At 43.3% G+C, this 123,244-nt stretch overlaps 10 protein-coding genes and 1 long non-coding RNA gene across 21 annotated transcripts; 5 read left to right on the top strand and 6 right to left on the bottom strand.

Annotated features, from left to right (window-relative positions):
- Nucleotides 1–1,715: 1,715 nt before the first annotated feature.
- LOC138635801 (mitogen-activated protein kinase kinase kinase 7-like) lies at nucleotides 1,716–16,644 on the bottom strand. Of its 4 annotated transcripts, none has more exons than XR_011312176.1 (15): nucleotides 16,339–16,644; nucleotides 13,462–13,572; nucleotides 12,647–12,712; nucleotides 10,798–10,843; nucleotides 10,418–10,556; nucleotides 10,056–10,180; nucleotides 9,578–9,706; nucleotides 8,793–8,923; nucleotides 8,270–8,354; nucleotides 7,514–7,644; nucleotides 7,297–7,435; nucleotides 6,478–6,539; nucleotides 5,846–5,961; nucleotides 2,048–4,514; nucleotides 1,716–1,933 (listed from the first exon to the last, which is right to left on the bottom strand). XR_011312176.1 is itself a non-coding variant. In XM_069723468.1 (14 exons), the coding sequence occupies exons 1-14, from the start codon at nucleotides 16,402–16,404 to the stop codon at nucleotides 4,343–4,345; spliced, it is 1,518 nt and encodes a 505-aa protein (XP_069579569.1). In that variant the 5' UTR covers nucleotides 16,405–16,644; the 3' UTR covers nucleotides 1,716–4,342. The 4 variants fall into 4 exon arrangements, 1 of the variants encoding a protein (XP_069579569.1); XR_011312177.1 differs by having other exon boundaries at nucleotides 1,716–2,645; nucleotides 4,230–4,514; XR_011312178.1 differs by having other exon boundaries at nucleotides 4,230–4,514.
- A 4,483-nt stretch (nucleotides 16,645–21,127) lies between these two features.
- On the bottom strand, nucleotides 21,128–25,248 carry LOC138635802 (uncharacterized). Its single transcript, XR_011312179.1, has 3 exons — nucleotides 24,814–25,248; nucleotides 21,517–21,736; nucleotides 21,128–21,212 (listed from the first exon to the last, which is right to left on the bottom strand). It is a non-coding gene; the product is annotated as an uncharacterized lncRNA (long non-coding RNA).
- A 2,930-nt stretch (nucleotides 25,249–28,178) lies between these two features.
- On the bottom strand, nucleotides 28,179–32,988 carry LOC138635794 (G-protein coupled receptor 135). 4 transcript variants are annotated; one of them, XM_069723459.1, is made up of 3 exons: nucleotides 32,489–32,988; nucleotides 31,733–32,422; nucleotides 28,179–31,062 (listed from the first exon to the last, which is right to left on the bottom strand). In XM_069723459.1, exons 2-3 carry the CDS (start codon nucleotides 31,861–31,863, stop codon nucleotides 29,739–29,741), a joined length of 1,455 nt encoding a protein of 484 aa, XP_069579560.1. In that variant the 5' UTR covers nucleotides 31,864–32,422; nucleotides 32,489–32,988; the 3' UTR covers nucleotides 28,179–29,738. The 4 variants fall into 4 exon arrangements, with proteins under 4 accessions (XP_069579560.1, XP_069579558.1, XP_069579559.1 ...); XM_069723457.1 differs by having other exon boundaries at nucleotides 31,733–32,702; nucleotides 32,852–32,988; XM_069723458.1 differs by having other exon boundaries at nucleotides 31,733–32,702; nucleotides 32,954–32,987.
- Nucleotides 32,989–33,028: 40 nt separating this feature from the next.
- On the top strand, nucleotides 33,029–38,879 carry jkamp (jnk1/mapk8 associated membrane protein). Of its 5 annotated transcripts, XM_069723461.1 has the most exons (8): nucleotides 34,527–35,799; nucleotides 36,537–36,616; nucleotides 36,789–36,943; nucleotides 37,024–37,230; nucleotides 37,343–37,524; nucleotides 37,603–37,823; nucleotides 37,936–38,012; nucleotides 38,130–38,217. In XM_069723461.1, exons 1-7 carry the CDS (start codon nucleotides 35,796–35,798, stop codon nucleotides 37,975–37,977), a joined length of 891 nt encoding a protein of 296 aa, XP_069579562.1. In that variant the 5' UTR covers nucleotides 34,527–35,795; the 3' UTR covers nucleotides 37,978–38,012; nucleotides 38,130–38,217. The 5 variants fall into 5 exon arrangements, with proteins under 5 accessions (XP_069579565.1, XP_069579564.1, XP_069579562.1 ...); XM_069723464.1 differs by lacking the exons at nucleotides 34,527–35,799; nucleotides 37,603–37,823 and adding an exon at nucleotides 33,029–33,506 and having other exon boundaries at nucleotides 38,130–38,879; XM_069723463.1 differs by lacking the exons at nucleotides 34,527–35,799; nucleotides 37,603–37,823 and adding an exon at nucleotides 33,521–33,609 and having other exon boundaries at nucleotides 38,130–38,879.
- A 3,173-nt stretch (nucleotides 38,880–42,052) lies between these two features.
- Nucleotides 42,053–44,667, bottom strand: fam241a (family with sequence similarity 241 member A). Its single transcript, XM_069723470.1, has 2 exons — nucleotides 44,414–44,667; nucleotides 42,053–43,573 (listed from the first exon to the last, which is right to left on the bottom strand). Exons 1-2 carry the CDS (start codon nucleotides 44,552–44,554, stop codon nucleotides 43,277–43,279), a joined length of 438 nt encoding a protein of 145 aa, XP_069579571.1. The 5' UTR covers nucleotides 44,555–44,667; the 3' UTR covers nucleotides 42,053–43,276.
- A 451-nt stretch (nucleotides 44,668–45,118) lies between these two features.
- On the top strand, nucleotides 45,119–48,844 carry lrit3b (leucine-rich repeat, immunoglobulin-like and transmembrane domains 3b). Its single transcript, XM_069723469.1, has 6 exons — nucleotides 45,119–46,386; nucleotides 46,582–46,959; nucleotides 47,030–47,115; nucleotides 47,379–47,672; nucleotides 47,750–47,809; nucleotides 48,299–48,844. The coding sequence occupies exons 1-6, from the start codon at nucleotides 46,346–46,348 to the stop codon at nucleotides 48,730–48,732; spliced, it is 1,293 nt and encodes a 430-aa protein (XP_069579570.1). The 5' UTR covers nucleotides 45,119–46,345; the 3' UTR covers nucleotides 48,733–48,844.
- Nucleotides 48,845–58,272: 9,428 nt separating this feature from the next.
- enpep (glutamyl aminopeptidase) lies at nucleotides 58,273–70,296 on the top strand. The gene is made up of 20 exons (XM_069723467.1): nucleotides 58,273–58,967; nucleotides 60,279–60,420; nucleotides 60,718–60,852; nucleotides 60,934–61,054; nucleotides 61,973–62,127; nucleotides 62,819–62,932; nucleotides 63,007–63,141; nucleotides 63,237–63,302; nucleotides 64,237–64,302; nucleotides 64,572–64,732; nucleotides 65,162–65,244; nucleotides 65,459–65,595; nucleotides 66,922–66,977; nucleotides 67,050–67,197; nucleotides 67,795–67,868; nucleotides 68,164–68,268; nucleotides 68,428–68,601; nucleotides 68,766–68,906; nucleotides 69,503–69,584; nucleotides 69,865–70,296. The coding sequence occupies exons 1-20, from the start codon at nucleotides 58,339–58,341 to the stop codon at nucleotides 70,009–70,011; spliced, it is 2,871 nt and encodes a 956-aa protein (XP_069579568.1). The 5' UTR covers nucleotides 58,273–58,338; the 3' UTR covers nucleotides 70,012–70,296.
- A 239-nt stretch (nucleotides 70,297–70,535) lies between these two features.
- rrh (retinal pigment epithelium-derived rhodopsin homolog) lies at nucleotides 70,536–84,462 on the bottom strand. The gene is made up of 7 exons (XM_069723475.1): nucleotides 84,351–84,462; nucleotides 80,940–81,130; nucleotides 78,594–78,693; nucleotides 71,640–71,793; nucleotides 71,227–71,395; nucleotides 70,893–71,071; nucleotides 70,536–70,732 (listed from the first exon to the last, which is right to left on the bottom strand). The coding sequence occupies exons 1-7, from the start codon at nucleotides 84,460–84,462 to the stop codon at nucleotides 70,627–70,629; spliced, it is 1,011 nt and encodes a 336-aa protein (XP_069579576.1). The 3' UTR covers nucleotides 70,536–70,626.
- Nucleotides 84,463–85,861: 1,399 nt separating this feature from the next.
- cox8a (cytochrome c oxidase subunit 8A) lies at nucleotides 85,862–86,700 on the top strand. The gene is made up of 2 exons (XM_069723455.1): nucleotides 85,862–86,060; nucleotides 86,463–86,700. Exons 1-2 carry the CDS (start codon nucleotides 85,938–85,940, stop codon nucleotides 86,556–86,558), a joined length of 219 nt encoding a protein of 72 aa, XP_069579556.1. The 5' UTR covers nucleotides 85,862–85,937; the 3' UTR covers nucleotides 86,559–86,700.
- A 1,278-nt stretch (nucleotides 86,701–87,978) lies between these two features.
- Nucleotides 87,979–90,153, top strand: LOC138635812 (glucosamine-6-phosphate isomerase 2). Its single transcript, XM_069723483.1, has 6 exons — nucleotides 87,979–88,175; nucleotides 88,274–88,375; nucleotides 88,555–88,737; nucleotides 88,811–88,995; nucleotides 89,094–89,268; nucleotides 89,652–90,153. The coding sequence occupies exons 1-6, from the start codon at nucleotides 88,052–88,054 to the stop codon at nucleotides 89,705–89,707; spliced, it is 825 nt and encodes a 274-aa protein (XP_069579584.1). The 5' UTR covers nucleotides 87,979–88,051; the 3' UTR covers nucleotides 89,708–90,153.
- A 13,095-nt stretch (nucleotides 90,154–103,248) lies between these two features.
- Nucleotides 103,249–119,906, bottom strand: gabrg1 (gamma-aminobutyric acid type A receptor subunit gamma1). Its single transcript, XM_069723465.1, has 9 exons — nucleotides 119,663–119,906; nucleotides 114,989–115,153; nucleotides 114,659–114,722; nucleotides 113,756–113,976; nucleotides 113,433–113,515; nucleotides 112,225–112,362; nucleotides 111,967–112,119; nucleotides 111,078–111,280; nucleotides 103,249–111,002 (listed from the first exon to the last, which is right to left on the bottom strand). Exons 1-9 carry the CDS (start codon nucleotides 119,737–119,739, stop codon nucleotides 110,721–110,723), a joined length of 1,386 nt encoding a protein of 461 aa, XP_069579566.1. The 5' UTR covers nucleotides 119,740–119,906; the 3' UTR covers nucleotides 103,249–110,720.
- Nucleotides 119,907–123,244: the final 3,338 nt, after the last annotated feature.

Raw genomic sequence — 123,244 nt, 5'->3', positions numbered from 1 at the left:
ATATCACACAGATCTTTAAAGTAATATCACACCGATCTTTAAAGTAATATCACACAGATCTTTAAAGTAATATCACACAGATCTTTAAAGTAATATCACACAGATCTTTAAAGTAATATCACAGATCTTTAAAGTAATATCACACCGATCTTTAAAGTAATATCACACAGATCTTTAAAGTAATATCACACCGATCTTTAAAGTAATATCACACCGATCTTTAAAGTAATATCACACCGATCTTTAAAGTAATATCACAGATCTTTAAAGTAATATCAGATCTTTCAAGTAATATCACACAGATCTTTAAAGTAATATCACACCGATCTTTAAAGTAATATCACACAGATCTTTAAAGTAATATCACACCGATCTTTCAAGTAATATCACAGATCTTTCAAGTAATATCACAGATCTTTAAAGTAATATCACAGATATTTAAAGTAATATCACAGATCTTTCAAGTAATATCACAGATCTTTAAAGTAATATCACACAGATCTTTCAAGTAATATCACACAGATCTTTAAAGTAATATCACAGATCTTTCAAGTAATATCACACAGATCTTTCAAGTAATATCACACCGATTTTTTATCTGTAATTACAGCAGACTTCTTTTCCGTGATGTTGGCACAGAAACACTAACGATGCATGCACATTGTAGTCTGTGAGGTTTTGTTAAAAGAAACTCGGTTGGCTGTGAAGTTTGTCTAAGCATGTGTGTTTTTGATCAGAAAATGAACAGTGATGTCCACTGGACTACTTCAGTAAGAAGATGTGAATCTTCATGCACCCCATGAACAATCACATCAGTGACCTTTGAGGGCAAAGCTTTTTGAAAAAGGTTTTGCTGTTGGTAATGAGGTCAGGCATTTAAGATGATGCACTCTTTAAAACCCTGACAAAATGATGACAGCCAAATCATTTTGTTAATCAGATATCTGAAGAGCTTCATGGATCATTAGCAAAGATTTTGTGGACTTTTTGCTAAAGTCCCATTTTAACTTCCAGCAGCTGGTCAGCAGTAGATGGGACTACAGTCTGTGTAAGAATGGATGTTTGTGGTCTTTAGTTTTCCTGAAGCAGCTCAGAGGTGTGTCCTCTCTTCTTCACTTTCTTGTTGAGGCTGCCAGATGAGACGAGGCCGTCGTGTTGCATCTACCTTTACTTTAACTATCCAAAGCAGGTGAGGGACACTTCTGAAGAGTTATGCTCCACTCTCGGTTTAAGGTTAGGGTTAGCAGCACTGTGCTGCCGAGGTCAGCATGGAGATGCACCTCTGAGATTTTGCCCTGAGACATGATACTTAGGAGCTCTGGACAGACATACGAGCCGTCACCGGTTAACAAAATAAAAATTAAAAAAAAACACTCCTGGGCCGTTTGTAAATGTGAAGTGAGCGTTGTCTGGCTGTCTGTAAAATAACACTGGTGATTGACAACTAATGAAGCTTCATGTAGAGATGAGGAGACGTCACCCGTTTCTACATCCATACTTTTAAATGTTATTTTAATCTTTAGCTCCAGCTGACAATAATTGACATGAGCTGAGGACGTTCATCATAGCGCTCCCTGTGGACCACGACCATGTAGTGCTTCAAACATCTTTGACCGCATGTGCAGTGGGATTCTCCAACACCTGCAGCTCCACAAAGACGTATTCGAATATTACAAGATGCTAATAAGAGCAGGTGCAGCAGACATGGAGGTACATTTGGTGGAAAAACATGTTTATTTCAGGGAGAAGTTGTGAAGGTCAGCAGTGTTCGTTTCTATGGAAACAGCTCTGGGATTTGAGATCATCTGTGTTCAAATAAATCCTCTTCTATTTGTTCTTTAGAGCTGAATCAACTCAGCAGGAGGAGATAAATCATTCAGATGAAGATCAGCTGCTGTCTGTGTTGGAGGAAACAGACTCTGTCGTCATGTGACTGAAGAAAAAAAAACACAGAACACGTCACACAAGTAGAACGTGAACAGATAATATTAAAATAAAACAATAATAGTAATAATAATAATATTTTTAATTATAATAAAAGCGCTACTCTTGATCATCGTCTCCTCCACCGACACCGAGGTGTGTTCTGAAGGGTTCTCCTTCAGTCTTCTCTCTCTGTGGTTCTGCAGGGTTCTCCTTTAGTGTTCTCTCTGTGGTTCTGAAGGGTTCTCTTTCAGTGTTTTCTCTGTGGTTCTGCAGGTTTCTCCTTCAGTATTATCTCTGTGGTTCTGAAGGCTTCTCCTTCAGTGTTCTCTCTCTGTGGTTCTGCAGGTTTCTCCTTCAGTGTTCTCTCTGTGGTTCTGCAGGGTTGTCCTTCAGTGTTCTCTCTGTGGTTCTGAAGGGTTCTCCTTCAGTGTTCTCTGTGGTTCTGAAGGGTTCTCCTTCAGTGTTCTCTCTGTGGTTCTGCAGAGTTCTCCTTCAGTGTTCTCTCTCTGTGGTTCTGAAGGGTTCTCTTTCAGTGTTCTCTCTGTGGTTCTGAAAGGTTGTCCTTCAGTGTTCTCTCTGTGGTTCTGAAGGGTTCTCCTTCAGTGTTCTCTCTCTGTGGTTCTGCAGGGTTCTCCTTCAGTGTTCTCTCTGTGGTTCTGAAGGGTCCTCCTTCAGTGTTCTCCCTGTGGTTCTGCTGGGTTCTCCCTCTCTATCATGTGCTGGTCAATAGTCAATAAACGACACACAGCAGTGTAGCGTGACGTCAGATTCAACCAGACTCAAAGCAGTAAATATTCATGAATGTCGCTCACCTGCTGCAGCAGCACTGAGTGGGCGGGGCTTTGGAAGAGCTGACTGACAGAGACCAAACTTGTGACACAGTGTTTCTGATTGGCTGACCTGATTGTTGTGTCATGATGCAGCTGGTTGAGACCACATTTATGAATATTGGTGAATGTTACTGAAATAATGGACATCAGACTTTATAGAATCACAGTTTATCTCGGTGAACTGAAGCTCTGATGAATCTGTGCTGCATCATCACTCTGCAGGACAACAAACAGCATCACAGCTGTGACTGATGATGAAACTTCATTCACACCAATCAGGAAACTAAATCAAACACTGACTACAAACCTTAAAACTTTAAAAGATGTAATTAAAGTATGTACACTGAAAAACAGCAGAAATAGTTCATGAATTCTTTGTTTTATCTCCTTTTATTCCTCAGAATAAAAGGACAAGTTAGCCGCCGTAATAGAAACAAACTGAGCAGAATAATGTTAACAGAGTTCAGTAAAACATCAGAAAGTGAAGAGTTGTCACTCTGCACTCCTTCCCATGTCAAAGAGTTCCTTTGGTAACAACAGGATTCACAGTAAAAGCGGTTTAAAATGATTCAGCTTGTCCTCCTTTCAATAACATACGATAAAATGGATATGATGAACTGTTTAGAAAATACATAAGAATTTACTAATCTGAAAATTAAACTGATTGGAAGCAAAGTCAGAGAGGAAGTGACATGAAGTCTGTTTGGTCCTGACATTCAACCACCGTACAAAAGTCCTCCTACAGCTCCATCATGTGGCTGCACACGGTGCTACTCTTTAAAGTCAAACTGAAATTCATTCATGCTGTTTATTTGGCACACGGCTGCAGTTAAAGCTCCTCCTCACTGCAGTTAAAACTCCTCCTCACTGCAGTTAAAACTCCTCCTCACTGACCTCATTCAGAACTTCCGGTCTCGTTCAGACTGCAGAACCGATCTGTTGTCTGTCAGAGACAGTTTGATCTGGATGATTTCTGAAAGTCTGGACAGTAAAAAACACCTGAAATGTGATTTTTGCAGATCAGATCTAAACCACATGTGGAGGATGTTTGAAAGATGATTCCAGTCAGATTTCTACAGATGAGTCTCAGTCCGACGCTCCGTTTCATGATGACACGTCTCATTTTCAGAGACGGACAGAATCTCTGGTGCAACTAGCAGAGCTGTCAGAGAGTGGAGCTCTATGGAGGACAACGAGGACATTAAGGATAAGAGTCCTTGGACAGACGTCCAGATAAACTGTCTGCTGTCATTTAACTTCCACAAACTCGTCCGTCAGCTCAAACTGAGAAGGACACTTTGAGGATGAACCACAGAAACAAGACAAGTTCGCCGACAGCATCAAGTGGGACCCCATGTCCAAAAGATCTCTCCTCTTTGGACATCAGTCCCATCATTATAAGTTAATGTGTCCATATTAAAAGCTGAAGTGAAATTTCAGTTTGACTTTAAAGGCCACGGTCCACGATGTTACCTTCACGTATTCTGTAGCGGAGGGTCTGACATTCTCAGGATACTGCCGGGTCAGCTGATGGAGGGGTTCTGCTGGTCCATCAGAGACGGTCTGCTGCAGCCTGTCCCTCTGTCCTAGCTGTGCTGCTGGTTCTGACTCTTGACCAGGCCCAGTTTGCTCCTCAGGCCCTGGCAGTAGGCCGACAGGCTGCTGTTGTCCTCCAGGAGCTTGTTGTGTTCCTGGATGAGTCGAGATGACGTCTGCTGTTCCCTCTGGTCCTGCTCCAGCTCGCACACCAGCTCCTGTCTGAACGGAGGCAGCAGCACAAACAAGGTCACTCCATGAAGGTCCCTATATTCACCGGACATCATGTCTCCAATAGAAATATATTTCTGTTCCTGTCTGAATAAGAGGAGCAGAAAACCAACAAGACGTGTTGATGAGTGAATAATAATCCAGGTGGAGGATATCTGAACAAACATCCGAATATCTGAATATTTAAATATCTGAACATCAAAGTATCAGAACATCTACACATCTGAACATCTAAATATCTGAACATCTAAACATCTAAATATCTAAATATCTGAACATCTAAACATCTAAATATCAGAACATCTACACATCTGAACATATAAACATCTGAACATCTAAACATCTAAATATCTGAACATCTAAATATCAGAACATCTACACATCTGAACATCTAAATATCTGAACATCTAAATATCTGAATATCTGAACATCTAAATATCAGAACATCAATATAGCTGAACATCTAAATATCTAAAAATCTGAACATCCAAATATCTAAATAGCTAAATATCTAAACATTTAAATATCTGAACATCTAAACATCTAAATATCTAAATAGGTGAACATCTAAATATCTGAACATCTAAACATCTGAACATCTAAATATCTAAACATCTAAATATCTGAACATCTAAACATCTAAATATCTGAACATCCAAATATCTAAATATCTGAACATCTAAATACCTGAACATCTAAATATCTAATATCTAAACATCTAAATATCTGAACATCTAAACATCCAAATATCTAAATATCTGAAAATCCAAATATCTACATATCTAAACATCTAAATATCTGAACATCTAAACATCCAAATATCTAAATATCTGAAAATCCAAATATCTAAATATCTGAACATATAAATATCTACATATCTGAACATCTAAATTCCTGAACATCTAATACCTAAACATCTAAATACCTGAACATCTAAATATCTGAATATCTAAATATCTGAACATCTGAACATATAAATATCTGAACATCTGAACATATAAATATCTAAATACCTGAACATCTAAATCTGAACATCTAAATATCTGAATGCTTAATCAGGTTAAAGATTATATGTCACGTCCTGCTGACTGACAGGTGGAGGTAGTTTGTGAGATGGCAGGACGACTCCACCCTGAACATGACCAAACGAGAGAAGTGTGTCTAATTAACCGCTTCTGGTTCGGTAAGCAGAGAGATGCTGAGTCAGAACCTGGTCCACCTCGAGAATCGACCCAACACAGACAGAGCAGCTCAGTGGACACTTTAAATCCATCTCAGTGTTACATCAGAACCTATGAGGGTGATAACATCTCTGCTCTTACTTCCTCTGGACCAGCTGAGCAATCTCCGACTGGACCCGCAAGTACTCCTGGGCCATTCGGATGTGCTGCTCGAACACCGCCATGGACTCTCTGGAGTTGGGACATGGAGCCAGAGGCTGACAGAAGAGACACAGACACACATGATGTCCCAGAACACATCAAAACCTTTAGTACAACAGGAAGTGGACGAAGACACAGGCATCAACAAGAACCTGTTTTCTCATCAGCTGTTCACAGGGTCAATCAATCAATGCAACAATCATTTTTTCAATAAAACCCATCGTCAGTGTGGCAGTTTTAAAGGTAGAACATCAGTAGAACCTCCTAACCTTCATCGATCAATAGATCATCAATAGAACATCAAAAGATCATAACTAGATCATAAATAGGACATCAATAGAACATCAATAGAACATCAATAGATCATCAATAGAACATCAATAGATCAATAGAACATCAATAGATCATCAATAGAACATCAATAGATCAATAGAACATCAATAGATCAATAGAACATCAATAGATCATCAATAGATCAATAGAACATCAATAGATCAATAGAACATCAATAGTAATAATGAGAACTGATTTGTTTCCTGAATAAAATAAATTGAAGATTATTTTGAACTCACCTGTAACTGATGATCCAGTTTAAGGAAGTTCAGAGGAACCGAGCCGTCTAGTCCATTGGTAGCTAAACACACACAGTAACACAATAACGCACAACAGTACAGAGACACACAGAAACATAACACACAACATCATAGACACACACAGTAACACAATAACACATATCACAGACACACACAGTAACACAATAACATGAAATCACAGACACAATAACACACAGCAGCACAGACACACACAGTAACACAATAACACACAGCAGCACAGACACAGTAACACAATAACACATAACAGCACAGACACACACAGTAACACAATAACACCCAACAGTACAGACACACAGAAACATAATAACATACAACAGCACAGACACACACAGTAACACAATAACGCACAACAGTACAGAGACACACAGAAACATAACACACAACATCACAGACACACACAGTAACACAATAACACATATCACAGACACACACAGTAACACAATAACATCACATCACAGACACAGTAACACAAAACAGCACAGACACACACAGTAACACAACACAACAGCACAGACACAGAGTAATACAACACAACAGCACAGACACACACAGAAACACAATAACACATAACAGCACAGACACACACAGTAACACAATAACACAACAGCACAGACACACAGTAACACACACAGACAGTTAGCAGTGTGCTGCCCCCTGGTGGATTATAGTGACAATTCATCAGAGCTCAGAGCTCTCTGTGTATCATCCAGGTGTGTTCACACTCACACAGGAAGAAAAAAACCCAACCCCACCCACCTGTCAATCATAACGGCCTACCTGTAGGACTCAGGGTCATCCGCAACTCTGACTGTCCGCAGGTGGACACAGGACTGGTAGACAGGGTGGGACTCTGGGAGCGTCCTGGCTGACTGTCCACGGTGGAAACTCTGGACAAACCGGGACGCAGAGCAGCAGTCTGGGGACAGATAAAGTACTGAAGGACAGAACCCGGTCCTGTTGGACAGAACCCGGTCCTGTGGAACAGGGTTAGTACCTTGGAGGGTTTGAACTGAAGAGGGAACTTGGACTCAAAGTTCTTCAAGGTTTCTTCTCGGCCTCCGGAGGTTCTGTGTTCTGTGTGCTCGTCACTCTGGTTACTGCTGATGGTGCAGTCAGCATACGATCCTGCAGACAGCAAGAACCCACATGTTCTGTCCCCGGAACACACAACGAACACTGAGCAGAGCTGATAGTTACCCGAGTTACCTGTTCTGAAGTGTTACCTGTGCTGAAGTGTTACCTGTTCTGAAGTGTTACCTGTTCTGAAGTGTTACCTGTGTTAAAGTGTTACCTGTGCTGAAGTGTTACCTGTTCTGAAGTGTTACCTGTGCCGAAGTGTTACCTGTGCCGAAGTGTTACCTGTTCTGAAGTGTTACCTGTGCCGAAGTGTTACCTGTTCTGAAGTGTTACCTGTTCTGAAGTGTTACCTGTTCTGAAGTGTTACCTGTGCCGAAGTGTTACCTGTGCCGAAGTGTTACCTGTTCTGAAGTGTTACCTGTTCTGAAGTGTTACCTGTTCTGAAGTGTTACCTGTGTTGAAGTGTTACCTGTTCTGAAGTGTTACCTGTGTTGAAGTGTTACCTGTTCTGAAGTGTTACCTGTTCTGAAGTGTTACCTGTGTTGAAGTGTTACCTGTGTTGAAGTGTTACCTGTTCTGAAGTGTTACCTGTTCTGAAGTGTTACCTGTTCTGAAGTGTTACCTGTGTTGAAGTGTTACCTGTTCTGAAGTGTTACCTGTGCTGAAGTGTTACCTGTGCTGGTGGTTGATGAAGAGCCACTTCTGCAGGCTGAGGACTGCTGAAGAAGGTTCAGTGGTTCCTCAGATCCTGGGAAGTACTGTAAGACACACACACACACACACACACACACACACACACACACACACACACACACACACACACACACACACACACAGTACATGATACAAACAAGATTGGCGGTTGCCATGACGCTCCATGATACCGTGAGTCGAATTAACTGTTGAGTTTGTGCCTGAAGTCACCGCTGCTGTAATGCTTATGATCTGTTCTCCTGCGTTCATCCTTCAGTTCACCATGTGTCATATCACACGGGTAAAATGAGACGCTGTCGTCAACACATCTACTTTAATATCTCATTTGACGTCATGAAACTCTGTCCTCCTTCACTAACCAGACATGAAGACGTCTTTCACTAACCAGAGACGTGAAGAAGTCCTCCTTCACTAACCAGAGACATGAAGAAGTCCTTCACGAACAGACTGAGACCATGTGACCAGTGTTGGTTGGACTCTACCTTCATGAGGTCCCTCATGGTTTTCTGGACCTCGTTCATGGAAGGTCTCTGGCTCGGTTCTTTGTCCCAGCAGCGTGTCATCAGAGTCTCAATGGGCTCAGGAAGGTCTCTGATGAGAGGAGGTCGAGTACCTGCATTACAGGAAACATCCAGTCAGATGAAGCTTCATGGTTTCTATCATCACTGCAGGGAGACGACATCTCAACATCACTAATTTAGTATTTACAGTCTTCTACACAGAACAGTTTACATCCAGTTTAAACCCAGTTTACTTTCAAGTTTGCATCCAGTTTATACCCAGTTTACTCGTAGTTTACTCATAGTTTACTCCCAGTTTAAACCCAGCAACTCGTGAATAACTCGATGTTTGTCTGACAGCCTCTCAACATCTGTCGTCCGGTCAGTGACCCTCTGAGGTTCATCTTCATCACAGATAGTCCGTAAAAGTGTTTGAAGAAGACAAAGTCCTCTGGAGGAACACAGATGGATCCTATCATTAGGTGTTCATAAGTGTTTACCAGCGTTGTTCAGTGAAACATAAAATATAATAATCGTTGGCTCATTAACTTCAATACTTCGTGTTCTAGTCCAAACACAGTTTAAGACTGATGGAAGTAGAAAATCAGATCAAAGGACTCTAATCACGGTCGGGTCACCCGTTTCTGACTCCACCTTTTTATTGATCCGTGTTCACGCACAGGTGGAGACAGGTGGAGACACACCTTCCTGTGAATCTGTAATTGTCAGTAAGACCGGAGGCTTGGATGGTGCTGGACGTCACTCACCTCTGTGGACGGCCCACATGATGCAGAACGCAGAACCTCCAATCTCATCGAAGGGTTTCTTACGCGTGATGACCTCCCACAGGATGATGCCCCAGCTGAACACATCACACTTCTCGCTGTAGTTACTGCCTGAGGGACAAACACAGGCGGAGTTAAAGACACTCAACTGCCCACTTCCTGAAGCTACAAGATTTAAATGAAGCTGTAACGGCTGCAGAGGGTTAGTCTGATATTCATGGTGCACCAGAAACATTAGATATTAATCCACTCATCTGTATGAACTGTTACTGACTCTTCAGACAAAAGAAAATGTGTTTCTTTCTGCAGCAGGGACATGAAACACTGCAGAGCCTCTGAGTCCAGTAAAGCACCATCAGAACCAGAACCATACTGCCCGTTTCATATTAATGACCGGTCAGTGAAGCTGAAGCTGTGTGAACACATCTCTATCTGAGCAGTGAGTCCTGTTTGGGCTGACCTTCAAACACCTCCGGGGCCATCCAGGCCGCACTGCCTTTGTTGTTGGTCATGTAGGTCTGAATATCGCAGGCCGTTCCAAAGTCACAGATCTTCAGCACGGTGCCGCGCGACACGAGGAGCAGACTGGAACAGAGCACCAGGGTTAGAGCTGCTGATGGACACAGTTCATCTGAGAAAGAACTTTACTCATCGATCGAAATGAAGCACAAGACATGTTGACCTGATGATGGTTTAAGAGGAAACGTCAGTGAAGATCAGTCATGAACGTGAGGACAATCTAACAGGTTTCATCTCAGTAGAACCACACGTTGAAGAACATCAATCTGTTCTCTACAGCTTCTCTCATGTTCCCAGACTCACTTCGGGGGTTTGAGGTCCCGGTGAATTAAGGCTTTGGGCTTCATAGCGTGAAGATAGGCGACTCCCTGAGCACACTGCAGACACCAGCTGACGGCGTGGGAGGCAGTGTAGTGTGGCTGCGGAGCGGCGCTGTGTAGCACTGAGACGGACGGAGAAGCAACGGATCAGAGAACGCTGCAGCACTCAACAATAACAAACATCATTTTACAGCAAAAAAATCACTGATTAATGAGTGAATGGAGGCATCGTTTACTGTCAAGAGCTTCAGTTTCTATCAAATTATTTTACTTGAAAATAATTTGTGTTATCAACCTTATAGAACAAACTAGATATTATTGTTGGTCGTTCATGATGTGAAGAGAAGACATCACGGGACTCACGGTTGTATAAAGATCCACATTCTGCGTACTCCATCACCAGACACACCTGAAACAGGATAAACACACATGTTCAGGAAAAACTGTTTTCCGTGTGTTCTAAGTGATTCATATGTTCCATGTTTACACCCAGTTTACTTCCGTGTGTTCCAAGTGCAGATATTTTCAAAAAAATATCTTATTTTGAATTTGATGGCAGCAACACATCTCTGAAAAGTTGAGACAGGAGCAACAAAAGATGGAAAAGTTGTGTAAAGATAAAAGAATAAACACCTGGTGGAACATCTGACAACTAATCAGGTTACTATGGGAACAGATCAGTGACATGATTGGGTACAAAAAGATGATTTCAGAGAGGCAGAGTCTCTCCAGTGAAGATGGGGAGAGGTTCATCACTCTGTGAAACACTGTGTGGGAAAATAGTGCAACAATCTAAGAATAATGTTCCTCAACGTAAAACTACAAAGAATTAGTGGATTTCATCGTCTACGGTTCATAATATCATTAAAAGATTCAGAGAATCTGGAGAAATCTCTGAACACAAGGGACAAGGCTGGAAACCAATATTGGATGGTGGTGATCTTCGGGCCCTCAGGCAGCACTGCATTAAAAACACACTATTCTGGAGTGGAAATCACTGCATGGGCTCAGGAACACTTGTGAAAACCATCGTCTGTGAACACAGTTCATCGCTGCGTCCACAAATGCAGATTAAAACTCTCCAAAGAAGAAACCAGATAGAAACATGATCCAGAAACACCGCCGCCTTCTCTGAACCGAGATCATTGAAGATGGACTGAGGTGAAGTGGAAAACTGTCCTGAGGTCTGATGGATCACAATCTGAGATTCTGTTTGGAAATCATGGACGCTGCATCCTCCAGGTTAAAGAGGAGAGGGACCATCCAGCTTGTTATCAGCTCAGTTCTAAAGCCAGCATCTGTGATGGTACAGGGATGCATTAGTGCACATGGCATGGGTAGCCTGAACATCTGGAAGGAAGCATTAATGCTTAATGATATATTCAGGTTTTGGAGCAACATATGCTGTCATCCAGACAACGTCTCTTTCAGGGAAGGTCTTGTTTATTTCAGCAGAACAACGTCCAAACACATTCTGCACGTATTCCAACAGCATGGTTCTGTAGTAGAAGAGGTCCGCTGATAAACTGGCCTCCTGCAGTCCAGACCTGTCAATCATTGAAAACATCTGGAGCATCAGGACATGAAAAATACAACAAAGGAGACCCTGAACTGCTGAGCAGCTGGAATCCTCTATCAGGCAAGAATGGGACCACATTTCACTTTCAAAACTCCAGAAACTGGTCTCCTCAGTTCCCGCAACGTTTCCAGAGTGTTGTTAAAAGAAGTGATGCAGCTCAGTGGTGAACATGATCCTGGAACAACTTTAAAGAGACGTGTTGCTGCATCAGATTCAAAATAAGCAGATAATTTTATAAAACAATATAATTTACATGATTTACAGATCATCACATTCTGTTTTTATTTATATTTCACACAGCGTCACTACTTTTTCGGAAACAGGGTTGTACATGTGATTCTGATGGAACACACACTTGTTGCCATGACAACACACGATTCTTCACACACACGTTCAACCGACACAAAGAAGACCTCTACAATCAGTGAGGCTGACCTTTGACCTCTGGGATATAATAGTTCATCCTGTTAGACTTGGATGTGAAATTTCATCATAATTACAGAATTAAGGACGGTCTCTGACAAAGAGTCCTCCGGAGGACGGTCTCTGACAGAGTGTCCTCAGATATGTTTGTCCTCAGACATGATGCTGTATGTTTAAAGGAACACGGCTGTTAGCGTGTAGTGGACTCACCGGGTCGTCACAAGAGCCATACAGCTTGACGATGTTGGGATGATTGACCCGGGACAGCTGTCGGAGCTGTGAGGGACACAGAGAGACAGAAAGACATCACACTTTGAAAATCAACACAACCAGCCAGAGAGGATCTGAAGACAGGAAGTGATGGAGACTCCGCTCCCTAAAACATGAAGAAGGACGGCGTGTGGACAATAGCTCATTCATGAGTCTGTAACTAACTCAGTTCTAGCTGGACCGGGTCGGTCCGGTTCAAGTCCAGCAGGGAGTGTCTCTGACTGTCCTTCATGAAGACAGTTCCTGTCCAGCGAAGGAGCAACTACATGCACCCTCAAAGAGAAGTGTCCAGCAGTGCTCCCACCAGCAGTGCTTCTTCAGCAGTCCTTCCAGCAGGGCTCTCCCCAGCAGTCCTCGTCTCTCCAGCAGGGCTTTCCTTAGGGCAGCTTTTATACAGTTGACAAACAGTTGACAGTCACCCCCATTCCCTTTGTATCTGCTGTTGTATGGTAATACAGAGTTGGTTGTAGGTCACAAGATAAGGACACCGGGTAGTCGTCAATTAGATGCGGAAAGAATCACTTGCAAATAAGACAGACAACAAAGGAAACTTTTCGGACAAGAGACTTTCCGGAGCCACAATGCAAACAAGAGGAAGAGACAAATCCTTTTTCCCCATCAACTAATTAATACTCTGAAGAGGATCATAGATGTATTATTGATCTAGATGTAAACAATGTCATTCAAGAAGGTGGGGCTGCTCTGTCCAATCAGAGAGCCAGAAAGAACCACAGAAAAGGAAGTGGTCACTGTACCTCAACGAGGAAGGCGTTCCTCTCGTTGTCACTCTCGATGGTCTTGATTGCAACGTCTTTTCCTTTCCAGACGGCTTTGAAGACGACGCCAAAAGTTCCTCTGCCTACAGCCTGAAGAGAGAACACACAGAAAACTTAAAGCATATAGAATACACGGAATACTTAGAACACACATGGAACACTTGGAACAAACGGAACACTTAGAACACAAAACACATGGAACACACAGAACACTTAAAACACATGGAACATATGGATCTCTTAGAACACACAAAACATATGGAACACACGGAACACTTAGAACACACGGAACATATGGAACATTTAAAACACATGTAACACACGGAACATATGAATCACTGAGAACACACGGAACATATGGAACATTTAGAACACACCGAACATATGGAATACTTAGAACACGCGAAACACTTGGAACACGCGGAACTCTTACAACACAGAACATATGGAACACGTGGCATATATGGATCTCTTAGAACACACGGAACATGTGGAACACTCAGAACACAGAACATATGAATCACTTGGAAGACTTAAAATACACAACATATGGAACACACAGAACCCTTAGAACACACGGAACATATGCAACACACGGAACATATGAAACACTTATAAGATGCAGAACACTTGTAACACACAAAACACTTGTAACACTCAGAACATATGGAACATACGGAACACAGAACATATGGAACACGCGGAACATATGAATCTTTTAGAACACACGGAACATATGGAACACACGGAACACTTAGAACACAAGGAACATATGGAACACACGGAACACTTAGAACACATTAAACATACGGAATACACGCGGAACACTTAGAACACAAAACACATGGAACACACAGAACACTTAAAACACATGGAACATATGGATCTCTTAGAACACACAAAACATATGGAACACATGGAACACAAGGAACATATGGAACACTGAGAACACACGGAACATATGGAACACGCGAAACACTTGGAACACGCAGATCACTTAGAACACACGGAACATATGAATCACTTAGAACACACGGAACACTTAGAACACACGAAACATATGGAACACACAGAACACTTAGAACACATTAAACAGATGGCACACACGCGGAACACTTAGAACACACGGAACACAAAACACATGGAACACAGAACATTTGGAACACGCGAAACACTTGGAACACTCAGAACATATGGAACACTCGGAATATATGGAACACGGAACATATGGAACACACGGAACATGTGGAACACTTGGAACACATGAATCACTTGGAACACTTAAAACACACGGAACCCTGAGAACACACGGAACATATGCAACACACGGAACATATGAAACACTTAGAAGACGCAGAACACTTGGAACATGCGAAACACTTGGAACACTCAGAACATATGGAACACACGGAACATATGAAACACACAGAACATATGAATAACTTAGTACACATGGAACATAAGGAACACACGGAACACTTAGAATACACGGAACACAAAACACATGGAACACACAGAACACTTAAAACACGTGGATCTCTTGGAACACAAAACATATGGAACACATGGATCTCTTAGAACACAAGGAACATATGGAACACTTAAAACACATGTAACACACGGAACATATGAATCACTGAGAACACACTGAACATATGGAACACGCAGAACATATGGGACACTTACAATACACGGAACACATGGGACACAGGGAACATGTGGAACACTTGGAACACTCAGAACACAGAACATATGAATCACCTGGAACACTTAGAACACACTGAACATATGGAACACACGGAACCCTTAGAACACACGGAACATATGAAACACTTAGAAGACGCAGAGCACTTGGAACACACGAAACATATGGAACACACGGAAAATATGAATCACTTAGAACACACAGAACATATGGATCTCTTAGAACACACGGAACATATGGAACACTTAGAACACACGGAACATATGAATCACTTAGAACACACGGAATATATGGAACACAGCATATGGAACACACGGAACACTTAGAACACATGGAACATATGAATCACTTAGAACACACGAAACATATGGAACACACGGAAAATATGAATCACTTAGAACACACAGAACATATGGAACACTGAGACCACAGGGAACACTTATAATACGGAATAGTTAGAACACACGGAACACTAGTATTTCATATAGAACTATAGACTCTAGAACCTATCTGGATCTCTGTAGAATTTGATATAGAACTATAGACTCTAGAACCTATCTGGATCTCTGTAGAATTTGATATAGAACTATAGACTCTAGAACCTATCTGGATCTCTGTAGTATTTGATATAGAACTATAGACTCTAGAACCTATCTGGATCTCCCTGTAGTATTTGATATAGAACTATAGACTCTAGAACCTATCTGGATCTCTGTAGTATTTGATATAGAACTATAGACTCTAGAACCTATCTGGATCTCCCTAGTATTTGATATAGAACTATAGACTCTAGAACCTATCTGGATCTCTGTAGTATTTGATATAGAACTATAGACTCTAGAACCTATCCTGATCTCCATCAGCGGACACTGAGGAGCAGCTCTGCCTCAGGGTTAGTCGGTTAGTCAGCCGCGCCTGGTTCGGTTCTGTTCCGTCTCACGGTGTGTTCGGGCCTCCGTCTCTTGACCTCCCTTCTTGTCCCTTTAAAGGACAGTAAACCTCCAAGAGGACGAGCCGAGTCCCTGTCTGTCTTTGTCCCGTCTGTCTATGTGCCTGTCTGTCTTTGTCTCCGTTCCTGCTGAGGGACAGGATCCACCGGAGTTGAACTTGCTGCCGTGCTGAGTGAGCAGGCTGTTGGGGAGTGAACGTACCGCTTCAACTTGGATGTCTTCATACTGGATGTCTTCGAACCCGCAGGCCGCCGGCGGCTCCACCATCGCAGCGCAGCGGCGTCTCTGCTCGACGTGGCCGACGCTGCTGCAGTTAAAGGCCGAAGCTTCCCGGCGGTTGTCGGGACTAAATGTTTGTTGGCTCCAGCCGAGCTGCCGTTTTCATCTGTTGCTGTGAATTCAGGAAGTAGGCAGCAGCAGCTCGCTCCGTACTGTTGCTTACACATCTGCCTATGGCAAGCCAAACGTGCCAAAAATCGCGAATATTTTTTACAAACACCGCTTATTTACGCCGTTTTTCCTGCGTTTGTCAGGAAGGTGGGGATCCTGCCTGCTGAGAAAAAGAAGGAGGGTTTTTCACCACATACTTTAGGTGTTCTGTGGGAATCTTATAATGACCTCAGATGAAGTAATATGAATGTATGAACCCCACAACACTGAATAATGCCACTTCAGATGAAAGTTTGACAGGAACCAATATGATTTTAACAGCACAAACTTTATTTGAACCAACATTTTATATTTACAGGTTCTAAAAAATAAAGTTTAAAGTTTACATTATTGGATGAAAAGACCATTTTTTTTTCTTTAGGAACATTAATTGACAATTCAAATGGGCAGAATAAGAACATTTGAAAATTACTTGAAAACATGTACATATTTTTATTTCTCTTTTCTTTCCCTTTGCACAAACATCCCATTAGCAGGTCATAAAAAAAACAAATCAATCAAAGCAGAATGACTGAATCTCAGAAAAGCTTTTTCCAGTTCTCATCACAAAACAAAAAGGACCAATGTTCTGCTTCAGGTCAGCGCATTGTCAAAGGAAACTGTGTTCTTTATGTAATCACAACTGGGTTTGATAATCAATAAAACGTGTTACTTCCAGTTGGACTTGTTGATTCAATCACATTTAACCAAGTGATTGAGAAGATGGTCCTGATGGTCCTGATGGTTCTGATGGTCTTGATGTTCTAATGGTCCTGATGGTTCTGATATTCTGATGGTGCTGATGGTGCTGATGGTTCTGATGGTCCTGATGGTCTTGATGGTCCTGATAATTCCACAGGACAGTACCACAAAGGGAAAAAAAAATTCCGCTACAGCAGCATTATAGGTACAGGAAAAGCAATAAAACAGTAAAAATATATATGTATAAAAATTCACTATATATATACAATAAAATAGAATAATAGATTAAATTAAAACGAACTAAACAATAGTGCAAGGATTTAAACAAACAACCAACGGTGTTATTGTTGTGAGATTGATTTGGCCAGAGGTGAGTTATTGTACAGTCTTATAGCAGTGGGCAGGAATGATCTCCTGTATCTGGAATGATCTCCTGTATCAGGAATGATATCCTGTATCTGGAATTATCTCCTGTATCAGGAATGATCTCCTGTATCTGTCCTTGTAACAGCAGCTGGAGGAGTCTTTTGGAGAACGTCTTCCTCTGTCCCTGCAGCAGGTGGAGAGGGTGGTCAGGATTATCCAATATGGATAATAGTTTCCTCAGCGTCCTCCTCTCCACCACCTTTTCCATGCACTGGCCACAACAGATGGTAGAACATCTCCAACATCTCGCTGCACACATTGAAGGATCGAAGTTTCCTCAAGAAAAAGAGTCGACTCATCCCTTTCTTGTAGACAACGTTGATGTTGGTCTTCCAGTTCAGTCTGTTGTCATGGAGACACCAGGTACTTGTACTCCTCAACCATGTCCACCTCCTCTCCCAGAACTCTCAGCGGTTGTGGAGCCGTCGTCTTCCTCCTGAAGTCGACCCCCATCTCTCTGGTCTTGGCCACGTTCAGGAGCAGGTGATTTCTTCCCGCCCACTCCACAAAGTCCTCCACTACTGCCCTGTACTCATCCTCCCGTCCATCCCTTATACACTGACCACTGACTCCTCCTCCCGTCCATCCCTTATACACCGTCCACTGACTCCTCCTCCCGTCCATCCCTTATACACCGACCACTGACTCCTCCTCCCGTCCATCCCTTATACATCCTACCACTGCAGAGTCATCAGAGAACTTCTGCAGATGTCTTGACTCTGAGTTGTTCTGGAAGTCAGTGGTGTAGAAGGTGAACAGGAAGGAGACAGAACAGTTCCCTGAGGAGCTCCAGTACCACTGACCACCGTATCAGACAGCACACTGCCCAGACGGACAAACTGTTGTCTGCCTGTCAGGTAGTCAGTGATCCAGGAGACGGTGGACATGTCCACCCCCCTCCCCCACCACCACCACCACCACCACCACTACCACCTCCCACCACCTGCAGCTTCTCACTCAGTAGCAGTGGTTGGATGGTGTTGAATGTACTGGAGAAATCAAAGAAAGTGATTCTCACAGAGTCACCAGTTCCATCCAGGTGAGACTGAGCTCGTTGAAGCAGGTAGATGATGGCGTCGTCCACTCCCACACGAGGCTGGTACGCAAATTGTAGAGAGTCCAGTGAAGATTTCACCAGCGGCCTGAGGTGGGCCAAGACCAGCCTCTCCAGCACCTTCATCACATGAGATGTGAGGGCAACCAGTCGGTAGTCGTTGAGGCTGGATGGAGTCGTCTTCTTGGGGACTGGAATGATCCACTTGTGTGGGACTAAGATCAACGTAGATGTCTTCCACTGCTTTAACACACGGCATCGAAGAGGATAAGCATGTAAGTGCTTCCTTAAACTTGGCCACGGCATCATCTGACAGACATCTACTGTAGTGGGATTTATTCCCACATGCTGTGTCGTCCATTATTGTAACTTCAGATGTTAATAAGAAGTGGTCCGACAAAACAGGGTTTAAGTCTCCCACTATCATCACTTTATCTGAACTCAGCACTAAATCTGATAAAAAGTCAGAATTCAGTTAGAAACTCTGAATAAGGATCAGGTGGGAGATAAACAACAACAATACAATCCGTTTCTCTGCTTTCCAGTTTGGGTGAGAGACTAAGAGTCAGACTCTCAAATGATTTATAACTAAGTTTAGGCTTTGGATTAATTGATAAACTTGAGTGGAAGATTGCTGCCACTCCTCCTCCTCCTCCTCCTCCTCCTCCTCCTCCTCCTCCTCCTCCTCCTCCTCCTCCTCCTCCTCCTCCTCCTCCTCCTGAATCTCTAGGAATATGATAATTAATATGACTGGGAGGAGTTGCTTCATTAATCCTACCATATTCTTCCTGTTGCAGCCAGGTCTCTGTGAGACAGAGTAAATCAATCTGATGATCAGTTATCAAGTCATTTACTAACAGAGATTTAGACCAGAGAGATCTCATATTTAATAGTCCGCTTTTAATTGTCAGATTTTTTTTTTTATCCATTAATTTGGTAGGATCCATTTTTATTACATTTTTATTGATAGATCTTTCCTTGAGTTTTTTAAATATAGGTGGTCTGGGTACAGACACAACCTCTATAGGATGTTAAAGGTTTTGGGTGAGTGACAGCTCTAAAGAAGCTGCAGAGGAGCTGTAAGACTGCAGCTCTGCGTCCTGGCCTCAACCCTGGATGTCAGGTTTTAGGGCTGTTAAGAGACACGGCCATGTTTCTAGAAAGAAGAGCTGCACCATCTAAAGTAGGATGGATGCCGTCTCTCCGGATCAGACCAGGTTTCCCCAGAAAGTATTCCAGTTGTCAATGAAGCCCACGTTGTTAGCGGGACATCACCTCGACAACCAGCGGTGAAGTGAAGACGTACGGCTAAACATATCATCACTGGTCCGGTTAGGAAGGAGTCCAGAGAAAACTACGGAGTCCCACGTTGTTTTTGAAAAGTTACACACCGATTCCACGTTAACTTTAGTGACCTCCGATTGGTGTAACCGGGTGTCGTTACTGCCGACGTTAATAACAATCTGACTGGATTCATGATTTGCCTTAGTCAGCAGTTTCAGGTTTGATTCAATGTCGCCTGCTATGGTCCCAGGAAGACATCTGACTCTGGCCCCTGGAAGACATCTGACTCTGGCCCCAGGAAGACATCTGACTCTGGCCACTGGAAGACATCTGACTCTGGCCACTGGAAGACATCTGACTCTGGCCCCTGGAAGACATCTGTCTCTGTCCCCCAGCCACCCGGCTGTTCGGGTGCTGCGGGGGACCGGCTAACTAAACCTGTAGCCCTGGACAGCTGTACACCCCCCCTCCCCCCTCCTCCTCCCTGAGGAGCTCCTACAGCTACCTGGTTGTGTAGCATGGTGCACAGCAGTGATTCTAATTCTATGACCCTGTCCTCCAGAGCCCTAACTACACTACTCCCCCCTCCTCCTCCTCCTCCTCCTCGGTGACCCTGGCCTCCAGAGCTCTTACTACACTACATTTATTACAGGTAACATTATCATTAAGGGAGGCAGGGTTGTAACTAAACATGTCACAGCAGGAAAAACCAGAAGAAGTGGAGGGAGAGAGGGAAGACATTGCTAACTGCTAAGCTAGCAGTACCAAAACACCAAGTTAGTGAACGTTGGTCAAAGATTTAACAGGAGAATTGCTCCAAAAAAGCAAGTGTGAGTTTTAACTTGAGATTAGAAGAAGTGTGGAGAGAGTTAAGATACGTATAATTCAGGAAAAGAAGCTGAAATAGCAGAGAGAAGTAACACTAGTCACAATGTTTGTAGACAGGAAGTGACGCAATACGCTCACCGTGACGTCAGACGAGATGAACCAATCAGGTAAATCAACTGGTAAACCAACAGGTAAACCAACTGGTAAACCAACAGGTAAACCTTTGTATGATGAGACTCTATTATTAAAATGATCTTCTCACCATCTTCTTACTGCAGTAGATCTGCCACTTCTTCTCTGCTGGTAAATCAAACATGGCCGCTCTGTGCTCCTCGGTCAGGTCCAGTTCATCCTGGGACAGAGGACAGGAGGGACAGGGGACAGGAGATATAGGAGACAGGGCGGACAGGAGGGACAGGGGGACAGGAGGGACACGGGGACAGTAAACCACAGCAGTTGAAAAGTTCTGGATCCCTGAGTCCAGGATCTGCATCAGGATCAGGATCTGGATCTGATCTGGATCTGGGTCTGGGTCTCATCTGAATCTGATCTGATCTGATCTGATCTGATCTGATCTGATCTGATCTGATCTGATCTGAATCTGATCTGATCTGGATCTGGTTCTGGGACTGGATGTGGTTCTGGTCCATACTCACCACCAGCTCTGAGAACATGGAGTTGAGCTCCTGAGCGGGGGGGGGCGGGGCCAGCTGGGCTCCAGTGCTGCCACAGAGTTGATGTTTTCAGGACAGTACGTGATCTCTGGTTGGTCACTTCCTCTGAAGCAGCAGGTGAATAGAGATGACAGGCCACGCCCCTGAGGCTGCTTCACACTGGAAGCCATGGTAACAGCAGGGACTGCCTTTTCAGTATTGACTAGAGAGACGGGAGGACAGACAGACTGTCATCAACAAGTTGTCAGGTCCTCAGATACCTGCACAGGTGTGACAGACTAGTTTCTTAATGATGAGGACACATACACTGACACACACTGACACACAACAACACAATAACAACACAACACAATCAAACACACAATCGGACCACTCAGTGTCTGTCCTCTTTCTGCTAAAACTGACTAACAAAACTAAACTGATGATTCTGAATGAAGCTCCTGAACTTTCTTCTGTTTTCTGTGGTGACCGAACAACCTTCACTTTTCATTGTGAAATGGAGACGTGGTGATATTAAATTGAGGTGTGTGCAGGACGACGATGATAATGGTGATGAGGATGATGATGAATGGTAAATGGTCTGTACTTGTATAGTTTTATCACCTTTCGGTCTCAAAGCTCTTTAACATGGTTTTCCATTCACCCATTCACACACTAATGAGACAGATCACCATGCAAGGTGCTGCCATCAGGAGAACATTCACACACCGATGGTTCACCATCAGGAGCAACTTAGGGTTCAGTGTCTTGCTCAAGGACACTTAGGCATGTGGACAGGAGGAGCTGGGGATCGAACCGCCAACCTTCTGATTAGTGTGAAACACACTCTACAGACTGAGCTACAGCCTCCCTGATGATGAGGACAAAGATGATGATGTGATAATGGTGATGAGGATGGTGATGATGATGATGTGTTAATGATTATGATGATGATAATGGTGATGATGATGATGATGATGTGTTAATGATGATAATGATGATGATAATGGTGATGATGATGATGATGATGGTGATAATGGTGATGATGATAATGGTGATGAGTATGGTGATGATGATGATGTGTTAATGATTATGATGATGATGATGATGGTGATGATGATGATGATGATGATGATGGTGATAATGGTGATGATGATGATGGTGATGATGATGATGATGATGGTGATAATGGTGATGATGATGATGATGATGATGATGGTGATGATGATGGTGATGAGGATGATGATGATGATGATGATGATGATGATGATGATGATGATGATGATGATGATGATGATGATGATGATGATGATCATACATGATGAGGTTTACTAAAGATCACTGATCTGATCCTGAAGGCTGCTGATCATCTGCTTCTGTCTCACTGATCTGATCCTGCTGATCTGATTTTATTAATAACTCCATGTTCAGAAAAGTTGACTCTGCAGGTGGCAACAGGTTAAAGAGAAGGACCGGACCGACAGGTCCATCAGGACCAGCCGGACTGTGAGGCACGCTGACTCACTCTCAGACAGGTGGAGACACGCCCTCAGCAGGAAGTCCTGACAGAGACACGCCCTCAGCAGGAAGTCCTGACAGATACACGCCCTCAGCAGGAAGTCCTGACAGAGACACGCCCTCAGCAGGAAGTCCTGACAGATACACGCCCTCAGCAGGAAGTCCTGACAGAGACACGCCCTCAGCAGGAAGTTCTGACGGAGAGGTGATGACTCAGATCATTCAGACATTGGGGGTTCTATTGATTTATAATCACTCTACTATCTACAGAACACAACACAACTTAGAGACCAACAACAAATCTTCAGTGAGAAGCAATCAGTGGACGTTGAGTTATTATTTCTAGTATTTCCTAACGTTCCCACATGCATGACATCACTCCTCCGAGTCAGTGTCTGTCAGGATGTGTAACGTGAACAAAGAGACTGGAGTCCATAAAAACTACATTGTGTTTTACATCTTTTTACTTTCACCACGTAAAGATCAGGATTTCCCACAATCCTCTGCAGGCCTCAGCGTCCGTGTTCCTGCAGTAAATACCGTGTTGTTGACGTGCTGGCGGACGCTCCGTGTCCTCGTCTCCGTCACATGTCTTTACATAACAGGACGGATGATGATCTGCTGTTCATGTTGAGTAGAGACGCTTCAATCAAAACTTCATCGATCCTGCAGGACAGCTGTGTTCTCACTTCCACAAAGAGGTCAAAGGTCAGAGTCAGCCATGGAAAAGATGCTCTGCCTCACTGAAGGACGGTTCAGTCAGAGAGTGTTTATCTGTCTGTCTGCCTGTCAGTTTATCTTTCTGTCTGTCTGTCTCAATATTGGATGGTGGAGATCTTCAGGCCCTCAGGCAGCACTGCATTAAAAACACACTATTCTGGAGTGGAAATCACTGCATGGGCTCAGGAACACTTGTGAAAACCATCGTCTGTGAACACAGTTCATCGCTGCGTCCACAAATGCAGGTTAAAACTCTCCAAAGAAGAAACCAGATAGAAACATGATCCAGAAACACCGCCGCCTTCTCTGGACCGAGATCATTGAAGATGGACTGAGGTGAAGTGGAAAACTGTCCTGAGGTCTGATGGATCACAATCTGAGATTCTGTTTGGAAATCATGGACGCTGCATCCTCCAGGTTAAAGAGGAGAGGGACCATCCAGCATGTAATCAATGCTCAGTTCAAAGCCAGCTGTGATAGTACAGGGATGCAGATCATGTCGCAGAATGACGTGTTTCACTTCAACAGGATTCCAAACACGACATCATGCATGTCAGAACTGTGACGTGTTTTAATGTCCTGAAAATAAACATGACATTAAAATAACTGCAGCAACGTTATCAACAAGATCACGTGTTGTAAACATGTCACATGTTTGTGTGTATGTGGACTTGATGTCCTCTCCACAGAGCAGGTTGACATCATGATGATGTGGTTTAACAGACTGAGGACAAGCAGAGAAGTAACCCACTGACTGTAAATACAGGAAGGAGGAGCTCTGTACCAATCACCGCTGAATAACCAGAACAGAACCTGGACCAGAACCTGGACCAGAACCTGGATGAGAACCATCTTCTATCTGAATACCTGACTGCCAGTAACATCCGGGCCCAACACCTCCATCCACCAGTTTCACTGTAACAACATTTGAACAGATAAAGTCCAGAAGGAGGACACTCTCCTCAACTCTGTGATCTGATTCTATGATCTGATGGACATGAAATACACATATGTTACACAGCTGTCATTCAGCGTTATTGATCAGTGATCAGGGTTTCTTACCTGGTCAGAACATCAGAACTCCAGTCCAGCATCGTAGCACCTGATCACCTCTCAGGACTTCTTAGAAAAGTTTTAATATGTTTTTATATAATCCAGAAAAAAATCAGGGAAACAGAATAAAAGTCACAAAATGAATCTTCAACAGATTTTTAAAATGAAACAGAAAAATGTGAAAGTCTGCGAAACAAGTTTTCGTAATGCAAAGAAGTCTGATCAGATTCCAGCAGAGAGACGAGACAGAGAGCTGATCTTCATCCAAACCAGGAACTGTGTCTCTGTGTGTCTGCGTGTGTCTGTGTGTCTGTGTGTTTGTGTGTGTGTGTGTGTGTGTGTGTGTGTGTGTGTGTGTGTGTGTGTGTGTGTGTGTGTGTGTGTGTGTGTGTGTGTGTGTGTGTGTGTGTGTGTGTGTGTGTGTGTGTGTCTCTGTACATGTCTATGTGTGTCTCTGTGTGTGTCAAAATCAGAATGTAGAGAGAAACTGACAGATCATCCTGAGTGAGAGTGAGCTCAAAACACACAACTACATTCCTGCTGGGGGCAGTCACACCCTGAACCTGCTGTGTGTGTGTGTGTGTGTGTGTGTGTGTGTGTGTGTGTGTGTGTGTGTGTGTGTGTGTGTGTGTGTGTGTGTGTGTGTGTGTGTGTGTGTGTGTGTGTGTGTGTGTGTGTGTGTGTGTGTGTGTGTGTGTGTGTGTGTGTGTGTGCGTGCGTGTGTGTGTAGTATGTGTTCAGCTCCTAAATGTTTCTGCCCCCATTAACAGTCGTTCCTCAGCAGGCGGCTGTAAACAGACAACTTTTCAAACTGAGTTTAGAAGCAGAGTCAATAAAATAATAGAATAAGTTAAAATAACTGTTTTATTTCATCATGCATGTAAAACATCAAATGTATGAAAATATCATGTATGTAAAATATCATGTATGTAAAACATCATGTATGTAAATTATCATGCATGTAAAATATCATCTGTGAAATACCATGTATGTAAAACATCATGTATGTGAAATATGTATGTAAAACATAATGTATGTAAATGATCATGAATGTAAAATGTCAACTATGTGAAATACCATGTATGTAAAACATCATGTATGTGAAATATTATGTATGTAAAACAATGTATGTAAAATATCATGTATGTAAAATACAAATTTACACACATGATATTTTACATACTGTACATGGTATTTAACATACATTACCATGTAATCCATGTGTGTAAAACATCATAGATGTAAAATGTCATGGATGTAAAATATCATGTATGTAAAACAATGTATGTAAAACATCATGTATGTAAAATATCATGCTTGTAAAATATCGTGTATGTAAAATATCATGGATGTAAAATGGCATGGATGTAAAACAATGTATATAAAATATCATGGATGTAAAATGGCATGGATGTAAAATGGCATGGATGTAAAACAATGTATATAAAATATCATGGATGTAAAATATCATGGCATGGATGTAAAACAATGTATATAAAATATCATGGATGTAAAATATCATGCTTGTAAAACATCATGGATGTAAAATGTCATTGATGTAAAACATAATGTATATAAAATATCATGGATGTAAAACATCATGTATGTAAAACAATGTTTGTAAAACATCATGCATGTAAAATATCATGTATGTAAAACAATGTATGTAAAACATCATGTATGTAAAATATCATGCTTGTAAAATATGTATGTAAAACAATGTATGTAAAACATCATGTATGTGAAATAGCATGTATGTAAAACAATGTATGTAAAATATCATGTTTGTAAAACCATGTTTGTAAAATATCATGTATGTAAAACAATGTATGTAAAATATCATGTTTGTAAAACCATGTTTGTAAAATATCATGCATCACCTACCATCACCTGTTATCAGTAGAACAGGTGTCGTGTCCAGGTGACCAGGCTGGAAGGTGTTAACTCTGGTGACCTTTCCTCTCTGGAGGCGAACCGATTGAACAGCTTTCATGATGTTTGTTCAGATTTGAATCCAGCGATCTGAGTTCACATCACACATTTTCATTCTTCTGATCCCATTTTTACAAAACAAAAATAAAATGAAAACAGGAGCACGAACGAAACCTTGAACCTTTTTAATGGATTTACATTTAAGTTCCATCCAAACAACCTTGTTCAATAATTTAATAGTAAATATCAGGAAAATAAAGACGATGTTCAAAGACAGTTAACTTGTTGTTTTACAGACAAGAAACAGGAAATCCTTCATTCATCATCATTAATGTGTTTCACATCACGTGTTGCTGCAGCGACCTACAGACTGCCAACGGGAAGACAGCAGTGAACTGATGTCACTTCCATGTCAGTTTGTTTTCCCTGAACACCACTGGATGGTTTTATTAAATAATATAACGTTTAACTTTTCAAAGACACATTAAAAGTTTGTTAATAACGCGACTGCATGAAAACGAATTAAAAGAGAGAAAAGAGAAAATATTAAAGTAGAAAACGTAACAACGTCTTTATTGTTGACGCAGAGATGATGAAAATGTGTTTACACATAAAGGTCATGACCTCCTACTCAGCACATGTTTGTACATGGATGCATGACTCATTCGTCATGGGAACCTTCCAGTCACCTGCTCGCTCACTTCCTACCTGACATGCGTGCACTATTTACACCTGGGCCTGCTGTGACAAGTTCACGTGAAAGAAAGACTCTTTTCTCTGGGGACCAGATTCTGCCTGTAAAATATTTCTGTTCTCGAACCAGATACAGTCTCATAGAAATACGTTTTATAATCAGATTTTATCAGATTTTATAAAGGGGTGTGGCCTGTGAAGGTATTTTTGTGTCTTTATTATGCAAGCAAAAAAAAGTTGTAAAAGCAAATTTCTTGCACTGCAATCAAAAATCAAGTTTGTCAGTACAAATACTGAGAATAAAATTATTTGCATGACAAACAAATTTGCTATTTACAGTATTTTTAGTTTTGGTAACGGAATTAAAGAATTTTGTTTATGAAACAGTCAAAAACCTACAAGTTGGGTTGGAACTAGTGGGCGGGGCATACGGTGGAGACGGGTTTCTATTGGTGGATTGACTCAGGCTCACACAGCACGGACACGCCCCGCTGCTTCTGTAAACACCCAACAGGAGAGGACCGAGTTTAACTACATGGAGTTATGTTTGTTTATATTGATATTTTTCTATTGAAACGCTTTTAACTTTGGCAGCACAGCTTTCACTCTGGTTCTATTTTCTGCTGCCATCAGCATGTCGATTCTTCAGCAGACACACAGCGGGATGCTGCTGGTGTTTCCACCGGTTCATACCGGTTCCTGTCCCGCTGGATGAAGAGTGGGCGGGGCATACCCACCGTCTGCCCCGCCCACTACATCCAGCTCAACTCATAGGTTTTTGAGTTGAGCAAAGTTTTTTCAATTTACAGCCAAAAAGTCTCATTTCATAAGCAAAATTCTTAATTCTGTTACCAAAACTAACAAAACTGTCAGAGCATATATTTTATTCTCAGTTTATATATTTTTACTTACAAACTTGATTTTTTTTATTGGAGTGCAAGAAATTTGCTTTTAAAGCTGTTTTTTTTGCTTGCATAATAAAGACACAAAATTACCTTTATAGTGCCCACTTCACCAACCAGTACAAAACATTTCAGCTACAAATAAAATCTTATCAAAGTGTGGTAACATTCATCTTTCTTACAATCTTACTTTTATATCATGAACTGAATGAAGATAGAAAAAAAACAACCATTAATAATGTTTCAAAGATCTGGAAGCACATTTATATCTTTCTATAACCTTTGTCATCAGTTTGAACATGACTCATGTTTGGTTTCTGAGTTCATGAGAAAGTGCAAATGCATTAACCTTTTCAATGTGTGTTTCCTGCAGAAGTTCACTGAGCTCACAGTGAACTGGTCTGACTGGATGGAGTCAGTATGAATCAGTCTAAACCTCCGTCACAACAGGAAATAACCATCTGAGCAGCGGCCGGCACGTTGACGACACACCGTCCCCAGAGATTTGGATCATGCAGTAAAACGGGCTGCTTGGTTTTTGGTTCAAAACAATCAGGAGGTTTTATCTCTTCCAGCAGAATAATATCTGATGTGCAGTGGGACATTTCTGCAGCGCAGTGAAGTTAAACCTGAATAGGTATAAGTGACATTTATTTAATTTAATTTAATGAAGTCAAACAGTTCAATGAAAAGTGCTGTGACTGGTAGTTCTAGGAGCACCGGGTGAAGGTGGGACGTCAAACCACCAAGTGGTTACAAACTTGGATCGACCAGTTCAGAACACAAATGGATCATCCATGGATCGGCTGTGAAAGGTTCCTGCACATCATTATTAATCCTGACAACCAACACCATGTGACCCCACCTCTTATAATGTTCAATTATTTTTGATAACATTTTCAACAGATATTGAGATAATATCATTTTTGTGACTTCTCTTGAGTTTGATGATCATCTGATACCATCACAGCCTGATTTCAGGTGACACAAACAAAAACATAATAAGGAGTATTATATTCCATTTCTGCCCACAGATCCCTCTAAACCCGAAACAACGACCCTCTAGGATGAAGGACATGCTGCATTTAAACAGAAAATGACCTCAGAGGTGAAGAACAAATGGGTCACAGTTTCTACAGAACTGTTTTGTCTCCCGGCCAGAGATTCTTCAAACGGGTCCATCGGTCTCATCAAGTTTTCACAATCAAAACTTTTGGATTCTCTCATCAATTAAATTGATCTGCAATTCAATGTCAGTAAATCAACGATTGAACAGTTCCCTTTGAGTCCTGCGGCAAAATGTAATACAAACATTCTGAGACCAAAATACTATGAGGTGGTTCAGAAATGTGGATCCACACCAACCAACCGATGAAACCAGTCACTGGTCATTGAGTCTACAGGCTCTCACAGGCTGGTGTCAGCAGTCTTCATCTTGGGCGCGCTCACAGAGTTGGGGAGCGTTGCCGTGGCGAGCTGAGCATCCCTGCAGAAGAACACAGCCGGGTTCCTACAAGCCCACGTGGCCACCTCTCCCCCCGCTGCTTTCCCAGGACTTGAACTGGACTGCCGGCTGTTATTGACCCCCACACGGCTCACGTAGCGGTCCCGTATTCTCTCTGCTTGGTTCAGTCGGACCTCGCGGTTCTGGGTGTGACTGGAGAGGTAGGCAGCGATGTTTCTGGTCCGATAGCCCTCCTCCCGGCTGCGCCCAAGTAACATGGATATATTGGGGTTCCTCAGAGCGTAGATCAGAGGGTTGATGGCTCCGTTAGCCCAGGCTAGCCACATAGCCAGCATGTCCATGGCAGGGTGGAAGGTGTAGTCTCCGATCGCTGTCACCAGCCCCATCAAACAATATGGACCCCAGCAGAAAATGATGAAAACGATCATAATCAGAACGGTGGTGGCTGTTCTCATCTCACTGTAAAACCTCAGTAAGTAAGCGTACGTGGTCACCGGCCGGACGCGGATCTCCGAGAGCCGAACCGTCTTACAGATGTTGTAGTGACAGAAGCACATGAGGGAGAAGGGCAGCAGGTAGCACACGGCGATCAGACCGACGCTGTACGCCGTCCCCATGCGGGACCTTCCCGAGTGGAACACGTACATGCAGTGGTAGAAACCCTGCTTATGGATCATAGTCGGCGTTCTGGGCACCAGATACCACGGCAGAGAGAACAGCACCGCCGCCAACCACACAGCTGCCAGCAGCTGAGCCGCCTTCTGACGGCCCATTTTAGCCTGCGGCTGTCTGACGATGGCGTAGTACCTGTCGAAGGAGATCAAAGTCATGGTGAGCGTGGACACGATCCCGAAGCAGGTGTTAAAAAACCCGTTCGCAACACAGAAGCGGTCCCCGAACATCCAGCCGCCATCCTTACTGAAGAGCATGATGAAGGAGAACGGCAGACAAAGGACGGCAGTGAGGAAGTCGGACAGAGACAGAGACATGATGAAAGCATTGGTCACCGTCCGCAGCTGCTTGTGTTTGATGATGACGATGATGACCGCCGAGTTCCCCAGACTGGACAGGAGGAAGATGGCGAGCAGCACCAGCGCCTGAGCCGCCACCGTGACTCCCTGCAGCACAGAGTTCCTCTCCGCGGCGCTCAGCACCGACGGGGTCGACACCTCTGGGCTCTGACGGACCCTCAGGTCCTCCAATGAAGACAGGTTTCCTATGGCCTCGGTGGTGGAGGTCACCAGGCTGGTTACTATGGAAACCACCCTAAAGACAAGAAGAAATCATTGTGAGAGGTCAGTGGGCGGGGACTAGCAGGTATCCATGGAAACTCTTCATCTTAACTCTGCTCAAATTTCAAGGTCCTGCCCTGACCTTCATCCAGCATTCACCTGGTTTACCTGTTAGTTTACCTGTTAGTTGACCTGCTGGTTAACCTGTTTAACCTGGTTTAGTTTACCTTTTAGTTTACCAGTTGGTTTACCTGTTAGTTTACCTGTTAGTTGACCTGCTGGTTAACCTGTTAGTTTACCTTCTAGTTTACCAGGTAGTTGACCTGCTAGTTGACCTGTTAGTTTACCTGCTGGTTTATGTGTTAGTTTACCAGGTAGTTTACCTTCTAGTTTACCTGCTAGTTTACCTGTTAGTTTACCTGCTGGTTAACCTGCTGGTTTACCTGTTAGTTTGACTACTTACTTAACCAATGGGAGAAGAGCTTTACTTCCTGTGCCTCCCAGTCTGAATTCACGTGTTTTTATATCGACCACTTCTCTCTTATAAGCGGTTAGTTTCAGGTAAAGCTCAGTGGACGTTTGGATGATGTAGAACCACACTGCCGCACGTCTGTTTGGGTTGGATGGAGTCAAACTTCCTGCCCCAAAGTCAACCAACCAGCTGCTGATCACCGTGTCTCGCATTAGAAACATGTAGAGCGTACCTGGGCACAAAAGGTGAGGTGGTCCCCGGCTGCTGGATGAACCTCGAACCCGAGGAGTCAGCCGTGTAGTTGGAGCCACTTGTGCTAACAGGCAGATCCATCGATGATCCACAGCAGAAGACAGAAGTCATCTCTGGTCTCCAACATTCAGACTACAGTCGGTCCACCAGGATGTTTTGATCCTCCAGCAAAACATCGAGCAGAGCTCACATCCATGTTCACATGTTTTAAACATGTCGGATACTTTAATTCAAACCACTGAGCAGGACGGTCACCGACTCTGACATCCACATCCTGTTGGACCGCGTGTCTCCACCTATTGGACTGCGTGTCTTCACGTGTTGGACCGCGTGTCTTCACGTGTTGGACTGCATGTCTCCACCTGTTGGACCGCGTGTCTTCACGTGTTGGACCGCGTGTCTCCACCTGTTGGACCGTGTGTCTTCACGTGTTGGACCGCGTGTCTTCACGTGTTGGACTGCGTGTCTTGACGTATTGGACCGAGTGTCTTCAACTGTTGGACTGCGTGTCTTCACCTGTTGGACCGCGTGTCCTCATGTGTTGGACCGCGTGTCTTCACCTGTTGGACCGTGTGTCCTCACGTGTTGGACCACGTGTCTTCACCTGTTGGACCGCGTGTCTTCACCTGTTGGACTGTGTGTCTTCATGTGTTGGACCGCGTGTCTTCACCTGTTAGGCCGCGTGTCCTTACGTGTTGGACCGCGTGTCCTCACATGTTGGACTGCATGTCTTCACCTGTTGGTGTCCTCACGTGTTGGACCGCGTGTCTTCACGTGTTGGAACGTGTGTCTTTAATAAAACTTCATAGTCACTTTGTTCCATTGAATCAGCTGTCAGGACTCAGAGGCCAAACGATGGTGGGACTGACCCTCAGAGGACAGACGACGGACCCTCAGAGGACAGACGACGGACCCTCAGAGGATCGGACCTTCAGGATAGTTCAGTAATCCTGCCACAGATAATAAAAGTAAGTTAGTTAAATGTTCAGGTATTTACAGGTGAGTCCACCTGTCTGTCTGCTGTCACCTGTCTGTCTGCTGTCAGATGACATGAAGCAACAATAACACAGACATCACGTGACTAAACGTTGTCTCCCACCTGGCTGTTTGTTTGTTTGTTTGTTTGTTTGTTCCGTAAGAGCAGGTGAGTGACGTGTTTCCGGTAAAGACATATCACCACAGACTCTCCGTGAGGACTCACGTGTCGGTGTTGTCCTCGGTCGAGTTCTGAGAGGACCCTCCGGTTCCGGGTCCAGCGGAACCTCCACAGACCGGTTCAATCCTGTCGGTTCCGGTCTTCCGGTCCTGAATCAGAACCCAGTCGGTCCGTGTTTTTTTCTCTGCTGAGTTCAGCACCGCGGAAAGAAGAAGAAGAAGAATTAGAAGAAGAGGAGGAGGCGAATCGTCGGAGGACAGCGGCTCCTCGTAAAGAACGAAGCGGTCCTCTTCATCCTCTTCCTCTCCGGTAGTAATGGCTCAGTAACCGGACTGAGCTGCTTCACGGGTCCCCGATGAAGACGAGCTGGTCCTCTCTGTCTCTGTCTCTGTCTCTGACTGTGAAGCCACGCCTGCCGTATGAACATGCTCTCAGCCCCTTGTGACGTTTAATGTGGTTGCCATGGTAACCGGTTATCGATCCTGCATCTCCTGTAAAAACAGCTGGCTGCTGACATCAGTCTCCCGCTCTCACAGGACACTGGTCCTGTCCTGGACAACGGACAGGAGGACAGTGTCCTTGTCCTGACGTCTCAGAGGTGAGAACAGGAAGTAAACGGGTCATTCAAACAATTCAGCATCTTCATCTGGTGCAGCTGGACCAGGTCCTGATGGTGTCCATGATGTTCTCCAGGTGAACAGGTGAGACAGGTGGACCTGAGACTTTATTAATTTGTAAGACATCAGGTAGCCTAATGTCCAACAGGTGTCCTTCACAGATTCACTGCACACAGGACACATTTGTCTTTGTCACCATCCAGTGACCAAAATCCAGTGATCAAAATCCAGTGATCATCATTTAGTAATCAAAATCTAGTGATCAAAATCTAGTGATCAAAATCTAGTGATCAAAATCCAGTGATCATCATTTAGTAATCAAAATCTAGTGATCAAAATCCATTGATCATCATTTAGTAATCAAAATCTAGTGATCAAAATCTAGTGATCAAAATCCAGTGATCATCATTTAGTAATCAAAATCTAGTGATCAAAATCTAGTGATCAAAATCCAGTGATCATCATTTAGTAATCAAAATCTAGTGATCAAAATCTAGTGATCAAAATCTAGTGATCAAAATCCAGTGATCAAAATCCATTGATCATCATTTAGTAATCAAAATCTAGTGATCAAAATCTAGTGATCAAAATCCAGTGATCAAAATCCAGTGATCATCATTTAGTAATCAAAATCTAGTGATCAAAATCCAGTGATCAAAATCCAATGATCATCATTTAGTAATCAAAATCTAGTGATCAAAATCCAGTGATCATTATTTAGTAATCAAAATCTAGTGATCAAAATCCAGTGATCATCATTTAGTAATCAAAATCTAGTGATCAAAATCTAGTGATCAAAATCCAGTGATCAAAATCCATTGATCATCATTTAGTAATCAAAATCTAGTGATCAAAATCTAGTGATCAAAATCCAGTGATCAAAATCCAGTGATCATCATTTAGTAATCAAAATCTAGTGATCAAAATCCAGTGATCATCATTTAGTAATCAAAATCTAGTGATCATCATTTAGTAATCAAAATCTAGTGATCAAAATCCAGTGATCATCATTTAGTGATCAAAATCTAGTGATCAAAATCTAGTGATCAAAATCCAGTGATCATCATTTAGTAATCAAAATCTAGTGATCAAAATCTAGTGATCAAAATCCAGTGATCAAAATCCAATGATCATCATTTAGTAATCAAAATCTAGTGATCAAAATCTAATGATCAAAATCCAGTGATCACCATCCAGTAATCAAAATCAAATGATCAAAATCTAGTGATCAAAATCCTGTTAACAGTGATCACCATCCAGTGGTCTGGTTTGAATCAGTATATATTTATAGAATGAGTTTCATATTTTCACAATGACAAAACCCAAGTTAGATAGATAGACAGATATATACTTTATTAATCCCTCAGAGGGAAATTTTTATGTTACAGCAGCATGTATAAATTTGAAGAGTGCAGTGAGACGGAGACCCTATTGGTTTGTGCAGTGTTGGATTATACAACAACACACAACTTTCACAGCGTAACTTTCATTCGAGCAGAAGATGTCATTGCTGGCTGTCAGAGATGGAGCGCAATTCTAAAAGTGTAGGATGAGCTCCAGTGTGGAGGCAGAGGGTTGATGTTGTCATCGTTGCACCGGGGACTCTGGTATGTCTGATAAACATGTTGGCACAGTGATGAAGTGAATAAATAATTACAGTTCATTTGTAGTTAACTTGAGAGTCTTTCACATTTCATGTCTAGATCAGTTGCTGCGTCATGACGCTCCAACTGACTGATTCCCATCCAGTTCAACAGACAAGTCAGCTTCATGTTTATATCATGAACTCAATCACAAGGTTGTTTTAAATATTCGTGGACGTGGGATTGAATATGTAGAACATCCACCTAACCTGTCTGGGGTTTTAACACGTCTGTTCATGTGTCTCTGAACACTAAAACCATGAAAACAGTCCAGTACCGGATTTAGACCTGGTCCGAACTGGTGGAGCTGCACCTTGGACACTAGTTTCACTGCACATGCGCAGTTACAGACCTTGCTCTGGTTTGACAGCAGCTGGTCTGAGACTCCAGTGAAGATGAGAACTACCAGAAAGGGGCGGTGACGCCACGTTAGTAATGACAGCTGCAGTGAATCCCCACCGAGGACGATGTGGACGACAACCAGCAGAGGGCAGCAGCGCGAGGCTGCAGCGTCTACTCAGCTCGAACAAACGAAGAAGAAGATTTGTGCTACTTCCGTTTCTGTTACAGATGAAGAATCGGAACATCGAAGGCTAAATTCCCATTCAGAGTCCCCGTCGGTCCACAATGGGTGAGTCCAACTGGTTTCATCTGACAGTCAGCTGCTGCTCTCTGTCCCCGGTGTCCTCATGTCTCTCTCGGTATCCTCGTGTCTCCCGGACAGCTAATCTAGCTCTCTGAAATAGCTAACCAACTAGGACAGGGACGGTACCGTGTCCCTGTCCCCGTTCTTCTTCATCATCATCATACCTGTCCTGTGAGTCCCACAAGACACAGCTGGAGTCTGACAGACAGAGACAGACAAACAGACACAGAGAGACAGACAAACAGACACAGAGAGACAGACAGAGACAGACAAACAGACACAGAGAGACAGACAGAGTCAGACAAACAGACACAGAGACAGACAGACACACGGAAAAAAAAAATCCTGTTTCTAGTTAAACTTGAACAACTAAGTGTTAAAGATCAGTGAGGTTGATATATATATATGTGTGTGTATATATATATATATATACATATATATATATGTGTATTTACACATGCATATATATATACATATATATATGTGTGTTTATATATATATATGCATGTGTGTTTTATATATATATATATATATACGTATATATATCATATATCAAAAAAAAATTTCCCCTCGGGGATTAATAAAGTATATACCTACCTACCTACCTACCTATATGATATATCATAGACGATATATATAAAAAAAATATATTATTACATATATATATATATATATATATATTATATGTTAACAGCTGTGTGTGTGTGTGTGTGTCCCTCCAGCGGTGGCGGTGAGCTCCACATGTCCCGGTCTTTACTGCGGCAGGACGATGATCAATGGGTCGGTGGACGGGGACTGTGGGGTGAGTACCAGACTGATCCAGCAGGGGGCGGGTCCACGACCCGTCTTCCACCCATCCCCTACCCGTGCCCGACACGTCCTTTACCCGTCCTCTACCTGTCCTCTGCCTGTAGTCTAGCCGTCCTCTGCCCGTGCTCTACCCGTCCTCTATCTGTCCTCTACCTGTCCACCAGGTGTGTCCTCGAGGAGAGCGGACCAACCTCCAGAAGGTGTGTGAGCGCTGCACTGAGACCCCTGATCTGTACGACTGGCTCTACCTGGGCTTCATGGCCATGTTACCTCTGGTGCTGCACTGGTTCTTCATCGAGTGGTACTCTGGGAAGAAGAGGTGAGGAAGACAGGCTCCTCCCTCCAGGGGACACACCTGGGGGACACACCTGTGTGTAACGTCTCCTCTCCCGTCCTCAGCTCCAGCGCTCTCCTGCAGCACGTCACCGCCATGTTGGAGTGCAGCCTGTCGTCCGTGGCGACGCTGCTGCTCACCGATCCGGTCGGTCTGCTCAGCATCCGGTCCTGTCGGGTCCAGATGTTGTCCGACTGGTACACCATGCTGTACAACCCGAGTCCGGATTACATCAACACACTGCACTGTACACAGGAGGCCGTGTACCCTCTGTGAGTACAGAGCGGGTTGTGTCTTCTGCGTATGACCACTGAAGGACTGCGTTCTGTCCTCCTGTCCCCTTGTCCTCCTATCCCCTTATCCCCTTGTCCTCCTGTCCCCCAGGTACACCATGGTGTTGATCTACTACGCGTTCTGCCTGGTGCTGATGATGCTGCTGCGCCCCCTGCTGGTGAAGAAGATCGCGTGTGGACTCGGTAAATCGGATCGTTTCAAGAGCGTCTACGCTGCTCTGTACTTCTTCCCCATCCTGACGGTGCTGCAGGCGGTCGGAGGAGGACTGCTCTGTGAGTCACACACACGTTAACACACACACACGATGGTGAATGTCCTCGGACCATTTAGAGATCGTTGTGTACTCCAAGTCCTGAACAGCTGGAGGACAGAGTGTCTCCAGGATGGTGAGCTGAAGGACGGATGGAGAGACCACCTGCCTCAAGACTTTATAATAAGATTACAACTGCAGACAGATGTGAAGACATCAGACAGATGTTCTGCTGCTGATCAGATCAACATGAAGACATTGAGATCCACAAACATGTGTTTACATGTAAACATGCAGTCTGAGCCTCAGATAAAACTCCAGGTTTGTTTACATCCTCAAAGGTTAGAAGTCAGAGGTCACAGCCAACAGGCAGCTCTGCAGCAGACCATCTTTACTCTTCTAATGATCATGTTATAATAACTGTGTGTTTTAGACTACGCGTTCCCCTTCATCATCCTGGTTCTGTCTCTGGTAACTCTGGCCGTCTACATGTCAGCCTCAGAGATTCAGGTAAGTCTCCTGTTCAGTGTGTTATTCATTTATTGCATCATGTTCAGAGGTTCTTGTCTCAGTGTTGTTAACCCCCCACACCCCTCCTTCCCTCCCTCCCCTCCTCCACCCCCACAGTCCTTTAAGAACCTGGTTGCTAAGAAGAAGCGTCTGGTTGTTCTGGTCAGTCATTGGCTGCTGCACGCCTACGGCATCATCTCCATCTCTAGACTGGACAAACTGGACCAGGACCTGCCGCTGCTGGCCCTGGTGCCAGGCCCCGCCCTCTTTTACATCGCCACAGCCAAGTTCACAGAGCCCAGCCGCATCCTGTCTGAGGGTGGTAATGGACACTGACTCCTCCCACGGACCAGGAGTAACATGACCCTTTGATTATTTTTATAAATTCTCCATACAGGCAGAACCCAGTTCAGAGAGGTTGGGAAGCACCCATTTAGTTCCAGAACCAAAACCACAAACCGGTTCAGTGTCACAACACACAAAACTTTTTTTTAACTCTGTCTCTTCACTTCCTGTTTTAGAATGATGTCATCATTTTCTGCCTGTAAATATAGAACAGAATTATTATGACAGAAGTTCACCTGAACGCCTGCAGACAGGTGACGGTTCCACCGGGTCCAACAGGTGGTCGGTCAGGTGATTGGTCAGGTGATCCTTTAAGTGATCCTTCAAGTGATCCGTCAGGTGGTCCATGAAGTCTCCAGGTTGGACGGTTCCAGTTGTCCTCAGAGGACTCCATGAATCATGTAAATACTCTACATGCGTGATTTCCTTCCTGTCAGACCAACATTGAGCTGTGAGACATGTATGTTGTTCCTGAATCTGTCCGCATGAATCATGTGTGTCATAAACATGGAACTGTAAAAACCAACTGTGTGGTGTCTGTTTTCTACCTGCTGGGGGCGCTGTGGGTCGTCTGCTCCATTAACATTGACACAACCTGAACTACATGACAGGAGAATTTCTCTGTGACAACATTTAACTGGTTCCTGTCACATGACCTGCTGCATGTTCTAGTCTGTGTTGTTGGAACCACAGAAGAGCACTCATGATCCCGGTCCAGATGTTTGGGTCACGACTTCAGAACCTTCTCAGGATCAACTGACACACCTCTGCTGTAGCACGAAACTGCAGAAGTACCATCACATGACCTCCTCCTGGATCACATGACTATCCCAATACAAATGTAGTAAAACAGAATGATGACATCAGAACAATGACATCAGAATGATGACATCATAAACAAGTGTTGAACACTCAGGGACAGCTGCGGTTTAAGAAATGTAGTTCTCATAGTTCTCAGTAGTTCTCTAGTTCACTGTTCTCTGTAGTTCTCAGTAGTTCTCTAGTTTACTGTTGTCTAGTTCTCAGTAGTTCTCATAGTTCTCTGTAGTTCACTGTTCTCTGTAGTTCTCATAGTTCTCAGTTCTCTGTCGTTCTCCGTGGTTCTCATAGTTATCTGTAGTTCTCAGTTATCTGCAGTTCTCATAGTTCTCTAGTTCTCTAGTTCACTGTTCTCTGTAGTTCTCAGCAGTTCTCATAGTTCACTGTTCTCTGTAGTTCTCAGTTCTCTGTAGTTCTCAGTTGTCATTCTCAGTAGTTCTCTGTAGTTCTCTAGTTTTCAGTAGTTCTCATAGTTCTGTTATCTGTTCTTCTCAGTTCTCTGTAGTTCTGTTCTCATAGTTCTCTGTGTTCTATTCTCAGTAGTTATCAGTTTTCAGTAGTTCTCAGTAGTTTTCAGTCGTTCTCTGTAGTTCTGTGTTCTTTAGTTCTCAGTTCTCTGTAGTTTTCATAGTTCTCTGTAGTTCTCAGTAGTTCACTGTTCTCTGTAGTTCTCCTAGTTCTCGTAGTTCTCTGTAGTTTTCAGTTCTCAGTAGTTCTCCGTAGTTCTCATAGTTCTCATAGTTTTCAGTAGTTCTCTGTAGAGCTCATAGTTCTCTGTAGTTCTGTGTTCTTTAGTTCTCAGTAGTTCTGTTCTCTGTAGTTCTCATAGTTCTCAGTAGTTCTCTAGTTCATTGTTCTCTGTAGTTCTCTAGTTCTCAGTAGTTCTCTGTAGTTCTGTTGTCATTCTCAGTTCTCTGTAGTTTTCAGTTCTCTAGTGCTCAGTAGTTCTCATAGTTCTCAGTTATGTAGTTCTCAGTTCTCTAGTGCTCAGTAGTTCTCATTGTTCTCTGTAGTTCTCATAGTTATCTGTAGTTCTCAGTTATCTGTCGTTCTCATAGTTCCGTTCTCATAGTTCTGTTCTCTGTAGTTCTGTTCTCTGTAGTTCTGTTATCTGTCGTTCTTAGTAGTTGTCTGTAGTTCTCAGTTCTCTGTAGTTTTCATAGTTCTCAGTAGTTTTCTGTAGATCTCATAGTTCTCTGTAGTTGTCAGTGTTCTGTAGTCATCAGTTCTCTAGTTTTCTGTAGTTATAGTTCTCAGTAGTGTGGAATATAGATCTGCTTAGTGCATATGAGGGCTCATATGTTGTATGCTAATACAATATAATTTGGGTTGTCTTCCACCTAAAAGTCATGTGTATTGATGTATTCTTTGTTGGTTGGTGGAGGTGGGGGTTGTCTTCCTTCGCCCCCTGGAGTCCTCCAGACAGCCATCTGATAATGCCTCAAAGAACAACTGTATGTGACCCCACAGGTTGCAGACCTCCTACTGTGACCTTTTGGTTTGGCCAAGCAGTATCACTCTCATTTACATACACAGCCTTTTGTCTACACCTTGGGATTGGTAGTGATGGTACGACCTATATGTAAGTAATATGATATGATATATATATATATATATGTGTTGTATTGTTGTAAACATAACCTAGCACAGAAGCTCAAAATATATACTGACTGTAAGCATTGTAGAACACATTGCTTATGCAGGAACTTATCACGTTGGGGTCACAGTAGGGTGCAACTCACTATCAGATCAAAAGGGAGATGTGGTTCAAACGGAGGACAGTGGAAAAGTACTGAGACAAACATACTATGCAAATGTTCCCGCCACAGTAACGCCTCTTCCTATAGTATAAGTGTATGTGCCGGAAAGGGGGAAGTCAGACTCCAACAAAGAGACCGGTTGATGTTGGGCTCTCCAAGATGTCTTGTATGCTATGCAGGATATCTTGTAAACTACGCTTAATAAAAATCAACTAAGACCGGTAAATGCCTAAAGACTGCTTCTATCAACGGACTCGGGGAAAACAATTGGGGACAACAATTTGAGATACAACAGTAGTTCTCTGTAGTTCTCAGCTCTCTGTAGTTCTGTTTTCAGTAGTTCTCTAGATCTGTTATCTGTAGTTCTGTTTTCAGTAGTTCTCTGTAGATCTCATAGTTATCTGTAGTTCTCACTGTTCTGTAGTTATCATAGTTCTCTAGTTTTCTGTAGTTATCATAGTTCTCTGTAGTTTTCAGTTCTCTAGTTCTCAGTTCTCAATAGTTATTTTCTCAGTAGTTCTCAGTTTTCTGTAGTTCTCAGTAGTTCTCGGTTATTTGTCGTTCTCTGTAGTCCTCAGTTCTCTGTAGTTCTCATAGTTCTCTGTCGTTCTCAGTAGTTCTCTGTAGTTTGCATAGTTCTCTGGTTCGCATAGTTCTCTGTGGTTCTTTGAGATATGAATTCATCTGTTTCCTATAATTGGTTGGTTATGGCAGGACAGAGGTCAGGTGACATGAACACCTGTATACAGCAGCAACATGTTACCTGGAAGAACACCTGAGACCAAACAAAGACCCTCCTGTGCTGTGTTCCAGATGTGCTGATAGTGTTCCAGATGTTTCGTGTTTCAGATGTTCTACTTGTGTTCCAGATGTTCTACCTGTGTTTCAGATGTTTTACTTGTGTTTCAGATGTGCTAATTGTGTTCCAGAAGTGTTTCTAGTGTTTCAGATGTTCTACTTGTGTTCCAGATGTTCTTCTAGTGTTCCAGATGTGCTTCTAGTGTTCCAGATGTGCTTCTAGTGTTCCAGATGTGCTACTTGTGTTTCAGATGTTCTACTTGTGTTTCAGATGTTCTTCTAGTGTTCCAGATGTGCTTCCAGTGTTCCAGATGTGCTTCTAGTGTTCCAGATGTGCTTCTCGTGTTTCAGATGTTCTACTTGTGTTTCAGATGTTCTATTAGTGTTCCAGATGTGCTTCTAGTGTTTCAGATGCTCTAATTGTGTTCCAGACGCTCCAATTGTGTTCCAGTTGTTCTACTGGTGTTCCAGATGTTTTACTAGTGTAGAAATTTAAAAGCATGTGAGGAAGCTGCAGCTGTTCCTGAACACAAAGTGTTTATTTTCCACTGCTGCTGCTGGACAGAAGAATCAGTGTGTTTATTGAGTGCGTTAAACAGAGGACACAAAAACACGCTGATTTCTGGGTAAAATAATTAAAGCTGCAGATATGTTGGAGGGTGACGTGTTCACATGATGACGTCATTTCCTGTCAGTACAGATTGAAACAGCACGACTCGTCAGAGTCCTCACATTAGAGAACCATCCGTTAGTGTCCTGAGGGAAGCTGGAGACAACATGTCCCCTCCACCGTCCACTAGAGACAACATGTCCCCTCCACCGTCCACTGGAGACAACATGTCTCCTCCACCGTCCACTAGAGACATGTCCCCTCCACCGTCCACTGGAGACAACATGTCTCCTCCACCGTCCACTAGAGCCAACATGTCCCCTCCACCGTCCACTAGAGCCAACATGTCTCCTCCACCGTCCACTAGAGACAAAATGTCCCCTCCACCGTCCACTAGAGACAACATGTCCCCTCCACCTGTCGATCAGCCTAACACCCCCTCTATAGTCATATGCACTGTGTGTCTCCGTCAGTTCTCCGTGCAGCAGTAAAGTCCTCCAACACCGGGATCCACCAGAGCCTCACTCAGATCGGACCTGAACGATACATATGGAGGAAAAACACACCTGTTGGAGCCTCAGCTCTGTTCTACATGAGGTCCTGCTGAGGTGTGTCAGGTGGGGGGAGGGGGCGGAGCCTACGGTGGTCTTAAGCTGAAAGGTGTGGCAGCAGCAGGACTGCAGTAGATGGATGACCGACGTCAGGTCACATGACCATGGTCGAAACCTCCACATACGTGTCGAACACCTGAGAGTCTTCTGTTCCTTTAAATCAGCAGGTCGGTCACATGACTTCCTGCCAGCAGCAGCAGGACTGATACTGAACACGCTTCAAACCACGTCCATCACAACACAAGCCCCGCCCCCTCCAAAGAGCCCAGTCAGCCGTGAGTTCTCCGTATGGTGCTCTGACCACCAGCAGCTGCTCTGCCTTTATTTCTGGATGTAGATGATGATGATGCACAGAGTCCCGACCAGGCCCAGAGCCTGGATCCCCAGGAACCACAGCAGCAGCCAGAATAACACGATCACCACCGGCTCCACGATCTTGTCCCCGAAGTACATCTGGCTGAAGCCCATCCCCCGCAGACACTTGTTCAGCATCCCAAACAGAGTCCCCATCCGTTCACAGTCATCCAGCTGAAGCTCCCTGCTGCTGGGGTCCTCCACGGGGGACCACCTGGACCTCGGGTCACTGGGAGGTCGAAGTTGGGCCCGGCTGACGTCCACCTGTGGACACAAAGGTTCTGTAAGTTCTGGTTGATACAGAGTCTCTGTTAAAGAGGTTGCTGGTCCTCACACTCACTCACCCGTCTCACACTCACTCACCTGTCTCACATGTTTCCCTGGTGTTGTAAAGTTTAATAAAACAGCTGGAGGTCAGTGTGAACAGGAAGTCAGACGACAGTGCTTTAGTCACATTATTATTATCTCTGTAGATAATTCCCAGAATGCACTGCATCAGGATGTAGGTGTGTCTGTTATCAGTGAAAACTGAACATTTGCTGCTTTCACCAGATAGTCATCTCATCAGCTGTGAACTGAGCTCAGAACCAAAAGGTCTGAATATCATGTTTAATTCTAGACACACGTTTCTGTGACATCACATGTTGTTTCTGTGACATCATACGTTGTTTCTGTGACATCACATGTTGTTTCTGTGACATCACATGTTTCTGTGACATCACATGTTGTTTCTGTGACATCACATGTTTCTGTGACATCACATGTTGTTTCTGTGACATCACATGTTTCTGTGACATCACACTGTCCCCTGAGCTGTCAACACAACCTGTACCAGCTGCTGATGATCACACTGTCATACCAGGAAGTGAACTTAGAGCCTCAGGACACTTAACAGAACCAGAACCAGCTCTTTGTTCTGTTTGATCTAGAACTCACACTCAGTCAGTGAGACCTGATTCTACCTGACAGGTGTGACTGCTCTGTCTCAGGCCTCACGGTGGACCTGTCTCCGGTCCGTCCTGTCCCCGCCCTGCCAGCTACAGAGGACCAGGAAATGGAACACACGGCTACAGCTAGCTGCTTCCCGGAGCTACTGGTGTTTACCCGCTGCTGCTGCGGAGGGCTTTGCCGTCCACCGGGCACCGGCTGGGATGGAGGCCTCCTCCGGTTCTCTGACGGTAGTTCCTCCAGTTCCCGTCGATGAAACCCGCAGCGGTCACTTCCAGGCGGCGTTAAGGTGGACATGTTCCCGAATGAGAGGTAGCATTGAGCGTAGGACCTGGGAGGGACTGACGGGACAGGAGGAAGTTTTTTCTTCTTCTTGTTTAAAAATGCTTCTTCTTCTTCTTCTTCTTCTTCTACTGACAGCGGCAGCTCCCTTCCGAACTCTGCTGCCACCTGCTGGAAACTGTGGACTACTGCATCTGTCTATTTGTAATACAGTACATATACATACACTCCAGGTACAATAACGTGTTTTATTGTTCCTCATCTCCCCAAACTGTTTTCAAGTTTTAGTAGTTAAACTATTGATAAGACAGTGAAAGGAGACGTCTGTATGCACGGTAATATTCTACTGATAATAATAATAAAACAATAAAACGTTTGACAATAATAATAATAAAACCTGGCAGTAAAATATGTTTGACATCAGTGAACAGATCAAACTTCATTGTGTCGGTACAGATTCACGCATGCATTGGAAATTTGTGGTCAATTCTGAGGTGAAACCTTAACGACCTGAACCACCTTCAGGACAACCTGAACGACCTTAACAACCTGAACCACATTAAGGACCACCATAACCACCTGAACGACCTGAACCACCCGAACCACATGAACCACCTGAACGAGCTGAACCACCTGAGCCACCTTAACAACCTGAACCACATTAAGAACGACCTAAACGACCTGAACCACCTGAACTTGCTGATCCACCTGAACCACCTTAATGAGCCTCCTGACATCCAGCTGCTGCTGCTGCTTTATCTCCAGTAGAGGATCTCTCCAATTCTTATCCATCCAGTCCTGCAGATCAGTTGAACACAGTGAGAACCTTCGGCACCTTTTCTAACAGCAACAATTAACAGGATTTTTTTAGGTGTCTGCACTGATGCCTGAAGGTTGCTGTGTGATGTCCGGTGCTCTTCATGAAACCATCCTCAAGGTGGGGATCACAGAGGGTTGAACAGTCCCAGAAGGCCAGGGCTGGCCCTGATGTTCTGATTTGTTATTGTGACAGTGAGGCATGGGATTACAAGCCATTTGTAAGCGGTGTAATCCCAGCTAATCTGGGCTTCAGTTTCACTCTGCACCGTGAACACAACCTCAGCCAGAGAGGAACATGGAGCTCCAGAAGGCCTGTTTGAGTTCCGGCTTCGTCTGCTGAAGGATGTATCTGCTGCTGCTCCTTCACATTCTGCAGCCTCCTCTGCTGGTCCTCTCCTGTCCGGCTTCCTGCGCCTGCTCGTACGGGAGCAGTGGGATTGCAGAGCTCAGGTTCAGTTCTTGTCTCAGTGTTTCTGTGTGTGTGTCAGTAATCTGTGTGCATGATCAACCATTGGTTTGGTGCCGAGCGGTTCCCCAGCTGCAGAGGAGAGGTGTTGGGATCATTCTTCTGTAGGTTGGTGGGGGGGAGGGAGAGGTGTTTCAGTCTCTTCACGTATACAGCCAGAGTGTGAACATTCTGTTCATTAATGACTGTGCTGATATTTGTTAAAAATGAGAGCTCCTTTTTTTTTTTTTACTGAATGCACCTTTAAAGATTTATTTCCACACTTTACAAGATACAAATTAATTCTAAAATACTTGAACTAATGTTTACGAGGATTTTAGGTTATTTATTTCAGCAGTCCAATGATCACAGTGGGAGGACGTCTGTTTGAATGGAAGACTGAACATCTGTCTAAAATATTTCTCCTGCACCCCCTCACTGTTCTCTGAACGCCCCACCGGAAGGGGAGCGGGGGTGGCTGCACCCCCGCTGACAAACAGTGATCTCATGAACAGACATGAAGATCTCTCTGAGACTGTCTAATGAGAGCAACAGGATGTGTTTCGAGACTGTTGGAGCAGCCGTAAGTCTAAATAACAATAATAATAATAATAATAATAATAATAATAACAATAATAATAATAATAATGAGCACAGACAGACAACATATTCACCGCCATGATTATATCAGACAAAAGTGGATGCTGGGTATTTCCACAGAGGCATTCAGAGACACTGAGCATGTCTGTTCTTCTGTCCTACATGTCTTCCTCCCCAGCAGGCTGGTGCAATGCAGCGACCGTGGACTCTCAGCCGTCCCCATCAATGTCCCCCCTGACACGGTCAAGCTCCGTCTGGAGAAGACATCGATCTCCAGGGTGTCCCGGGCAGCCTTCTACAACCTGTCCTCCCTGCGCTTCCTGTGGCTCACCTACAACTCCATCACGTCCATCCACCCCAGCAGCTTCGTCAACCTGAAGGCTCTAAGAGAGCTGCGTCTCGATGGGAACCTCCTCACATCCTTCCCCTGGGAGGGGCTTAGAGACATGCCCCGCCTGCAGACGTTAAGTCTCCATAACAACCGCCTGTCCAGCCTTCCGGCCCACGCTGCCCTCTTCCTCCCCAACATCACCTACCTCGACCTCTCCAGCAACAGGTGGGTCATCTGCTACCTGTAGGGGTGTGGTCACCAGGTGAGCTCACCTGTTCTCCTCTCTGCTCCTCAGGCTGACCATCCTACCTGCTGAGCTGCTCGACCTGTGGTTCCCTCTCCCTGGACAGCAGGGAGGACCGGTCCACAGAAGAGTTCTGGGTACAGTATGTTGGACACAATGTCCTCTGAGACGACAAATAAATGTCCAAAGGACAGACATCTGTTGGTCACATACAGGATGGGAAGAGCTGCTGGTTTAATTCTCCACAGCTGAGTGTCATTCACGGTGATGTCATCGTTCACGGTGATGTCACTCGTCACACTGAACGACCTGCCATCAGACCACCTGATGTTCCTCACAGCTTTAGAACTGATCAAACATGACTGTGATGTAAACAGGTCCAATTGTCCTGGATACCCAGGTCTCCATGACAACCCGTGGTTGTGTGACTGCCAGATCTCCCTGCTGATGTCCCTGTCCATGTCCCTGGGGAGTCCTGTGGTCCTCGTGGACCAGCTGCTGATGTGCAGCCGGTCTCTGGGTCAGTCGGGGACGCTGCTGACGCAGGCCGAGCTGTCCCGCTGTATGAGACCGTCGGTCCAGCCCGCCGCCACCCGGGTCATCTCTCTTGTGGGCAGCAACGTGATCCTCCGCTGCGACGCCACCGGCTACCCAACACCCACCCTGACCTGGATCAAAACCTCCGCCTACACAGGTGAGAGGTCAAAGATCACTCTCAGGGAGGAGGTGCTGAACTTCCAGGAGGAGTCATGTCTTTGATTCTCTCCACAGATTGTTGCCGAAAGGAACTCCTGGAGACGTTGGAGGAGGTGCCCCGGATCCTGGACAGCTGTAGGTGCTTTCATCTTTCAGGACACATGTTTACAGTCACAGCCGTGTTCACAGGACAAGATTCAGTCACACGTTTCACACATTAAAACTGTAGCTGAACACGCGTCCGGAATTGAAGCTGTTGGATCAGAAGTTATGAAACGCACTCTGAGCTGGCTGGTTTCATCTCATCAGGTTCTGACTCGGTTCCATGATGAGAATCTTCACTGAGGAAGAGGAGCAGTTTGAATGTCTGCTTTCAACCATGTTGTCGTTGTGTTTTCAGTTCAGGTGTTTCATGGTGATGAAACTGAATCTCTCGTTAATCAAACACTCCACCGGTGCACCGAGCAGCTCGGAGAGTTTTAATGTTTTTTACTTCAGTCAGTAATGCGTTCATGATCACAGTAATTCAGACATGTTTTTTTTTTTTTTTTATCACTTCCTGTCTGTTGGTTTTCCTGTGAAACACTGAGACAGAGATAAGCTTGTCCACCTCTAATGTTGCAGTCATGCAGGAGTCTCCTCGAGTCGGTGTGCGCTGGTCCATCATCAGCCTGAACGGGTTGTCCTACAGGGACGGTGGAGAATACCGGTGCCAGGCCCGGAACATGGCGGGAATCTCTGAAGCCCTGATAAAACTGAAGGTGATGGGAGTCACCAGACGAACCCGTCCCCCAAAGAAGTCCCGCAAGCCTCCCCCCAAACCAGCAGCAAAGTACAGGAAGTCATTGCAGCCCCCCGCCGCTGCCACCCCTCCGTCACTGAAGGACAATCACATCCTCACAAACATCTCAGCAGCCTCCAGGAACACAAGTCTCCTGTCCACAGTGTTCCTCACAGACAAGCACATGCTGAGACCTAGAACCACCTCATCAGATGTAAAGAGCCCGACACGGATCCAGTCCGCACCAGAACCCGACTACAACGCTACAGACGTGTAGCACAGACACTTGTATGAAGTTGGAGAGCAGAAACTCTTGACTGTTTGTACAACCTTTAGTTTCACTGTTCTGCATCTCTTGCTACATTATACCGTTCGTTACTGCAGCTGGTTTCTCCCAATAAAATGTGAGAAATTAAACGTGACGTTGTGTCTGTGAAGTTACAGTTTAATGAGAAGTTTTGTTGCAGAGGTTTGTGTTTCCAGCAGCAGACTGAAGTTGCCCACGTCATGTGCACTAATGCATCCCGCTGATAAACTGAATGGTCCCTCTCCTCTTTAACCTGGAGGATGCAGTGTCCATGATTTCCAAACAGAATCTCATATTGTGATCCATCAGACCTCAGGACAGTTGTCCACTTCACCTCAGTCCATCTTCAATGATCTCGGTCCAGAGAAGGCGGCGGTGTTTCTGGATCATGTTTCTATCTGGTTTCTTCTTTGGAGAGTTTTAACAGCATTTGTGGACGCAGCGATGAACATTACTTAGATTGTTGCACTATTTTCCAACACAGTCTTTCACAGAGTGGTGAACCTCTCCCCATCTTCACTGCTGAGAGACTCTGCCTCTCTGAAATAATCGTTTTATACTGTGGCAAGCATCTTGCTATCACCAGGGGGTTCTTTCCAGCACGAACGACAACAGTCAGCCGACGTAAGGTTTCCAAGGTGTTTATTCCACCTAATACAAACAACCTGAAAATACTCCACAATTTCTGTGTCTAGCAGCCACCCTGCTACTCCGTCCTCTGTCCCCCATCTGGTCACCTGCTTGGGTTTTTATCTGGATTAGGGAGGGACAATCATGGATGTGATTCAGCTGGGGCTAATTAAGGCTCTTCCAGGCACCGTTCCCTAAACCACTCCCCTACTCAGTCCCTCCTGCAGCTGAGCAAACCACACCCTGCCACCACATATACCCAACCATGTAACTGATCTGTTGCCATGGTAACCTGATTAGTTGTCAGATGTTCCACCAGGTGTTTATTCTTTTAGCGTCACACAACTTTTCCATCTTTTGTTGATCCTGTCTCAACTTTTTAGAGACGTGTTCCTGCCATCAAATTTAAAATCAGCATATATTTTTCAGTCAGAAATTCAGTTTTGACATTTGATATGTTGTCTGATATATTTTCATTTAAATATGGTTTTAAATGATTCACAAATCATCACATTCTGTTTTCATTTACATTTTAAACAGCGTCACTACTTTTTTGGAGACATGGTTCAACAAGGATCACATGTCTTCGTCTGTTTTCAGCTGCAGGTTTTAACACGTGATGAATGTAGAGATGCTGAATCAGGAGGCAGGCTGAGTATGTTGACCGACAACACCAAAATGGTCGTCAGTATGTGAGCACATCATAATCTGAGATCAGACATCACTTCTGTGTGTTATATTGTGTCAGAATCAAAGTTCTTGAATGCTCTGTTTGTTTAATAGATGATAATAACTAATGTTCATACTTGATGAATAACTACCAGGAGAGAAGTGGGTGATGAAGATGAGGATGGTGTCTCTGACCTCCTGAAGATGAAGAGTGTTGTCTGTCCAGTGAAGGTCAAGGATGAGAGACCATAACATTTATGAGTTTCTTATCATTATCAAACTGGGAAGACAATAAAGATGAAAAATGCTCAGTCATGCAGGCGGGATGCCAAAACAGTTCATAAACAAAGTAGGAATTTAAATCTGAAGAGTGTTGAACAGACAGGAGAGGACAAATATGAAGATGGAGACCACCACCACCACCATCATCATCATCATCATCATCATCATATCATCACTGTGGTGGCGGGGTGTGGTTAGCTCAGCTGCAGGGGTAGAGAGTGGGAGGAGTGGTTCAGGGAACGGTGCCAGGGAGGCGTAATGAGCACAGCTGAGCCGAATATGGACTGATGAGCTCTCCCCTATAAAGGGAGCAGGGAGAAGGAGGCTGGGAGAGAACGTTGGCACAGAGACATTGGTGTGAGGTCAGGGTGAATAAAAGCATTTATACCCGAACGTGTGACTGAGCAAGTAATCTGTCTCCAGGAGAAACCCCGGTAGCACAAACCTTAGTACAATCACCATCATCCTCACCATCACCATCATCATCATCATGATCATGACCACCATCATCACCATCATCACCACCATCTTCATCGCCATCATCTTCACCACCACCATCTTCATCACCATCACAATCATCATCATCACCACCATCATCATCATCATGATCATGATCATCATCATCATCATCATCATCATCATCATCATCATCATCATCACGACCACCATCATCACTACCATCACATCTTCATTTTCATTGCCATCATCTTCACCACCACCATCTTAATCACCACCATCATCTTCATCACCATCATCATCACCACCATCATCATCATCATCATTATCATGATCATCATCATCATCGCGACCACCATCATCACCATCATCATCATCACCACCATCACCATCTTCATCTTCATCGCCATCATCTTCACCACCACCATCTTAATGACCACCATCATCTTCATCACCATCATCCTCACCATCACCATCATCATCATCATCATGATCATCATCATGATCATCATGATCATCATCATCATGATCATCATCATCATCATCGCGACCACCATCATCACCATCATCACCACCATCACCATCTTCATCTTCATCGCCATCATCTTCACCACCACCATCTTAATGACCACCATCATCTTCATCACCATCATCCTCACCATCACCATCATCATCATCATCATGATCATCATCATCATCATCATGACCACCATCATCACCATCATCACCATCATCACCACCATCACCATCTTCACCGCCACCATCTTCATCACCACCATCATCTTCATCACCATCATCATCTTCATCACCATCACCATCACCATCACCATCACCATCATCATCATCTTCATCACCATCATCTTCATCATCATCATCACCATCATCATCTTCATCACCATCATCATCATCATCATGTTTATCCTCTTCGATGCCGTGTGTTAAAGCAGTGGAAGACATCTACGTTGATCTTAGTCCCACACAAGTAGAAAACATCTGGTAGAAAACACTGCAGTATCTCTGCTACAACTCTAGATGATGTCGCCCCTCTGAAGAAGAGAGTCATGAACCAGAGGAAGTTGTCTCCATGGTACAACTCAGAACTACGCTCTGCTAGGCAGCGACTAGAAAGATGGAAAGGAAATGGAGTTCCACTAATTTAGAAGAATTTCACCTGCCTGGAAGGAGAGTCTAATATTATATAAGAAAGCTCTTGGTAAGGCCAGAACTTTATATTATTCATCATTAATAGAGGACAACAAGAACAACCCCAGGTTTCTTTTCATCACTGTAGCAGGCTGACAAAGAGTTCCAGTTCTGTTGAGCCCTCTATTCCTTCAGCTCTCAGCAGTAATGACTTCATTAACTTCTTTACTAATAAAATTCTTACTAACTGCAATTATTTCATCATCTGAATCATCTACCTGTCTCCTGGATCTCATCATAACTAAACTTTTTAAGGAAGTCTTCCCTTTAATTAATACTTCCATATTAGATCAGATCAACCTATCTATTGTAACCAGCTATGTACCGCAGGCTTTTAAAGTGGCTGTAATTAAACCTTTACTTAAAAAGACGACTCTTGATCAGCTGTTTTAGGAAACTACAGACCAATTTACAACCTGACGTTTATTTCTAAAATCCTTGAAGAAGTTGTTTCAAATCAACTTTGTGATCATTTACAAAGGAATGATCTGTTTGAAGATTTTCAGTCTTTAGAGTTCATCATAGCACAGAAACAGCTCTGGTGAAAGTTACTAACGACCTTTTATTAGCCTCAGATAATGGACTCGTCTCTGTACTTGTTCTTCTGGACCTCAGTGCTGCTTTTGATACGATTGATCATACGATCTTATTACAGAGATTAGAAGACGTTACGAGGATTAAAGGAACTGCATTAGACTGGTTCAAATCCTACTTATCAGATAGATTCCAGTTTGTCCATGTCAACAATGAGTCTTCCAGACAAACAAGAGTTAGTTATGGAGTTCCACAAGGCTCAGTGTTAGGCCCAATACTTTTTACTTTGTACATGCTTCCATTAGGAGATGTCATCAGGAAGCACTGCATCAACTTCCATTGTTATGCAGATGACACTCAGCTATATCTTTCTATAAAACCAGATGAAACTAATCAGTTAGTAAAACTTGAAGCCTGTCTAAAAGACATAAAGGCCTGGATGACCAAAAACTTCCTGCTTCTAAATTCAGACAAAACAGAAGTTCTTGTACTTGGTCCTAAACACCTCAGAAACTCTTTCTGTAATCACTTAGTTACTCTAGATGATGTTGTCTTGGCCTCCAGCAAAACTGTGAGGAACCTTGGAGTCATCTTTGATGAGGATTTGTCCTTTAACCACCATATAAAGCAAATCTCCAGAACTGCCTTCTTTCATCTACGTAATATTAATAAGATCAGGAAAATCCTTCCTCAGCGTGACACAGAAAAACAAATTCATGCGTTTGTTACTTCTAGACTAGATTATTGTAATTCCTTGTTGTTAGGATGTCCAAATTATTCATTAAAAACCTGCAGCTGATCCAAAATGCTGCAGCAAGAGTTTTGACAAGAGATCATATTTCTCCAGTTTTAGCTTCTCAAGAATAGAATTTAATATTCTCTTGCTGATTTACAAAGTTCTTCATGACCAGGTTCCACCTGATCTCAGGGATCTTATAGAACCACATCATCCCGACAAATCTCAGAACCACATCATCCCGACAGATCTCATAGAACCACATCATGCCGACAGATCTCATAGAACCACATTATCCCGACAGATCTGATAGAACCACATCATGGGGAGAGGGGGTGGGGGGGCATCAACAGCATGACGGACTGCATCACAGAATACATTAAATTCTGTGAACACACCACCGTACCATCCCAGACTGGACACTGCTTCCCCAACAATAAGTCGTGGATCACCAGTAACCTAAAAGTTCTTCTTAATAAGAAGAAAGCAGCCTTCAGGTCTGGGGACAGGGAGGAGCTCAGGAGAGTTCAGCACAACCTGAAAGAGAAGCTCAGGGAGTGCAAGGACTCCTACAGGAGGAAGCTGGAGGCCAAACTCCAGCAGAACAACGTGAAGGAGGTGATGACCGGTATGAAGGAGATTACTGGGTTCAAGGTTGGAGGGAGAGACAACCAGGGGGAACCTGGAGAGGAACAATCAGCTCAACTGTTTCTTCAACAGGTTTAGTTCACCGCCCTCATCTGTCTCCTCCACACACCACACCTCCCAAACACCTCCACTGCCTTACCCCCTCCCCCCTCTGTTCCCCCTGGTGAGCTGCATGGACACAGAGTCCTCAACTCCAAAGGGTCATCCGCCATTGACGCCATGACCCCCCTTCCCCTCCTCTCTGTGACGACCAGCCAGGTTAGGAGACAGCTGGAGAGACTCCACCAGCGCAAGGCTGCCGGACCTGACGGCATCGGCCCCGGGGTCCTGAAGACCTGACGGCATCAGCCCCGGGGTCCTGAGGACCTGCGCCGTCCAGCTGGCTGAGGTCCTGCAACACCTCTTCAACCTGAGCCTGAAGCAGGAGGAAGTCCCGGTGCTGTGGAAGACGTCCTGCCTGGTTCCAGTCCCTAAGAAGACAACTCCATCCAGTCTCAACGACTACCGACCGGTTACCCTCACATCTCATGTGATGAAGGTGCTGGAGAGGCTGGTCTTGGCCCACCTCAGGCCGCTGGTGAAATCTTCACTGGACCTTCTACAATTTGCGTACCAGCCTCGTGTGGGAGTGGACGACGCCATCATCTACCTGCTGCAACGAGTTCAGTCTCACCTGGATGGAACCGGTGACTCTGTGAGAATCACTTTCTTTGATTTCTCCAGTGCATTTAACACCATCCAACCACTGCTGCTGAGTGAGAAGCTGCAGGTGGTGGGGGGGTGGTAGTGGTGGGGGGGGGGGGGGTGCACGTCCACCGTCTCCTGGATCAATGACTACCTGACAGGCAGACAACAGTTTGTCCGTCTGGGCAGTGTGCTGTCTGATACGGTGGTCAGTGGTACTGGAGCTCCTCAGGGAACTGTTCTGTCTCCTTCCTGTTCACCTTCTACACCACTGACTTCCAGAACAACTCAGAGTCAAGACATCTGCAGAAGTTCTCTGATGACTCTGCAGTGGACGGTGTATAAGGGATGGACGGGAGGAGGAGTCAGTGGTCGGTGTACATTTGATCCCTCAATGTGTGCATCAAGATGTTGGAGATATTCTACCATCTGTTGTGGCCAGTGAACTGTACTTCTCGTAGTCTGCTGGGGGGGAAGAGGTGTGGGAAGGGGGGGCAGCATTGGAGCCGGAGACACCAACAGAGTTAACAAACCGGTTAAGAATGCCGGCTCCATCATTGGCTGCAAACTGGACAGCCTGGAAAAGGTGGTGGAGAGGAGGACGCTGAGGAAACTATTATCCATATTGGATAATCCTGACCACCCTCTCCACCTGCTGCAGGGACAGAGGAGGACGTTCTCCAAAAGACTCCTCCAGCTGCTGTCACAAGGACAGATACAGGAGATCATTCCTGATACAGGAGATCATTCCTGATACAGGAGATCATTCAAGATACAGGAGATCATTCCTGATACAGGAGATCATTCCTGATACAGGAGATCATTCAAGATACAGGAGATCATTCAAGATACAGGAGATCATTCCTGATACAGGAGATCATTCCTGATACAGGAGATCATTCAAGATACAGGAGATCATTCCTGATACAGGAGATCATTCAAGATACAGGAGATCATTCCTGATACAGGAGATCATTCCTGATACAGGAGATCATCCAAGATACAGGAGATTATTCCTGATACAGGAGATCATTCAAGATACAGGAGATCATTCCTGATACAGGAGATCATTCCAGATACAGGAGATCATTCCTGATAAAGGAGATCATTCAAGATACAGGAGATCATTCCTGATACAGGAGATCATTCCTGATACAGGAGATCATTTCTGATATAGGAGATCATTCAAGATACAGGAGATTATTCCTGATACAGGAGATCATTCTTGTCCACTGTAATAAGACTGTATAATAACTCACCTCTGGCAAAATCCATCACAATAATAATAGCACCGTTGGTTGTCTGTTTTCTTGTTTGTTTAAATCTTTGCACTGTTGTTTAGTTAGTTTTATTTTAATTTAATTTAATTTAATTATTCTATTCTATTTTATTGTATATACTGTGCATTTTTATGTTTAATATTTTGTGCTGTTGTTTTATTGCTTTCCTGTACCTATAATGCTGCTGTAGTGAACAATTTCCCCCCTGTGGGATTAATAAAGTATCTATCTATCTATTATCTATCTATCTATCTATCTATCTATCTATCTATCTATCTATCTATCTATCTATCTATCTATCTATCTATCTATCTATCTATCTATCTATCTATCTATCTATCTATCTATCTATCTATCTATCTATCTATCTATCTATCTATCTATCTATCTATCTATCTATCTATCTATCTATCTATCTATCTATCTATCTATCTATCTATCTATCTATCTATCTATCTATCTATCTATCTATCTATCTATCTATCTATCTATCTATCTATCTATCTATCTATCTATCTATCTATCTATCTATCTATCTATCTATCTATCTATCTATCTATCTATCTATCTATCTATCTATCTATCTATCTATCTATCTATCTATCTATCTATCTATCTATCTATCTATCTATCTATCTATCTATCTATCTATCTATCTATCTATCTATCTATCTATCTATCTATCTATCTATCTATCTATCTATCTATCTATCTATCTATCTATCTATCTATCTATCTATCTATCTATCTATCATCCTGACATATCTTATAAAACCACATCATCCTGACAGAGATCTTCTCTCAGCCTGCTTGTGGTTCCCAGAGTTTCCACCAGCAGGATGTAAATCAGAGTTTCAGTTTTCAGGCTCCCAGTTTGTGTTCAGGAGCAGAAACCCTCTCGAGCTTTAAGGGTCGACTCAAAACTTTCCTTTTTGACAAAGTTTATAGTTGAGCTGCTCAGGTGAACCTGAACCATCCTGCAGTTCTGCTGTTATAGGCCGAGGCTGCTGGGGGATCTCCCATGATGCACTGGGCTTCTTTCCTCTCACTCTTTCACTCTCTATAACTCATATCTCACCATCACATCTCATTAACTTTATATTTTTCTCTCCCATAGTTTCTTCTTATTATCTGTTGTCTCCATTCAGTTCCTTCACTCGTGTAGTTTCTCTTCTTTCTTTTCCAGATGTCCCGTCATGGAGCTGCATGTCTCTGCTCTGCACTTGTTGTCTCCACCAACAGTTCTTCTCTTGTATCTCTATGCTGTCCTTTTCTCTTTCTGCTCTCCTCCACCCCAACTGGTGGAGGAAGATGCTCCGCCCACCTCTGATCCTGGTTCTGTTAACAGAAGCTCCGCCCACCTCTGAGCCTGGTTCTGTCGGAGGTTTCTTCCTGTTAAAAGGAGTTTTTCTTCCCGCTGTTGGAGGTTTTTCTCCCTTGGAGGGTTTTTTCCCTCCTAGCTTATGTGGGAATTGTTGCATTGTTGAATTGTTGAATTGTTGAATTGTTGGTTTCTCTGTTTAATGTTGTAAAGTTCTGCTGTAAGAACTTTAAAAATGTTAAGTGCTATGAAATAACCTGTGAATTGAATTGAATTGAATTGAATTGAATTGAATTGAATTGAATTGAATTGAATTGAATTGAATTGAATTGAATTGAATTGAATTGAATTGAATTGAATTGAGTTGAATTGAATTGAGTTGAGGTGGCACAGTGGTGCAGTGGTTATCATTGTCACCTCACAGCATAAAAGGTTCTGGGTTCAATTCCGGGCTTGGGCCTTTCTGTGTAGAGTTTGCATGTTCTTCCTGTGCCTGCATGGGTTCTCTCGGTACTCCGGCTTCCTCTCACCATCCAAAAACATGCACCTCAGGTTAATTGGTGGTTCTACAAATGTCCCTGAGGTGTGAATGTGTCTTTGTTTCCATGTGGCTCTGTGATGGACTGGCGATCTGTCCAGGTGAACCCCGCCTTCACCCAATGTGAGCTGGGATAGGCTCCAGCCCCCCGTGACCCTGTTCAGGATAAAGTGGGTATAGATAATGCATGGCTGGATGAATTCAATTGAATCATCATCACCATCATTTCACCCCGTTACTCCCCCTGTCTCCACTCTAAGATGTAAATTACATCAGAACCAACACAAAGGAACTCCTGTTTTTAGTTTCATGTGAGAACAACAGCTGTCAGGAAGTGGACGTCTAGCTACTGATTAACAGGCGATGGTCGATGTCCAACAGGAGGAGGTGTGTCCACTGCACCGCGGACAGAATAAATGTCTCTCTCAGAGTGAGCTTCTCCTTGCTCCTCCTCCTCCTCCTCCTCCCTCACTGAGCCCAGCTTACAGATCACAGCTGACTGAAAGCCTGCAGGAGCTGCAGCTCTGACTGAAGACAGCAGTTTAACCCGGAGACACGTGTCCGTCCTCAGAGGTCTTCAGGTGTGGACGTCACCATGGTGGACGGCCTGGACATGGACAAGCAGCAGAAGAGGTACTGCATCAGAGGGAAGCATGCAGCCATCATCTGTGTGACGGTGGTGGTGTGTTCAGTGGCGGTGGGCCTTGGGGTGGGCCTCTCCAGGTCCAACAGCACCCCTCCCACCCTGCCCCCCCCTACCTTGCCCCCCCCCACCCTGCTCCCCACGCCTGGCCGGGGGCCCTGCACCCCCTCCTCCGACTCCAGCGGGGACTGGAGAGATTTCCGTCTGCCCGGCTACGTGACTCCGCACCACTACGACCTGCACCTGGAGCCCGACCTGCTCCAGGACACCTACACCGGCACCGTGGATGTCCAGCTGCAGCTTAGCCGGACCACCCGCCACCTGTGGCTCCACATCAGGGAGACCTTCGTCAGCTCGCTGCCCCGCCTGATGCTCAGCGGTCCGGGAGGAGACCGACGGGTGGAGGTGAAACGATGCTTTGAGTTCACACCTCAGCAGTATGTGGTGGTGGAGGCCTCCGAGGAGCTGTCAATCAACCAGCCAGGGGAACACTACACCCTCAGTCTGGACTTCCAAGGCTGGCTCAATGGATCGGTGGTGGGGTTCTACAGGGTCGTCTACACCGAGTCGGGGGTCACCAGGTAAGAACCGCATGCAACATACAGAACACAGAACATACAGTGAACATCCAAAACATACAGAGAACATCCAAAACATACAGAGAACATGCAGAACATACAGAACATACAGAGAACATACAAAACATACAGATAACATACAGATAACATACATAGGAAACATACAAAACATACAGAGAACATACAGAGAACATACATAGGAAACATACAAAACATACAGAGAACATACAGAACATACATATAACATACAAACATACAAAACATACAGATAACATACAGGACATACAGAACATAGAGAGAACATACAAAACATACAGAGAACATACAAAGAACATATGGAACACACAGAGAACATACAAAACATACAGATAACATACAGAACATACAGAGAACATATAGATACCATGCAAAACATACAGAGAACATACAAAACATACAAAGAACATACAAAGAACATACAGAACATACAGAGAACATACAAAGAACATACAGAACATACAGAGAACATACAGAACATGCAGAGAACATACAAAACATACAAAGAACATACAGAACATACAAAGAACATACAGAGCACATACAAAACATACAGAGAACATACAGAACATACAGAGAACATATAGAGAATGTACAAAACATACAGATAATATACAAAACATACAGAACATACAGGGAACATACTGAGAACACACAAAACATACAGAGAACATACAGAGAACATACCAAGCATACATAGAACATACAGAGAACATATAGAGAACATACAAAACATAGAGAACATAAAAAATACAAAGAACATACAGAACATACAGAGAACATACACAACATACAGAGAACATATAGAGAACATATAGAGAACATAGAGAACATACAAAACATACAGAGAACACACAAAACATACAGAGAACATACATAACATACAGAGAACATGCAAAACATACAGAGAACATACAGAGAACATATAGTGAACATATAGAGAACATACAAAACATACGGAGAACATACAGAGAACATACAAATAACATACAGAACATACAGAGAACATACAGAACATGCAAATAACATACAGAGAACATACAAAACATACAGAGAACATACAAAACATACAGAGAACGTATAGAAAATATTAAACACAGAACACTTCTTAAAAGTATTTTAACACATGAAAAATCTCTTTATCTGGATGTTTTGTCTCATGGTGTCCATCAGGGGACAGGGTCAGTTCAGGTGTCCATCAGGCGACAGGGTCGGTTCAGGTGTCCATCAGGGGACAGGGTCGGTTCAGGCGTCTCATGTCCTTTGTTTGTCCAACAGGAAGATCGCTGCGACGGACCACGAGCCGACGGACGCCAGGAAGTCGTTCCCTTGCTTCGATGAACCCAACAAGAAAGCCACATACAACATCTCCATCACACATGACGCCACGTACGAAGCTCTGTCCAACATGCCAGCAGAGGTACCACTGATATAATCATGACAATAATTACTGTACAACATAGAAATCAACTCATAACCGTACATTCTTATTATAATTGTGATGATGTCACCCATAGAAAATGTAATGAATCGGAGTGTGAGATCATCAGAAAGGAGGTCAGAGGTCATTCAACAGATCAGCTCATATTTCTCACCATCTAAACTCTCTTATTAAAGACAGAGGAGAACAGAGAAAACACTGAATACTAAAAGTAGAGTTTTCAGGCCTGACTGACATCCACATTAACCTATTAGCCTTTTGCTCCACCCCCTCCAGGGAGCCCCTCAACAACTGCTCGGCAGCAAAGTGAGAACCTCCTTCCAGAAGTCGGTTCCTATGAGCACCTATCTGGTGTGTTTTGCTGTGCACCAGTTTGGATATGTTGAGCGACTTTCAGCCCGAGGAGTCCCGGTGAGTTCACCTGTCTTTACACTGTCACAGATGAACACCACCTCCTGCTTTCACCAACACACCTGTGTTTTTATCTTCCAGCTGAGGATCTACGCTCAGACAAGTCAGTTAGGAACCGCCACATACGCCGCCGACACCACCAAGACCATCTTTGACCACTTTGAGGAATATTTCAACATGACGTACTCCATCTCTAAACTGGGTAACTGACACACACTCTTATTAGAACATTACTATTATTACAGAACACCACCCGAACCCTGATGGGTTATTAACAACTTCAGTTTATTTATTAACAATGTCAGTTTATTTATTAACATCACAACATCAGTTTATTTATTAACAACATCAGTTTATTTATTAACATCAGTTTATTTATTAACACCACAACATCAGTTTATTTATTAACAACATCAGTTTATTTATTAACACCACAACATCAGTTTATTTATGAACAACATCAGTTTATTTATTAACATCACAACATCAGTTTATTTATGAACATCAGTTTATTTATTAACACCACAACATCAGTTTATTTATTAACATCACAACATCAGTTTATTAATTAACATCAGTTTATTTATTAACATCACATCAGTTTATTTATTAACAACATCAGTTTATTTATTAACACCGCAACATCAGTTTATTTATTAACATCACAACATCAGTTTATTTATTAACAACATCAACTTATTTATTAAAATCAGTGACGTTTGGAGCACGTTGCTCTTCATCACTGTTGTTAACAAATTAATTGCATCGGGAGCTTTACGAGGATGGTGATCATGGCAGCTACATTTGCTTTGATATCACACTCTCTCTGCATTTACTATAAACTGCAGTGAAGGTTCTTTGATCCTTTCTGAGTTTTTTGTGTGTGAAATCAGTGAATTCGATACTTTAAGAAGAACTGTTGCTCTCTGCAGGTGTCCTGGGTATATTTGGTTCTGTACACAGTGGAACATGTTCTGAACAGTTGGAGAACCTCTACATCAGGGTTTTCCAGAGCTCCTTCGATCTACTGGGTAGATTGTGGTCTACCGGGTGGAGACCTGTCCTCGACAATAAATCATGAAATGAATGGTGACTTCAATGGCTGTGTATTTGGATACAGATAAGATAGCAATCCCTGACTTTGGCACCGGTGCCATGGAGAACTGGGGCCTGATCACGTACCGGGAGACCAACTTGCTGTACGATGAGAACCAGTCCTCCTCCTACAACAAGCAACGGGTGGCCAGTGTCATCGCACACGAGCTGGTTCACCAGGTACCTGTTTTATAAATGATATGACAGGTTTAATCTCATTGTTTTATAAATGATACGATGGGTTTGATCTCATTGCTTTATAAATGATACGATGGGTTTAATCTCATTGTTTTATAAATGATACGATGGGTTTAATCTCATTGTTTTATAAATGATACAATGGGTTTAATCTCATTGTTTTATAAATGATACGACGACTTTCATCTCATTGTTTTATAAATGATACAATGGGTTTATCTCCTCTTATTATTGTCAACAGCAGACAGGTCAGAATCCACAAACATTAATGTTTAACAAGTTTAATGGGCTTTCCTTCAAATTGTTTATTATCCACATTTCAGGGATATTTCTTTCCAACGTGTCAGCGGTTTTATGATGATGGGAGATAAGAGGTGTGGAGTCGATCTGTAGAGTTTTACTGTCTGATCGAGGCTGCAGTGATAAGGAGGTTTCATCCTGAATGGTAGTAAAGATGTTTAAAGGCTCACAATGACGCAGCATAAACTGATACGTGGATAAAAATCTGATTTATTCACCTCACTCCTTCAGTTTCTAGAAATACAGAGTATACTGTGATTTACATGAGACGACAGAGCAGCTCCACCTGGTCTGTACCTCCACCTGGAATGACTCCTGAGTATGAAGACTCGGAGCAGAGAGGAGAACTGTTCATGTGATGTGTTGTTTCCAGTGGTTCGGGAACATCGTGACGATGGACTGGTGGGATGACCTCTGGCTGAATGAAGGCTTCGCCAGCTTCTTTGAGTACGTGGGTGTGGAGAAGGCCCACCTCGATTGGGGCATGGTGAGTCCTCCTGTACACGTGAGTGTCGGTCGGTCTGAGAATCTCTGAACTTCTGTCCCACTACTGTCCCACAGAGAGACATCATGATCATCAGTGATGTCCTTCCTGTCATGGTGGACGACGCCCTGCTGTCATCTCACCCCATCATTGTGAACGTGTCGACGCCCGCAGAAATCACCTCCGTGTTCGACGCCATATCATACAGCAAGGTAGGCGGAGCCTGAGACTGAACTTTAACGTGAGGACGGTCACATGACATCCTAAAAGGATAAAGACAACATGTTTCCCATGTGATGTTTTCCAGGGAGCATCTATCCTCAGGATGCTGGAGGACTGGATGGGAAAGGACACGTTCAGAGACGGATGTCGAGTGAGTCGCTTCTCAGAGGATGGTGTTGATGATGATGATGATGATGATAATGATGATGATGATGATGATGATGATGATGATGATGATGATGATGATGGCGATGATGATGGTAATCATGATTATGATGGTGATGATGGTAGTGGTAATGATGATGATGATGATGATGATGGTGGTAATGATGATGATGATGATGGTGGTAATGGTAATGATGATGATGATGATGATGATGATGATGATGATGATGATGATGATGATGGTAATGATGATGATGATGATGGTGATGATGGTAATGATAATGATGATGGTGATGATGATGATGGTGATGATTATGATGGTGATGATGATGATGGCGATGATGATGATGATGATGATGATGATGGTAATCATGATGGTAGTGATGATGATGATGATGATGGTGGTAATGATGATGATGGTGATGATGATGATGGTAATGATGATGATGGTAATGATGATGATGATGATGATGATGATGATGATGATGATGGTGGTGGTAATGATGATGATGATGGTGATGATGATGATGGTAATGATGATGATGCTGATGATGATGATGATGATGATGGTGGTAATGATAGTGAAAATGGTGATGGCGATGATGATGATGATGATGGTAATCATGATGATGATAGTGATGATGGTAATGATGATGATGGTGATGATGATGATGATGTAATGATGGTGGTAATGACGATGATGATGGTGAAAATGGTCATGATGATGATGATGATGATGATGATGGTGATGGTGATGGTGATGATGGTGAAAATGGTGATGTGATGATGATGATGGTAATGATGATGGTGATGATGATGGTGATGGTGATGATGATGATGATGAGGAGAAGAGGAGGAGGAGGAGGATGATGATGAAGGTTCACTGACAGTCTGTTTTTATTTCTTCTCTTGTTTACCAGAAATATCTGAAGGACTTCTACTTTAAGAACGCTAAAACATTGAACTTCTGGGCGTCACTGGCCAATGTAGGTCTGACCTTCCTCACCTGATTCGTCACATGACTTCAAACTTATCAAAAACACCTTCAAGCAGCAGGTGGTCTCTCTCTGACTGCAGCTGAGCACTGAACACTCACACATCATATTAATATATAAACCTGAACATGTGGATCATATTAATATGTACCTGAACATTTCAGAAATAAACCTCCCATATGAGGAGTGAAAGGAGAGGTTGGAGTTGTGTGTTTGTGAAGTCCTCTGGAAAGCAGCTGATTGGTCCTCTGTGTGTCCAGGTGAGTGGGCTGCCAGTCGAAGAGGTCATGGACACATGGACCAAACAGATGGGTTATCCAGTTCTGGATCTGTCTGTCTCAGACACAAATGCAAAACTGAACCAAAAGCGTTTCCTCCTGGACCATAAAGCTGACGCCAGCCAGCCTCCCTCACCTTTCGGGTAGGTGATGACACAGGTCACCTTTCACCTGGGAGGATCCTCAGAGTCCTCAAAGAACATAGAGACATCTGTCCACCACTTCACACTCCCTCTCCACCACTGCACACTCCCTCTCCTCCACTGCACACTCCCTCTCCACCACTGCACACTCCCTCTCCACCACTGCACACTCCCTCTCCACCACTGCACACTCCCTCTCCACCACTGCACACTCCCTCTCCACCACTGCACACTCCCTCTCCACCACTGCACACTCCCTCTCCACCACTGCACACTCCCTGTCCACCATTGCAGCAGACAGACCCAGATAGAGACGAGCTGCTGAGCATCGTTCAGCTCAAAGCTGAGAATCAGAATAAAAATGAACTCTGAAAGAATTAACTGTATACGTGTATATTCTATATTACAGTGACTCCCTTCTTGTTTCAGGTACAAGTGGACCATCCCAGTCAAGTGGCACTCTGTGAAAAGTGACAAGAACATGTTGGATGTGTTTGACAAGAGAAGTGCAGGTAGAGTACTCAGCTGAAATACTTTATATATTCTACATACTGTATACATGATATATGATATATATGCGGTCTACAAAACATTCCTAAGCATCAGAAACATCTCCTCTGCCAGCGAGCCGACAAATCACGCACAGAGCTGTATGTGTTCAGTGTTCAGTATGTGTGTGTGTGTGTGTGTCTCCTCTTCATATGAACCCCCTTCATCGCCCCCCAGAGCTCATCATCAGTAACTACTCTATATCAGTGGACGGACTGCTGAAGGTCAACAAGGATCACATCGGATTCTACAGAGTGAACCATGACGACCACATGTGGAGCCTCATCAGTCAGCAGCTGCAGACCAACCACTCGGTACACACTACATATACACTACACACTACACACTACATACACACTACACACTACACACTACATACACACTACACACTACACACTACACACTACATACACACTACACACTACACACTACATACACACTACACACTACACACTACATACACACTACACACTACATACACACTACATACACACTACACACTACATACACACTACACACTACATACACACTACACACTACACACTACATACACACTACACACTACACACTACATACACACTACACACTACACACTACATATACACTACACACTACACACTACATACACACTACACACTACACACTACATACACACTACACACTACACACTACACACTACATACACACTACACACTACACACTACATACACACTACACACTACATACACACTACATACACACTACACACTACATACACACTACACACTACATACACACTACACACTACACACTACATACACACTACACACTACACACTACACACTACATACACACTACACACTACATACACACTACATACACACTACACACTACATACACACTACACACTACATACACACTACACACTAAACACGACACACTACACACTACATACACACGACACACTACACACTGTATACCCACTACATACACGCTACACACTACATACACACTACACGCTACATACACACTACATGCTACACACTTCACACTACATGCTACACACTAAACACGACACACTACATACACACTACACACTGTATACCCACTACATACACACTACACACACTACACACACTGTATAGACACTACACACACTACACAAACTGTATAGACACTACATACACTGTATAGACACTACACACACTACACAAACTGTATAGACACTACATACACTGTATAGATACTACACACACTACACAAACTGTATAGACATTACACACATTACACACAATGTATACACACTACACACACTGTATAGACACTACGCACACTACACACACTGTATACACACTACACAAACTGTATACACACTACACACACTGTATAGACACTACACACACTACACACACTGTATAGACACTACACACACTACACACACTGTATACACACTACACACACTACACAAACTGTATACACACTACACACACTGTATAGACACTACACACACTACACAAACTGTATACACACTACACAAACTGTATACACACTACACACACTGTATACACACTACACTATGGACGGTGGCCCGTCAGGAGGACAGCAGTTCCCGATGTTTCCCTTCCTGTCCTTATAAAGAGGATTGTGTTTGTTTCTAACAGGAGTTTGACGCCGCCGACCGTAGCAGCTACATCGATGATGTTTTTGCTCTGGCGAGGTAAAACTTATGAAGTCCTGGTTATAAACTACGAGCATCGTTCAGACTCATTCACAGTGTTTCTCTCTTCAGAGCCGACATCATAGATTATGGAAATGCCTTCAACCTCACCAAGTACCTGACCAATGAGCCAGACTACATCGTGTGGGAGCGCGTGGCCTCGTCCGTCGCCTACGTTAGGGACATGCTGTCCAACTCAGACCTCTACCCAGAGTTCCAGGTGAGTTCACACCTGACACCTCATTAAGTTAATCTGACATCTGAATGTTCCGCTAAAAGAAAACAACCACATTTAGACGGTATGTAACATTTAGATAGATAGATAGTTACTTTATTAATCCCCAAGGGGAAATATTTACACATAAATTACTAAACAGGTCTATGATGATGTTAAAATATGTCAGTTCTGCTCTGTGTTTTTAATAACAGGAAGAAGTTTTAATCTCAACCTGAAACCTGAAACCTGAAAAATGTTGACATGATGTTTGATTTTCACTCCTTCATGTTTTATATAATTCATTTATTTTACTTTGCTGTTTTTACTTGTTGCATTCTCTCTGCTTTTACTGGATTTTGTTCAGTTGTAGTTTTTTTTCTAAAGCCACGTAATGTCGTTGTCAAAAAATACAATTTATATTATTATTACCTCCAGATTTACAAGCTGTAACTGACGAGCTGCTTTCAAACTACAGATATAAAGATGACTTATGATGAAACCTCACAGACGGAGTCAGTTGGCTCTGTGTTACACAGAGCAGCATTTTTTAGTTCATTAGAAAACACTGTGTTTGTTTGTTTGTTTGTTTGTTTTCTCCAGGAACTGTTTCGTAACCACGTTAAAAACATCTCCACTAAGCTGGGATGGAACGATGAAGGAAGTCAGACACAAAGGTACGACTTCACTGACAGGACAGACATCCTGAAGAGGTTCAACATGTTCCTGGACTCCATCATGTGGCGTTCAGTGAACCTGGTGAAACTGAGTCTTTGTGAGATGATTCCATGATTCAAAGTGTTGAGCTCTGCTGGTCACATGATGACAAATGCTTTCTGCTTTTAAGTGTCACACAACTGAACCTGATGAAGCAGCAGTCAGTTAGAACCGATTATAAATCTGTCAAACTGAACGTATCTTCATGTTCTGATCCTCCAGTGAAGTTGACATGTTGCTGCTGGCTATTTCCAGGTTACTGAGGGAGACGGTGCTCAACATTGCCTGTCAGATGGGAGATGATGAAGCTCTGAGTGAAGCCTCTCAAATATTTGACCTCTGGATCAATGGAAGTCTCAGGTTGTCTCTGCAGTGTCTTTTTAAACATGTTTAATGTCTGACAGATGTTCTGCAGTTAAACTAACAGCTGAAATATGGATCACTTCATTCTTCACAGCCATGACGGTTGCTAATATTTAACTGTTAATAAATGTTAATAACTTGTCGTCCCCACTGCAGCAGCGTGGCCGTGAACCTCCGGCTGCTGGTGTACCGATACGGCATGAAGAAGTCCAACTCTGAGGAGAAGTGGCACATCATGTTCCAGCGGTACCGGGACACGTCTCTGGCTCAGGAAAAGGACAAGCTGCTGTATGGACTGTCCTCTGTGGACAACGTGCAGCTCCTCTACCAGTAACGACAACACCTTTAACTTCCTGTTGAACATACAAACGTTGAGTGACATTATCCGAGCAGTGATGACATGTAGAGTCCTAATGTTCAAGAAGTGCTGTGTTATTATTCTTCATGTTCTTCATCTGACAGAAATAAATAATAAACCCGGTTCTGTCCGACAGGCTGCTGGAGGCGACCCGAAATGAGAGCGTGGTGAGGAGTCAGGACCTGTTCACTGTGGTCCGCTACGTGTCCCTCAACCCGCTGGGCCAGGACATGGCCTGGGACTGGACCACCCTGAACTGGGACTACCTGGTCAGCAGGTGAGTCCACCGTGAGATACGTCATGTGACATGTTATCGATGACCTCATCAGCTCCGTTTGAATGTTTCTCAGCTCTGACTTCAATTTGTGTTCCTGTGAGTTCACCAGAACCAGAACACTCTCAGGTCTGTGAGTGTTCTGGTTTTGATGAGATGTTGAACGTCCAGCTGGAATAAAAACACGTCAGTAAATCACAACATGTGATGATGTCATAAAACATCATCACATGCTGCTGGGTGTTCGTCTGCAACACGTGACCTGATATCAGCTGTTCAGAGATAAAAGGACAGTTTGAAGGTTGATAAGAGGACAAAAATGAGATCAGTCACACTTCACAGGAACATTGGGTTATTATGGGATGTTAAACTGCATCAGAGAAAGGTTCATTCATTAATGAGAGCTCTCAGTGATTATTCATGTTCAGTCAACTGCAGAGAGCCAACCAATCACAGAACAGCTCCTGCAGAGTTCTTTAATAATGTTTTCAATGCTTCTCTTGACCATGTTGAACACTCTGAACTGTGCTGTGATTGGTCACCTGTTCCTTTATCAACAGGTTTTCCTGGTCCCACTCATGACTTCTCTGTTTGAACAGGTACACCATCAACGACAGGAACCTGGGCCGCCTCCTGAACCGGATCAGCACCACCTACAACACAGAGCTGCAGCTGTGGAAGGTCCGTTTACTATCAGCTCCATTTATACAGACAATGGATTCATTTAACTTATTTTCAAACTTATCATTTCATTGCATTGATAAATATTATAAACAGACCTGAAGGAGAATTCAACTTGGAAAATATTTGGTAGAAGACATTTTGACAGATGGAAGGATAATTAATGAATGAATTAATTAATGGATGGATGGATAGATAGATAATAGACAGACAGACAGACAGACGTTGGACAGTTTGTCCTCTCCTTGTCCCACATGTCTCCCTGTGGTGTCTCCCTCAGATGGAGCATTTCTTCAGCCTGACTCCGGATGCTGGAGCCGGACAGATGCCCCGGCTGCAGGCGCTGGAGACGGTGAGGAACAACATCGAGTGGATCACGAAGAACAAGGATGAGATCAGAGAGTGGCTGCAGAACCACAAGATCTGAAACCCTGCAGAGCCTGGACATCCTCGGGGTTCTGCAGGAACTGAGCTCCAACAGGAGGTCCAGCTGAGGGCCTGTTGTTTTCAGGACCACAAGGGGGCACTGCTGATCTGAACCAACCCTCAGAGGAACGTGGAGAACGTCCTCACTGATCTGTCTGCACGTTCTCCTCCTGATTGCACTGCATCATCTTTATTAGTGCACTCTCCTCAATGAATCTTTGTACAATAATAATTGTAAAATGAACTTTTAGAGGAAATCTGAATCATTTTGTTTTCAACAATATTTACGGTGTAAATTCACTTTGCAATTAAAATCACTATAAAGTGAAGGTTTGTGAGTGTGTGATTGTGTGTGTGTGTGTGTGTGTGTGTGTGTGTGTGTGTGTGTGTGTGTGTGTGTGTGTCTGTGTGAGTGTGTATGTCTGTGTTTGTGTAAAGACTCAGTCCACACAGATGTTCATTGTCAGTTTTTTTTTTTGCAGTCAGCAGCAGAAACACAACTGGAGGAACCGGTGTAGTTTACACAGTAAACAGCAGAGGACCACAACAACACAATGATACACACCATCACAGAGACCTTCTACTGACACGTTCATATTCATCCCGACGCCTCTTCTCACTGGGTCAGAGGTTGTTGGGAGGTTGTCATGGCAACCTGTGTGCTGATGGTGATTCGCTGCCTGGTTTGACAGCGAATCATCCCGATGATGGCCCTCCTGAACCTGCAGGGATAGAAGAGTCAGCTCATCATCATTACAGCGGGTCTGTCACTATATATATATATATATATATATATACATATATATATATATATATATATACATATACATATACATATACACATACATTATCATCACACAACCATCCGTCATCGTTACTGACTTTTTGTTGGCGATTACGTAGATGCAGGGGTTGTAGAAGGTGGAGGACTTGGCGAACAGCGGAGCGATGATAGCCACGGGGGCAGGGATCGTCCTCGGGTCGCCAAAAGACGCCCAGAGACACACGAGGGAGTACGGAGACCAGGCAACCAGGAACATGACGATCATCACCATGGACATCTGCAGGCAACACACACCAATCCAGTTGTTGGACCAGTGGAACGAGGACCCAGAGTACAGCTGTACAATAATAATAATAATAATAATAATAATAATAATAATAATAATAATAATAATGTTTAAAGGACTGACAGCGGAAGGATGTCAGCGCTCACCTTGGTGACGTCCATCTGGTCAGACCAGTCGATGTTGGCGCTATCCAGACAGTTGTTGACTTTGTACCTCCGGACGGTGACGGACACGTTGTAGTAGCAGTAAAACATGGCGGACAGAGGAAGAACAAAGTTCACACCGATCACTGCCATGGTGTAGGACACGAAGGAGCTGAGGAGGAGACACACAGATGTTTCATTGAAGGACGCACACCATGACCCAAGGGTTATTATTATTACATTATTATTTATGTTTCAACATCCTATTCCACTTCATTCGGAGGAAGTTCAGTAGTTTTGTCTCCTTTGATTAATCAGCTCTGTGATATACAAGTTTTTATGAACAAATTTTGAGAGACTGTTGCAACACAAACATGATTAGTGGTGAGACAGAGGAAGAACTCTGAAGAACTCACGCATCATTGTTTCTCCAGTTGATGGTGCAGGTGGCTCCAGTGGGGTCGGGGGCGTAGCCGGCCCAGCCCACCACAGGCATCAGGGACCAGAACACTGCGTTCAGCCAGGCGGACAGAACCAGAAGGTTGTAGGACCGCATCGTCATCTTCTGACCTGCAGAAAGAGACGGAGGTCAGGAGGGTCAGGAGGGTTAGTAGGGTTAGGAGAGTGAGTAGGGTTAGGAGGGTTAGTAGGGTTAGTGGGGTTAGTAGGGTTAGAAGGGTTAGTAGGGTTAGTAGGGTCAGGAGGGTTAGTAGGGTTAGTAGGGTCAGGAGGGTTAGGAGGGTTAGTAGGGTTAGGAGAGTTAGTAGGGTCAGGAGGGTTAGTAGGGTTAGTAAGGTCAGAAGGGTTAGTAGGGTTAGTAGGGTAAGGAGGGTAAAGAGGGTAAGGAGGGTCAGGAAGGTTAGTAGGGTTCAATTCAATTCAATTTATATAGCACCAAATCACAACATGTTATTTCATTGCACATAACTCATTATAGCATAGAGATAGAAGAGAAGAACTGTTGGTGGAGACGACAATCGCAGAGCAGAGACATGCAGCTCCATGACGGGACATCTGGAAAAGAAAGAACAGAAACTACACAAGTGAAGGAACTGAATGGAGACAACAGATAATAAGAAGAAACTATGGGAGAGAAAAAGATGGTGAGGTATGAGTCAGTTAAAGAGTAGGAGGAAAGAAAAGAAGCTCAGCATGTAACGGGGTCCTCCAGCAGCCTCGGCCTATAACAGCATAACTAAGGGTTGGTTCAGGTCTACCTGAGCCAGCCCTAACTATAGGCTTTATCAAGAAGGAACGTTTTGAGTCTAATCTTAAAGCTAGAGAGGGTTTCTGACCCTCCAACACAAACTGGGAGCTGGTTCCACAGGGGAGGAGCCTGAAAACTGAAGCTCCACCTCCTATTCTACTTCTGTAAACTCTAGGAACCACAAGTAGACCAGCGTACTGAGAGAAGTGCTCTGCTAGGATTATATGGTTCTATAAGATCTCAACGATATGATGGAGCCTGATCATGTAGAGCTTTGTAAGCCATCAAGAGAATTTTAAATTCTATTCTTGATTTAACAGGAAGCCAGTGAAGAGAAGCTAAAACTGGAGAAATATGATCTCTCTTGTTAAATCCTGTCAGTACTCTTGCTGCAGTATTTTGGATCAGCTGCAGGTTTTTAATGAGTAATTTGGACATCCTAACAACAAGGAATTACAATAATCTAGTCTAGAAGTAACAAACGCATGAATGAGTTTTTCTGCGTCACGCTGAGGAAGGATTTTCCTGATTTGATTAATATTACGTAGATGAAAGAAGGCAGTTCTGGAGATTTGCTTTATATGGTGTCTAAAGGACAAATCCTCATCAAAGATGACTCCAAGGTTCCTCACAGTTTTGCTGGAGGCCAAGACAACGTCATCTAGAGTAACTAAGTGATTACAGAAAGCGTTTCTGAGGTGTTTAGGACCAAGTACAAGAACTTCTGTTTTGTCTGAATTTAGAAGCAGGAAGTTTTTGGTCATCCAGGCCTTTATGTCTTTTAGACAGGCTTCAAGTTTTACTAACTGATTAGTTTCATCTGGTTTTATAGAAAGATATAGCTGAGTGTCATCTGCATAACAATGGAAGTTGATGCAGTGCTTCCTGATGACATCTCCTAATGGAAGCATGTACAAAGTAAAAAGTATTGGGCCTAACACTGAGCCTTGTGGAACTCCATAACTAACTCTTGTTTGTCTGGAAGACTCATTGTTGACATGGACAAACTGGAATCTATCTGATAAGTAGGATTTGAACCAGTCTAATGTAGTTCCTTTAATCCTCGTAACGTCTTCTAATCTCTGTAATAAGATCGTATGATCAATCGTATCAAAAGCAGCACTGAGGTCCAGAAGAACAAATACAGAGATGAGTCCATTATCTGAGGCTAATAAAAGGTCGTTAGTAACTTTCACCAGAGCTGTTTCTGTGCTATGATGAACTCTAAAGCCTGAAAATCTTCAAACAGATCGTTCCTTTGTAAATGATCACAAAGTTGATTAGCAACAACTTTTTCAAGGATTTTAGAAATAAACGTCAGGTTGTAAATTGGTCTGTAGTTTCCTAAAACAGCTGATCAAGAGTCGTCTTTTTAAGTAAAGGTTTAATTACAGCCACTTTAAAAGCCTGCGGTACATAGCTGGTTACAATAGATAGGTTGATCTGATCTAATATGGAAGTATTAATTAAAGGGAAGACTTCCTTAAAAAGTTTAGTTGGGATGAGATCTAACAGACAGCTAGAGGATCTAGATGAAGAAATAATTCTAGTTAACTCAGAGAGCTCAACAGGAGAGAAATGTTCCAAGTTTACATCTGGTCCTACAGTTGCTTTCAGGGCTGCTGTTGCTTAGCAACACATCAGTGATGGTGTCAGGAAGGGTCGGCCCGATTCTCTCCCTGATAGTAAGAATTTTATTAGTAAAGAAGTTAATGAAGTCATTACTGCTGAGAGCTGAAGGAATAGAGGGCTCAACAGAACTGGAACTCTTTGTCAGCCTGCTACAGTGATGAAAAGAAACCTGGGGTTGTTCTTGTTGTCCTCTATTAATGATGAATAATATAAAGTTCTGGCCTTACCAAGAGCTTTCTTATATAATATTAGACTCTCCTTCCAGGCAGGTGAAATTCTTCTAAATTAGTGGAACTCCATTTCCTTTCCATCTTTCTAGTCGCTGCCTAGCAGAGCGTAGTTCTGAGTTGTACCATGGAGACAACTTCCTCTGGTTCATGACTCTCTTCTTCAGAGGGGCGACATCATCTAGAGTTGTAGCAGAGATACTGCAGTGTTTCCTACCAGATGATCCACTAGTGTGGGACTAAGATCAACGTAGATGTCTTCCACTGCTTTAACACACGGCATCAAAGAGGATAAACATGTAACTGCTTCCTTAAACTTGGCCACGGCATCATCTGACAGACATCTACTGTAGTGGGATTTATTCCCACATGCTGTGTAGTCCATTATTGTAACTTCAGATGTTAAGAAGAAGTGGTCTGACAAAACAGGGTTTGGAGGAAATACTATTACATTTTCAATTTCCATCCCATACAACAGAACCAGATAGAGGGTGTGGTTACCACGGTGACGGGGTTTATTTACATTCTGAGAAAAGCCAATATAATCAAATAATGATCTGAAAGTAGAACTGAGGCTGTCGTTGTCCACGTCAACATGAATGTTAAAGTCTCCCACTATCATCACTTTATCTGAACTCAGCACTAAATCTGATCAAAAGTCAGAATTCAGTTAGAAACTCTGAATAAGGATCAGGTGGGAGATAAACAACAACAATACAATCCGTTTCTCTGCTTTCCAGTTTGGGTGAGAGACTAAGAGTCAGACTCTCAAATGATTTATAACTAAGTTTAGGCTTTGGATTAATTGATAAACTTGAGTGGAAGATTGCTGCCACTCCTCCTCCTCCTCCTCCTCCTCCTCTTCTTCCTCCTTCTCCTCCTCCTCCTGAATCTCTAGGAATATGATAATTAATATGACTGGGAGGAGTTGCTTCATTCATACTAACATATTCTTCCTGTTGCAGCCAGGTCTCTGTGAGACAGAGTAAATCAATCTGATGATCAGTTATCAAGTCATTTACTAACAGAGATTTAGACCAGAGAGATCTCATATTTAATAGTCCGCTTTTAATTGTCAGATTTTTTTTTTTGATCCATTAATTTGGTAGGATCCATTTTTATTACATTTTTAATTGATCCATCTTTCCTTGAGTTTTTTTTAAATATAGGTGGTCTGGGTACAGACACAACCTCTACAGGATGTTGAAGGTTTTTGGTGAGTGACAGCTCTAAAGAAGCTGCAGAGGAGCTGTAAGACTGCAGCTCTGCGTCCTGGCCTCAACCCTGGATGTCAGGTTTTAGGGCTGTTAAGAGACACGGCCATGTTTCTAGAAAGAAGAGCTGCACCATCTAAAGTAGGATGGATGCCGTCTCTCCGGATCAGACCAGGTTTCCCCAGAAAGTATTCCAGTTGTCAATGAAGCCCACGTTGTTAGCGGGACATCACCTCGACAACCAGCGGTGAAGTGAAGACGTATGGCTAAACATATCATCACTGGTCCGGTTAGGAAGGAGTCTAGAGAAAACTACGGAGTCCCACGTTGTTTTTGAAAAGTTACACACCGATTCCACGTTAACTTTAGTGACCTCCGATTGGTGTAACCGGGTGTCGTTACTGCCGACGTTAATAACAATCTGACTGGATTTATGATTCGCCTTAGTCAGCAGTTTCAGGTTTAATTCAATGTTGCCTGCTATGGTCCCAGGAAGACATCTGACTCTGGCCCCGGGAAGACATCTGACTCTGTCCCCGGGAAGACATCTGACTCTGGTCCCAGGAAGACATCTGACTCTGGCCACTGGAAGACACCTGACTCTGGCCACTGGAAGACATCTGACTCTGGCTCCGGGAAGACATCTGACTATGTCCCCTGGAAGACATCTGATTCTGGCCACTGGAAGACATCTGACTCTGTCCCCGGGAAGACATCTGACTCTAGCCCCTGGAAGACATCTGACTCTGTCCCCGGGAAGACATCTGACTCTGGCCCCGGGAAGACATCTGACTCTGGCCCCGGGAAGACATCTGAAAGACATCTGGAAGACATCTGATTCTGGCCACTGGAAGACATCTGACTCTGTCCCCGGGAAGACATCTGACTCTGGCCCCGGGAAGACATCTGACTCTGGCCCCGGGAAGACATCTGACTCTGGCCCCGGGAAGACATCTGACTCTGGCCCCCGGGAAGACATCTGACTATGTCCCCTGGAAGACATCTGATTCTGGCCACTGGAAGACATCTGACTCTGTCCCAGGGAAGACATCTGACTATGTCCCCGGGAAGACATCTGACTGGCGATTCTAATTCTATAACCCTGGCCTCCAGAGCCCTAACTACACTCCTCCTCCTCCTCCTCCTCCTCCTCCTCCTCCTCCTCCTCCTCCTCCTCCTCCTCCTCGTCTTCCCCCTCCCCCTCCTCCTCCTCATTAAGGGAGGCAGGGTTGTAACTAAACATGTCACAGCAGGAAAAACCAGAAGAAGTGGAGGGAGAGAGGGAAGACATTGCTAACTGCTAAGCTAGCAGTACCAAAACACCAAGTTAGTGAACGTTGGTCAAAGATTTAACAGGAGAATTGCTCCAAAAAAGCAAGTGTGAGTTTTAACTTGAGATTAGAAGAAGTGTGGAGAGAGTTAAGATACGTATAATTCAGGAAAAGAAGCTGAAATAGCAGAGAGAAGTAACACTAGTCACAATGTTTGTAGACAGGAAGTGACGCAATACGCTCACCATGACGTCAGAGGGTTAGAAGATTTAGTAGAGTTAGTAGGGTTAGGAGAGTTCAAATAGTTAGTAGGATTAAAAGAGTTAGTAGGGATAGTAGGGTTAAGAGAGTTAGTAGTGTTGGTAGGGTTAGGAGAGTTCAAATAGTTAGTAGGATTAAAAGAGTTAGTAGGGATAGTAGGGTTAGGAGAGTTAGTAGTGTTGGTAGGATTAGGAGAGTTGGTAGAGTTAGTAGGGCAAGGGGAGTTAGGAGGGTTAGTAGAGTCAGTAGAGTTAGGTGTGTTTGTAGGGTTAGTAGGGTCAGAAGGGTTAGTAGAATTAGGAGAGTTAGTAGGGCTATGCGGGTTCGTAGGGTTAGTAAAGTTAGGAAGGTTAGTAGGGTTTTGTGAGTTAGATTTTTTTCCTCATGATGTGACCCTGACAGGTGACCCTTGAGCCCTGATCAGAATACAGTATACAGTATAGAGTGAAGGAAATAATGATTTGATCTCTTGCCAATTTTGTAAGTTTGCCCACTGACAAAGAAATGAATGGCCTATAATTGTAATGGAGGTTTATTTTGACAGTGAGAGACAGAATATCCAAACAAAAATCCAGAAAATCACATTATATAAAAGTTATAAATTGATTTGCATTTGATTGGATTTTAATCCATTACGGCGTAGTGTGTTAATGATGGTTTCCATGGTGACTGAGGTCCCAGCTGTCTGGAGATCATGAACAAGTTCCTCCTGTGTAGTTCTGGGCTGATCCTCACCTTTCTCATGATCATCGATACCCCACCAGGCCAAATCTCTTTGGAGCCCCAGACCGAGGAGATCCAGACCGAGGACATCCAGACCGATCCAGACCAAGGAGATCCAGACCGAGGAGATCATTTAGTGTTTCTTCAATTTCCCAATAATCTCACCAACAGTTGTCTCCTTCTCACTGAGCTGCTTGCCGATGGTCTTATAGTCCATTCCAGCCTCGTGCAGGTCTACCAGCTCATCCGTGACGTCCTCAGACAGCTCTTTGGTCTCCATGGTGGAGAGATTGGAATCTATATATATATGACCTTTATTTAACCAGGTAAAATCAATTGAGAACCAATTCTCATTTACAATGATGACCTGTCAACACAGTCCACACAGTGACACAAACAGCACAGATACAAAACAGTATAACAAACACATGAGGAAAAGGCTAAAATCTGATTGATTGACTCAGTGGACAGGTGTCTTTTATACAGGTAAGGAGTTGAGATTCTGAGTACATTCTTAAAGAGAGAGGACTAGTCTAACCGGTCTGCGGGAGACAGAATTGTTGATGGTTGGTAGGAGATCAAATACTTATTTCACATCATCAAATGCAAATCAATTTATAACTTTTATATGTCGTGATTTTCTGGATTTTTTAAATTTTTTTATATTCTGTCTCACTGTTAAAATAAACCTCCATTACTCCATAGACTGTTAATTTCTTTGTCAGTGGGCAAACTTACAAAATTGGCAAGAGATAAAATAATTATTTCCTTCACTGTCTATGTATAATACAGTATAGTTCAGTACATGAAGAGCAGATGACGTGTAGCAGGGTACCTATGTCTGGTCTGCAGACGGTCAGATAACGATCGATGGCCACTACTGTCAGCAGCCCTATGCTGGCCATCCCGAAGAAGATGTTGAGAGCTGCATAGATCTGCACACACACACACACACACACACGCACGCACGCACGCACGCACGCACGCACGCACGCACGCACGCACGAAGACAAACATTTTAGATTTGGATTTCAGATAAAATGTTCTACTTTTATCTATTTATTGGTCAATTGCAGTGTCTGTTAGTCATTCTGGGTACAGTAATAAATCATCAGTTCAGTTGTTATCAGACGTGACTTAGAGACTGTAATTGTGCAAAGATGATTATTACAATATTTGTCAGAATGTAGAGTAGGGCCCCATGCTAGCCTTGAAACAGGGCCCGGGTCATCTCTCCGGATCAGACCAGGTTCTCCACAGAAGGTCGTAGATGAACCCACATAGTTTGTTGGACACCACCCCCAAAAATATCTGCTCATTTTGAATTTGATTCCAGCAACACATCTCAATAAAGTTGGGACAGGGTCAACAAAAGACTGGAAAAGTTGTGTAACGCTAAAAAAACACCCACCTGGTTGAACATCTGTAACTAATTAGGTTACCATGGCAACAGATCAGTAACATGATTGGGTATAAAAAAATGATTTCAGAGAGGCGGAGTCTCTCAGCAGTGAAGATGGGGAGAGGTTCACCACTCTGAAAGACTGTGTTGGAAAATAGTTCAACAATCTAAGAATAATGTTCCTCAACGTAAAACTACAAAGAATTAGTGGATTTCATCGTCTACGGTTCATAATATCATTAAAAGATTCAGAGAATCTGGAGAAATCTCTGAACACAAGGGACAAGGCTGGAAACCAATATTGGATGGTGGTGATCTTCGGGCCCTCAGGCAGCACTGCATTAAAAACACACTATTCTGGAGTGGAAATCACTGCATGGGCTCAGGAACACTTGTGAAAACCATCGTCTGTGAACACAGTTCATCGCTGCGTCCACAAATGCAGGTTAAAACTCTCCAAAGAAGAAACCAGATAGAAACATGATCCAGAAACACCGCCGCCTTCTCTGGACCGAGATCATTGAAGATGGACTGAGGTGAAGTGGAAAACTGTCCTGAGGTCTGATGGATCACAATCTGAGATTCTGTTTGGAAATCATGGACGCTGCATCCTCCAGGTTAAAGAGGAGAGGGACCATCCAGCTTGTTATCAGCTCAGTTCTAAAGCCAGCATCTGTGATGGTACAGGGATGCATTAGTGCACACGGCATGGGTAGCTTGAACATCTGGAAGGAAGCATTAATGTTGAATGATATATTCAGGTTTTGGAGCAACATATGCTGTCATCCAGACAACGTCTCTTTCAGGGAAGGTCTTGTTTATTTCAGCAGAACAACGTCCAACCACATTCTGCACGTATTCCAACAGCATGGCTCCGTAGTAGAAGAGTCCGCTGATAAACTGGCCTCCTGCAGTCCAGACCTGTCAATCATTGAAAACATCTGGAGCATCAGGACATGAACAATACAACAAAGGAGACCCTGAACTGTTGAGCAGCTGAAATCCTCTATCAGACAAGAATGGGACCACATTTCACTTTCAAAACTCCAGAAACTGGTCTCCTCAGTTCCCGCAACGTTTCCAGAGTGTTGTTAAAAGAAGTGATGCAGCTCAGTGGTGAACATGATCCTGGAACAACTTTATGGAGACGTGTTGCTGCATCAGATTCAAAATGAGCAGATATTTTTATAAAACAATATAATTTCTCAGTTTCAACATTTGATATGTTGTCTTTGGTCTATTTTCAATTAAATAAGTTTGTGATTCCCAAATTATCACATTCTGTTTTCATTTACATTTTATACAGCGTCCCAACTTTTCTGGAAATAAGGTTACAGACAGACAGCAGAATGAAATAAATAAACAGTAAAAATCAGTCAGTGGTAGCTGTGAGTTAAAAACAGGAGGATTACTCTGCAACAACAAGGACTGAAGGAAAGACTCCTAATCTGCATAAAGAATGTGAACACGTGGCCGGCTGCAGTGCAGCAGGACAGCTGGACCTGCATCAATCTGCTCAGTGTAACTCGCAATAAGTGGCCTGAAGACAGAAGTAACTTTATTTAGTTTGATGTCTGTAGACAGTGAAACGATCACAGTTCACACCGTCTAGGTTCAGTGTCGACTGTCTAACACGCGTTCTAATCTTTACAGACCTCTTCTGTGTGGTTCATAGAAAATAATAAAAATGCAGAACACACTGCAGTAGAAATATGTTTCCAGTATAGATGAAGGTGGTTCAATCTGTGGAGCGTGGACTGAATGTGGGTCTCATCCTACCTGACAGCCGGTGTATCCGAACTTCCAGCTGCCGTGGATGTCAGAGGCAGCAGACATGGGGTATCCAATCCCGGCCACCCCGATGTCGGTGAAGGCCAAGTTGATGATGATGAAGTTGGTGGCCGTGCGGAGCTCTTTGAACTTCACAAACATCAACAGAACCACCAGGTTACTGAATAAACTGATGACTCCTGGGAAGACAAACGGAGGACAGAGTTAATCAAACATGGAGCCCTTCATCCTGATTCATCCTCAATTGGTGTCTCAATTGTCACACTGAATTCAAACCGGAGTCAAACTGCAGTCATGAAGATTGCTGCTGTAAGTTTATCTGACAACTATAATTGTCATCACTGATCAAATGATAAAAGGACGTCCACTGGTGAATGGAGTGTTTTCACTGCAGATATTGTGATGTGTCAAACACAGCTGTCAGCGTTAACATCAGTGTATTATTGTTACATTAAAACAGAGACATCATGATGTTAGTTCAGCTGTTTTCTTCCTGATGTGATGAATCAAATGTCTGCTATTGAATCAAATCGAAGTCACTTTGAAATGACAAACATGAGAAAGGTAATGAAATCCAGGTTGAAAAGATTTAGATAAATTCAGTTCCATTTGATTTGTTTTGCACCAAATTAGTTTCAGGTTTTTTTTACACAATCAGTCCACAACATCACAGAGAGGAAGTCAACAGTTCAACAATTGAGACATGAGTCACCGCTGGAAGGAAAAACTCCCTTTTAACAGGAAGAAAAATCTGACAGGTCAAGAACATCTGCCTTGACCGGTCGGAGTGAGAGGAGAGCAGAGAGAGAACAGAACCCTGTGGAACTCCAGGACTGACTTCTGTCTCTATCATCGTCCGTGAGAGAACTTAAACCTTCACATACGGTCTATTAAAAGCTTCAGATAGATCTGAATAGAAAGAGTTTACAGGGTCTGATATCTTAGAGGACTTCCATGTCACTGACTCAGCAGGGTGCCCAAACCTTTTAACACACCACAGTTGTAGTATTTTAGTTGTTATTATCATACTTATGAAATAACATTGATGTCTTTCCTACACGTTAGAAACTGTTCTTTACAAAAGACATGATGTTCAATATAAGTTGAATGATGATTAAACATTAAAACACAAACATCAGCTCTATGGAAAAAAAAAGTCATGACTTTTTAAAGTACAAAATGTTCCCCAGGTCACAGTGAATGGATCAAACCTCCTTTATAAGTACATATTTTTACATCAACACAGTGGTACACTTGAAGCAGGTGAATCACTGACAGATCATCTGATTGGCTGTTTTCTCTGTTACCTAATACAGTAATGATGTATCTGTGTGTTACCTAATACAGTAATGAGGTATCTGTGTGTTACCTAATACAGTAATGATGTATCTGTGTGTTACCTGCAGTAATGATGTATCTGTGTGTTACCTGCAGTAATGATGTATCTGTGTGTTACCTAATACAGTAATGAGGTATCTGTGTGTTACCTGCAGTAATGAGGTATCTGTGTGTTACCTAATACAGTAATGATGTATCTGTGTGTTACCTGCAGTAATGAGGTATCTGTGTGTTACCTGCAGTAATGATGTATCTGTGTGTTACCTAATACAGTAATGATGTATCTGTGTGTTACCTGCAGTAATGATGTATCTGTGTGTTACCTAATACAGTAATGAGGTATCTGTGTGTTACCTGCAGTAATGATGTATCTGTGTGTTACCTGCAGTAATGATGTATCTGTGTGTTACCTGCAGTAATGATGTATCTGTGTGTTACCTGCAGTAATGATGTATCTGTGTGTTACCTAATACAGTAATGATGTATCTGTGTGTTACCTAATACAGTAATGATGTATCTGTGTGTTACCTGCAGTAATGATGTATCTGTGTGTTACCTAATACAGTAATGAGGTATCTGTGTGTTACCTGCAGTAATGATGTAGTGTTACCTGCAGTAATGATGTATCTGTGTGTTACCTAATACAGTAATGATGTATCTGTGTGTTACCTGCAGTAATGATGTATCTGTGTGTTACCTGCAGTAATGATGTATCTGTGTGTTACCTAATACAGTAATGAGGTATCTGTGTGTTACCTAATACAGTAATGAGGTATCTGTGTGTTACCTACAGTAATGATGTATCTGTGTGTTACCTAATACAGTAATGATGTATCTGTATGTTACCTGCAGTAATGATGTATCTGTGTGTTACCTAATACAGTAATGATGTATCTGTGTGTTACCTAATACAGTAATGATGTATCTGTGTGTTACCTAATACAGTAATGATGTATCTGTGTGTTACCTGCAGTAATGATGTATCTGTGTGTTACCTAATACAGTAATGAGGTATCTGTGTGTTACCTGCAGTAATGATGTATCTGTGTGTTACCTGCAGTAATGATGTATCTGTGTGTTACCTAATACAGTAATGATGTATCTGTGTGTTACCTAATACAGTAATGATGTATCTGTGTGTTACCTGCAGTAATGATGTATCTGTGTGTTACCTAATACAGTAATGAGGTATCTGTGTGTTACCTGCAGTAATGATGTATCTGTGTGTTACCTGCAGTAATGATGTATCTGTGTGTTACCTAATACAGTAATGATGTATCTGTGTGTTACCTGCAGTAATGATGTATCTGTGTGTTACCTGCAGTAATGATGTATCTGTGTGTTACCTGCAGTAATGAGGTATCTGTGTGTTACCTAATACAGTAATGATGTATCTGTGTGTTACCTAATACAGTAATGATGTATCTGTGTGTTACCTAATACAGTAATGATGTATCTGTGTGTTACCTGCAGTAATGATGTATCTGTGTGTTATCTAATACAGTAATGATGTATCTGTGTGTTACCTGCAGTAATGAGGTATCTGTGTGTTACCTAATACAGTAATGATGTATCTGTGTGTTACCTGCAGTAATGAGGTATCTGTGTGTTACCTGCAGTAATGATGTATCTGTGTGTTACCTAATACAGTAATGAGGTATCTGTGTGTTACCTGCAGTAATGATGTATCTGTGTGTTACCTGCAGTAATGAGGTATCTGTGTGTTACCTAATACAGTAATGATGTATCTGTGTGTTACCTGCAGTAATGAGGTATCTGTGTGTTACCTGCAGTAATGATGTATCTGTGTGTTACCTGCAGTAATGAGGTATCTGTGTGTTACCTGCAGTAATGAGGTATCTGTGTGTTACCTGCAGTAATGAGGTATCTGTGTGTTACCTGCAGTAATGAGGTATCTGTGTTACCTGCAGTAATGAGGTATCTGTGTTACCTGCAGTAATGAGGTATCTGTGTGTTACTTGCAGTAATGAGGTATCTGTGTTACCTGCAGTAATGAGGTATCTGTGTGTTACTTGCAGTAATGAGGTATCTGTGTGTTACCTGCAGTAATGAGGTATCCGGCCACGATGTTGTGCTCCAGCTGGGTAAAAGCACTTTTTCCTCCGTAAGGCTCCACGTCATCTGAAATATTGACCCCAGAGTTGATCAACATTGTCTGAGGTGTTATAAATATAAAGAATCTGAGGATGATGATGATGATGAATATGATGAAGATCCGTGAGAGGTGGACAGAAGAAGAAGATTCAGAACCGCACTGATGTGAAACGCTGCTTCAGACTGAAGTGTGTATTGTAGTGGTGGGATTGAAGGGGGGGATTATTACATACCTCTGTTCCTAGTCAGCAGGCGGTGTGTAACACTGAGAAGATTAACTCTCACGTGGAGTCGCTTTCACGCTGGACTCGGTTCTTCTGAGAACCTCATTCAAAACCCAAACAGGAAAACACTTAAAGAGAAAATTAAGAATTTGTCCCTAAACTTTAAGTAGTTCATTCGTTAAGATTCTCAGTGATGCTGCACTCCTTCAGGCTGCAGTGATCATCAACATCCCAGAACATCCCACAACATCCCAGAACATCCCACAACGTCCTACAACGCCCCAGAATGTCCCACAACGTCCTACAACGCCCCAGAATGTCCCACAACATCCCAGAACATCCCACAACGTCCTACAACGTCCCAGAATGTCCCACAACATCCCAGAACATCCCACAACGTCCTACAACGTCCCAGAATGTCCCACAACATCTCAGAACATCCCACAACGTCCCAGAACGTCCCAGAACATCCCACAACGTCCTACAACATCCCAGAATGTCCCAGAACATCCCAGAACATCCTACAACGTCCCAGAACGTCCCACAACATCCCACAACGTCCTACAACGCCCCAGAATGTCCCACAACATCCCAGAACATCCCACAACGTCCTACGACGTCCCAGAATGTCCCACAACATCCCAGAACATCCCACAACGTCCTACAATGTCCCAGAATGTCCCACAACATCCCAGAACATCCCACAACGTCCCAGAACGTCCCAGAACATCCCACAACGTCCTACAACATCCCAGAACGTCCCAGAACATCCTACAACGTCCCAGAACGTCCCACAACATCCCACAACGTCCTACAACGTCCCAGAACGTCCCAGAACATCTCAGAACGTCCTACAACGTCCCAGAACGTCCCACAACATCCCACAACGTCCAACAACATCCCACAACATCCCAGAACATCCACAACGTCCCACAACGTCCCACAACGTCCCACAATTAATGGAGGGAGGGAAGAGAAATGTTTAAGTGTTGAAGGAAACCAAAGCAGCAGATGTGGAGCCTGGGAGAGACAGAGACAATGAAATCAAGCTGTTGTCTGTAGCACATATGTTGTTTGATATGTTTGTTAAAAAAAATCCAAACGTTATTTAATTTTAGTTTTAATGAGTGAAACCAGGAAACAGCACCTGTAAAGTCTCCTCGATACAATAAGTCCTCCTCCACGCCGGCAGGCGGCGCTGTGCCGCAGCGCCGTGAGGGGACATGACCTCTACATGTGAGCACTTCCTGTTCACGTCAGACGAGCTTGTCGAGCCGAGAACACAGAAGACATCTCCACGCCGTAACAAATGACCATGCCGGGTTTCCTGAGGACCGCCGCCAGCCGAGCTGCTCCCGTCCTGCGGGGACACACCGTCACCCAGCGGGCTAACCTGTACACCCGCCCGGCCAAGGAGAAGGTCGGCCCCGTGGTGAGTGAAGCTCCGCCAGCTAACAGGGAGCTAGCAGGCTAACAGCCGGATCCGTCCTTGGCGGAGAGGTCAGAGCCTGAGGCGGGACTTCATCTCCTCGGTCCCGGACAGCGGAGGCTGCTAACACTTCATTCAGCTACAGAAGCCGGTCCAAAGAAAGATCAATATATTTAATGTGTGTTTAATGTCTACAAATACTCTGAATGTTAAAAGATACATGGAATAAACTAATGAAGCTTTAATGTGATCAGTGTCAGACAGCAGCTCCATGTTCATGTCATTCACACCTGTCATTCACACCTGTCAGAGGTGAAAATCTGAGTGATCAAGGGGGCGTGTCTCATGTCACATTGATGATGCTGATTGGCTGTCAGCTGACCCTCTGTCTCTCTGCCTGTCCAGGAAACAGTCATTGGAATGGGGATGTTCTGCCTGGCCATCCTGGGCCCGTCCGGGTGGGTCCTGGCCCACCTGGAGGACTACAAGAAGAAGGAGTAAAGTGGACATTTTAGCAGTGTCACACCTGGTGTCTCCAGGGACATCCTGTCTCCTGGGACATCCTGGGACCATCATGTTCCTCTACCTCTGTCAGATCCACTCATCAGCTCTGAAACTGTTACACAATTAAATATTAACTCAACCTGCTGCTGATTGTCTTTATTTTCTGTCTTTGAGTAAAGCTTTTACTTTAGAACATAATGTTATTTTTAATATTAAATACTGAATTACTGCTAAATTATTTCACACTTAAAGCTCCTGATGAAATTAATTTATAAACAACACTGATGAAGAACGAAGAGCAACACCACTGCCTGTAACACCACCGTAACAACACCACATTAACAACACCACCTTAACACTACTGCCCTGTAACGCCACCGTAACACCACCTTAAAACACCCGCACGTAAGACCAGCTTAGCATCACCGCCCATAACACCAATTAACATCACCCCACCGTAACACCACAGTAACCCGTAACGCCACCGTAACACCACCTTAAAACACCCGCCCATAAGACCAGCTTAACATCACCCCACCGTAACACCACAGTAACACCACCGTAACAACACCACCATAACACCACCATAACACTACCGCCCTGTAACGCCACCGTAACACCACCTTAAAACACCCGCCCGTAAGACCAGCTTAACATCACCCCACCGTAACACCATAGTAACACCACCGTAACCCGTAACACCACCGCAACACCACCGTAACCCGTAACACCACCGTAACACCACCGTAACCCGTAACACCACCGTAACAACACCGTAACAATACCGTAACCCGTAACAACACCACCTCCCATAACACCACATTAACAACACCACCTTAACACTACCGCCCTGTAACGCCACCGTAACACCACCTTAAAACACCCGCCCGTAAGGCCAGCTTAACATCACCCCACCATAACACCACAGTAACACCACCATAACCCGCAACACCACCATAACCCGTAACACCACCGTAACACCACCGTAACACCCCTGGATGTGTGCTGCTCCGCGTATGAAAACAGACTTCTTCTCTTCAGTTTTATCAAACAGAAGAACCTTAAAGAATCTCAGTTAACCAGCCGAATTGTAAACATGTCACTAAATCCTTGTTACAATAAACTCAGAGGATTGAAATGAACAGTCCTTCGCTATCCTGACCAGCAGGGGGCGGTAGTACACTGAAGAAGTCAGCTGACCGGAGGATGATCATGTGACCAAACAGACGTCTCTGTCACAACATACTGATCCGACAGACTGATCCGTGTTTCAGCAGGTACGTCCCATCATTGGTCCACCAGAAGTGTTCCACCTGGTTCCACCTGATGGTTTTAAGTTCAAGACAAGTTCTAGATGAAGCTGCTCCTCAGCGGCTGTTGTGTGTGATTCTGGTTTTGTGTTATATGATTCTGGTTCTGTGTTATTCTGGTTCCGTGTTGTGTGATTCTGGTTCTGTGTCGTGTGTGATCCGTCTCTCGGAGGTGGAGCTATGAGGCTGGTGATCCTGGACGACTACGACCTGGCCAGTGAGTGGGCCGCCAAGTACATCCGGAACCGACTGGTCCAGTTCCAGCCGAGTGCCGACAGGTACTTCACTCTGGGTCTGCCCACAGGTGAGCTGGGATGGTGGCGGTCGGTAAACACATGTGTGACCTGTGAACTCTGTGTGACCTGTGACCTCTGTGTGACCTCTGTATGACCTGTGCTTCAGGGAACACTCCGTTCGGCTGCTACCAGAAGTTGATCCAGTTCTACCGGAGCGGCGACATCTCCTTCAGATATGTGAAGACCTTCAACATGGACGAATACGTCGGTGAGTTCTGCTGTTTATAGTCTGATGCAGCGTCACTGCCCAACCTGCTTACAGAGTTGCCATGGCGACCTGACCCCAGATCAGAGGCGGAGCACGGGTGGACAACCTCCCAGTGTTCAGTGGCTCCTCTGATGCTCGTTACATGTTCCATTGTTTCCATTGGTTCTCATGCCCCCCAGGTCTTCCTCGGGCCCACCCGGAGAGTTATCACTCCTACATGTGGAACAACTTCTTCAAGCACATCGACATCGATCCCGCCAACGCTCACATCCTGGATGGGAACGCCAGCGACCTGGAGGCTGAGTGTCGCGCCTACGAGCAAAAGATCTGTGTGGCTGGAGGGATCGAGTTGTTCATGGGAGGTCAGTGTTTCTCTGCAGACGTCAGGGAGCGCTCCATCTTCATCACGGAGTCTTCCTCGTCTCCTCTCCGCAGGTATCGGCCCCGATGGCCACATCGCCTTCAATGAGCCGGGCTCCAGCCTCGCCTCCAGGACCCGAGTCAAAACCCTGGCCAAGGACACCATCATGGCAAACGCTCGTTTTTTCGGTAACGACCTTTCCAAGGTTCCCACCATGGCGCTGACGGTCGGCGTGGGAACAGTCATGGATGCCAAGGAGGTCAGACTGGAGGCCTGCAGTGACATCATCACGTGTTACCTCGTTAAGATGTTACATAAGTGTTCTGTTTATAAGATGTGAACCGGTCCTCCTTTCAGGTGATGATTCTGATCACCGGAGCTCACAAAGCCTTTGCTCTCTACAAAGCCATCGAGGACGGAGTCAACCACATGTGGACGGTGTCGGCCTTCCAGCAGCACCCCCGCACCATCTTCATCTGCGACGAGGACGCCACGCTGGAGCTGCGGGTCAAAACCGTCAAGTACTTCCAAGGTACCAAAGAACACGGGTCGTTAGTGTAACCAGAGAACACGGGTCGTTAGTATAACCAGAGAACACGGGTCATTAGTACAACCAGAGAACACGGGTCGTTAGTATAACCAGAGAACACGGGTCATTAGTATAACCAGAGAACACGGGTCGTTAGTATAACCAGAGAACACGGGTCATTAGTACAACCAGAGAACACGGGTCGTTAGTGTAACCAGAGAACACGGGTCGTTAGTATAACCAGAGAACACGGGTCGTTAGTACAACCAGAGAACACGGGTCGTTAGTATAACCAGTCTGCAGCATGATCCAGTCTACAGCAACAGGAAGTGATGTCAGTGATGATGATGTTCTGATTGGATCTAACCTCTTCATCTTCTTTGCAGGTTTGATGCATGTTCACAACAAGCTGGTGGATCCGGTGCTCAGCATGAAGCGGTGAACCAGGACATAATCGACTGGAGGATCCACTCTACGGATCCAACGCAACCGGACTTTACGGAACCAACGACTGTACGGAACCAACGGGACCGGACTGTAAGGATCCAACGGGACCGGACTATTTGGATCCGGTCCTGTCCTCCATCTGAGGACGGATGAGACATGTCTGTCCTCAGCGGTACATTTTGTTCCTCCACAGACAACCTGGGAATTTCAGACTTACAGATCGGTGATGTTAATGTGGAATCGGTGTGAAACTTTTCAAAAACAACGTGGGACTCCGTAGTTTTCTCTGGACTCCTTCCTAACCGGACCAGTGATGATATGTTTAGCCATACGTCTTCACTTCACCGCTGGTTGTCGAGGTGATGTCCCGCTAACAACGTGGGCTTCATTGATAATTGGAATACTTTCTGGGGAAACCTGGTCTGATCCGGAGAGACGGCATCTATCCTACTTTAGATGGTGCAGCTCTTCTTTCTAGAAACATGGCCGTGTCTCTTAACAGCCCTAAAACCTGACATCCAGGGTTGAGGCCAGGACGCAGAGCTGCAGTCTTACAGCTCCTCTGCAGCTTCTTTAGAGCTGTCACTCACCCAAAACCTTTAACATCCTATAGAGGTTGTGTCTGTACCCAGACCACCTATATTTAAAAAACTCAAGGAAAGATCTATCAATAAAAATGTAATAAAAATGGATCCTACCAAATTAATGGATCAAAAAAAAAAAATCTGACAATTAAAAGCGGACTATTAAATATGAGATCTCTCTGGTCTAAATCTCTGTTAGTAAATGACTTGATAACTGATCATCAGATTGATTTACTCTGTCTCACAGAGACCTGGCTGCAACAGGAAGAATATGTTAGTATGAATGAAGCAACTCCTCCCAGTCATATTAATTATCATATTCCTAGAGATTCAGGAGGAGGAGGAGAAGGAGGAAGAAGAGGAGGAGGAGGAGGAGGAGGAGTGGCAGCAATCTTCCACTCAAGTTTATCAATTAATCCAAAGCCTAAACTTAGTTCTAAATCATTTGAGAGTCTGACTCTTAGTCTCTCACCCAAACTGGAAAGCAGAGAAACGGATTGTATTGTTGTTGTTTATCTCCCACCTGGTCCTTATTCAGAGTTTCTAACTGAATTCTGACTTTTGATCAGATTTAGTGCTGAGTTCAGATAAAGTGATGATAGTGGGAGACTTTAACATTCATGTTGACGTGGACAACGACAGCCTCAGTTCTACTTTCAGCTCATTATTAGATTCTATAGGCTTTTATCAGAATGTAAATAAACCCCGTCACCGTGGTAACCACACCCTCCATCTGGTTCTGTCGTATGGGATGGAAACTGAAAATGTAATAGTATTTCCTCCAAACCCTGTTTTGTCGGACCACTTCTTCTTAACATCTGAAGTTACAATAATGGACTACACAGCATGTGGGAATAAATCCCACTACAGTAGATGTCTGTCAGATGATGCCGTGGCCAAGTTTAAGGAAGCAGTTACATGTTTATCCTCTTCGATGCCGTGTGTTAAAGCAGTGGAAGACATCTACGTTGATCTTAGTCCCACACAAGTGGATCATCTGGTAGGAAACACTGCAGTATCTCTGCTACAATTCTAGATGATGTCGCCCCTCTGAAGAAGAGAGTCATGAACCAGAGGAAGTTGTCTCCATGGTACAACTCAGAACTACGCTCTGCTAGGCAGCGACTAGAAAGATGGAAAGGAAATGGAGTTCCACTAATTTAGAAGAATTTCACCTGCCTGGAAGGAGAGTCTAATATTATATAAGAAAGCTCTTGGTAAGGCCAGAACTTTATATTATTCATCATTAATAGAGGACAACAAGAACAACCCCAGGTTTCTTTTCATCACTGTAGCAGGCTGACAAAGAGTTCCAGTTCTGTTGAGCCCTCTATTCCTTCAGCTCTCAGCAGTAATGACTTCATTAACTTCTTTACTAATAAAATTCTTACTATCAGGGAGAGAATCGGGCCGACCCTTCCTGACACCATCACTGATGTGATGCTAAGCAACAGCAGCCCTGAAAGCAACTGTAGGACCAGATGTAAACTTGGAACATTTCTCTCCTGTTGAGCTCTCTGAGTTAACTAGAATTATTTCTTCATCTGGATCCTCTAGCTGTCTGTTAGATCTCATCCCAACTCAACTTTTTAAGGAAGTCTTCCCTTTAATTAATACTTCCATATTAGATCAGATCAACCTATCTATTGTAACCAACTATGTACCGCAGGCTTTTAAAGTGGCTGTAATTAAACCTTTACTTAAAAAGCCGACTCTTGATCAGCTGTTTTAGGAAACTACAGACCAATTTCCAACCTGATGTCTATTTCTAAAATCCTTGAAAAAGTTGTTGCAAATCAACTTTGTGATCATTTACAAAGGAATGATCTGTTTGAAGATTTTCAGGCTTTAGAGTTCATCATAGCACAGAAACAGCTCTGGTGAAAGTTACTAACGACCTTTTATTCGCCTCAGATAATGGACTCGTCTCTGTATTTGTTCTTCTGGACCTCAGTGCTGCTTTTGATACGATTGATCATACGATCTTATTACAGAGATTAGAAGACGTTACGAGGATTAAAGGAACTGCATTAGACTGGTTCAAATCCTACTTATCAGATAGATTCCAGTTTGTCCATGTCAACAATGAATCTTCCAGACAAACAAGAGTTAGTTATGGAGTTCCACAAGGCTCAGTGTTAGGCCCAATACTTTTTACTTTGTACATGCTTCCATTAGGAGATGTCATCAGGAAGCACTGCATCAACTACCATTGTTATGCAGATGACACTCAGCTATATCTTTCTATAAAACCAGATGAAACTAATCAGTTAGTAAAACTTGAAGCCTGTCTAAAAGACATAAAGGCCTGGATGACCAAAAACTTCCTGCTTCTAAATTCAGACAAAACAGATGTTCTTGTACTTGGTCCTAAACACCTCAGAAACTCTTTCTGTAATCACTTAGTTACTCTAGATGACGTTGTCTTGGCCTCCAGCAAAACTGTGAGGAACCTTGGAGTCATCTTTGATGAGGATTTGTCCTTTAGACACCGTATAAAGCAAATCTCCAGAACTGCCTTCTTTCATCTACGTAATATTAATAAAATCAGGAAAATCCTTCCTCAGCGTGACGCAGAAAAACTCATTCATGCGTTTGTTACTTCTAGACTAGATTATTGTAATTCCTTGTTGTTAGGATGTCCAAATTACTCATTAAAAACCTGCAGCTGATCCAAAATGCTGCAGCAAGAGTACTGATGGGATTTATCAAGAGAGATCATATTTCTCCAGTTTTAGCTTCTCTTTACTGGCTTCCTGTTAAATCAATAATAGAATTTAAAATTCTCTTGATGGCTTACAAAGCTCTACATGATCAGGCTCCATAATATTTTAGAGATCTTATAGAACCATATAATCCTAGCAGAGCACTTCTCTCAGTACGCTGGTCTACTTGTGGTTCCTAGAGTTTACAGAAGTAGAATAGGAGGCGGAGCTTCAGTTTTCAGGCTCCTCCCCTGTGGAACCAGCTCCCAGTTTGTGTTGGAGGGTCAGAAACCCTCTCTAGCTTTAAGATTAGACTCAAAACGTTCCTTCTTGATAAAGCCTATAGTTAGGGCTGGCTCAGGTAGACCTGAACCAACCCTTAGTTATGCTGTTATAGGCCGAGGCTGCTGGAGGACCTCGTTACATGCTGAGCTTCTTTTCTTTCCTCCTACTCTTTAACTGACTCATACCTCACCATCTTCTTCTCTCCCATAGTTTCTTCTTATTTTCTGTTGTCTCCATTCAGTTCCTTCGCTTGTGTAGTTTCTGTTCTTTCTTTTCCAGATGTCCCGTCATGGAGCTGCATGTCTCTGCTCTGCGCTTGTCGTCTCCACCAACAGTTCTTCTCTTGTGTCTCTATACTGTCCTTTTCTGTCTCTGCTCTCCTCTCACCCCAACCGGTCGAGGCAGATGCTCCGGTTCTGTTAACAGAAGCTCCGCCCACCTCTGATCCTGGTTCTGTTGGAGGTTTTTCTCCCTTAAAAAGGAGTTTTTTGCCTCCTAGCTTATGTGGGAATTGTTGAATTTCTGAATTGTTGAATTGTTGAATTGTTGAATTGATGAATTATTTAATTGTTGAATTGATGAATTGTTGAATTGTTGAATTGTTGAATTGTTGAATTGTTGAATTGATTAATTGTTTAATTGTTGAATTGTTGAATTGATGAATTGTTGAATTGTTGGTTTCTCTGTATAATGTTGTAAAGTTCTGCTGTAAGAACTTTAATGTGTTAAGTGCCATAAAATAACCTGTGTTGTGATTTGGCGCTATAGAAATAAAATTGAATTGAATTGAATTGAATTGAATTGAATTGAATTGAATTGAATTGAATTGAATTGAATTGAATTGAATTGAATTGAATTGAATTGAATTGAATTGAATTGAATTGAATTGAATTGATTTGATGGAGGTCACTGATCTGATAGGGTCTTCTGGATCAGAGATGCTTCTTTGATTTAAAGCTGCTGGTTCTGGTTCTCTCCTCAGTCTCGGTCAGATATGATTGTTTAACCAATAAGAACACAGATGGATGTAGATCACATGGTGACCTCTGACCTTAGTAACAGCACGCTCTCCAGTGTGATGATGAGGTTAAGGGTTAGTCAAGGTTAGTTAGGTTAGTCATGTTAGTTCGATTAGTGAGTGTTAGTGATTTTAGTCACCTTAGGTTAGTCAGGGTTAGTTATGGTTAGTCCGGTTAGGTTAGTCAGGGTTAGTGATTTTAGTCACGTTAGGTTAATCAGGGTTAGTTACATTAGTTACATTAAGTTAGTCAGGGTTAGTTGGGTTAGTCATGTTAGGTTAGTCAGGTCAGATTAGTCAAGTTAGGTTTGTCAGGGTTAGTTATGGTTAAGAGTATCTTTCGTCATTCTGCATGTGCTGGTGTAGATCCAGTGTGTCCACAGGGAGGCAGTGTCTGCTCAGCTCTGACAGGAACATGTGGTTGAACATCTGGATTGTATTTGTCCTTATTCTGACACACCAACAGTTTAAACAGTGACAATAGACATCACTGATCCCTGCAGGAAGTGTGTCACCATAGCAACAGGAAGCATCGTAGTGATGCTGTTGATAGTGTTACATCCTGGAGGTTTTCTCAGGAGGGAGGTCACGTTCATGAAGACATAATCTGAACCTACTAACGGGTTTCAGTGTTAGCCTAGCTTAGCGTGAAGACATGTTAGCCTAGCTTAGCATGAGACTGTAAACAGGTACATGAGGCTGAATGTGATCTGCATTCCTGCAGTAACTCTGAGTAATATTATAAGACAGTAAACTAACGACGCAGGTTCTTTCATTTAAATACAATTTCATGCTCTTATCCAGATGAAAAATACAGGTCCTCTGTTTAATTCTGTTTGTCTCAGAATAAATAGTGTTCAATGTCTTGAAACTACTGGTTTAGTGCTGAAGATATGAACATCTGACAGCTGATGAGTCTGAGAAGAAGGATGAGTTCAGCTGAGTGAACATGAACATCGGCTCACTGTGGGATCGATGAGTCAGCAAAGGTTCTACCAGCACGTCAGATACTGTCAGCATCCTCCTGTCTGAAGGCTGCTGCTCTGGGTATGAGTTTGTGTATGAATGTGTGTGTGCGTGTGTGTTAATGTGTGTGTGTGTGTGTGTGTGTGTGTGTGTGTGTGTGTGTGTGTGTGTGTGTGTGTGTGTGTGTGTGTGTGTGTGTGTGTGTGTGTGTGTGTGTGTGTGTGTGTGTGTGTGTGTGTGTGTGTGTGTGTGTGTGTGTGTGTGTGTGTGTGTGTGTGTGTGTGTGTGAATCAGAGATCACATCATGAAGAGTTCACATCAGAGTTTACATCTTGAGGAGCTCACATCATGAAGGGTTCACATCAGAGTTCACATCATAAGAAGTTCACATCATCAGGAGTTCACATCACGAAGAGTTCACATCAGAGTTCACATCACGAAGAGTTCACATCAGAGTTCACATCATGAAGAGTTTACATCGTTCCTGTTTCCACTTCCTGTTTAGACCAGCAGACTGCTGGATCATTCCTCTAACAGAACTTTTGAGAGGTCCATGAATCCCAGCTGATTGGTTCTCACCTGACATCACTCTGCGTATGATTAATCTCTTGTTCTATGATTCAGTGCAGCTCGCCTCTGACCTGCAGTAGGATGTTCATGGTCAACGTAGCTGTCTGTCTGCTGCCATGGAAACCGAGCTGCAGTGTTGAGACTGGACCTGACACAGGGGACCCTGACAGAGTCCACCAGGTTTACAGCAAGTGTATCAGTCCATCACCTCCCACCTGTCATCGTTATCAAACTGAGGGGGGCGGAGCTTCATCCTGACCTACAGCTGGACTACATCTGGATATGTTGGTCTATAAAGTTACATTTGTACAGGAGAGTCTCCTGACTCAGCAGATTGAACAGCACTTCCTGTTGTGATGTCAGAGCTCTAATCAGTTTCCATGATGGAAATCAATCAGTTCATGTCAGTGTATTCATGCAGTGTGACATCACACATCTTCTCGGGTGGAGACGAGAGAGACGTTACTACGTCTCAACAAAAATACAAAGTCAGCACTTTGATTTGGTTCCTGTTTTACATGACTTGAATTAAAAGATGTAAAACTTCAGTCAGAATTTTCATTTAACGTCCGTTAAAGTCTGTCCTCCTGACAGGTGACAGGATGAGAACGGAACGTCCTGCAAAGCTGAGTGTTCATCAGGAACCGTAAACCAGCGCCAGTACAAAGAGAACAGCTTCAGCTTTAGCTTCGATGTCAACGTCAGATCCATGGAGCATCATGGGAAGTCTCTTCTGTGTGCATGTGTTCACAGCAAAGACGAGTCCAGCCTCAGTCAGGACAATAAATGTCTCAGCTTCAGCACATCTCATGAGAGTGGACAGAACAAGAGACAGAAACCTCAGAGCTGCTCAAAATGTTCCTGGTCAGTAATCTGTGTCCTCCTGTCTGAATCTGAGTCTTTAGACTGAGTCTCAAGACAGATCCGTCCCCTCTGTCCCATGATTCACATTGACATGTCTCCTACAGGTTATTTCTGATGACAGCCTCAGCTTCCACACCAGGAGGAGAGACAGGACAGAGCTGCACATTGTGCTCCTTAAATAATGAACCGTATGCCATGTTGCATGAATAAATCATGCAGCAGCTGCCTGAGAGGCAGAGATCTGGGATTGATTCTCCAAGTGTGCAACTGCAGGAAGAAAGTTTAATTGATCACTTGAATCATAAATCAGCTGAAAGAGAACATTTCTGGAGCCACTGGTTTCTGATGAAGGTGTTCTGGGATGAAGGAGACGTCTTCATCAACCAGGATGGGAACAGGAACTGCTTTACTTCAGGGAACACAATCAATCACAGGTAATCAATCAATGTGTTCTCCACCTCGCTGAAGGGTTACATTAGTGTTAGAGGGCCAGCAGCATCCAGAACACCATATTTAACAGCAGTGACTGTGGAGTCTGGATCTGTAACATCAGAGATAACAGTAACATCACACATACTGGACCGGGTCGGTCTGAACTCATCTGTAGGATCCACTTTCTGTGCTGTAGACTACTGCATACATTCTGGGAATAACAAGACGTTTCTGTTCATTCTTCAGGAAAAAATCTGGGAGAATCTGGAAGAGCACTTCAACTCACATCTGTGATACATTATTTATATTTCACTTAAAGAAAGGTCCACTATGCTGATCCCCAGGGTCCTAACAGGTCAGAACAGAGAGGGACCACATAGATCAGAACAGATCTAAAACCTGCAGATGGATTCTAAGATGATCTTTATTATTTATTCACGTTGATAGATTCTAAATGTCTCCATGAGTGTGTTAGGAGCAGACTGAGTTTCAGACCTCATTTGCAGAGAAAGACATTTCAGATCTTTATCTAAAACCCTGTCATCAGCCTGGTTCTGTTCTGGTTCTGTTCAGAGAGCCTCCTCCACATCAACGCGTGCGTCAGAGGATGAAGAGACTCATAGTGTTTAGGAATATGCTGTCAATCATGTTCTGATGCTCAGCAACCTGTTGAAGAACCGCTCCTGAAGGTTGCCATGGAAATGATCATGTCTCCACTTGGGTTAAAATACCAGAAACATGTTCAGAAACAGGTTGAGAGAGTGTGAGGGGCCTCTTCCATCACAACATTTTCACAGGGATGATCACCTGACTTCAGGGAGGATCACCTCCTCTCATTCAGGCAGGTGTGAGGAGGAACACCTCAGGAGGTATGAGGAGCCACGTACACCTCTGACCTTCCAGACTTCAGTCAGTCATGTCTGACTCTGCTGAACGATTATTCAGAGTCTGCTTTTAATATTCAGACCAACTCAAAAATACAATCTCCATACATAGAAGAAATTCTGACTGCTGATTGGCTGCATGGTAAAAAATATCCTGTCAGGGAGGAAACCATCGTCTAACGGTCCCTCTGTCCTCTGTGTTGTCATCTATTCATAGTGGAGCTGATGTGAATTAATTAGGTAAAGGTGGATACATCTTCATTCAGGGGAAGATGTTTAAATAAATAATTGAAGTTTTTATTTTTCCAAAGGAAAATGAATGTTAAAACTGGAGGATAGAAGATTATCAAAGAGTTTGCAAAGTTTACATGTGTGCGAAGTAATAAAGTACAGGAATACATTTGGTTTTATTTCTACAGATTTACCGTTTACTACAGATTTGAGCATTTTATCCAACAAGCATCAGAAACATGTGACGAATGAGGCCTCTTTGTCTTTCTGTTGTTTTTCAGTCAAATACATCTTATTAATGCACATGTTCTCACTGAAAGTTCCAGATACTCTGTTTCTTGCAGGATGTCTGGTCTCTAGTATCAGTGCTTTAATATTATCTCTATAGTATCAGTACTTTAATATGATCTCTCTACTATCAGTGCTTTAATATTATCTCTATAATATCAGTAATTTAATATTATCTCTATAGTATCAGTGCTTTAATATTATCTCGATAATATCAGTAATTTAATATTATCTCTATAGTATCAGTACTTTAATATTATCTCTATAGTATCAGTGCTTTAATATTATCTCTATAGTATGAGTGCTTTAATATTATCTCTATAGTATCGGTGCTTTTAATATTATCTCTATAGTATCAGTGCTTTAATATTATCTCTATAGTATCGGTGCTTTTAATATTATCTCTATAGTATCAGTGCTTTAATATTATCTCTATAGTATCGGTGCTTTTAATATTATCTCTATAGTATCGGTGCTTTTAATATTATCTCTATAGTATCAGTGCTTTAATATTATCTCTATAGTATCGGTGCTTTTAATATTATCTCTATAGTATCAGTGCTTTAATATTATCTCTATAGTATCAGTGCTTTAATATTATCTCTATAGTATCGGTGCTTTAATATTATCTCTATAGTATCGGTGCTTTTAATATTATCTCTATAGTATCAGTGCTTTAATATTACCTCCATAGTATCGGTGCTTTTAATATTATCTCTATAGTATCGGTGCTTTTAATATTATCTCTATAGTATCGGTGCTTTTAATATTATCTCTATAATATCAGTGCTTTAATATTATCTCTATAGTATCAGTCCTTTAATATTATCTCTATAATATCAGTGCTTTAATATTATCTCTATAGTATCAGTCCTTTAATATTATCTCTATAATATCAGTGCTTTAATATTATCTCTATAGTATCAGTCCTTTAATATTATCTCTATAATATCAGTGCTTTAATATTATCTCTATAGTATCAGTCCTTTAATATTATCTCTATAATATCAGTGCTTTAATAGTATCTCTATAGTATCGGTGCTTTAATATTATCTCTATAGTATCAGTACTTTAATATTATCTCAAAAGTATCAGTGCTTCAATATTATATCTCTATAGTATTAGTACTTTAATATTATCTCTATAATATCAGTGCTTTAATATTCTATCCTCCATACAGATATAGAATCACCGCCTCTCTTTTCAGGTCAGTTGTTATTAAAGTGGTTTAATGGAGGAGGAAGCGTCTTCAGTGTAGCATGTTCTGTGTAGCATGTCTCCAACGTGGCTAAAAGCCACATGTGGTTCCTCCTGCAGGTCAGACTAACCTGTCTTCTGAGTTTTCTTCATGCTGCAGGAGACAGATGGAGGGTTAACTAGAACACCTCATCTGATTCTGACAGAGTTCAACTGCTTCATCCTGATCCTCCATATGATGATGGACAGTTCACTCACTGTATTTCACAAATTCTTGCGATAAAGTGTTCGTAGCTTCAGGTCTGTAAAATGGTTCCGATCCAGAAGTGTCTTCAGCTGCAATACCAGCGAGTGCCACTAGAGGTCGGCTCCAAAAAGCCTCCGGCTCCATAGACTCCCATTCAACTTCTCTCATCAAATCCAAAGTGAATAAAATGTGTCCATCAGTTATCTCGGTGTTGTTAGCTAAAGTCACTCCTTCTTCTTAGTTTTCTGGAGGTCCATCTGAAAATAATCCCTCATTCATTAGAAAAGAAGATTCAAGAAGACCTGTTTTTGGGGGCGTGTCTGTTTGATTGACAGGCCTGTGGTGCAGTCAGGTTACAGCTATCGGTGGGCGGGATGTAGTATCGTCAGGTTTCCAATCAGATCGGTCAGATCGCTTGCAGCAGCTCGGTGGTTCTGTTCCGGTTTGGACTCATCAGGTTTCACACTGCTCTCATCTCAGCCAGGAGCATTCAAGCCTCACACACCTTCACACCATCATCAGGTCTCACCAGGAGACAGTCGACTGTATTTCCATTCCCCCATTCCATCTTCATCGTCATTTAAAAAGGATCCAGATAAAACAGAGCAGTTCTTTCTTCAATTCAATTCAATTTTATTTCTATAGCGCCAAATCACAACACAGGTTATTTCATGGCACTTAACACATTAAACTCTTTACAGTTGAACTTTACAATATTCAACAGAGAAACCCAACAATTCAACAATTCCCACATAAGCTAGGAGAGAAAAAAAACCCTCCTCTTTAAGGGAGAAAAACCTCCAACAGAGGGAAGAAAAACTCCCTTTAACAGGAAGAAACCTCCGACAGAACCAGGATCAGAGGTGGGCGGAGCATCTGTTAACAGAATCAGGCTCAGAGGTGGGCGGAGCATCTGTTAACAGAACCAGGATCAGAGGTGGGTGGAGCATCTGTTAACAGAACCAGGATCAGAGGTGGGCGGAGCATCTGTTAACAGAATCAGGATCAGAGGTGGGCGGAGCATCTGCCTCGACCAGTTGGGGTGAGAGGAGAGCAGAGAGAGAAAAGGACAGCATAGAGATAGAAGAGAAGAACTGTTGGTGGAGACGACAAGTACAGAGCAGAGACATGCATAACAATGGAAGTTGATGCAGTGCTTCCTGATGACATCTCCTAATGGAAGCATGTACAAAGTAAAAAGTATTGGGCCTAACACTGAGCCTTGTGAAACTCCATAACTAACTCTTGTTTGTCTGGAAGACTCATTGTTGACATGGACAAACTGGGATCTATCTGATAAGTAGGATTTGAACCAGTCTAATGCAGTTCCTTTAATCCTCGTAACGTCTTCTAATCTCTGTAATAAGATCTTATGATCAATCGTATCAAAAGCAGCACTGAGGTTCAGAAGAACAAGTACAGAGACGAGTCCATTATCTGAGGCGAATAAAAGGTCGTTAGTAACTTTCACCAGAGCTGTTTCTGTGCTATGATGAACTCTAAAGCCTGAACATCTTCAAACAGATCATTCCTTTGTAAATGATGACAAAGTTGATTTGAAACAACTTCTTCAAGGATTTTAGAAATAAACGTCAGGTTGTAAATTGGTCTGTAGTTTCCTAATCTCCTTATCAGTTTGTCAGAGCTGTGACAGTGTGAGATTACCACAGTTACCACGGTAACGTTCAGAGTAATAACTCCTCCCACTCACACCTTATTTCTGAACATGTTTCTTGAACTGAACAACTCGTTAGATAAAAACCTGCCTGAGTAACTGATCTTCTGCTTTTATCCTGATTTATAAAGCTCATTTTAATATTCAGATGATGAAACGTCTCCTCACAATGAACAAACATGGAGTAAAACACGGCTCGCCTCCTCTTCATCATCTGTACTGACAGCCAGGAAGTTAAAACTCAGCAGATGTGACCCTGCACGCACCCGCAGACTTATTATAAGGATTTAGTTCATTTTTAACATCAATTCATGAAAATACAATGTGGCAGCTCCTGTTTGGTTTTTAGTGACTTCATGAAGCTACTCGGAGATTTAAAAAAAAAAAAAATCTATAATATTATTTTAACATTCTTCAGTTTCTCCTTACCGCTATAGATTCTAACATCATCCAGGGACTGACTGTCTGTCTGTCTGTGCCTGTCTCCTGTCTGTCTGACTGTCTGTCTGTCTAACTGTCTGCTTGTCTGTCTGTCTGTCTGTGTCTGTCTGGCTGTCTCTGTCTGTCTGACTGTCTGCTTGTCTGTCTCTGTCTGTCTGTCTGACTGACTGTCTGTCTCCTGTCTGATTGTCTCTGACTCCTCCTCTGGACTGAGTGCAGTCATTCTGGACGACCTCACATTTTATGATCCGGTTTGATTGACAGCTTTTTGTTTCCAGCAGCAAACATGTGGATTCACAGTCAAACACCTGAACTGGTTCTGATCCGGAACCTGTGACTCAGTTTGGACCATCTGGACTCTTGTCATCCCACTATGAAGACAACCGATGATCATGATATCGTTACAACTGCTACCTTCTTCATGAGGTGTAAATGTAAACTTCTCAGCCGCCATCAGAACAACATGGCTGGAATCTGGACTTCATATTAAACTCTACAATCACTCACTGCAGTCATTTGTTGGAAGCTGAAAGTTTTCTGACCCGATGCCCTCGGTGAGTTCTGAGTTCAGAACCGTTCCACAGAGCAGGTGTTAACTGCTACTGACAGCATGTGCTTGAGGAGTGAAACACACCGCGCTGATACCGAGTCAGCAAAAAGGACTTCCTGTGAGTCACAACAGAGTTCGGAGTTCCTGTTAACTGCAGCACTTTTCAAACTGAGTCATAAAGAGTCCGAACAGATGAAATCAAAGGAATACAGAAGAGTAAGATGTTCCAGGAGAACAGAACCAGGAAAGGATTATTTCTTCAACATGAGCCGTCTGAACAAAACTCAAAGTACTTCTGAGGCTGACGGAAGTTTTAGAACCAACGGGTCAGACGAATTAAAAAGTAAACATGAGAAAGTGAAGGTGAATTCTGGGCCACAGGACGGTCCAGAAAATAGAGGTTCGGAACATCCTAAACCAGGACTGATGGACTGATCCAACAGCTCAAAGTTTCTACTGACCTATTCAGTCAGAACCGAACATGATTCAGCTGTCAGAACCAGGACCGAGCCGGTGACCAAACCAGTCTCGGAACCTCTCGGGTACACGGACCTCCCTCAGCGTGAAACTATTAAGATGAAGCGTCGGACCCTCGTAGATTTTCAGGCACTGCTTTATTCAGTCACAGTGTTGGTTTCTACATACATGATCAACACCCACAGAGAGACTGTACACATGATGACACATGATGACACATGATGACGTGTTTCTATGGCTCGCTTGGATGAGATTTACAGCTCCATGACAGTCAGGAACTTCCTTGATGTCACAACAGAAAATACAGCATCGGATTATAAATCTTTACAGAAAGGCTGCAACATAATGAGTGAAACACTGAAGTTTACATACATTTAAAATATTACTTCCCATTTTCAAATATTAAAAAGCAAAAAATGAGAACAATCAGAGACAGAGAACAGAGATCACTGCAGACCACACGGTCCTCACAATGCAATAAAAACCTAATTATTCTAATGTATACAGGATTTGGGCACAGATACTTCATGCAGGCAAATATTAAACATATTCTCCCTGTAATTTGGATTAATTTCCCCAAATATGAACCAATACAAAGAGTAAAGAAAAGACCGAAGTATTGATCGACAGCATGTGATCTGTAGTGTGCGAAGGCTTCGTCATACTGATCTTTGATAACCCAAATATCAAGACCAGGTTCAGCCCGATAGAAACGCTGCATTCAGAGAGGAAAATGTTCTGACCCAAACACACGGGATCAGAGAGGCACCGCTTCTAATTATTATGAGGTCATATTACATGTCAACAGGTCACAGGAACTTCTCTGTGTGATTAAAGAGACTCAGTGACTGATGTGTTTGAAGTCTTGCAGTTTCTTTTGTATAAAGAAATTTATCCCAAAAAACATTATTTAAAAAAAAAGAAGTGATAATTAATTAAATAAATTGATCATTTTTGTCCTTCTGCACATTTCAACAGAACATCACAACGCTGCTGATCTCTGCAGAGAAGCTGTTTGTTCATTGTCCAAAACATAATAATAGCCATTAAAATAATATCAATTGTACTATAAAAAAATAAAAATAAAATAAAATAAAATAATAATAATAGTAATAACAATTAAAACTGCAAGCGGGCCCTCGCACGATGCACGTCAGGGTTGGGGCTGCCGGCTCCCCGACGTGCAGCATGCGAGAGTCAGCATATTCCTGCTTGGAGTTTAAATTTTTTTCTCGATCTCGTTCCTTATTCTTCTTAAAAATAAAATTGGCTTCTTTTGGCGGCTTTAACATCTTCAAAAACTCATGAAAGTTGGTGCCTGACGCATGTGCAAAGTTTTGTGAGGTTTGGAGCATCATTTGACCTTAAACATCAACTTCCTGTGTCACAGCGAAACATCAAACTTTGCCGCATTGCCCTGGCTATACTATACACTATAAACAAAAAATACTTTTTTGCACTTTTTGGAGTATGACCTTTTTCAAAACTGACATGTATGCCACAAATGGCGATCGAACCCAGTTACTTCTCACTGTGAGGCAACTGCTCTAACCACTGCACCACTGTGTCATACTATGTTGGGATATGTTGTCCAAAATATGCACTCCGTAAACCCATGTCTTCATGAGGTCTTTTCCAGCTTAGCGTCAGTGTCGTAGACCGAAGGACTATCTTCAGTGCCGTAGAACTAATTGTGGCAGGAGAAAATGTTTCACGGAGTTCACTCAACCGGTAAAAGATTTTACTTCACCAAGGTTGCTATTAATGCTTCAAATTCCACCTTTGCCTGTTGATGGTGATTCAACTTTTAGTGAAGTTGAAACATTTGGAGAAATTGAAAAAGTTTTGCATCCACAACACATTACAGGAAGATATTTAATATCACTGCAGACCTTTTTGAAAACACGTATATCTACTATCCAAATAATGTCTGCGGCAATTTTGGTTGCATTTGAATGAATATTTGTGGACGGTGGAGTTATAGGTTGCAGTGAGCCAAAGATTTGTCACAATGCTGGCTATCTCCTGGGAAGATTGGTGTTGTAGTGGTTAGTGCTGTTACCTCGCAGTTATAATGTCTCGGGTTCAAATCCGCCCTTTCTCATAACTTTAAACAAAAAGTAATTTTTTAGTCACTTTTTGGATGACATGACTTTTGGGTCACTTTTTGGCTGCCACACCACAGGCATTAATTATCAAAATACTAATTATTTTTGATAACTTGTAATTGTTAAGAGCGCATAGACTAAATTTCAAGTCTGTCCGACAAAATCTGTAGGAGTTTGTTAAAGTACAACATTGTGTGAATCGGCAAAAATGGCAACTAAATTAAAAATGGCCGCCACGCCACGGGCACACCGATTGACAAAAACAAATTCGTTTAACAACTTTTCATCTCCCAGGTGTTAAGATAGGACAGAGAAAATTTCAGGTCAGTGCGTCAAAATCTTTTGTAGGAGTTTGTTAAAATACAACACGTGCGAAAAGCAAAAAAGGTGACTAAATTCAAAATGGCGGACTTCCTGTTTAGTTGAGGTCATGCTGCCAAGAGACTTTTTTGTATATATCGGTGTTTTAAACATATCAACAAATTTTGGTGCATGTAGGTGAAACTAGGTGCCGGGGCTGCAGTTTAGGGAGCGCTAGCGACCACAAAACACATCAGATGTATCGTCTCACCACGCCGGATGTATGTGCCACATTTCATGAGGTTTCAAGCATCATTTGACCTTAAACATCAACTTCCTGTGCCACGGCAAAACGTCACAGTTTACCGCATCGGCACGCCAAGTCTAATTAATTTTTCAATATATCATCAACCACATGTTCAGACAATTCTGACCCGGCTTTAGATTCATGTGATCAACCCGCTTGATGTAGTATGTGAAAGTATGAAAAGTGTAATTTCCAGTTGCCAACAGGGGGCGCTATGACTATGAGCGTATATTATGACACAGGTGTCTTCAGGGTAGGGCTGTTATCATACATGTAATGTTTGGAGAAGGTCGGTCCATGTACATAAGATTTACAGCCATTTGTAGTTTCATGGCGAGACGCTCAAAATAGCTGCCGCACCATGGGCACACCCATTGACGAAAACAAAATCTTTTAACAATTTTTAATCCCAAACATGTTAAGAGTGCACAGAAAAAATGTCAAGTCGGTCTGACAAAATCCCTAGTAGGAGTTCGTTAAAGTACAACGTGCAAATCGCCAAAAATGGCGGACTTCCTGTTGAGTTGACGTAATGGTGCAATGGAACTTTTTTGTACGTCTCGGTGTGATACACATGTCCACCGTTTTTGTGCATGCACGTAAATGTAGCCGCCAGGGCATCTCTTTTGGGGGCGCTAGCGAGCCATTTGGCCATGCCCACTGGCAACTCCACTAGAATAAGATTTTTTTTGCCGGGAGACGTGTACCAACTTTCATGAGTTTTTGAATATGATAAAGCCGCCAAAAATGCAGTTCTTTGCGGAGAAAAATACGGAACGAGAATAATCGCTTGAATAAAAATAGGGCTTTCACACCTTTGGTGCTCGGGCCCTAATAATAATAATTTAATTGTTTCAGAGTTTCAGTGTTTCAGAGTTTCAGTGTTTCAATGTTTCAGCGTTTCAGGTGTTTCAATGTTTCAGGTGTTTCAGTGTTTCAGAGTTTCAGTGTTTCAATGTTTCAGCGTTTCAGGTGTTTCAATGTTTCAGGTGTTTCAGTGTTTCAGAGTTTCAGTGTTTCAGTGTTTCAATGTTTCAGGTGTTTCAGAGTTTCAGTGTTTCAGTGTGGAGGTCTGGTGCAGCTGTTGAATGATGAGCTCACTAACTCATTCAGCTACACTGATATTGACCCGTGACTAAAACGAGTCTCCGTCTTGTTGTATGACAGCTTTGGTACATCATGTTTTAAAGTGGTTCTGCTATTCGTGAGATGTTCATGAACTCAGTAGTAAAACTGTAAAATTCAGTTGTACAGATATTTTTTTTCTTTCTCATGCAGGACTCGTTTGTATTGGTGCACTATCTAAATAACTATCTACTGATTTATTAATACCATTAACTTAATAAAAGAAACTATTATAGTTATTACACCCTAACAGAAGAGTTGGAACAGCGATGATGTTTGCATAGATTCATGTCGGTCACTTCATGCCTGCTATATATTTGCATGTTTGACGACGTCACTGAAATGTGGATTCACCAGACATCCTACTGTACACAATCTGATGGTTTCTTTGGTGTCTGAAACATTGTGTCGTTACTAACGGTTGAATGTTGGTGCAGCTCAGTTCCTCTCAGTTATCGGCCTTATTTCATGTGTCATGTTTCAACTTTATCTTTTAGAGTACAAACAAAATAACCTGAAATAGCATTCACCTGTTTCCTTTCTTTTTTTAAATGATGCAAAAAAGCAATTTAAACACAGTCACTAACTAGTAGATTGAAAAGGAGTACAGGTGTGTTAGGGCTCAAATCTTCTTCTACTATTTACATGAAATGCTCTGAGACTTCAGATGAACAGAGAATGTAATCACAGAAATATTCTCTGATGGCACAGGTTCATTTGGACACAAAGGCATGATCGTTTCTAGGCATGTTAGTGGACACTATCCTTGACCAATCAAAGCCCTCCTACCTGCAGAGACCACAGTGACCATCTCACATAACTGAGACCTTCTAACCATGAAGCTGCAGTTTGATTTTTATTTCCCCACAGAAATCAGCAAGCTGTTTGTGGTCTTTGATTTTAGAGAGATGGTAAAAGATCATGTCACATCATCATCTGCAATCATCTACAATCATCTCAACTCATCTGTAATAATCTCCAATCATCTATAATCATCTCAACTCATCTCCAGTCATCTGTAATCATCTGCAATCATCTGTAATCATCTGTAATCATCTGCAATCATCTCAAATCATTTCTAATACTCTCCAATCATCTACAATCATCTCCAACAATCTCTAATCATCTCCAATCATCTATAATCATCTCAACTCATCTACAATCATCTGCAATCATCTATAATAATCTGCAATCATCTCTAATCATTTCTAATAATCTCCAATCATCTCTGATAATCTCTAATCATATCAACTCATATCCAATCATGTATAATCATCTCAACTCATCTGCAATCATCTGTAATCATCTCAACTCATCTCTAATCATCTCCAATCATTTCTAATCATCTCCAATAATCTCTAATACTCTCCAATCATCTCCAGTAATCTCCAATCATCTCTGATAATCTCTAATCATATCAACTCATATCCAATCATGTATAATCATCTCAACTCATCTGTAATCATCTCAACTCATCTGCAATCATCTGTAATCATCTCAACTCATCTCTAATCATCTCCAATCATTTCTAATCATCTCCAATAATCTCTAATACTCTCCAATCAGCTCCAATAATCTCTAATCATCTCCAATCATCTATAATCATCTATAGTCATCTCAACTCATCTGTAATCATCTCAACTCATCTCCACTCATCTCCAATCATCTGTAATCATTGCCAATCATCTCTAATCATCTCAATTCATCTCCTGTCATCTTTAATCATCTCAATTAATCTCCTATCATCTATAATCATCTCAACTCATCTCCAATCATCTATAATCATCTCAACTCATCTGCAATCATCTCTAATCATCTCCTGTTATCTGTAATCATCTCCAATCATCTCAACTCATCTGCAATCATCTCTAATCATCTCCTGTCATCTCAACTCATCTCCAATCAGCTGTAATCATCTCAACTCATCTCCAATCATCTGTAATCATCTGCAATCATCTCTAATCATCTAAATTAATCTCCAATCATCTGTAATCATATCAACTCATGTCTAATCATCTCCAATCATCTATAATCATCTCCAATCATCTGCAATTATCTCCAATCAATTCAAATTATCTCCAATCATCTGTAATCATCTTTTATTATCGCTTATCTCAACTCATCTCCAATCATCTGTAATCATCTGTAATCATCTTCAATCATCTATAATCATCTCCAATCAATTCAAATCATCTCCAATCATATCAAATAATCTCTTATTATCGCTTATCTCAAATCATCTCTTATCATTTCAAATAATCTCTCATCTAACTAATCTTCAACACAGTCCTCCAGCTGTTCTTGATTTGAAGCTCTCCTCTGAGTTTAATTAAAATATAATTTTAATCTCTTCTGTCTAACAGTATGTTTCCTCCTTGTGTCACCTGAAGGCAGCGTTAGAAACTTCATGATGACACAAACGGTTGTAAACTGGTTGGTGCTGAACTATTAACATCATAAACTGTGTTCATATGAGCTGACATTTGATAAAGAAACAGTTTCATCCAACAACAGACTGAAGGTCCATCAGAGGACAGAGACTGTGACGTCATGTTTTTGATTGGTCGGCTCGATGGTGAACCAGCTTCATGAGGACTTTCACATTGATTTAGATTATATTACAACTTTATGAACATCTACCATTGTGTAAGAAGATTACTGTGATTGTATAAGGATGCATGGCTGAAGAATAAATATATACAAAATGTCAAACTGTTCCTTTATGATTCGGACTCTATGCTATCAACAGCTGCCGTTAAGATGCTGCTCAGATCTATTCTGGGTTTCAGATCGGTGGTCCGGCAGCAAACAGCCACACAGGAAGTCCCACATGCAACACAACTGTAGAAAAGGAAACTCAAGTCCTTTCTGAGCGTTACTGTGAAGGAACTGGTTGCATGGACCTGTTCAGAGGTTCAATTAGAGCTGAAACATTCAGGACGATTCAATCACTTTTTGTAACTAATGATACATCGAGTATAAAATCTGTCTGCTGTAGAAACAACATCATCGTTCACGACAGTGTTTGACAGAAGTTAGAAACTGGTTCCACGCAGGAGGTTCTGAGCGGGTCCAGTTGGACCCGACTCATCGCCACGCTGTTGTCTAGAAAAATAGAACCGAAGGAACCACGGAGTTGTTCTAATATTTAAAGATCTGCTCCATAGCTGCGTCATAGTGACCAACAGTGTCTCAGGTTCATCAGCTTCACATCATAGTTAATCAAGGAATACACCTTTAAAAAGGAGCATCCCATAATACAGCTACAAAGTGCACCTCCTCCTTCCTGCTTCTGAACAACATCGATAGCACGGCGGCGTAGAGTAAACTAACGTTTGGGATACTTTTAAGTTTTGATGGCGGCGTCTCATCTGGTGTCGGCTGGAGTTTCACATCTGCAAACTTTTCAGGGAATCAGACAAAACTTATTTCACAGAATTGATGTCTTCCTCCTGCTCTGGAACACACTGAAGGACAGACTGAGGACAGACACCGAAGGACAGACTGAGGATAAACTGAGGACAGACTGCTGTCTTTTACTATATCAGGTGTGATTTGTCGCTGCATAAATAAAATAGAATTCAATATAATCGTATCATTGCAGTCGGAGGAGAAATGAGGTGTCAAATGTATTTCGGATTCCAGACTTCAGTAGCTTTTATTTCTAACTTTTCGAGAGCAGCTTTATTTCTGTGAAAAGTTTGCAGACGTTAAACTCCAGTCGTCCTTCATTGAGGTCCTGGTTTTACTGGTTTTATAGATACAGATAACCTATCCAATAAACAAGATTAAAAAGGCCAAACGCAGTGGGAAAGAATATTCGCGAATAAGAATCAATCTTGGAAACTCGTACGTGCATCCTGTTCTCGCGCCAAGCTCCTGAGCGGCAGTCGTCGAAGCAGCAGAAGAAGCTGGTGCAGTCTTTTCCGTCTAAACACTCGTAGGCATAGTCGTCCTCGTCGTGATACGGCACGATGTTGTTCATCTGCAGCAGGGATGTCCCGGGCCGGATGTTCACCATGCTGCAGGCTCTCTGCTGGGAGGGAACACGCGTGTTTCAGTTGGAGGCTCCACAGAACATCACAGTAACAGAGGAGAGGCGTGCGGGTACCTGCGAGCCGTTGTTGGCTTTCGCCTTCTTGGTCTGACGGTTGCTGGTGAAGTAGTGCAGCGTGCCATACTCCATGAGCGCAGCGAAGGTGAAGATGAAGCAGACGGACACAAACAGGTCCATAGCAGTGACGTAGGAGACTTTCGGCAGGGACTTCCTGGAGATGGTGCTGAGCGTCGTCATGGTGAGCACTGTGGTGATACCTAGATACCAGAGACAGAGACCTGGTGGGATATCAGACAGCCTGACTACACACACCGAGATACTTAAAGTCCCGCTGAGAGAACCAGACGGGGACCAGCCACTGTTCTCCAGCAGACCTGAGACCTGAAGGGCGACTTTTATTCCAGCCACTTCACTCTCAGTTTCAAACTGCCCCATCACATGGTGAAGGTCTCGGTCTGATGAAGCCAACAGAACCACATCATCTGCAAATAGCAGAGAATCAATCCTGAGACCCCCAAAGTAGACTGCACCCGTTCTGGCTCTTTTCCCACCAGAGAGGTCCTATTCAGCGGTCCAGAGCTCTTCCACCTGGTAGACTAGCACCCCCATGTTTATCTCTTTAGGCTCTGCCTGACTGGGCCCTAAGTCCCCGCCCAGGTCCGGCTCCACGAGGAGGTCCCAACATCCCCAACGCGGCAAGGTGGTGTGGTTCCATCAGGGTGTTGTGAAGTGCTCCTGGTCCGGTCTCTGCTCTGGGACCAGGTTGTGTTGGGAACGAACCCTTCCACCACGTTAAGGTGGTGATTCATACAGAAAACTATCACTCAAAGTAAGAAGCTGACAAAAAAACAAGTTTAGATCCAATATAATCGAGATTTACAGAAGAAGGAAAAAGTTTCATGCGATTCACTTTAACTGTGCATGAAATGAGGAGATGTCCAACCTAGAGACGTGCGGGCCGGGACAGCATCCTTGTTGATCCAGAAGGAGACCCAGGACAGGACCACGATCATGCTGCAGGGGATGTAGGTCTGGATGGTGAAGTAGCCCATCCTCCGACTCAGGTCGAAGAAGATCGTCATGATCACATATTCCCCTGAAGGTTTCACATATGAGCCACAACAACAAGTTCATGCCATTTGGTCGTGTTGGACTGAAACTAAACATCTGTAATATCAGTGTGCAGCTGGAGACGGGTCACCTGACTGAGTGTGGGCCACATCCGAGGAGTTCCTCAACCCTACGAAGGCGAACTGGTAGAGTCTCCAGTAGCGCTGGTCGGCCACCTCCACCGCCCGCCGCTGCCAGCGGTACATGATCTCATTCTTGGGATAACCGTCTACACACACACACACACACACACACACACACACACACACACACACACACACACACACACACACACACACACACACACACACACACACACACACACACACACACACACACACACACACACACACACACACACACTAGATTAATCAGAAGACCCACTGATATCGATACCATCCAACAGAAGAGTGGACATACGTTACAGGAAACACTGCACAGCAAGCAAAGGGAGCATTCAGAATGTAACGGACCGGCCAGTCGCAGGAAATCTCTTCAAATGAGCAACTTGTGTTCAAATTAAATATCAGCTCACTTCAGTGTTGGAGCTCTGAAAGTCGATGGTAGCTACTGTGTGTGTGTGTGTGTGTGTGTGTGTGTGTGTGTGTGTGTGTGTGTGTGTGTGTGTGTGTGTGTGTGTGTGTGTGTGTGTGTGTGTGTGTGTGTGTGTGTGTGTGTGTGTGTGTGTGTGAATACATCACTTTGGTAATAACCACTGAGGAAATAAAGGTGTACTTTAAAGAAGTTCCCTCTGAGTGACATTTGTTTTTTGGAGAATAGAACACGGTCTAAAGTCTCTGGTGTGAAAGCGACATGTTGTCAGACTCAGAGAACGTTGAGAACGTGTGCTTGGAGGAGAACGTTGTGTTCTTTTAGGCATCTTTAACCAGTAATGTTCGCTCATTGGAGGACATTTAGTGTGACTGTTTTGTTGCTGACATTGGTCCTCAGCTCCATGGAATGGTCTCTGTATTCTCCACACGCGTTTGGAAGGCGAAGATCATGGTCAGACATGAGAGGCCAAAGCACGATGCAGGCAACGAATGAAGGATGTCACAGACGGCATGAATCAGACTGGGACCGGGTGCATAATTCATCAGGTCTGTCAGAGATGGAGCTGGTGACCTCATGATAGATCTGGACAGGCGTAGAGAGGGCAGCCTCAAGCAGATGGGCTTTTTGTCAAGGAGAAAGAATTGGGGCTAAGCCGCTACGCTAGTCCACACAGGAACCCCTCTTTCTGGTTGAAGTCAAGATGATTGGTTCATAAATGGGAGGGGAATACGTTGGACCACCTACAGCTTGAAAACTCCAGCGGACACGAGTGCTCATCCATTGGAAAGTTATGCAGCTTAAGGTAACACTCCGCATTAATAGTCAACCTGACAGAAACAGAAAAATCAGGTCTCAGCATCATTTTACTCCCCAATTGTGAGTGAACATAGTGAACATCCTGTTCTGTGTAGTTACATACATACAGAAATATAATGACAATGTGACATAATGGACAAACTGGGAACACCTAAAGATAACTACATGGCAAAGATAGAGAAGCACACACTAAAGCTGCACAAACAATAAACATCCTCCGAGTTGAAAGCAGAAAGTAAAGAGCGGGCTACCTCAGCGTGTACATGACTCGTCCGTTACTCCACAGCCTCAGCAAGCGGTTGGGAGTCGTGATCCAGTGGGCGTCCGATTTCCTGGAGTTCCTGAAGAAGGTGTCAGGAATCCAGATTTTTCCCACCATGTTGCTGTTGAGCATCAGCAGCTTCATGGAGCTGTTGAACTTCAGGCGGCTGTCGTACCACGTCTGGGCGAAGAAGATGTCGATGGTGTACTCCTGCAACCCAGTAAATAAAGTCCATTGAAGAAAAGACATTTCAACGCTTAGTCTCAACGCTGCATGAACGACAGCCTTCATCTTCCTCTCAGATCAACTCTTATCACTTTGATCTTTTCATGTAGTTCCATGTTCAGCTCTGAACATGTCCTCTGAAATATTCAATATTAGCACAACGTTTTCTACAATGTTATCAGTTCCCAGACCATGAATCCACATGACCTCGTGACCCCTGACCTTTACTCTAGGACCATCAGCTCCATAATATTCTAAGAGTGAAATTATTACATTAACTGTTTGTTAGCCATAAAAATTGACAAAACATCACTCAAATCAGATCTTTACTTTAGGTCACCCACTAGCTTTCAGGCACTTTCAACCACATCTCACTGTCTTCATCAGTGGAGTTGAATCTCTGGAAATACTACAATACAGATGTTTTATAAAAGTTAAATTTCCAAAAAAGCACCAACGAAAGAACATTCACACTAAACTATGAAGAGATTAAGGATAGATCACATCAAGGACCTTCAATGATGAATCCTAATGAACTCCTACAACTTTAAATGCACAAGCTGTAAAATAACACAGACTGGTTATTGATCATTACTACAGTAGATTTATCCAGTTATTACCTATGAAATCAGTGCAGAGGAAAGAGTGAGTGAATCAGAAGTCTCACCATGTTGATGGGATCCACCGGTCCGATGCTGTTCACATACACGGCTGTTTCGATCACTGTTGGCCTCACTGAGGAGAACGCGAGACACACAACATGACGTCTCATCAATCTAAATGACAGTATTTGACTCAACAGAGCAGCAGCAGGACTGAACAGCTTCCGACAGGCTGTACTAGAAATTATTCAGCAATGTCAGAGAGAAACTGGACCGTTTTCAACACGCTTTGAGCTGGCATGTTGTCATGTTGGAGAACTGTGTTGCCACGGCACCACAGGTCAGGTGCCCCCCCCACACACTTCCCTTCCCCACCCTCCTAAAATAAACTCAACTTGCCTCCGATGTCCGGCCGTAGCTTGTTGTCGTAGCCCTGCAGCAGTTTATTGAGGATCAAAGTCACATCGCTCTCGTAGACCTTTGGTGATAAAACCCAGGTCTTATTGATGGGAACGTCTTCGTAGTCCTCGTCCTCCTGTTTACTGGGCCCAAAGGCTGAACTGGGGAGAAGAAATAAAACACAGACATGCAATAAGTAATAAAGACAGTTGATGAATGCATTAAGTGTATAACACAGGGCCAGATATATTTAATAGATATTACTTATGAAGACCTAGTGATTCACCAAATGTTCTTCTCGTAACCACACGATCTGTCGGGCTCTAAGTCCCATCAACACCATCCAGAACAGGCTGATATACAAATAAATGTAGACTCTGGATCTCAAACGGGAAACCACTGAGGAAGTATCTTCAAGTGTAATACCACTAAGGCCCACTAGGGGCTGGCAGCTCACAAACTAATGGATGATGATGTCACGGTCAGCTGACACTTGATGAAGAAAAGTAACACAGATGGAGACCATCTTTGCAGAAATAACCGTCGTCCTCAGCCTGATGTTTACTTTTAGTAAGTATGAAATAAAACAATATGATCCTGCATGATACATCTTCGCAACATCATCTGGAGGAATGAACTTCATTGACCCTCTAGAGGTCACAGACCGTCTACATGTCACTGACCCATTACGTGTCACCGACCCACTACGTGCCAATGACCCTCTACGTGTCACCGACCCACTACGTGTCAATGACCCTCTATGTGTCACTGATCCACTACGTGTCAGACCCACTAGGTGTCACTGACCCTCCACATGTCACTAACCCACTACGTCACTAAATCACTACATTTCACGGAACCTCTACATGTCAATGACCCACTACGTGTCACTGACAGTATACATGTCACTGATCCTCTACGTGTAACTGACCCACTACGTGTCACGGACCCTCAACGTGTGACTGACTCGCCATATGTCACTGACACTCTAAGTATCAAAGACCATGTACGTGTCAATGACCCTCTATATGTCACAGACACTCTACATGTCACTGCCCCTCTGTGTCTTTCACCCTCTAAGTGTCACGGACTCTACGTGTCACTGACCCTATACGCGTCAATGACCCACTACATATGAATGACCCACTACGTGTCACTGACTTGTAGTTGGTCCCTGACATGTAGTGTCAATGACCCACTACATATCAATGACATGCTACGGGTCACGGACCCTCCACGAGTCAGTGACCCACTATGTGTCACTGACCCTCTATGTGTCACAGACTCTACATGTCACTGAACCACTACGTGTTACTGAACCTCTACATGTCACTGACCCCCCACGTGTCACTGACCCTCAACGTGTCACTAACCCTCAACGTGTGACTGACCCACTACATGTCAGGGACCAACTACAAGTCAATGACCCCCTATATGTCATGGACACTCTACGTGTCACTACGTGTCACTGACCCACTACATGTCAGGGACCAACTACAAGTCAATGACCCTCTATATGTCACAGACACTCTACGTGTCACTGCCCCTCTACATGTTACTGAACCTCTATGTGTCACTGACCCCCTACGTGTCACTGACCCTCAACGTGTCACTAACCCTCAACGTGTGACTGACTCGCTAAATGTCACTGACCCACTACGTGTCACTGACCCACTACATGTCAGGGACTAACTACAAGTCAATGACCCTCTACATGTCACAGACACTCTACGTGTCACTGCCCCTCTACGTGTTACTGAACCTCTACGTGTCACTGACCCCCTACGTGTCACTGCCCCTCTATGTGTCACTGATGCTCTGTGGTTCACAGCCCCTCTATGTGTCACTGATGCTCTGTGGTTCACTGACCCACTCTGTGTCACTGATGCTCTATGGTTCACAGCCCCTCTATGTGTCACTGATGCTCTGTGGTTCACAGCCCCTCTATGTGTCACTGATGCTCTATGGTTCACAGCCCCTCTATGTGTCACTGATGCTCTGTGGTTCACAGCCCCTCTATGTGTCACTGATGCTCTGTGGTTCACAGCCCCTCTATGTGTCACTGATGCTCTGTGGTTCACAGCCCCTCTGTGTCACTGATGCTCTATGGTTCACTGACCCACTATGTGTCACTGACCATCTACATGTCACTGACCCTCTACGTGTCACTCACCCTCTACGTGTCACTCACCCTCTACGTTTCACCGACCCACTACGTGTCAATGACCCTCTACATGTCCTTGTTATACTGAGACTGGAGGGGTCAGAGATTAAACCCTCCCTGGGATCACGTCGTGTCCGTCCAGCCCTCTCTGCCTTCCTCCTCTGGTTCATCTGGCTGCAGGACTCCCAGGACAGAAGTCACATTGTGATGAGGGAGCATGTATTAGAAATTAGCTGATTTAAGCAATTAACAACAGAAACTGCTGCTCCTGCAAACAGGGAGCGTTTATATTCTGTGATCACAGCAGGGAAATAAAGTGAAGCTTCTTCATGTTCCTGCACCGTGAAGTAATCAAACTGCATGTTTTCATATCTGAGAGGTCATCATATGAAAATCTCAGTCACATTCGTAGTCAGATTAATGTGTCTTTTCTTTCTTTTTGATGAGTCTATTCCAGGTGGTTGAGGACTCAGTGTGTGCTGCTGGTTCCTGTTAATGAACATGGACCCAATCCTGTACAGAAACCTGAGGACTTGGCTCTGAGCCCAGGAGGTTGAATTAACCTTTCCTAGGTGACTGTGACCTCCATCGTGGTACAGTAACACAGTGAGTCAGAACTGAGCCTTGCTGACATCACAGAAACACAAATTATACTGAACCAGGGTTAGGGTCAGATGAACCATTAACCATGTTCATCTGCCTGATGTTCATGATGTTAAAGATGTCTAATGAACGTGAAACATGGATGAAATGTGAATTACTGCCTCGAGGATGTTCCCCTCTGTTAACCAGTGAAGTGTCTGTTTCCATCCATGTCTGTCCACATATTTACTACATAACATGTTTTAAATTTAATACATATCCTGCTTCAGGTTATTATTATTATTATTCCACAGATAGCAGAAGCATGAACAGATCGAAAGATACAGATTGTAGAAGGTGGACGTTTCACACACGTTCAACTTAACACAGAAGATCTGAACAGCAGTTTCGATCAGTCACACAGTCAGGATGGACACAAGGAGGTTCTATTACTGAGAGAACTGTTGTCTTGTTTAGTTCCTCTGTGGTATTTTAAGGTTCTACTTAAAGGCCTGAGATGAATTATTTTGTGATTTTAAGTCTAAATTAAACTGAATTGAACTTAAACTGAACATTTCCTGAGCTTTCAGAAGGACTCCAAAACACTCTGAAAACTCAGAAATTCTGGAATACTCTGAAACTCCCTGAAACTTCCTGAAACACTCTGAAACTCCCTGAAACACTCTAAAACTCCCTGAAACTTCCTGAAACACTCTAAAACTCCCTGAAACTTCCTGAAACTCCCTGAAACACCCTGAAACTTCCTGAAACACTGCAACTTCCTGAAACTTCCTGAAACACTCTGAAACTTTCTGAAACACTGAAACTTCCTGAAACTCCCTGAAACTTCATGAAACACTGAAACTCCCTGAAACTTCCTGAAACACTCTGAAACTCCCTGAAACTCTCTGAAACACTTTGAAACTCCCTGAAACTCTTTGAGGTATTTTATTATGGAGTTTAAAGTAATGCAGTAACTGTGGAGTCAGAAGATCCACTGAGTCTCTGCTTTGGTTCTGAGTGTTGATCTAACTGGACCCTCATAGACTGTAGAGATAAGTCACTGACTCTGCCTCAGGTCTTCTGTATTCTACTCTGATTGATGCTTGACCCAAAAGAACCTGTCTGTTCCTGCTGATCACTGAGTTAAAGAAGAAATGTTCTCTTCAGGTTTTAGTTTGTGGTCAGAAACACTGACTGATGTCTGTTCAGTCTGTCCACAGTATTTATCATCACGTGATGTCAGACAGCTGATCCTCATGTTCCTGATGTTCTTTAACGAAGGAAAACAATTTTTCTTTCTGTTACTGGTGTTCTTTAAATAACTAATAAAAAAAAAGTTCTTTCTGTTCCTGATGTTCTTTAAAGAACTAATATTACATTTTGAAATGACAGAAACAACATGAAGACAACTTATGTCGGTTTACACAACTCAGCAGAGCTCCAGGTTATTCAACTGTAAGGTGTCATGTCAGGGTTCAGACAGGTGTGATGTCAGACAGGTGTGATCACCTGACAGCAGGCCTGAACCCGAGTCACGTGATGATCGATCATCATCATCATCATCTATCAACAGTTACCTGGACATTGACGCTGTATGAGGACAGATCAACAGCTGAAGGTCCACTGACCCTAAACTTCTGAAACTAAACTCGGGTATCAGGTGAAATCAAACCTTCCTGTTCTCGAACCACCAGAACAGAACCAGGAATTAATCTTCTTTAAAGACCGGTTTCAGAGCAGCGCGTTACAGCTTCGTCTCATTAAGGCCAGACAATGAGCCGCTGCAGCGCGAGCGCAGGTAGAACCAAAGCGCAGGTAGAACCAAAGCTGAGGACGCAGCGGTTCCTCTGGAGGACAGAACCGGGAGAACATCTGCCGCCATTTACCGGAGAGATCACGGCTTCTCTGCGGGGACACTTACCAGAGACCGAGGAGCGCCACCAGCAGCCAGGGCTTCATGTATCTGTCCTGCAGCGCTCTGAAACACACCAGCTTCATCCTCCTCCACTTGCACAGACCTGCAGCTGTCCGCGGGAACACCGGCCGCCTCCTACCGTCAGGATGTCTCAGCGCTGGGAGAGAGGGAGCAGCGGAGAGTGGAGGAAGAGGAGGATGAGGAGGACACACGGAGGCTGCAGCCGGAGAGCTGACTCTGCTCTAGTCCATCTGCAGTGCCGCTAACAGGCTGCTGTGTACGGTGGCCGCGAGTGCTACTGCAGCTGGAACACGCGAGGAGACAGCAAAGCATCCTCATCAATGTCACGGCGCATGCGTAGCGTTGAGACAACAGTACAGAAACACTAGTACACGCAACAACAAAAAACACCTCTGTGATTTTTGTGTTTACACTGTTTTGTAAATACTGCAGATAGTTGTCATAAAAATGAACATGTTATTTACAGTGTTTTGTCTGTTTATTCTTTGTGTGTTTATAAGTGTGTTTCTGTGTTGCTAGAGTTGTGTTGTGTAGAGTTGTGTTGTGTTGTGTAGAGTTGTGTTTTGTTGAATTGTGTAGTTGTGTTGTGTAGAGTAGAGTTGTATTGTGTAGAGTTATGTTGTATTGTGTAGAGTTGTGTTGCATAGAGTTGAGTTGTGTTGTGTAGAGTAGTGTTGTGTAGTAGTGTGTTGTGTTGTGTAGAGTTGTGTTGTGTAGTAGTGTGTTGTGTCGTGTAGAGTTGTGTCGTGTAGAGTTGTGTTGTGTTGCGTAGAGTTGTGTAGTGTTATGTTGTGTTGTGTAGAGTTGTGTTGCGTAGAGCTGTGTTGTGTAGAGTTGTGTTGTGTCACGTAGAGTTGCATATAGTTGTGTTGTGTTGTGTAGAGTAGTGTAGAGTTGTGATGTGTTGCGTAGAGTTGTGTAGAGTTGTGTTGTGCAGAGTTGTGTTGCGTAGAGTTGTTGTGTTGTGTAGAGTTGTGTTGTGTTGTGTAGAGTTGTAATGTGTAGAGCTGTGTTGTGTCGTGTAGAGTTGTGTTGTGTAGCATAGAGTTGTGTTGTGTAGAGTTGTGTTGTGTAGAGTTGAGTTGTGTTGTGTAGAGTAGTGTAGAGTTGTGTTGTGTTGAATTGTGTAGGATTGTGTTATGTAGAGTTATGTTGTGTAGCGTTGTGTTGTGTAGCGTTATTCTGTGTTGTGTAGTGTTATGTTGTGTAGAGTTGTGTTGTGTAGAGCTGTGTTGTGTCGTGTAGAGTTGTGTTGTGTCGCGTAGAGTTGCATAGAGTTGTGTAGAGTTGTGTTGTGTAGAGCTTTGTCATGTAGAGTTGTGTTGTGTCATGTAGAGTTGTGTTGTGTTGCATAGAGTTGTGTTTTGCGTAGAGTTGTGCTGTGTTCAGTTGTGTTGCGTAGAGTTGTGTTGTGTAGAGTAGTGTAGATTTGTGTCGTGTAGAATTGTGTCATGTAGAGTTGTGTTGTGTTGCATAGAGTTGTGTTTTGCGTAGAGTTGTGTTATGTTCAGTTGTGTTGTGTAGAGTTGTGTTGTTTTGCATAGAGTTGTGTTGTGTAGAGTTGTGTTGTGTTGCATAGAGTTGTGTTGTTTTGCATAGAGCTGTGTTGTGTAGAATTGTGTTGTGTCTCGTAGAATTGTGTTGTGTTGCATAGAGTTGTGTTGTGTAGAGTTGTGTTGTGTTGTGTTGTGTTGTGTAGAGTTGTGTTGTGTAGAGCTGTGTTGTGTTGTGTTGTGTTGTGTTGTGTTGTGTTGTGTTGTGTTGTGTTGTGTAGAGTTGTGTTGTGTTGTTCCTGAAGGGAAGTAGAGACCCTAACAGGAAGTATAGACACCTTGAAGGGAAGTAGAGACACCCTGACAGGAAGTAGAGACTCCTTGAAGGGAAATAAAGACACCCTGAAGGGAAGTAGAGACACCCTGACAGTCAGACTGTAACGTGACTGTAACACGTCTGTGCACTGGGTCAGAAACAAACAGAACCATGGTACCGAGAGACAAACGGTGAACCCACCCAGCGTACTGTGATAGGAGGAGACACTTAGGTAGGTAGGTAGGTATTTACTTTATTGATCCCAGAGGGGAAATTTTTTGTCAGTCAAACATAATGTTAAAGCTGAACATCACCTCTCCTGGCTAACCTCTGACAAACAAAAAGTCAAATCAATAGACTCCTGATGAGAGAAATCCTCCTAGTGCTGCTGCTGCTAGGCAACCACATCAACTGACTGCTGCCAAATCAAAACATGATGAAATGAGAGAAACTTCAAAAGAATTACAACTGCTGTCATCATCATCGCTGCTTCTACATCATGTCACTCATTTATATTTAGAATATACGTCTACAGAACATAAATGTTTAGTTAATATACATTTACAGAATATAATTAATGTCAGTTTGTGTGTGTTAATGTATGTGTCAGTGTGTGTTAGTGTGTGTGTGTGTGTGTTTGGCTGTTAATATGTGCGTGTGTGTATGTATTGTTGTACTGTTCAAATATAAACCACACACATTACAGTATGATGGGTTTCTGGATCTGTGTGTTTTATTCCTTTTGTGTGTGTATCTGATGTGTATTTGGTTTGTGTGTGTCTGGGTGTGTATCTGATGTGTGTATGTGATGTGTGTGTGTGTGTGTGTGTGTGATGTGTGTGTGAGTGATGTGTGTATCTGACGTGACTGACCGTACAGTTGTCAGCAGGATAAAGTGATGATGTTCAGATCAGAGGCAGGTGGAGGGAAAAGTGCTGAGGATGCTGAGGATGCTGAGGATGCTGAGGATGCTGAGGATTGCCGGGCTGATTTGCCTCCTCAGCAGTCCCCATTCAGGGATCCAGAGAAGCTCATCACTGAGAGGATTTGATGCCATGACCTGCTGACTCGTTGTTGTGTGAATATCTAGATATTATATATAATGTTATAACGGTGGTAATCAGAGCTGAGCTCCAGGATGCAGGTTTCACACTTTTAGCTAAATAACGTCTCGTATGAGCTGAGAGCTCTTCAGGTTGAGGTGGAGACTCCACAGGACAGAGTCAGTTCTCCGTTTCATCATCGGTTTGTCTTCTAGTTCACAGATTTAAAGACTTTTACTCTGTTCGTTTTAACAGTTTGTCTGAATGCAGCTACAAACAGAAACACACGGAGATCTGTTGTCAGTGAATATAAAGAGTTTGTATTGTTGACCACATGAATCTGAGTTTAAAGAAACAAACATGCTGAGGTGGACAAAAAGACAAAGATTTCTCCAACAGTTTCAAAAACAACTTGGAGGAGAAGTGAAACAAAGACTGAGTTTCCTGTGAGGAGGGTGGAGGCTGCCACGCTGCTAGCTGCCACAAAAAGTACCAGAAAACACTTGAACAACATGTAAACCAAACACATCATCACACTGCAGGAGAAGCAGCTGTCAGTGAGGAAGAAGAGTGATGAAACCTCAGCAGAAGATCATCACAGCTGCTCAGGAAACATCCTCATGAGCTCCAAGCTGGAGGTCATCTGACCACAGCGACGAGGAATCACACCGACAACATCCAGCTTTCTCAATATGAAAGTGATCAGTGGAATGTC

The sequence above is a fragment of the Brachyistius frenatus genome, unplaced genomic scaffold (genome assembly GCF_029030835.1).
Source record: "Brachyistius frenatus isolate BFR_SWC_R1_liver_20210118 unplaced genomic scaffold, ASM2903083v1 Contig_329, whole genome shotgun sequence".
Classification (NCBI taxonomy): domain Eukaryota; kingdom Metazoa; phylum Chordata; class Actinopteri; family Embiotocidae; genus Brachyistius; species Brachyistius frenatus.
Note: the sequence above shows the minus strand (reverse complement) of the source record. Positions and strands in the feature narration are given on the sequence as shown.

Coding starts and splice junctions, on each gene's coding strand:
- LOC138635794 (XM_069723456.1), bottom strand. CDS start 31,721: ATGTTTCTAATGCGAGACACGGTGATCAGCAGCTGGTTGGTTGACTTT. Junction 31,063..31,491: donor GCTCTTCTCCCATTGGTTAA/GTAAGTAGTCAA, acceptor TCTTGTCTTTAG/GGTGGTTTCCATAGTAACCA.
- jkamp (XM_069723460.1), top strand. Junction 36,617..36,788: donor CGGTGGACGGGGACTGTGGG/GTGAGTACCAGA, acceptor CCTGTCCACCAG/GTGTGTCCTCGAGGAGAGCG. Junction 38,013..38,129: donor TGTCAGCCTCAGAGATTCAG/GTAAGTCTCCTG, acceptor CCACCCCCACAG/TCCTTTAAGAACCTGGTTGC.
- gabrg1 (XM_069723465.1), bottom strand. CDS start 119,739: ATGAAGCTGGTGTGTTTCAGAGCGCTGCAGGACAGATACATGAAGCCC. Junction 112,363..113,432: donor TCCGCTGGAGTTTTCAAGCT/GTAGGTGGTCCA, acceptor GTGTGTGTGTAG/ACGGTTATCCCAAGAATGAG. Junction 111,003..111,077: donor AAGCCAACAACGGCTCGCAG/GTACCCGCACGC, acceptor GTTCCCTCCCAG/CAGAGAGCCTGCAGCATGGT.
- rrh (XM_069723475.1), bottom strand. CDS start 84,462: ATGTTGATCAACTCTGGGGTCAATATTTCAGATGACGTGGAGCCTTAC. Junction 71,794..78,593: donor CGTCTGCAGACCAGACATAG/GTACCCTGCTAC, acceptor CTCTTTCTGCAG/GTCAGAAGATGACGATGCGG. Junction 70,733..70,892: donor TACGTAATCGCCAACAAAAA/GTCAGTAACGAT, acceptor CTATCCCTGCAG/GTTCAGGAGGGCCATCATCG.
- enpep (XM_069723467.1), top strand. CDS start 58,339: ATGGTGGACGGCCTGGACATGGACAAGCAGCAGAAGAGGTACTGCATC. Junction 60,853..60,933: donor TTTCAGCCCGAGGAGTCCCG/GTGAGTTCACCT, acceptor TTTATCTTCCAG/CTGAGGATCTACGCTCAGAC. Junction 62,128..62,818: donor CACACGAGCTGGTTCACCAG/GTACCTGTTTTA, acceptor TGTTGTTTCCAG/TGGTTCGGGAACATCGTGAC.
- LOC138635812 (XM_069723483.1), top strand. CDS start 88,052: ATGAGGCTGGTGATCCTGGACGACTACGACCTGGCCAGTGAGTGGGCC. Junction 88,376..88,554: donor CAACATGGACGAATACGTCG/GTGAGTTCTGCT, acceptor CATGCCCCCCAG/GTCTTCCTCGGGCCCACCCG. Junction 88,738..88,810: donor GATCGAGTTGTTCATGGGAG/GTCAGTGTTTCT, acceptor TCCTCTCCGCAG/GTATCGGCCCCGATGGCCAC.
- cox8a (XM_069723455.1), top strand. CDS start 85,938: ATGACCATGCCGGGTTTCCTGAGGACCGCCGCCAGCCGAGCTGCTCCC. Junction 86,061..86,462: donor AGGAGAAGGTCGGCCCCGTG/GTGAGTGAAGCT, acceptor CTGCCTGTCCAG/GAAACAGTCATTGGAATGGG.
- LOC138635801 (XM_069723468.1), bottom strand. CDS start 16,404: ATGGTGGAGCCGCCGGCGGCCTGCGGGTTCGAAGACATCCAGTATGAA. Junction 13,573..16,338: donor AAGACATCCAAGTTGAAGCG/GTACGTTCACTC, acceptor TTCTCTCTTCAG/GCTGTAGGCAGAGGAACTTT. Junction 5,962..6,477: donor AACTGGATCATCAGTTACAG/GTGAGTTCAAAA, acceptor CTCTTCTGTCAG/CCTCTGGCTCCATGTCCCAA.
- fam241a (XM_069723470.1), bottom strand. CDS start 44,554: ATGTCCACCTTAACGCCGCCTGGAAGTGACCGCTGCGGGTTTCATCGA. Junction 43,574..44,413: donor GCCCTCCGCAGCAGCAGCGG/GTAAACACCAGT, acceptor TTGTGTCCACAG/GTGGACGTCAGCCGGGCCCA.
- lrit3b (XM_069723469.1), top strand. CDS start 46,346: ATGAGAGCAACAGGATGTGTTTCGAGACTGTTGGAGCAGCC. Junction 46,960..47,029: donor CTCGACCTCTCCAGCAACAG/GTGGGTCATCTG, acceptor TCTGCTCCTCAG/GCTGACCATCCTACCTGCTG. Junction 47,810..48,298: donor GCCCCGGATCCTGGACAGCT/GTAGGTGCTTTC, acceptor CTAATGTTGCAG/TCATGCAGGAGTCTCCTCGA.